General features: G+C 42.8%; 1 protein-coding gene across 3 annotated transcripts; it reads left to right on the plus strand.

The window, feature by feature from the left end:
- Positions 1-11898: 11898 nt before the first annotated feature.
- LOC140064966 (protein mono-ADP-ribosyltransferase PARP14-like) lies at positions 11899-108819 on the plus strand. 3 transcript variants are annotated; one of them, XM_072112329.1, is made up of 15 exons: positions 11902-12258; positions 13832-13917; positions 47250-47277; positions 49457-50643; positions 51587-51841; positions 52392-52616; positions 56952-57018; positions 57584-57727; positions 60048-60107; positions 70213-70386; positions 72397-72591; positions 92093-92731; positions 96169-96302; positions 96703-96880; positions 106771-108819. In XM_072112329.1, exons 1-15 carry the CDS (start codon positions 12054-12056, stop codon positions 107058-107060), a joined length of 3867 nt encoding a protein of 1288 aa, XP_071968430.1. In that variant the 5' UTR covers positions 11902-12053; the 3' UTR covers positions 107061-108819. The 3 variants fall into 3 exon arrangements, with proteins under 3 accessions (XP_071968448.1, XP_071968430.1, XP_071968439.1); XM_072112338.1 differs by lacking the exon at positions 11902-12258 and adding an exon at positions 13572-13635; XM_072112347.1 differs by lacking the exons at positions 96169-96302; positions 106771-108819 and having other exon boundaries at positions 11899-12258; positions 96703-96827.
- Positions 108820-141146: the final 32327 nt, after the last annotated feature.

The raw sequence follows: 141146 nt of genomic DNA on the forward strand, positions 1-141146 counted from the left end.
CGCTGTGATTGGTTGCCACTGGCAACTAGAAATATTCTGACTTTCATACAGCTTGATAAATCTGCCCCATTGTCTCAGCTATATGCCAATTTCCCTATTTACGTGGATACAAAGTTGATGTAAAAAAAAGTAGCCGAGAGAATTATGTCTATGGAGGTTAAACTTGTTCACTAAGATCAGACAGGCTTTTTAACAGACACAAAACCTATAGTTACCAATGGATCAAAAGAGTGTATACATATATGTCAACTTTTTAACAGATAATTCAACAAACGCTATGAACCTAATCCATCATGCACAGGTGTACGAACAGGCAGGTGCACTACTTTCAACAGATGCAGAAAAAGCATTTGAAAGGGTAAATTGGATATATGCAGTGTCGGACTGGCCAGACGGAGCACCGGAGAAACCTCCGGTGGGCCCTGCTATCTGTACTTTACGACAGAGAGGAGTAAGCCCCGTCCACCAGGTCGGAGCTTCAGCAGAGCTGTTGCTGCTTGCACTCTTGAATACAGCCGGAGCTCTGGCTTCAGTACAGGCTTCTGACTAGAAGTCCAGTCTCCCTCCCTCTCGCTCCTCACTAGTGATCCTGTCTCCCTTCCTCTCCAGCCCTGTGCTGCACTGATTACATTGTTATGCAGTCGGCAGTGACAGGATCGGAAGTCCGAAAGCGTGACAGAGGAAATAGAACAGAGCCAGAAGACAGGAAGATTATGGCACAGTTTCCTGCAGGCTGGTTCCTCCTCTGTACTGTACTCTTACTCCTAACCAGCTTTTCTGAATTATTCCTTATATTTCCCCTCCACCTGTATCACTCTCCACATGCTCAGTCCTGTGATTCATCTCAGCTGCCCACTTCTATGTTTGAACCCCTGCTGTACACTTGTGATATCCCCCCCAAGCTGCTTTTACTCCCACGTCCCCCCACCCCTCATCTTTTCAGTCTTATCATCTGACCAACCCCCAGCAGCCTTTTTGTCCACTCCAAGCCCCAGCTTCAGATCAAATATCTTTGCCTTAAAGGGGTATTTTCGTCTCGGCATTCACATTCAGTTTCATTAATCTTCCATATATAAACATTTCTTCAATTGGATGTTATTAAAAAAAATGTTTCTGTGTGAAGATAATTTCCCATAAACATAGCCATGTTGTCCCTTAGAAACCAGATGGCTTCCTCGGTTACGACCACGTCACATTTAGGCCGCAGTGGCCAGACATGTACTATTGAGCCCTGCCTGACCACCTGGCTTCAGCGATCATCACTACAGGACGGCTGTGGGACATGTAGTAATTCTCAGATATTTCATATACAAAAACTTTTTGTTTATTTGTGCAATCCCTTCAGCAGAGGTGGCCGTATCCGAGGAAGCTATCTCGTTTCTAAGGGACCATATCACTACATTTATGGAAAATTATCTTCACACAGGAACATTTTTTTTAATAACATCTAATTGAAGAAATGTTTATTAATGGCAGATTAATCAAACTGAATGTGAATGCCCAGACGAGAATACCCCTTTAACTACTGTCCAACAGTGAAGGCAAAACTACAAGATCCATTGTGTAAGAAAGGTAAGTATTGACTCTTTTGAGTATGAATGTACTGTATACATAGCTCCCAACCGTCCCGATTTTGCCGGGAAAGTCCCGTTTTTCTTACCTCTGCCCCGCGTCACGGGCAGCTATGAGATTGTCACGGATTTTCCCGCATGTCCCCGCAGAGTAAATACTTTGAAAGCCAGAACTGATAGTACTTTTCAGAGAAGTGTCGGGTTAGCGGAGAGCAGGGACCACCTCATCAGGTTCAGATCTCTATCCATATATGGTCACTGCATCTCCTAGGGTTCCCCAGAGCAGACATGGGGCAGGGAATCCTTTTCAGAGATGTGTCGGGTTAGCGGATAGCAGGGACCACGTCATCAGCTTCAGATAACCATCTCTGCACTGTAGACAGGAGCCTTAACTAACTGAGCTATAAGCCCAGTGATACAGCTCTAAGGATTTATGGTAACTAAGAAGTGTTATCTGCCACTGTTACATTGTGACACAGACTTAATGCACTGATATATAGAGAGGGATCTTCTCAGAGATTATTATTGTAATTATTGAGACTATTATTATTATTATTATAAATTTTATTATTTTATTATTATGTAGACCATTATTAATAATAGTAAAAATAATAATCATCTCAATAATAATAATAATAATAATCTCCATAATAATAATAATAGTCTCAATAATTACAATAATCTCTGAGAAGATCCATCTCTATATACCAAGGCATTAAATCTGTGTCACAGTGTAACAGTAGTCATAGTTCTTAGTTACTGAAATTCTAAACCTTGATAACCATAGGTCATAGCTCAGTTGGTTGGGGCGCTGTGCCATTATTGTACATGGACACTGCAGGTTCTAGGTTCGAATTCCATCGAGGATATATATATTTTTTGGGGCGTGGCCAGGGAGTGATTGGGGGTGTGGCTTTGGGGATCGCCCTCTTTCAGTTTCACAAATGTTGGGAGGTATGCTGTATATACTGTATCTAACGTGTAGAATGTGTATGTATGTGCAATGTTCATGTACGGGTGGTATTTAGTATGAATAAAAGTGCAATTTATATGTGTATTTAGTGTGAATAAAAGTGCAATTTATATGTGTATTTGTGTAGAAAGTGTAAATGCTCATGAAGGTTGTATATAAATGTAATGCTTACGTATGAGGCTGCGGTCACATTCTGAGGTTCTTGGTGGGTTTTTAAACACATGGAAATGCATGTGTGATTGCATGTTTACCATGCATTTAGCGTGTTTTAATCAGTTTTTTTAAATTCTGCTTACACTTCCAAAAATGAAAAAAAAACGCTTCCAGTTTAGCCAAATGCATTATAACATTTACTGACACATGCTTTTTGACCCATCCAAAACGCCATGTGTGAATGAAGAGCTAAGGAGAGGTGATTTGCCCAATTACATTACTGTTAATATTTATGTTTCCAAAACGCAATATAAACATGATTTTAACGCATATACTAGCAATGTGTTAAAATATGTGTTTTGTTACCATGTTAACGTAAGTGTTAACATCATGTTTATGTTGCTATTTGTAAACAAAAATGTTAACAGTATTGTAATTGGGCAACTCACCGCTCCTCAGTTTTTGTAATGCGTGTGAAAACGCAACCAAAATGCAATGTGTGACAGCACCCTCAAAGCGTTTTTCTTCAGGGCGCGATCACACATTACATTTTGGTTGCGTTTTCATTCCGTTTTGAAATGCAATACAACAGCTGAGGAGAGGTGATATGCCTAATTACTTTACTATTAACATTTACGTTTACTAAATGCAGTGTAAATGTGATGTTAACACATGAGTTAACACATTTGTTAACAATGGGTTAACATCACGTTTACGGTAAATGGTAAATGACCTCTAGTCAGCTGTTGTAATGCATTTCAAAAACACAATTGATTGTGGTGTTAACAAATGTGTTAACATGTAATCATGAAACGGAAACATTAACACTATGTTAATGCATGTGTCAACATTGCATTAAAATTGTGTTTTGTGAACACACATGTTAATAGCAATATAAATAGGCAAATCACCTCTTCTCAGCTGTTGTATTGCATTTAAAGGGTGCAACCACGTTTTTCAGATGCAGTTTTTGATGCCCATACCAGGAATGAAGTAAAAGTAGGAGGAGCAGCAGCTTTCAATTATTTGTCTCGCCTGTTATGCTCCACAACTGCTTTTGGCTTTAAAAACTGAACGTGTGGACGCACCCTTAAAAGCAACGTGTGATCGGAGCCTGACGGCGTGTTCATAACGCAACGCTAGTGCAGAGGGGGCGGGGTGATCGCATATGCGTTTCCAGAGAAACGCATGTGATCGGGTTGTCAATCGCATGCGGTTCCCGCTAACCGAATATGCGATCGGCCCGAGCCCCGCCCCCTGTGCGCTAATAACGCAACACTAGCGGAACGTGTGAACGCGCCGTCAGGGGAAAAAATAAACCAAGATTGTTGTAATAGAAGGTCGGCTCATAGACTCGGTTCCTCTGGTGGGCCCTCTTCACCCCAGTCCGACACTGGATATATGTGACTGAGACAATGGGGCACATTTACTTACAGGGTCACCGGAGTTCACTGAAAGTGCATTATCCTTCTATAATGCAGTGTGTGGCTATTCTCTAAGATTGTGCGCCTGATATCATGAATGTTTCGCTTCCCTGCTCAGGTCCGACAGAGTTCACCATCTTTTTTGTGGGGCATTGTAAACATAGGGCTTGGGACACAATTTAACCCTTTCAGGACCTGGCCCTTTTTTGTTTTTTCATTTTCATTTTTTACTCCCCTTGATCAAAAATCCATAACTTTTTTATTTTTCCATGTACAGAGCTGTGTGACGGCTTATTTTCTGCGTAACAAATTGCACTTCATAGAGATGGTATTGAATATTCCATGCCGTGTACTAGGAAGCGGGAAAAAAATTCCAAATGCAGTGAAATTGGTAAAAAAACGCATTTGTGCCGCCTTCTTGTGGGCTTGGATCTTACGGATTTCACTGTGCGCCCCAAATGACATGTCTACTTTATTCTTTGGGTCGGTACGATTACGGGGATACCAAATTTGTATAGGTTTTATAATGTTTTCATACATTTAAAAAAATTAAAACCTCCTGTACAAAAATTTTTTTGGGGATTTTGCCATCTTCTGGCACTAATAACTTTTTTATACTTTGGTGTACTGAGCTGTGGGTGGTGTCGTTTTTTGCGGATTTTGATGACGTTTACAATGTTATCAATTTTAGGACTGTACGACCTTGTGATCACTTTTTATAGAATTTTTAAATTTTTTTAAATGACAAAAAAAGTGCCATTTTCGAATTTGGGCGCGATTTTCTGTTACGGGATTAAAAGCAGTGAAAAACCGTTATCATATTTTGATAGATCGGGCATTTTCGGACGCGGCGATACCTAATGTGTTTATGATTTTTACTGTTTATTTATATTTATATCAGTTCTAGGGAAAGGGGGGTGATTTGAGTTTTTAGGGTTTTTTATTATAATTTTTTTTTTTTTAACTTTTTTTTATTTTTATTTTTAGTACTTTTCAGACTCCCTAGGGTACTTTAACCCTAGGGGGTCTGCACGATCCTATCATATACTGCCATACTACAGTATGGCAGTATATGGGGATTTTACTCCTCATACATTACAATGTGCTGATAGCACATTGTAATGCATGGGTTAACCAGAAGTAGCCTCGGGTCTTCGCGAGACCCGAGGTTACCATGGCGACGGATCGCCGCTCCCCGATGACATCACGGGGAGCGGCGATCCTCGAAAAGATGGCGGCGCCCAAGCGCCGCCATGCTTTTGAAGCCGCCGGCAGCATTGCCGGCGGCGATCGAGGTGAAAACACCCGATCGCGGGTGTTACCGGTAAGCCTTTGCTGCAATATGCAGCAAAGACTTATCGGCTATGGAGAGGGCTCAGCGCGTGAGCCCTCTCCATGCACCCGAGGCCGACCTGTGACGTGCTATTACGTCACGGGTCGTGAAAGGGTTAAATGCTAAATATTGAGCTCAGTCCGAATCAATCAGACCACCCGATGGCACGACCCCTAATTTGTGTTGCATAGAAGCCAGCGCAGCTGTGTAGCAAAAAGGAGTACGTGCGCCACAATCCCAGCGCATACACTTATTAAATAGCCGTTTAGTCCTGAAAAAGGCGCACCGTGACCCTAAGTTAATGAGCCCCACTGTGTGGAATAGGTCTGAACATAATGGGGCACATTTACTTACCCTATGCGGGGGAGTTCCCGAGGAGTGCATTGCCCGATCAGGTCCACCGGAGTTCACCATCTTCTTCCCGGTATATGTAAGTGCTTGTCTTGCGACACAATTTTTAAGTTAAATCCCGTGGTTTGTCCACATCCGTCGGATTGTCTGATGGCCCGCCCCCCAATTTGTGTTGCATGAAAGCCGGCGAGATTTCTGAAAATGTCGGAAAACCCCACAGAAATGTTCCCACGGGACCCTTAGTAAATAAGGTGAGGGTAAATGGGATCCTGTCAGGAGATCTGCGGATATGAAATGGAGTTAGAAAGGTTTGTCCATATATTTTTGTACCAGCCCTAGAACCATTCCTCCGATGAGTTAGATTAGACCAGAATATCACGGGTATACCGTTTCGGACCAAAGATTGCAGCATATGCACATGGTTTATTGTTTTTTTTGTATCTAAGCCTAGGATTTCTATTCTAAGCTTATGCAACAATTAAAAAATATTCTTGCTTATCTAATTTTAAAATATTTTTTTCTAAATTTGAAATATTAGCGGTAAACATTTTGTTCCCATTTAGGTGGCCAAAGAGGGTCTATCGTAAAGGCATATTCTCATGGCTGGGTCGCTGTGTGATATTTAAAATCAATATATTACCTAGGATTCTGTATATGTATCAAGCCCTTCCGATACGTCTTTTGGGAACTTTTTTTTGGATAATAACATCAAGACAAAGAAAATTTATATAGGTCCAGGTAAAAAATCGTACTACAGAGTTTCCCATCTGGTTAGGGTAATAGACTTGGTTAAACATATTAAAAATAAATTATGGATTACATAAGAACAACATTTTTCACCAGTATTACTATCTAGTGTACCCTGGATAGAAAAAGAATATTCTCATCAATTATCAAAACACCCAACCATAGGGGAGACCTTACGGGTGTGTTTCTCTCCCCAGATAAGAGATAGATAAATTCTTGTGTATTCTTGCGTGTACCCGGTCCTGAATAATCCTAGATTTCTACTTGAAGTAGAAGATCTAGGGGCATATTTATCTGGACTGACATGGCGCAGAGGCCCTGAAATAATCACAAATGCTAGCACTTATTTGCCCTAATACGCCACCTTCGAGCCAGTGGGGCTGGTAGGGGGGACCACGACCGGCAAAGCAGAGGGCACAGGGCGTTACTGTCCCCGCGCCGGAGCAGGTGCCGGCGCTTTTTCACTTGTGAAAAGTCCCCGGCTGAGTTTATTTCTATGCCGGGCCCTGCTGAAGCCTCTTGATGTATCGCGCTGCGAAAATGCAGCGGCAGGCCTATCATATGCCAGCGCTCGTGTGATAAATATCTCCCATAGTGTTTAAAGGAAAGCTACCATTTCAAATGGTAGGGGTAAGCTGTAAATACAGAGCACCAGCTCAGGGTGAGCTGGTGCCGGTGCTTACTTTCGTTAGTGTTCTTAACCACTGTATCGCGGTTTTAACACTTTTTAAAGTTTATAGCTTGCGCACGCCTACATAGGAAATGCCGGCGCAGCGCCAAAGCAGCTTCTGCTATAAACTTTAAAAAGTGTTAAAACCGCGATACAGCGGTTAATAAAACTAACGAAAGTAAACACCGGCACCAGCTCACCCTGAGCTGGTGCTCGGTACTTACAGCTTACACCTACCATTCTAACTGGTAGGTTTCCTTTAAGGAATGGAACTGGATGGTTCTAGTAACTAGAGTTTTGCATTTCCGTACTTGGTTCAGATGGTCTAAGCATATGGAGATGTCTGAAACTTGGAGGGTGAGAATACTGACCCACTGGAGATCCCTTTTCTTACACTCTTATTTAGACTCATTACCACAGCTGGAATGTTTTGGAAGTGAATGTACCGATTTTGAAAAACTATGTTTGAGTACAGAACCTGTGCATTCCTTATCTAAAATCTATGGTATACTCCTTAAACCAATGAATCAAGCACTCGCTACGTTCACAATGAAATGGGAACAGGAACTTCAAATTAGTTTGACAACAGAACAATGGGGACGTATTTTTGAGTCTACACATATATCCCTTACTAACTCAAGATTCCAAGAAAGTAATTATAAAATAGTATCACAATAGTATCAAATACCCCAAAAAAATCATGCAATTTTTCGGGATGCAAGTCCATGTGTTGGAGATGTGGAACTGAGGAAGGATCATTTTTACATGTTTGGTCCTGTCCCTTACTATTGTCATTCTGGAAAGCAATGCAGTATGTAATTCAACAGAACTTAAATATTAATTTTACCTTGGAACCATCTTTTGTCCTATGAAAACATTGTGAAGTTCAAAGTACGTAAGATCTTTATTGCAATTTATATATATATATTTAGTTGACGTATATATATTCCAATATTTTGGAAACAATCATTTGCACCATCAGTGTCCCTCTGGCTTTCAAAAGTCAACAACTGTCACGGCCGTACCCGCGATACTCAGTACGGATCGCGGGTACACCCATGCCCTCCGGTGTGGCGCGGTCACCCCCCTGCCCAGACTTGTCTCTCCTGGCTTGGCTCCAGTCCCTACTAAGCCGCGATCCTGCTGTCTGTCTGGGCCACGCGCGTCCCTGCCTCTCTTAAGGATTTAAAGGGCCAAGCCCTCCTAATTGGCGCTGGCTAATCCTGCGCACCCTTATAATCCAGCACCTCCCTTCAATCTCTGCCGGATCTTCAAGTCATTCCACTGAAGTGAAAGCCTCCTGTGTTCTTCCTTTGTGTTTCCAGATGCCTCTGTGTTTCCCATGTTCCTTTGGCATTCCGGTGTTCCTGTGGCATTCCGCTGTTCCTGTGGCATTCCCGTGTTCCTGTGGCGGTCCTGTATTCCTGTGCCGGTCCTGTATCCCGGTGGTCTTCTTGAGGTAAAGCCTTCCCAAAGTCTTGCCTTCCCTGTGTCCGGTTTCCTGCTTTCCTACTTAGGCTGCCACCGCAGGCCTAGTCGCACCCGTGGAACGACCTGGTTCTGGCAAAGACCACGGGCCACTTAGACTCCGGTCCCGGGTTGCGGCTAGTACCATCATCCCCCGCAGTGGTCCAGGGAGTCCACACCCCCGTGTGTGACAACGACATTATGCATATGGGGGAAATGACTGTGTCTGCAAAGGGAGCAGAAGATAGATTTGATGCTACCTGGGGTAGGTGGATAAAATCTAGAAATTCAGAGGAATACAAGACATTGATGGCAAGTGACAATGTGTAGGGGCTAAGGGAAGGGGGGCAAGGGAAGGTAAAAGTGAGTCCAGACTGTAATGAAGGCTGATATTGATGATAGTTTCCGTTGAGGGTGAAGAGAGAAAGGGGAGGGGTTTTAATAATTTTTTTTCCGATATTAGGAAAACATATATTTTTTTCTTTTTCATTTTATATTTTTTCTTTTTTTGTATATGAATCATTGCTTTTTTGGTTTTATGAATGGCTATACCTATGTTTTAAAATGATAAATAAAAGAAAGTTTGAAAAAAAGGAAATTAGCATCGGATGCCAGATTAACAGCAATAACTTGATCAGTGTTCTTTTACAATGATCTCATTTACAGTTTTATTCTGTGCTTTAGAATACATTCATTTTATGAAATAAGCTACACTCACTGGCCTCTTTATTAGGTACACCTGTCCAACTGCTCGTTAACACTTAATTTCTAATCAGCCAATCACATGGCGGCAACTCAGTGCATTTAGGCATGTAGACATGGTCAAGACAATCTCCTGCAGTTCAAACCGAGCATCAGTATGGGGAAGAAAGGTGATTTGAGTGCCTTTGAACGTGGCATGGTTGTTGGTGCCAGAAGGGCTGGTCTGAGTATTTCAGAAACTGCTGATCTACTGGGATTTTCACGCACAACCATCTCTAGGGTTTACAGAGAATGGTCCGAAAAAGAAAAAACATCCAGTGAGCGGCAGTTCTGTGGGCGGAAATGTCTTGTTGATGCCAGAGGTCAGAAGAGAATGGGAAGACTGGTTCGAGCTGATAGAAAGTCAACAGTGACTCAAATCGCCACCCGTTACAACAAAGGTAGGCAGAAGAGCATCTCTGAACGCACAGTACGTTGAATTTTGAGGCAGATGGGCTACAGCAGCAGAAGACCACACCGGGTGCCACTCCTTTCAGCTAAGGACAGGAAACTGAGGCTACAATTTGGACAGTAGAAGATTGGAAAAACGTTGCCTGGACTGATGAGTCTCGATTTCTGCTGCGACATTCGGATGGTAGGGTCAGAATTTGGCGTCAACAACATGAAATCATGGATCCATCCTGCCTTGTATCAATGGTTCAGGCTGCTGGTGGTGGTGTCATGGTGTGGGGAATATTTTCTTGGCACTCTTTGGGCCCCTTGGTACCAATTGAGCATCGCTGCAACGCCACAGCCTACCTGAGTATTGTTGCTGACCATGTCCATCCCTTTATGACCACAATGTACCTAACATCTGATGGCTACTTTCAGCAGGATAATGCGCCATGTCATAAAGCTGGAATCATCTCAGACTGGTTTCTTGAACATGACAATGAGTTCACTGTACTCAAATGGCCTCCACAGTCACCAGATCTCAATCCAATAGAGCACCTTTGGGATGTGGTGGAACGGGAGATTCGCATCATGTGTCAATATGGACCAAAATCTCTGAGGAATGCTTCCAGCACCTTGTTGAATCTATGCCACAAAGAATTGAGGCAGTTCGGAAGGCAAAAGGGGGTCCAACCCGTTACTAGCATGGTGTACCTAATAAAGCGGCCGGTGAGTGTATAATACCTATATTTTCCTCATGTTATGATATTTTCACATAGGACTAAACAATGACTTTGACATTTCAGAAATTGTGTGTTTTTCTCTCATTTTGATTTCCAATGCAGCTATGAACAACCCACATTACTTTCTTATTTATTGGCAACATTTGAGTTAATTAAAGATGTGCATGTGGGTGTATTTTAAGGCACCCCTGAAACACACTGCCAATATAACAGGATGAGAATTGTGGACTACAAGTCTGCTTCATCATTGGGTGCAATTTCATGAAACCTGAAGTTGGTTCGTTCACATAGTATCATAGTATATAAGACTGGAAAAAGACGCAAGTCCATCAAGTCCAATCTTTAAGAATTAAATAAATGTTTTATCCCCATAACCCGTGATATTTTTTCTCTCCAGAAAGGCATTCAGGCCCCTCTTGAACATGTACATAGAGTCCGCCATAACAACCTCCTGGTGCACCTGTACAAGTAAGTATATGTAAGTACAAACAGAATGGGAAGGTTTACCCATCATACCGCTCAGGAAGGAGATGGGTTCTATGTCCCAGAGGTGAACATGCTTTGGACCAAAATGTGCATATCCACCCAGAAAAAAGCTGAATATGCTGGCTAAAACTGGTAAGAGTTTGTCATTATCTACAAACAAAAGTATTGTTTTGAGTACTGACAGGAAGAAGCAATTACTTCAAAAGAAACATAAAAAAGCTGAATTAAAAGATTAATGTTTGTAAATGCTCACAGGTACAAAGACCTTAATTTTCATAGTTACGTGAACATTGTTACGTTTGGAGGAAAAAGCAAGAAACTTGTAATGCCCATTACACCATCCCAACTGTGAAACAGTTGTAAACAGCTGAGTGGACATAGAAGTGAGCAGTTGGGTGCATAGGAGTGAGGCGCTTGTACGGGGAAGAGGAACTGGGGTCCATAGCAGTGAGCATCTATTGGGACAAAAGAGTGAGCATGTGAGGGGGGCATAAGACTGAGCAGATGGGTGGGAAACAGGTGTAAGAAGGGGGACACAGGAGTTAGCAGCTAGGGGATGTAAAAATTAGGTATTCAGGGGAGAGCAGCTACAGCATGGTGAAAGGGTCTTGGAAGAGCCAAGTACTGGGGAAGGAGGGATTCTGTTAACTTTTCCTTATGGAGAAGCATATTGCCAGCATTTTGGTCCAGGTGGAGACAGAGCTGTTTTTACGCTCTTTATTGGGGCCCTGCATAGAAATTTAATAAGGGACCTAAACCTAATTTAAAGCCCCAATATTTCTATGTACTTATCTGCTTTGAAGCTTATTTTTTAGCTATGGTGAGCACAGCAGAGGCATTATGTTCTAACTCTCTCGAATCCTTTGTGTATTTCTTCTGAAGTTCTGAAGCAGAAAGGTAAATTCCCGATCTTGTGTATTTACAGTATTTCCTTATCTTCAGGGTAGTAACTTCTTAGTGGCAGTGCTTTCACTTTCATTTGAATACTTCTTTTGAAATACATGTATTCTTATGTCGTTTATCATAAGAATATAAATAGCATGGAGATCTTTTCCATTAACGTCCGTTGCAGCGGGGAGCTGAGTGAGAAACAAGAAAAGGATCTAAAACATTACTTTTCTTTGAGAAAAAGGTCTAATGGAGGAGAATGTGAAGTTATTAAGTTTGGTTCCTCCTTATATAGAGTGAGCTACAAGAAGAAGGAAGGTAAGATGTGCATTCATGTATTTTAGTAATCCATGTAACAAAAATCTCTTTTAAAAACGGCTTTATCAGAATGTAGACTTTGATAATGAATTATGAATTTTTGTGGAGTGTCTCAGACAATTTCATATTTCCATATACCGTATTTAGGACCTAGCCCTTTCACTTTTGTTTCCTCTAAGGTAAACAACATAGAGCAGCATACCAGGAAGTTATGATCTAGCATAAACTACATTGAAATAAAAGAGAAAAATAGACAAAAAAATAAATAACGTATTGCATTAAGAGTTTCCCTACATAAACCTCCCCTTTATATTACATTGTGGCTTCAAGGTTGGTGTTTAAGAGTGGTGCATATGAAAAGGAAGAAACCAGAATATATGATTTTTACCAAATTTGACATTAAATGGGGGTTACACAGGAGTCGAACATTGTTAACTCACTATCAAGGTTTTCCAAGTTAGAACTTTGGTGTTTGGCAACTTCGGACTCTTCCTGTGTGCAAAATGAGGGGCGCCTGCAACTCTGTTGTTGTTTAACATGAATACCTTCGAGAATGATTTTTTTTTTTTTAATTCGTAAAGATTGAGAACTGACAAATCTAATGTTTTAATAACTACATTATTGCGACTTTTTCTTTAAATAACTTTAATTTTTTTTACTACCCTCTCCCTTCTAAGCTCCAGCAGTTGTGGTTCAGTGCCATCTGTTAAAGGGCACCTACCACCACGATTCTACCTATAAAGGTAGATCTGGTGGTAGGTGGATGTAAGGGAAGTGAGGATAGCTCTTTTTAAAGCTAATCCTCACGTCCTCGCTAACTTTTACTAAACTTTATTCCCTTAATATGTAAATTTACTTATTCGGCTACTGGGGCGTGGAGTAGCCGGGCACGAGGCTACACGGCGCGGCTACTCCACGCCCAAGTAGCCACGTTACTCCTCCTACCCTGTGTGTTCAGCGCACAGCTCCTCGTAGCTGCGCGGCCTCGCCCGACATGCTGGCGAGGGCAGGTCCGCGGCTGAGCAGCCACAGCTCCGAGGTCGGAACTACTGTGCATGCGCAGAACTCCGGCTTGTCGGATGCTGCGCGCCGCATACACAGGGTAGGAGGGGTAACGTGGCTACTGGGGCGTGGAGTAGCCGCGCCGTGTAGCCTCGTGCCCTGCTACTCCACGCCCCAGTAGCCTCATAAGTAAATTTACATATTAAGGGAATAAAGTTTAGTAAAAGTTAGCGGGGACGTGAGGATTAGCTTTAAAAAGAGCTATCCTCACATCCCTTACATCCACCTACCACCCGATCTACCTTTATAGAGCCAGATTCATGAAGAATGGATGCCAGTAATCCTGAATATCTTGGTAGCTTGTTAAAAAGTCAGGTATACTTTTAGATTAACTATGAAATTAAAATTAAAATTTATATAGAAAATTGTGCAACTCCCATGCTTTTTCTATCAATATTTATTAAACCGCCTATAGGTTGATCTTTATAAATAGAGGAAGCAGATACTACTTTTGTGGTTTTATTCACACTGTATATTACAACAGATTACAACTTTTTTTTTTGGTTAACAGTGAAGGAAAGAGTGATAAATAAGAAAGACCACAGTATGGTGTTGGAGGGACAATTAATATATTTCACAATTGAGGAGGAAGATCAGGTAATGTGTATCAATAACATGTGTTTTGAATTATCAAAACGTTAAAAAAATAGTATGGTGAATGTACAAGCTTTGCTTAATGGAATTCTTCCATCAAAAACAAGAATGATAAACCAGGGATAACCAGTGCCTTATATATCTAGGCACTGTGGCTGTGGTACTCTTCTTATGTTTGTTATCCATAGCCTCCTTCCTTCTAAAATGAACTGTAATGATTATGCGAATGAGCCTAAAATGCTGCTGGGGCAGTTTCCAGAGCCCATTTGTCCTGCACATTCACAGGTTGTGCAAAGAGTACTTCCCCCTCCCACTGTGTTATGAAACCTCTTGTGCTGTAGTGAGATTATATAAGGCAGAGAGAGGGGGAAGTTCCAAACAGGAGCAGGGGGCAGTGGGAGACAGTCTAACAGCCTGTGATTCTGCAGCAAGGAGGGTCTCTGGGAACCTCCCTAGCAGCCTTCCAGGCTCATTAGCAGCTAAGGATAACACATGTAAGAAAATAACTACAGTCACAGTGCATGGATCTACTTGTAAGTGTCCCTGGTTTATCCTTGCCTGATTTTGAATTCTGTTAATAAATGCTAAAATAATTTTTGTGTTGGTTTGTTTAAACATTTTGTAGCTTGTATCTATTATATACCAACCTTCTGAATGCTCACAACAAAATCTTATACTGTTCTGATGGCTCTCTCTATAGCAATTTTATCATTAATTTGGAGAGGATGATTGTTCAGCACAGTAGAAGAGCTAGAGACTGAGCCATTAGACAAGCTATGTGATGAAGACTCCATGAATGACATGTAAACCTACTCCCCAGTTATCCGGCATCTGTGTTATTATTTAACACAGATGCCAACTGCTGGGTAGAAAATTGGCTACATATTTCTAAAAATATAATGAATAAGCAAAGCTTGGTATAGCACATGTATCATGATGACAACTTGTCACACTGTAGTTAACCCCTAGGCGCACCAGGACGTTATAGTACGTCCCCGGGGCTAGATGCTTAGCGCACGGGGACGTTCTATAACGTCCTGCTTCTGGCACCGGCTCACGAACGGAGCCGGTACCAGAAGCAGCGGCTGTCAGCTGTCTAGTACAGCTGACAGCCTGCGCTAACACCCGCGATCGGAGCCGGCTCCGATCGCGGGTGTTAACCCCTTACACGCCGCGGTCAAACATGACCGCGGCGTGTAAGGGTGTTTGCGCTGTGGATCGGATCCCCCGTGCCGCTTACCGGGGGATCCGATCCACTTCTGGGCAGCTCCGAGGACTGGCATGTGCCCCGGAGCTGCCCGGTCTCCATGGCAGCCAGACCCCTTCCGGGTCTGGCTGTAAACTGTCTGAGCATGCGCAAGCTTGCTCAGACAGTTTACACTGCTCTACAATAAAATAGTATTGTAGAGCAGTGTATTGAACTTAAACCAGTGATCAGAGCATCACTGGTTTAAGTTCAAGTATGTATAAGTAAAAATATGCAAAAACACTTAACACTACACATTATAATAAATAAAAAATAAATACATAAAAATATAAGCCCCTAAAATGTCACTTTCCCATAAAAACACTTAATAAAGTATAAAAAACACAAAAACACAAAAAACCCCGCATATTTGGTATTGCCGCGTCCGTAACAATCTGTATAATAAGACAGAATCGTTACTGGACCCGCACGGTACACGCCGTAGAAAAAAACCCGCAAAAACGTTCCGAAAAAAGATAATTTTTAATTATACCCTATCAAAAAATGCTCTAAAAAGTAATTTAAAAAATGTTATGCACTCCAAAATAAGCCCACTAAAAAGAACAACTCTTCTCGCAAAAAATAAGCCCCTAACCAGATTTGTCAGCCGAAAAATAAAAAAGTTATGCATATGAAAAGATGGTGATGCTAAAATGAACAAGATTTTCTCCAAATTGGTTTTTATTCAGTACAATTGAATAAAATACACAAAACCCCACATATTTGGTATCGCTGCGTCCGTAACAATCTGCATAATAAAACAGAATCGTTATTAGATCCGCAAAGTGAACCCCCGTACAAAACAAAACAAAACAAAAAAAAGCTCCAGAAAAAAGATCATTTTCAATTAATACCCTATAAAAATGCTCTAAAAAGGGATTTAAAAAATGTTACGCAATCTAAAATAAGACCACTAAAAAGAACAATCCTTCTCGCAAAAAATAAGCCCTTAACCAGATTTGTCAGCCGAAAAATAAAAAAGTTATGCATATGAAAGACGGTGATGCTAAAATTAACAACATTTTTGCCAAATTACTTTTTATGCAGTAAAAATGGGAAAAAAATAAAAAATCTATATAAATGAGGTCTTTTTGTAATCGTGGCGACCCATAGAATAAAAATAATATACTATTTTTATGGTATGGTAAACGGGCAAAAAAAAAAACCCATAAAAATCTTCCTGAAAAGTGATGATTTTCATTTCCTCCACCAACGAAGAGTTAATAAAATCTCACCAATTAGCCTATAGATTCCCCCAAATTACGTACCAGAAAAGTGCATCTCATGTGGCAAAAGAAATAAGCCCCTATAGGTCCACATTAAAAAAAAGAAAAAAATTATAGCCTGTACAATGTGACATAGAAAATCTGCTCTGGATGGCGCCTCCTTCCCTTCTATGCCCGGCCGTGCGCCCATACAGCAGGTTACCACCACATATAGAGTATCCGTGTACTCGGGAGAAATTGGGTAACAAACATTGTGGAGCCTTTATTCATTTAATCCATTGTAAATGTTTAATTTTCCACCCAAAATGAGTGTATTGTGAAAAAATATTACAATTTGCAGACTGCACCTCCATTTTGTTCTAACCCCTATAAAACACGTAAAGCGTTAACAAACTTCTTAAAAGTGGTTTTTCATACGTTGAGGTGTGTAGTTTCCACAATGGGGTAATTTACGAGTCTCACTATTATTTAGGCCTCTCAGTGTCAATTAGAAGTTGAGCAGGTCCATCTAAATGCGGGTTTTGGTGATTTTACAAAAAATGTGAAAAATGATACCTAAATTCTGAGCCTCATAACATTCTAGTAAAATATGTGGAATCTTAAAAAACCATGCCAACATAAAGCAGACATTTGGGAAATGTAAGTTATGAATTTATTTGGGAGCTATGACTATCTGCATCAAAAGTAGAGAATTTAGAACGTTGAAAATAAAGAATTTTTCCAAATTTTTGCCAAATTTTGTTTTTTTTCATAACTAAACACAAAAGATATCATCCAAATTTTTAAACTAATTTGAAGTACAATGTGTCACGAGAAAACAATCTAAAAATCCCCTGGATATCTCATAGCGTTCCAAAGCTATAACCACTTATAGTGACACAGGTCAGATTTGAAGAATGGGGCCTCGTCCTTAAGGCCAAAATAGGCTGTGTCCCCTAGGGGTTAAGCAGTGCATATGAAATACCCTAAGTATGTCCCTACGCAAGGATAGGCAGCTCGCCATGCTGTGATATACAAGATACAAATGGTAAAAACCATCATCAGTACCATCAAAAGATAGCAAAATGGAGAGAACAAGGACAACAGGATAAATACAGAAATTTGGGGGGGAATGTGGGATCCCAGCCCACCACGATGGCCAGACATATAGCCCTTATGATCCACCTGCACAAACTACTACAAGACCTTATTCCCCATGTTTACTCCAAGACTGCATGGGTGACCTGTGAACTCACCCACAGCAAAGGAAAAAAGACATGTGCATATAAAAGCCCAGAAGTGAATGAAACAACTTTTATTATTCATCAAGAAATACATACCAAATATTTAAAAACAAAATACACATCATAGTGTGTGTATAGACAGGTGCGTGCATGCTGCCGACACTCACTATGATGTCAGCAGGCAGCTGACGTCATAACCTGTGTGTCGCTAGCACGCAAGGACCTGCCGCTGGAAGAAAGATGAGGACCTATGATGGGCTTCGGAAAGGTATTGACTTTGTTTTATTTATGGACTTGAGTATAAGCCGAGTTTGGTTTTTTCAGCACTTTTTTTTGTGCTGAAAAACTCACGGTGACTTAGTGGTTAGCATTACTACAGCCTTACAGAGCTGGGGACCTGGGTTCAAGTCTCAACATCTGCAAAGAGTTTATATGTTCTCTTCGTGTTTGTGTGTGTTTCCTCCCACACTCCAAAACATACTGGTTGGTTGATTAGATTTTGAGCCCCATTGGGGACAGGGAACGATTTGGCAAGCTCTGTGCAGCGCTGCGTAATCTGTGTGCACTGTATAAATATATATTGCTATTAGTAACATCAACATTCCATGTATATTACATTTGAGGCACAAAATACAGCCTTCAGGGTCAATCAAATTTTCTACACAGGTAAATGGAATAGATTGATGCACTAATACCCTGACCCCCTGAGAGTGAGTAGTGTATGTAGAATGGAATTCATGGGACATCTATGCTCTGTGATTAACAGATATATTGGAGAACATTTACTTAGCCATCCTCTGGAGTTAACTGAAAGTACATTGTCTGACAATAATGCACTGTGCCGTGATTTAGTAAGATCATGCTCCCGATATCCTGCATGTGTCGCTTCCCCGCTCAGGTCCAACAGAGTTCACCATCTTTTTTGTAGTCTATGTAAGTGTTTGGGCTTGCGACACAATTTGAATGTTAAATCCCGCGCTCTTCAAATACAACCACTCTCAGATGTGCTGGGTATAGCATGGCATAGGGCAGTGATGGCGAACCTATGGCACAGGTGCACAGGCATTTCTGTGGGCACTCAGAACATCGCCCCAGGACAGAATTCACTAAATAGGACCAAATCCACCAAAACTTCCTGCAGTCCCAGGAAACTTAAGAGATGCTGCTCTCAGCGCTATTTTAAAGGAACGCTTCACTGGCTGTTTGGAACTTTGGAGGTCCTCCTGCTGGCATATGGTAACTGCAGGGCTCTCAGCAGCTTCTTGATATTCACATATTGTGCCCTCTTCTTTTGGACCTCTGCCGAGAAATCCAGGAATATTGAAACTCGGCGTCTGAGCATAAGATCAGGATTGTCCCTGGCTGCTCGCAATATAATATCCCTGTTGCGATAATGAAGTATTTGGAGAAGGAGAGGTAGTGGAGCGCCGCTGGCCAACACTTTGGACAAAGATCCCTGTTAAATTGCCGGCCCCTTCCTCTGTCCCCTGCTAGAGCTTTGTGCCTTGTGCCTTTGTGAAAGCTTGTTTCCTGTTACATTGTGCATTTATAGTGATTTCTAGTTTTGATCTCGATTCCGTTCCTGACTTTGCTCCTCTGCTGCCAGCCCTGACCTTCTGCCTTGTTCCTGACTCTGATCCTGTGCTACTAGTCTTGACCTCTAGCCTGTCCACGACTCCGTCTCAGCCTTACGATTCTGTAAGTCACCTTGGCTATCAGCACAAAGCAAAGTCGCTACTGTGGAGCGACCTGGTGGTATCCCGCCGCAGCAAGAAAACCAGGTGCCACTTAGACTCTACTCCCAGGTGTCCGCTTACGTCATCACTCGCGGTGGTTCAGTGGGTCCACTACCCTTGATCCGTAACAATAGCAAATAGAGGGATCAAGATATCTTTGTCAATCTGGGAAATAAACCACTCCTCTAGAAATTAAGCAGGGTGCTGCCCCTCCACATTTTCAGGGACTTCAATCAGGTGTATTTCTACAATTTCTACGATTCTCCAAATCAATCACTTTGGACTGTAAGTTAGAGAGATTGTGCACCACTCTGCCCATATCAGGATGCATTGACGGTATCTTATCTTCCAGGACTCCCACTTACCAACTGGGCCGGATTAAGGTTGGTGGGGGCCCCTGAGCGCAAAATATGGTGGGGGCCCCCATTGAATGTAGTCTAGACAGGGAACAGCAATCACTATATACAGCTCCACCAGCAATCACTATATACAGATCCACCAGCAATCACTATATACAGCTCCACCAGCAATCACTATATACAGCTCCAACTGCACCAGCAATCACTATATACAGCTCCACCAGCAATCACTATATACAGCTCCCCCAGCAATCACTATATACAGAACCCCCAGCAATCACTGCATACAGCTCCCCCAGCAATCACTGTAAACAGCTTCCCCAGCAATCACTATATACAGCTCCCCCAGTAATCACTATATACAGCTCCCCAAGCAATCACTATATATAGCTCCCCAGCAATCACTGTATATAGCTCCCACAGCAATCACTGTATACAGCTCCCACAGCAATCACTATATACAGCTCCCCCAGCATTCACTATATACAGCCCCCTAAAATAACTATATACACCCTCCCTATAATAACTATATACAGTCCCCCTATAATAATTATATACACCCTCCCTATAACTATATACAGTTCGCTTATAATAACTATACACCCCCTATAACTATATATTCCCCTATAATAACAATACACATCCCTATAATAACTATACATCCCCTATAACTATATAGTCCCCTATAACTATACACCCCCTATAATAACTATATGCACCCTCCCTTTAATAACTATATACAACCCCTATAATAACTATATACACCCCCTATAATAACTATATACACCTTCCCTATAATAACTAAATACAACCCCCTATAATAACTATATACAGACACCCATAATAACTATATACACCCCTATAATAACTATATACAGTCCCCCTTTAATAACTACATAAAGTCCCCCTCTAATAACTATATACACCCCCTCTGATAACTAGGAAAGAAGAAATACTGAAGCAGCACTCCGTAAATGTGTTTTTATTCCACCTTCATGATGCGACGTTTCGTCCATTCAATCAAGACATTTTCAAGCATGTCTTGATTGAATGGACGAAACGTCGCATCATAAAGGTGGAATAAAAACACATTTACGGAGTGCTGCTTCAGTATTTCTTCTTTCCTGGACATAAGGGCCCTTAGTGAACCCTGTTGTGAAGACCTGCACACGAGTTTTTCTCTCCCCAACGCGGTGCTGCTCCTCAATCTTTCCTTTTTTGACCCTCTGATAACTATATACACCCCCTATAATAACTATATACAGTCCCCTATAACTATATACAGTCATCCTATAAAATACAAAAGCAAAATAATACATTTTACAATTTACAATACTATGACTGCATTGTGCTGGGGCTACATATATACCGGGAGGAGCTGCTTTGTGCTGCAGCTACCAATATACTGTGGGGGATCTGCAGTGTGCTAGCTACCTATATACGGCTATTTATTTACTGAAGGGCTGCAGGGTGCTGGATCTACCTATATACTGGGGGGATGCAGTGTGCTGGGACTACTTATATACTGGGGGAGCTTCAGTGTGCTGTGGTTACCTATATACTGGTGGAGTTGCATTGTGTTGCATTGTGCTGGCTCCCTACATACTGGGGGAACAACCAGGTGGAAGACACAAGAGGTGCCTGCAGCCGCACACTGCCTAGTAAAAAAAAAGTACTCACCTTCTGGTCCTCCCTGTGGCTCCTTTTCTATCTACTGCAGTATTTTGAAACAGCTCTGTTCACTCTGCTCACGCACATACTATGACTGCATTGTGCTATCTATATACTGGGGGGAGGCTGCTTTGTTCTGTTGCTACCAATATACTGGGGGGGAGGAGGATCTGCTGTGTGCTAGCTATGGCTACCTATATACTGGGGGGCTGCAGTGTGCTGAGACTACCTATATACTGGGTGGAGGCATTGTGCTGGGGCTACCTATATACTGGGGGTTGTAGTGTGCTGTGTCTACCTATATACTGGAGGGCTGCAGTGTTCTGGCTCCCTATATACTGGGGGAGCTGCAGCGTGTTGGCTCTCTATATACTGGTGGGCAGTTCATTGTTACCTGTTATGCAATGTCATTTGTAACTATGCACACTACCATATCATGTTAATATGCTTTTATCTGAAATGCAATAAAGTAAGAAGTTTTCTGACGATATTCACTTGAGAGTGCTGGAACTCTTTTCTTACTACAGTCGTGCCCGGAGGGGTTTTCTGTCCAATCACTAGGACAGAGGTGAGCTGAACATTTTGGATTTTTGTGTTTCTACTGGTGGACAGTATGCTTGACTCTTATATACGTGGGTAGTGTGCAGTGGGACTGGAAATTTTTGAGATTCGCCCTGTACAACAAATTACCTAGAAACTGCCCTGCCTAAATTTTTTAATTTTCTACACCTTAATTCAAATCAGTGGGTTTAATATGCTTAGTGCACCTCATTGATGAGTTCCACATAGTTTCCACAAAGGGGTCACTTCCCAGGGATTCCACTTGACAGGAATTTCAAAGGGTCTGCAAAGGCAGTATGGCATCAAAAAATGAAATTGGCTAAAATTGCATTTCAAAACTCTCCTACCTTTCAGAGCCATGCAGTGTACTTAGTTAGCTGTGTATCCCTACATAGTGTGGTAGTTGGAACAACCCATGTATTGTGCAACATCTCCCACCGGGCCTAGCCTTGGGGCCTGGAGGCAACTGGAGCCCAGAATACCGGAGTGGCTGGCGGTTGCGGCCTAGGCACGCTGATGTCACGGTGCTTGGTATGGGGACCGGAGGGCTGGGGAGGGGATCGGAGGGCCTGGCAGGTCTTCAGCAGGTGGTGTGTGCAAGAAATATGGAGGGAGAGGCTAAGGTACTGATTCTCCCTGGGGCAACCCCTTAGTGTCTGTAATATATGTCCCTGGGTAATGGATGGGGAGCCCGTGATGGTAATACAGCCGTATCCAGGGATCAGACGGAGGCAACGATGTGCAAAATAATTCATGTTCTTTATTGGAACAACTGCAGGCAACGGGCCAAACGGTCTTGTTACAGATACCGGATTACAGGATGATTCCGGATTACTGGAGTTGTCATGGAGAGTGATCCTCAGGAGTAGATTCACCAGCCTGGTAGTAGATGCAGGTTGGGATGTAGCTATGTCCAGATGTGGATGCTGCTGCTTGTCCTGGGATTAGTTGTGTGTCTGTGCTTGTGGTGCACAGACACAGATGTGTATGCTGCTGCTTGTCCTGGGATTAGTTGTGTGTCTGTGCTAGTGGTGCACAGACACTGTCTCTGGTCACTCAGTGCGTCTTGTGAAAAGATGTGCTCTCTAGGAGAGCTGTGGTCAGAGCATGTGCTCCAAGATCTCTCTGGTAAAAGAGCTGGGTTCCAAGAGCCCTTGACCCTTCCTGTCCAGGGGTTTTGTTAAACCCTGGTCAGATGGTGGCTCACTCTCCAATCACACTCTAGTTCACATGAAGGAATACAATGGGACAATAACTTTAGAAAGCTTAACCCTTGCCTGCAAAGGCAGTATATACAGCTGCTAATTTACGTTAATTGACTGCATTACCCAAAAGGTGAGTTGATCAGACTCCCCTAGAGGGTCCAACACTCCCTTGCCTATACGTGGTGTTGCACATGTATAATAGGAAGCCACAGTCCAGCCAGTCACCCCATCCCACACCATTTTTAACCAGGGCATGGTGAGCCGTTTAGGGTTCATGATAATGCTTGTTCATGATAATACTCTGCAATACTGATGTATTGCAGGGTATTAGCAGTATCAGCCTATGCACATGCATAGGCTGACATTGTGCCTTTAAGATGACGTCAGAGACGCCATCTTACTGGCAGTGCCTGCAGGCAGCTCTGGTTGCCACAGCAAAGATCAGTGCCCCCCCCCCAAAACGGTGCAGGGGGGCCGATCGTGGGGGAAAGACCGCCCAAAGGCATGTTACACACCCGCAATCTGAACTCACTCAGACTGCGGGTGTTAAACTGCGCTGCCGGCTATTAGTTACAGCCACACCCCTTGTTTCCCGATGCCGGTTTGGTTCAGATCTTAAGCTGAACTGCCATCAGCGCTACGTCCAGTATATCGGATGCTGAGCGCTAATTCACTGAGCTCAGCATCCGATATATCGGACGCTGAGCGCCTTGCGGGGGATTTGGCCCAGTAGAGACCGTGGTAGCGGGGTGCTGTGATGCAGTTCACGACAGTGACACCAAAGTACACCAATTTCAGCAGGAACAAAATTAAACAGCCTTCACATTCAGGCATCAAAAACAAAATAATATCCTACCCGTCAGGGTGCTAACTAAACAATGGTTTTCTGACTCACCACTAACAAAACACTTTTCGTTGCTCCAGGCACAGAGGACCGGGCTGTGTGCTCTCCAGCCTCCTTCCAGAGAGACAACACTTCCAGCTCTGCTGAGCGGCTTTATGAGGCTAATTGGGCTGTTCCCACCACCTGTGTCCAAGGTGCTGGACACAAACCTCAGCACTAAGGCCTTGCATAATAGCAAAACCTAGGGGAAACATACCGCCCATCCACAGTTAACCCCTTCAGTGTCTCACATACCCTCCCCCTCTGTTTGACCCTGTGGGGGCGAACACTTTTGGCCATCAGACAGTGGGTACGAGACAGGGCATCGGCATTCCCATGCAGCTTTCCTGCTCGATGTTCCACCGTGAATTTGAAATTCTGCAACATTCATCCAGGTGAGGGGAGAGTGATCGGTCACTAGTGTAAACTATCGCCCTACCAAGTAATACCTCAGGGATTCCAGAGCCCATTTTATCGCCAAGCACTCCCTCTCAACTATGCTATAGTTCTTTTCAGGAGGTGTGAGCTTGCGGATCAGGAATGTCACAGGATGTTCCTCACCCTCCACTACTTGGGACAGGACAGCCCCTAAGCCCACGTCAGAAGCGTCAGTCTGCACAATAAAAGTCTTGGTGAAGTTAGGGGTGATCAGTACCGCTCCCTCGCACAAAACCGTCGCTGAAACGCCCCCTCAGCCTCTTCACTCCACTTTACCATCACCGCCCTGCTACCCTTGGTCAGGTCAGTCAGGGGTGCCGCTATGGTAGCAAAATCGGGGATAAATCGGCGATAATAGCCCACTATGCCTAGGAAAGCCCTCACTTACTTCTTGCTCATAGGTCGTGGCCACTGCTGGATCGCCTCTACTTTATTTACTTGGGGTTTGCTGACACCTCGCCCAATACGGTACCCCAGGTAACGGGCCTCTTCCAGACCCAGTGCACATTTTTGGGGGTTCGCTGTCAACCCTGTCAACCCTGCCGCCCTCAGGGAGTCTACCACTGCTTGCACCTTGGCCAGGTGACTCTCCCAATCGGTACTATAAACTATGATGTCATCCAGGTAGGCCGAGGCATATCTCCGGTGAGGTTTTAGCACGAGATCCATTAACCTCTGGAATGTGGCGGGAGCCCCATGTAGCCCAAAGGGGAGTACCACGTACTGAAAAAGCCCATCAGGAGTAACAAAAGCGGTCTTCTCTTTGGCCCTGTCAGTAAGGGGTACCTGCTAATACCCTTTAGTCAGGTCAAGGGTGGAGAAGAACCTAGCCTGTCCAAGTCGTTCTATCAACTCGTCAACCCTGGGCATGGGATAAGAATCAAATTTGGACACCTCGTTTAACTTCCTAAAATCATTGCAGAACCGTAGGGAACCATCAGGTTTGGGAATCAACACAATAGGACTCGACCAGTCACTTTTAGACTCCTCGATAACCCCCAGGTCTAACATCTGCCTGACTTCTTCGGATATGGCAAGCCGGCGCGCTTCGGGGAACCGGTAGGGTTTTTGATGTACCCGGATGTGGGGTTCGGTTATGATGTCATGCTTGATGACTGAAGTACGTCCCGGTAACTTAGAGAACACATCCACATTTCGGAGCACAAACTCCTTTGCTTCCTGAATCTGGGCCCTGGAGAGGGACTCCGAGATCCGTACTTCAGGCACCTTGGCATCGGGTACACCTACCTCCGGTGTCCCCTTCTTGGGGACAGACGCTTTTTCTACTCCCACGGCCATCAGGGACTCTCTTTCCCTCCATGGCTTTAGGAGGTTCACGTGGTATATCTGTTCGGGTTTCCTCCTCCCCGGCTGAGATACCTTGTAGGTTACCTCCCCCACTTTCTCCATGACCTCATATGGTCCTTTCCATTTTGCCAAGAACTTGCTCTCAACGGTGGGCACCAGAACTAGCACTCTGTCGCCTGGGTTAAAGGTCCTGAGTCTGGCTGACCTATTGTAGACCCTAGACTGGGCCTCTTGTGCCCTTGTCATGTGCTCCTTTACAAGGGGCATTACCGCCGCTATGTGGTCCTGCATAAGGGAGACGTGTTCTATCACACTACGGTGGGGGGTCCTCTCCTGTTCCCAGGTCTCCTTGGCTACATCCAAAAGCCCACGTGGGGAACGGCCATATAACAGCTCAAAGGGTGAGAAACCCGTGGAGGACTGGGGAACTTCACGTATGGCAAACATCAAATAGGGCAACAAACAATCCCAGTCCTTCCCATCTTTGCTGACCACCCTCTTTAGCATCCCCTTCAAGGTCTTATTAAACCTCTCGACCAGGCCATCTGTTTGAGGATGATACACAGAGGTGCGGAGCTGTTTAACCTGCAGTAACTTACACATCTCCTTCATTACCCTAGACATGAATGGGGTACCCTGGTCAGTCAAGATTTCCTTGGGGAGGCCTGTGCGTGAGAACACCTGGAACAGCTCCCTAGCAATATTTTTGGAGGAGGTGTTCCTTAATGGAATCGCCTCGGGATACCGCGTAGCGTAGTCCAGGATAACTAGGATGTATTGGTGCCCCCTTGAGGATTTGACTATGGGGCCAACCAGATCCATTGCAATCCGTTCGAATGGCACCTCTATGATTGGTAGTGGGACCAAAGGACTCCTGAAGTGGGAGACCGGGGCAGTAAGTTGACACTCAGGGCAGGAGCTACAATACCGGTTTACCTCCTCCCACACCCCGGGCCAGAAAAATCGCTGCAGGACCCTCTCTCGGGTCTTCTCAGCACCTAAGTGCCCTCCCAGCACATGTTTGTGTGCCAACTCTAGCACCAGCCTACGGTGAGATTGGGGTACTACAAGTTGCTCAACCTCCTCAACCTCCTCGACCCTGTACAACAGTTCCCCAACAATCACCATTCGGGGGTATATTTTGTCAGCCCCTGGTATTTGGAGTACCCCATTTATCACTTTAACATACTCCCGTGCTTTAAACAAGGTAGGGTCCTGTAGCTGTGCAGCCCCAAAATTTTCACGGGAAATCTCAAGGTCCGGCATGTCGGCCACCTCCTCGTGGCCCTTGACCTCACCAGCTAGGACCTCTAGGGGAGAGAATTCATCACATGGGGTCACCCCTACTGCTGGTGTGGGTACATCGGCCTCAAAGGGTTCAGGGGCCAAGGCCGGACATACCTGATGTCCATTATCTGCAACAGCACCTGAGGTGGGTCTTCGTCTCCCGAGGTCCCAAAACACCGGTAAGTCTCTGCCGATAATAGCCTCATGAAACAGGGTTCCCACCACCCCCACTTCATGGGCCACAAGGGGTATGTAGGTTGATGTCAGCAGTGGGATATTCTCGAGTGTCCCCATGTATACACAACACTCCCACTCTCCGCCCACTGTATAGTCCAGGATCAACCAAAGTTCCCCGCACCAGGGTGACCAGACTCCCTGAGTCTAGCAAGGCTTCCACTGTGTGACCACCGATTGTGACCATGCACACTTGGGATTCTGCATCCGTGACTGACTCGGGCGCCAGAACCGGCTGGGCAAACAGTGACACTCGCCGGGTCTGGTTGCAGTCCATTGGCTCCACTGACAGTGGACAGTTGGCAGCAATATGGCCCATTTCATGGCACCGCCTGCACTGGATACGGACATGACCTCTGTCACGAGCCTCACTGGGTTTCTGGGTATCCACGCGCCCCAATGAACCCCCTCCCAACCTGACATGTCTCCCCTTTTCCGCAGTAGCAGTCTTACCAGCTGGTTTGGTGACCCTGTCACTGGCACTGCTTCGTGTGGGAGAGGTAAGTAGAAGGTCCTCCGTAGCCCGATACCTCTCTACTAGGGACACGAGCTCCTCAGCTTTTGTGGGTCCGGCCTGTCCAACCCACCACTGGAGCCGAGAGGGCAGAGAACGGGTGAACTTGTTGAGAACCACTCTCTCTACCATCTGTCCTGGGGTGCAGTCCTCTGGTTGTAACCACTTCCGGACAAGATGGATCAGGTCATGCATTTGGGAGCGTGGGGGTAGTTTTTCTGAGTAAGCCCACTGGTAGACCCGGCTGGAGCGAACTTGAACGGTGACCCCAAGACGAGCCAGAATCTCCGCCTTTAGCTGGGGGTACTCACGGGCCTCCGTTTCACTCAGGTCGTAGTAAGCCTTCTGCGACTCGCCTGTCAGGAACGGTGCCAGGACATCTGCCCACTGCTCAGCTGGTAACTCCTCTCGCTCAGCTACTCGCTCGAACACAGTGAGATACGCCTCTACGTCATCATCTTTTGTAAAGCCTTTTGTACTGCAGCCCGTGCGGAATGCTGGACAACCGGGTACCCTTGCAAACCAGTATGGGACCCCTCAGTAGTCGTCGCTTGCGATGCCACCATAACGCCAGAAAACTTTTCCATCATCAGCTGGAACATGGCTCGGGACTCTTCCCGCTGTTGCTGGAGCATGGCTTGCTGCAGCTGCCGATCAGCCCGGGACTCTTCCTGCTGCTGGCAGAACCTCTCCTCCTGTTGCTGAAACATGGCTTGCTGCTGGCGGGACCTCTCCTCCTGCTGCTGGCGGGACCTCTCCTCCTGTTGCTGGAGCATGGCCTGCTGCTGCTGCCGATTAGCTCTGGCCTCCTCTTGCAGGTATTTAATAAAGTCCTCCATCTTGGCTGTATCCTGCAATTAGCCTGCTGCTTTCACCCAGGCCATGCACCGTTGCAGGATGTAGCGAGCCTTTCAGGTGTGTGTCTTTTGAACTGCCCGCAATCCGAAGCACCATATGTGGGGGATTTGGCCCAGTAGAGACTGTGGTAGCGGCGTGCTGTGATGCAGTTCACGACAGTGACACCAAAGTACAGTCCAAAACAGGTCTAGCCTGTGTTTATTTCAGCAGGAACAAAATAAAACAGCCTTCACATTCAGGCATCAAAAACAAAATAATATCCTACCCGTCAGGGTGCTAACTAAACAATGGTTTTCTGACTCACCACTATTAAAACACTTTTCGTTGCTCCAGGCACAGAGGACCGGGCTGTGTGCTCTCCAGCCTCCTTCCAGAGAGACAACACTTCCAGCTCTGCTGAGCGGCTTTATGAGGCTAATTGGGCTGTTCCCACCACCTGTGTCCAAGGTGCTGGACACAAACCTCAGCACTAAGGCCTTGCATAATAGCAAAACCTAGGGGAAACATACCGCCCATCCACAGTTAACCCCTTCAGTGTCTCACAGCCTACAGGTTAAGGGATTAATGGTACTTCTAATGATGCAGCGCAATTCTACAGCGACGTGGCAGAAGAAGGTTTCAAGAAGTTGCATTATGCTAGTGCCGAGGCTGGGCAGTGTTATCACATCCTAGCCCTGGAACTGGCACCTGGGATCAGAAAATAATTATTATTTAAAAAAAATAAACTGTAGAAGAAAAAGTTGCACACAAAATGGCCCACCCCTTTAAAAAAAAGAAAAGGAAAAACACAAATTTTGTACCTCCATGCATATACAATCCCAATGCCCAAATTGACATTTTTAATCACACACAAAAAAATATTAATTGCAATCAAAAATTGCAAACCTCAAATATACAAATCAAATATATAAGTCTTTTCACCAAAATTAAGCCCTCACACTGCCACATTGAGAAAAAAAATAAAAAATGATGGCGTTTGGAAGGTGGTGATGCAAAACATTTCTGCAAAAGTATTTCATTATGGAAAGGAAGGTCATTTAAAAAAAAAACCCTATAGATCTCACTATATGCGTATTGACCCAGAGAAAAAGGCTATTGCAGTGGTGGCGAACCTATGGCACTGGTGCCAGAGGTGGCACTCAGAGCCCTTGCCATCACCCCAGGCTAGAATTTGCCAGACAGGACTCAAGGCTTCTTGCAGTCTCAGGCAGCCCAGAACACCAGAAGGAAGCTGCAATGATAATCCAAACTTCTTCTCCTTCTTTCTACTGTTATGGTGTCCTTGGGTGCCTATTAGAGATGAGCGAGCACTAAAATGCTCGGGTACTCGTTATTCGAGACAAAGTTTTCCCGATGCTCGAGTGCTCGTCTCGAATAACGAGCCCCATTGAAGTCAATGGGAGACTCGAGCATTTTTCAAGGGGACCAAGGCTCTGCACAGGGAAGCTTGGCCAAACACCTGGAAACCTCAGAAAAGGATGGAAACACCACGGAAATGGACAGGAAACAGCAGGGGCAGCATGCATGGATGCCTCTGAGGCTGCTTAAACGCACCATTATGCCAAAATTATGGACAACAGCATGGCCATGACAGAGTGACAGAATGAAGCTAGATAGCATCTAAAACATGCAATAATTGACCCTGACACTATAGGGGACGGCATGCAGAGGCAGCGGCAGCAGCGGCAGGCTAGAGAGTGTCTTGGCAACATACCCCAAATGGACTCAGGCTTAAAACCAATGGGTGGCAGAGAGGAACCAAAGGAGGTGAGCAAGAAGTGCTGAAATAATATCGGTAAATGATAAAAGTTTGCCAGTATATTTTGTGGATTACACAGTAGGGTGGCGACAAAGTTAACAAGTTTGATGTGGAAGCCATGAAAACAACCCAAAATTCTGCCTGACACAGCTCGTTTGATAAGGGGACCATGTATGGAGGCAGTGAACTAGTAGTAGATTAAAGATGCTGCAGTTAAAACTATGTTAGTTGGATCTTGGGATGGAGCTGGCGCTCCGCTGCCAGGCGAGCTTTCGCCAATCCAAGCCCCTGTCTCTAGGCTACTCCCCAAACAGTACTTCTAAGAACCTTTTGTATAAGATCAAGTGTAGTAGCGTTCTTATAAGTTTAGGATATGGCGGGTGAGGGGAATGTAAACAGATGCGCAAGAAGCGCTGAAATAATATTGGTAAATGATAAAAGTTTGCCAGTATATTTTGTGGATTACACAGCAGGGTGGCGACAAAGTTAACAAGTTTGTTGTGGAAGCCATGAAAACAACCCAAAATTCTGCCTGACACAGCTCGTTTGATAAGGGGACGATGTATGCCTACAGTTCATGCCAGTCGCTGCACTGGCTGCCAGTCTCTTTTCGAATACAGTTTAAAATAATAACCCTCATCCATAAAGCTCTGTATAATGCTGCACCCCCCTACCTCTCCTCTCTTATCTCAGTCTATCGCCCAACCCGTGCTCTTAGATCCGCCAGTGATCTTAGATTAACCTCTACCCTAATGCGGACCTCCCACTCGCGTCTCCAAGACTTCTCTAGAGCTGCACCAATTCTATGGAATGCTCTGCCCCGGACTATTAGACTAATACCTAACCTCCAAAGTTTCAAACGTGCTCTTAAAACCCATTTCTTTAGGCAAGCCTATAACACTCATTAACTGCATGAAGTTTTAACTCTTCTACTAACCCGTCCTGTGTCGTCCTCCCATCTGTTATCCAGCAACCAACAGGCACCAGACTTCTCTGCAGTCCCATTCACCCTGGACCTGGTATATAAGATGACGGCTGAGTGGTTCAAGCGACAGCAATTCCATTTATTATATTTTGTTCTATTCCCTAAGAAGAATGGCTTGACCATTAAATATTCTTTTACCTCGTGTTTCCCCATCATCTTCATAAACCGTAAGCTCTGGCGAGCAGGGACCTCACTCCTGTTGTTCCATACAAATGTTGTGCTCTGTTACATTACATTTGTATTTGTTTCCTATGATTTGTAAAGCGCTACGGAATATGATGGCGCTATATAAATAAAGATTATTATTATTATTATTATTATGGAGGCAGTGAACTAGTAGTAGATTAAAGGTGCTGCAGTTAAAACTATGTTAGTTGGATCTTGGGATGGAGCTGGCGCTCCGCTTCCAGGCGAGCTTTCGCCAATCCAAGCCCCTGTCTCTAGGCTACTCCCCAAACAGCACTTCTAAGAACCTTTTGTATAAGATCAAGTGTAGTAGCGTTCTTATAAGTTTGGGATATGGCGGGTGAGGGGAATGTAAACAGATGCGCAAGAAGCGCTGAAATAATATGGGTAAATGATAAAAGTTTGCCAGTATATTTTGTGGATTACACAGCAGGGTGGCGACAAAGTTAACAAGTTTGATGTGGAATGCCCTGTAATAGCTCTTGGGCGGTGTGCCTTTTATCGCCTAGGCTCAGCAGTTTGAGCACCGCCTGCTGTCGCTTAGCGACGGCACTGCTGCTGTGCCTAGAGCTACCGACTGATGGCGCCATGCCCACGGATGGTAATTCGGAGGAGGAGGAGGTGGAGGAGGGGTGGGAGGAGGAGGAGGTATAGTAGGCCTTTGAGACCTGGACCGAGGTAGGCCCCGCAATCCTCTGCGTCGGCAGTATATGACCAGCCCCATGGTCAGACTCGGTCCCAGCCTCCACCAAGTTAAGTGTAGTAGCGTTCTTATAAGTTTGGGATATGGCGGGTGAGGGGAATGTAAACAGATGCGCAAGAAGCGCTGAAATAATATCTGTAAATGGTAAAAGTTTGCCAGTATATTTTGTGGATTACACAGCAGGGTGGCGACAAAGTTAACAAGTTTGATGTGGAATGCCTTGTAATAGCTCTTGGGCGGTGTACCTTTTATCGCCTAGGCTCAGCAGTTTGAGCACCGCCTGCTTTCGCTTAGCGACGGCACTGCTGCTGTGCCTAGAGCTACCGACTGATGGCGCCATGCCCACGGATGGTAATTCGGAGGAGGAGGAGGTGGAGGAGGGGTGGGAGGAGGAGGAGGTATAGTAGGCCTTTGAGACCTGGACCGAGGTAGGCCCCGCAATCCTCTGCGTCGGCAGTATATGACCAGCCCCATGGTCAGACTCGGTCCCAGCCTCCACCAAGTTAAGTGTAGTAGCGTTCTTATAAGTTTGGGATATGGCGGGTGAGGGGAATGTAAACAGATGCGCAAAAAGCGCTGAAATAATATCCGTAAATGGTAAAAGTTTGCCAGTATATTTTGTGGATTACACAGCAGGGTGGCGACAAAGTTAACAACTTTGATGTGGAATCCATGAAAACAACCCAAATTTCTGCCTGACACACCTCGTTTGATAAGGGGACGATGTATGGAGGCAGCTATATGGACGACTTTTGGAGGTAGCAATGGAGACAACGTGTGGAGGCTGCTATGGAGACAATTTAATTTGGATAGTGCCTGTATGTGGCAATCCAAAAAAGTTTTCAAACCAGAGGAGCAGGTAGGTGGCCCTCCAGAAAAATGAAATAGATTGAGTGCCTGTATGTGGCAGTCCAAAAAAGTTTTCAAACCAGAGGAGCAGGTAGGTGGCCCTCCAGAAAAATGAAATAGATTGAGTGCCTGTATGTGGCAGTCCAAAAAAGTTTTCAAACCAGAGGAGCAGGTAGGTGGCCCTCCAGTATAAATGAAATAGATTGAGTGCCTGTATGTGGCAGTCCAAAAAAGTTTTCAAACCAGAGGAGCAGGTAGGTGGCCCTCCAGAAAAATTGAATAGATTGAGTGCCTGTATGTGGCAGTCCAAAAAAGTTTTCAAACCAGAGGAGCAGGTAGGTGGCCCTCCAGAAAAATGAAATAGATTGAGTGCCTGTATGTGGCAGTCCAAAAAAGTTTTCAAACCAGAGGAGCAGGTAGGTGGCCCTCCAGTATACATGAAATAGATTGAGTGCCTGTATGTGGCAGTCCAAAAAAGTTTTCAAACCAGAGGAGCAGGTAGGTGGCCCTCCAGAAAAATTGAATAGATTGAGTGCCTGTATGTGGCAGTCCAAAAAAGTTTTCAAACCAGAGGAGCAGGTAGGTGGCCCTCCAGAAAAATGAAATAGATTGAGTGCCTGTATGTGGCAGTCCAAAAAAGTTTTCAAACCAGAGGAGCAGGTAGGTGGCCCTCCAGAAAAATTGAATAGATTGAGTGCCTGTATGTGGCACTCCCAAAAATTGTTTAAAACAGAGGACCGGGTAGGTGGCCCTCCAGAAAAATTAAATGCATAAAGTACTATAGCTAGAGCCAGTGGGCCCTGTCAAAAAATAGCCAGTTTCCTCTGCTTTAGTGTACAAAGAGGAGGAGAAGGAGGAAAATGAGGAGGAGGAGTGCATAAATTATTCAGGTTGAGCTTCCTTCACCTGGTGGAGATTGTAAATTATGAGAAATCCAGGCTTTATTCATCTTAATAAGCGTCAGCCTGTCAGCGCTGTCAGTCGACAGGCGTGTACGCTTATCGGTGATGATGCCACCAGCTGCACTGAAAACCCGCTCGGAAACACGCTAGCGGCAGGGCAGGCAAGAACATCCAAGGCGTACAGCGCCAGTTCGTGCCACATGTCCAGCTTTGAAACCCAGTAGTTGTAGGGAGCTGTGTGATCATTTAGGACGATGGTATGGTCAGCTACGTACTCCCTCACCATCTTTCTGTAAAGATCAGCCCTACTCTGCCGAGACTGGGGACAGGTGACAGTGTCTTGCTGGGGTGACATAAAGCTGGCAAAAGCCTTGTAAAGCGTACCCTTGCCAGTGCTGGACAAGCTGCCTGCTCGCCTACTCTCCCTCGCTACTTGTCCCGCAGAACTACGCACTCTGCCGCTAGCGCTGTCAGAAGGGAAATAGTGTTTCAGCTTGTGCACCAGGGCCTGCTGGTATTCATGCATTCTCACACTGCTTTCCTCTCCAGGGATGAGAGTGGAAAGATTTTGCTTGTACCGTGGGTCCAGGAGAGTGAATACCCAGTAATCGGTGCTGGAATAAATTCTTTGAACGCGAGGGTCACGGGATAGGCAGCCTAGCATGAAATCTGCCATATGCGCCAGAGTACCAACGCTCAAGAATTCACTCCCCTCACTGGCCTGACTGTCCATTTCCTCCTCCTCCAACTCCTCTTCTTCTGCCCATACACGCTGAACAGTGAAGGACTGAACAATGGTCCCCTCTTGTGTCTCGCCAACATTCTCCTCCTCTTCCTCCTCATCCTCCTCCACCTCCACCTCCTCCGATATGCGCTGAGAAACAGACCTAAGGGTGCTTTGGCTATCAACAAGGGAATCTTCTTCCCCCGTCTCTTGTGACGAGCGCAAAGCTTCCGACTTCATGCTGATCAGAGAGTTTTTCAACAGGCCAAGCAGCGGGATGGTGAGGCTGATGATGGCGGCATCGCCACTGACCATCTGTGTTGACTCCTCAAAGTTACTCAGCACCTGACAGATATCAGACATCCACGTCCACTCCTCATTGTAGACTTGAGGAAGCTGACTGACCTGACTACCAGTTCTGGTGGAAGTTGACATCTGGCAGTCTACAATCGCTCTGCTCTGCTGGTAAACTCTGGATAACATGGTTAATGTTGAATTCCACCTCGTGGGCACGTCGCACAACAGTCGGTGAGTGGGCAGTTGGAGGCGGCGCGGCGCTGCGCTGCCCTGAGAGTGGCAGCATCTGTGCTGGACTTCCTGAAATGCGCACAGATGCGGCGCACCTTCGTGAGCAAATCAGACAGATTGGGGTATGTCTTGAGGAAACGCTGAACTATGAGATTTAACACATGGGCCAGGCATGGCACATGTGTCAGTCTGCCGAGTTGCAGAGCCGCCACCAGGTTACGGCCGTTGTCACACACAACCATGCCTGGCTTCAGGTTCAGCGGTGCCAGCCACAGATCAGTCTGCGCCGTGATGCCCTGTAATAGTTCTTGGGCGGTGTGCCTTTTATCGCCTAGGCTCAGCAGTTTGAGCACCGCCTGCTGTCGCTTAGCGACGGCACTGCTGCTGTGCCTAGAGCTAGCGACTGATGGCGCCATGCCCACGGATGGTAGTTCGGAGGAGGAGGTGGAGGAGGGGTGGGAGGAGGAGGACGCATAGTAGGCCTGAAAGACCTGGACCGAGGTAGGCCCTGCAATCCTCGGCGTCGGCAGTATATGACCAGCCGCAGGGTCAGACTCGGTCCCAGCCTCCACCAAGTTAACCCAATGTGCCGTCAGCGATATATAGTGGCCCTGCCCAGCAGCACTCGTCCACGTGTCCGTGGTCAGGTGGACCTTGTCAGAAACGGCGTTGGTCAGGGCACGGATGATGTTGTCTGACACGTGCTGGTGCAGGGCTGGGACGGCACATCGGGAAAAGTAGTGGCGGCTGGGGACCGAATACCGAGGGGCGGCTGCCGCCATGAGGTTGCGAAAGGCTTCGGTCTCTACTAGCCTATAGGGCAGCATCTCCAGGCTAAGCAATCTGGAGATGTGGACATTAAGGGCTTGGGCGTGCGGGTGGGTTGCACTATATTTCCGTTTCCGCTCCAGCGTCTGGGGTATGGAGAGCTGAACGCTGGTGGATGCTGTGGAGGATCGTGGAGGTGACGATGGGGTTTTTGTGCCAGGGTCCTGGGCAGGGGGCTGACACAGGGGAAGGAGCAGTGGTGTGCACGGCCGGAGGTGAACGGGCTTGGTGCCACTGAGTGGGGTGTTTAGCATTCATATGCCTTAATAGTGGTGGTAGTTAAGCTATTAGTGGTGGAACCCCTGCTGATCCTGGTTTGGCAAAGGTTGCACACCACAGTCCGTCGGTCATCCGGTGTTTCCTTAAAGAACCTCCAGACTTCTGAAAATCTAGCCCTCGCCACGGGAGCCCTCGCCACGGGAGCTTCACTACGTGACACATTTGGCGCTGATGCACCTGCTCTGGCCCTGCCTCTCCGTCTGGCCCCACCACTGCCTCTTCCAACCTGTTCTGGTCGAGGACTCTCCTCCGTCTCAGAAGCACTGTGTTCACCCGGCCTCTCAACCCAGCTTGGGTCTGTCACCTCATCATCCTGACAACAACTTCACCACTGTCTGACAACCGTGTCTCCTCATCGTCGGACACCTCTTTACACACTTCTTCCACTACGTCAAGAAGGTCATCATCACCCACAGACTGCGACTGGTGGAAAACCTGGGCATCAGAAAATTGCTCAGCAGCAACCGGACAAGTGGTTTGTGACTGTGGGAAGGGTCCAGAAAACAGTTCCTCAGAGTATGCCGGTTCAAATGCCAAATTTTCCTGGGAGGGGGCAGACTGGGGGGGAGGAGGCTGAGGTGCAGGAGCTGGAGGAGTGCCGATTTCGGTGACATGGGTGGACTGCGTGGAAGACTGACTGGTGGACAAATTGCTCGAAGCATTGTCGGCAATCCACGACATCACCTGTTCGCACTGTTCTGGCCTCAACAGTGCTCTACCACGAGTCCCAGTAACTTCAGACATGAACCTAGGGAGTGTAGCTCTGCGTCGTTCCCCTGCTCCCTCATCAGCAGGTGGTGTCTCACCCCGCCCAGGACCACGGCCTCTGACCCCTGCAGTAGTTGGACGCCCACGTCCCCGCCCTCGTCCTCTACCCCTAGCCCTCGGGTTAAACATTTTGAAAATGAAAGTTATAACTTTAATTTTTTTTAAACTTTTTTTTGTGTTTTTTTGTGTGTTTTTTTTTTTTGTGTTTTTTAGTTTTTAAAACCAAACGATGCTATCCTATTGCTATGGCTTTTTTCTAGCCAATAAAATAAAAAGTAAATGGCAGACTGTGCCTAATTGAAATCAAACCCCTAATAAATTTTCCCACTTCGGTCTTTGCGATGGATATGGTAGTAGATGCACTACAGCAAGGACAGCCACCAGCAGATCAACCAGAAATAAAATATATATAACGCTATTGTAGGCCTAAGTAAGCCGTTTGGATTCTCCTATGGCTATTTTCTAGCCAAGTATGAAAGCACACTGCTATGCCAGATGAGATGACGCTGAGTTATGAAAAAATAAACGTAAAATAAAAAGTAAATGGCAGACTGTGCCTAATTGAAATCAAACCCCTAATAAATTTTCCCACTTCGGTCTTTGCAATGGATATGTGCGTCACTAAGCGCTAAACACAACGGTCGCAAGTCTCACTACAAATTCCTCACAATATGGTAGTAGATGCACTGCAGCAAGGACAGCCACCAGCAGATCAACCAGAAATAAAATATATAACGCTATTGTAGGCCTAAGTAAGCCGTTTGGATTCTCCTATGGCTATTTTCTAGCCAAGTATGAAAGCACACTGCTATGCCAGATGAGATGACGCTGAGTTATGAAAAAATAAACGTAAAATAAAAAGTAAATGGCAGACTGTGCCTAATTGAAATCAAACCCCTAATAAATTTTCCCACTTCGGTCTTTGCGATGGATATGTGCGTCACTAAGCGCTAAACACAACGGTCGCAAGTCTCACTACAAATTCCTCACAATATGGTAGTAGATGCACTGCAGCAAGGACAGCCACCAGCAGATCAACCAGAAATAAAATATATAACGCTATTGTAGGCCTAAGTAAGCCGTTTGGATTCTCCTATGGCTATTTTCTAGCCAAGTATGAAAGCACACTGCTATGCCAGATGAGATGACGCTGAGTTATGAAAAAATAAACGTAAAATAAAAAGTAAATGGCAGACTGTGCCTAATTGAAATCAAACCCCTAATAAATTTTCCCACTTCGGTCTTTGCGATGGATATGTGCGTCACTAAGCGCTAAACACAACGGTCGCAAATCTCACTACAAATTCCTCACAATATGGTAGTAGATGCACCGCAGCAAGGACAGCCACCAGCAGATCAACCAGAAATAAAATATATATAACGCTATTGTAGGCCTAAGTAAGCCGTTTGGATTCTCCTATGGCTATTTTCTAGCCAAGTATGAAAGCACACTGCTATGCCAGATGAGATGACGCTGAGTTATGAAAAAATAAACGTAAAATAAAAAGTAAATGGCAGACTGTGCCTAATTGAAATCAAACCCCTAATAAATTTTCCCACTTCCGTCTTTGCGATGGATATGTGCGTCACTAAGCGCTAAACACAACGGTCGCAAGTCTCACTACAAATTCCTCACAATATGGTAGTAGATGCACTGCAGCAAGGACAGCCACCAGCAGATCAACCAGAAATAAAATATATAACGCTATTGTAGGCCTATTTAAGCCGTTTGGATTCTCCTATGGCTATTTTCTAGCCAAGTATGAAAGCACACTGCTATGCCAGATGAGATGACGCTGAGTTATGAAAAAATAAACGTAAAATAAAAAGTAAATGGTAGACTGTGCCTAATTTAAATCAAACCCCTAATAAATTTTCCCACTTCGGTCTTTGCGATGGATATGTGCGTCACTAAGCGCTAAACACAACGGTCGCAAGTCTCTCTACAAATTCCTCACAATATGGTACTAGCTGCAAATAAAAAAAAAAAAAAGTATAACGTTATTGTAGCCCTAAGAAGGGCTGTTGGGTTCTTGTAGAATCACTCCTGCCTAACACTATTCTAATTGAACAGCCTAACGCTTTCCCTGACCAGCAGCAGCTCTCTCCCTAGCGGCATCCAGACACAGAATGATCCGAGCAGCGCAGGCAGGGGCTAGTCTATTCCAGGGTTACCTGATCTGGCCAGCCAACCACTGCTATCGACGTGTAAGGGTACCACGTCATGCTGGGTGGAGTGCAGAGTCTCCTGGCTTGTGATTGGCTCTGTTTCTGGCCGCCAAAAAGCAAAACGGCGGGAGCTGCCATTTTCTCGAGCGGGCTAAGTATTCGTCCGAGCAACGAGCAGTTTCGAGTACGCTAATGCTCGAACGAGCATCAAGCTCGGACGAGTATGTTCGCTCATCTCTAGTGCCTATACAATTTAAACCTGTGAAAGAGCAGGCAGTAATAAGTTACTGCTTAATTTGTCGCATTGGAACTTACGTGGTAAGTGGAAAAATACGTGGGTTTTGGTTGTAGTTTGGGCACTCGGTGTCTAAAAGGTTTGCCATCACTGGGCTATTGTGTTAGTAAGGTTCAACGATTAAAGCAGAAAATATTTAGTAGAATTATTTTTTAAATATACTGCATAGAAAGAGTTAATAAATATACACCAGTAGGACATATGAAACACAAAACTGTGCTTTTAAAAACTACATTTACAAGACTTAAAAACATTTAAAAACAAGCCTCCATATTGCTATAGTATGGTACGAAAAATATAAATGTTATAGCTTGTCGAAGAAATTGATGAAAAGAAATTGAAAAAAATAAGGGGTAAAATTACAGTTGTGGGTACATTTGGAGAACTATACAGTTGTTATGGATTTTTTTTATTTAATGGGGTATTCCAGGAATCAGCGTAATTCATATAGAAATTAATCAGTAAAATATAAGCTAATATGTAATTAGTTATTGTTATATGTTATTTAATGTTATTTAAAATTTTGCTCCCCTTAGCAGAAAATGCTGATGACATAGACTTTAATGAGGAATTAAAATGCTACTGGCCCTTTAATCAGTCTGTTAATTTCCTCCGCGCGGTCCGTTGCAGAGCATACACAGGACAGAAGATGGCTGATGGTCACATGTCCACATCACATGTCCTGCACCTGCCTGGGCAGGTCATGTGATCAGCACTACGTATGGCTGTAGTCAGTTGGTTGCAGTGCATCCAGTATGGCCAGTGTTGTGGTGATGTGCAGGGATGGCAGTTACAAATCATTACTATGGTAACAGAGCATGACAGTCTGTTACATCATCACCGGGAGCAGAGCATAAGAGGCAGGAGGAGTTACTGAGAACTAAAGGATCATGGAACTTGTAGTTTCCAGTGGCGGCCATCTTAGTGATAACTCCACCTACTTTAGAGAGGCCATAAATTTTGTAAATCATAAAATCAAACTATTTAAGCTCTGTTTTCTGACTAATGACATTGAGTATTCTTGTATTCATTTATTTATATCATCATGGGTTTTTGTGTCAGACATTCACATCCCGGAATACCCCTTTAACTTCTATTTGAGGGAAAATATTGGAAGGGTTAGTAAAAGACTATATACTGGAGTATGTGACATCTAATAGTATAATAAGTGACAGCCAGCATGGGTTTACTAAAAAAAGAAGTTGTCAAACTAACCTGATCTGCTTCTATGAAGAAGTAAGCAGATCCCCGGATGGAGTAGCTGCTGTGGATATAGTGTTCTTGGATTTTGCAAAGGCATTTGACACTGTCGGAATGGTCACCAGTTATGAGTGGTGTACCACAGGGTTCTGTTCTTGGCCCACTACTATTTGATATATTTATTATTGATATAGAGGTATGAATTAATAGCACTGTGTCTATCCATATCCAAGCTGTGTAGTGTAATACAGTCTATGGAGGATGTTCATAGGCTGCAGGATGACTTGGGCAAACTGAGTGCTTGGTCATTCACTTGGCAAATGAAGTTCAAAGTGGATAAATGTAAGGTTATGCACCTGGGGGCTAATAATCCAAAGGTAAAATATGTCCTTAGGGGAGTAAATCTGGGAGAGTCCCTTGTTGAGAAGGACCTGGGGGTACTAGTAGATCATAAATTGAATAACTGCATGCAATGTCAATCAGCGGCCTCTAAAGCCAGCAAGATCTTGTCATGTATCAAAAGTGGTATGGACTCTCCGGATAGGGATGTAATATTACCACTGTACAAGGCATTGGTTCAGCCTCACCTGGAATATGCTGTACAGTTCTGGGCACCGGTCCATAAAAAGGAAGCCCTGGAGCTGGAGAGGGTTCAACGTAGGTATGGAGGGTCTCAGTTATGAGGAAAGATTAATTTAGTTTGGAAAAGAGACGACTACGAGGGGGCATGATTAATTTATATAAATATATGAATGGTCCATACAAATACTATGGTGGTAAGTTGTTTCAGATTAAATCAAATCAAAAGACGAGGGGGCACTGTCTCCATCTGGAGAAATCAAGGTTTAATCACCAGAGGCGACAGGGCTTTTTTACTATGAGAACTGTCAATCTGTGGAATAGCCTGCCTCAGGTGCTGGTCACAGCAGGGACAGCAGAGAGCTTCAAGAAGGGTCTAGACCCTAAAGACCTAGACCCTATATAGAATTGTTTCCACTAAATCACTTCCTCGTCCAATCCCTTCACTTCCTGGGTTGAACTTGATGGACATGTGTCTTTTTTCAACTGTATAAACTATGATACTATGAATTAAAATTCTACTGGTCCCTTAATCAGTCCATTGATTCACTCCGCGCGGAGCAGACACAGGACAGAAGATGGTCACATGTCCACATCACATGTCCTGCAGCTGCCTGGGCAGGTCATGTGATCACCACTATGTTTGGCTGCAGTCGATTGGTTGCAGTGCATTCAGCATGGCCAGTGTTTTGGTGATGGCAGTTACACATCATTACTATGGTAACATAGCAAGAAAGTCTGCTAGATCATCACTGGGAGCAGAGCATAAGAGGTAGGAGGAGTTACTGAGAACTAAAGGATCTTGGGACTTATAGTTTTCAGTGGCGGCCATCTTGGTGACAACTTCGCATACTTTTGAGAGGCCATAAAATTTTGTGAATTATAAAATGAAACTATTTCAGCTCCATTTTGTGACTAATGACATTGAGTTTTGTTGTGTTGGTTTATTTATAGCATCATGGGTTTTTGTATCAGACGTTCATATTTCCGGAATATCCCTTCAAGTACTTATTCTTGTATTTGATCCATTTCTAGTGAAGAATCTGTTGGAGTAGTGCTTAAATCATAACCGTCATTTGCGATAATTATTTATATTATGTGTGGGAGGATGGGGTAAACATTTTTCTAAAATACTCCATTAATAAATTCTTAGTTTGTAAAAAAAAAAATCAAGCTATGCCCTCCCATAGAGATTAATGTAATCTCCTTTTGTGTGGTTAAACTCTACTGGCAGTGAGGATTAATTATCTCACTTCTACTTGATTTTTAAATATAGTGCCAATAGTGCCCACAGCGAGAGGGTCTACACTTCTGTGTAGCCAACAGGAGAGAAGAAAGAAAACCATCTTCAATCTGGTAGACAGATTTGGCATAGAGACCTAGAAGTAACATTGCAACTAAGGGGCACATTGCAGCTTTTTTTCTTTACAAACTGACGAAAATTTCTTAATGAAGTATATTAGAAAGATGTTCACAACCCCCCCCCCCCCCAAACAATATAAAAAACCATCTGACATCCATTCTCCATAGGGAATGGAACCAGTAAAGATTTTCCCCTATCCCCACTTTCGTATCTTATTGTTATGGAACACCTGGTGGTGGTGTTGCACAGAAACCCTAGTGTACGCAGTCTTCACGCGGGATCAAGGCAATATAACACCACACTGTATGTGGATAATCTGCTCTTGTACGTGACCCAGCCCTGAATTTCCTTCCCATCTATTCCATCCCAATTCTCCTGATTCAGCCACCTTAGTAATTTTAAAGTTAACCTCTCCACATCCTAGGTCATCAATGTTAATATTCCTAATTCAGAAGCCTCTCACCTAGCATTCCAGTTTCCCTTTAAATGGCACACATTCTGTACCTGGGGAAAGATATACCAGAAGACCTATCTCGACTGGATAGCCTACAAAACTCTCCTTGATTGCACTATAAGAAATCTAATCAGATACTGTAATAGTCATCTGTCTTGGTTTGGGAGAGTCAACGTCCTTAAAATGATTCCAGATTCCTATATGTGTACCAAACCCTGCCAATTCGTCCGCCCGGTTCCTTTTACACGAGCCTTCACTCAGTTTCCCAGAGGTTTGTGTGCGGAGGAAGGACCAGTCGGTTCAGCTGTGCTATTCTATTGTCTATAAGTCTTGCAGTGGGTGGGCCTACCAGATCGCAAACTATACTACTCGGTGGCTGGTCTTCAGCATCTTGTAGACTGGCATTACCACTTTGCATCCAAGCAGTTGGTGAATTTGGAGATTGAGCTTAGCCACCCCCATCTTCGCACAGTCCCATGGCTCCAGCCAGCCCAGAGACCTGAGGGGTTTATGCACTCCCATTTCTTCCCCTACTTCTTTCATGAATGGACTCCGAGACTCTCTGGTAGACTGAAGAGATCCCTCACCCCTCTTTTGAACAACTTCCAATGTCCCAAGAGGCCCTTATCCGTTCCTCATCACCACCTGAATAAGTATTATCCCAACTATATGCCATCTTACTGGACAAGTCTTCTTGAGGGCACCAGGTGTCTACATTTAACTTAGTGATGGAGATGTCAGTTGAGCTTACTGATGCGTAATGGGAAAAAGCCTTTTTTGTTCTGCCACAGAACTGCCGCAGGAGAAGAATTACAAAATATTGTCCAGGTGCCCTCTCACACTTAACAAAGTTTATCCAGAGATGTCGGAAATCTGTTGGAGGTGCGGTGCAGAGGTGGGCTCCATGTTGCACTATTGGTGGAGCTGCTCAGGGATCCAACCTTTCTGGCACATGGTGTTTGCAATCTATAATCGGGTTACTGGTAAGACCATACAAGCATGCCCACAAGTGGCGCTCCTCTCTATATTGACGGGCTCCATATCTTCTATTAAAATTGTCCTCTTTCGTAATTTTCAGCTGGACAAAAAGTGATTCCGCAATATTGGAAGAGCCCCCAAACACATACTGTGGAGTGGATACAAGAGCTCAAATAAAGAATGGAGGAGCTGGTGGCAAATGACTCCTCAGATCCGAATAAATCAAACTGGGCTTGGGCTCCTTGGGAGGAATACCAATTGACCCCTGCATTTTCGGATCTATTCCTCTAGAGACTCTGTGAGCAGTATCCTGCCTAATAAGACAGTTTATGAAGGAAGATATGGGAGGATACCCCCTTACCCCCCCCCCCCCCCGTCTTGTCTGTCCTGTCTTGTATAATTGGTTTGTCTGTTCTTTGACCAGTAGTTTGAGCTCCAAACCCCGCAGCAGTCCCAATAAGATCATGTTCAACAGAGTACTCTTTTGAGTAAATAAGATATAATAGAGAATAAAATTAACCTTTTATTTATATACACTCACCGGCCACTTTATTAGGTACACCTGTCCAACTGCTTGTTAACACTTAATTTCTAATCAGCCAATCACATGGCGGCAACTCAGTGCATTTAGGCATGTAGACATGGTCAAGACAATCTCCTGCAGTTCAAACCGAGCATCAGTATGGGGAAGAAAGGTGATTTGAGTGCCCTTGAACGTGGCATGGTTGCTGGTGCCAGAAAGGCTGGTCTGAGTATTTCAGAAACTACTGATCTACTGGGATTTTCACGCACAACCATCTCTAGGGTTTACAGAGAATGGTCCAAAAAGAAAAAACATCTAGTGAGCGGCAGTTCTGTGGGCGGAAATGCCTTGTTGATGTCAGAGGTCAGAGGAGAATGGGCAGACTGCTTCGAGCTGATAGAAAGGCAACAGTGACTCAAATCGCCACCCGTTACAACCAAGGTAGGCAGAAGAGCATCTCTGAACGTACAGTACATCGAACTTTGAGGCAGATGGGCTACAGCAGCAGAAGATCACACCGTGTGCCACTCCTTTCAGCTAAGAACAGGAAACTGAGGTTACAATTTGCACAAGCTCATCGAAATTGGACAGTAGAAGATTGGAAAAACGTTGCCTGGTCTGATGAGTTTCGATTTCTGCAGCGACATTCGGATGGTAGGGTCAGAATTTGGCGTCAACAACATGAAAGCATGGATCCATCCTGCCTTGTATCAACGGTTCAGGCTGGTGGTGGTGTCATGGTATGAGGAATATTTTCTTGGCACTCTTTGGGCCCCTTGGTACCAATTGAGCATCGTTGCAACGCCACAGCCTACCTGAGTATTGTTGCTGACCATGTCCATCCCTTGACCACAATGTACCCAACATCTGATGGCTACTTTCAGCAGGATAATGCGCCGTGTCATAAAGCTGGAATCATCTCAGACTGGTTTCTTGAACATGACAATGAGTTCACTGTACTCAAATGGCCTCCACAGTCACCAGATCTCAATCCAATTGGGATGTGGTGGAACGGGAGATACGCATCATGGATGTGCAGCCGACAAATCTGAGGCAACTGTGTGATGCCATCATGTCAATATGGACCAAAATCTCTGAGGAATGCTTCCAGAACCTTGTTGAATCTATGCCACGAAGAATTGAGGCAGTTCTGAAGGCAAAAGGGGGTCCAACCCGTTACTAGCATGGTGTACCTAATAAAGTGGCCGGTGAGTGTCTATTAACAAGGTGTACAAGCAACAATGTGTATACAAAAAACTATGTGAATTAAAAACACTGCTGGAGTGGGTAATCAATTGTAGTGTTAGGATATAGCTGAGTTGTGCTGTGATCACTGTAGGGGTGGCTGTAACGCTATTACAGCCACCTAAACATGTTTCGTCATATGATGGCGTCCCCAGATGGTATCGGGCTGTATTAAGATGCCGAGCATGTCTATTAAAACCTTTTATTAATTAGCATCAGGACATCATACATCTCTTACCACCAATCCGGTCGCATCTTTCTGATGGGCATCCGTTAGATTTTTTAGTTTAGATCTTTCTAATAGAAGACGTTCTGCGCTTGCATGTGAGGTTAAGAATGTTCATGCACACTGTTTTATATGTCTGCGCATCCGTGAAGTGTTAGTGAATAATTCACTAAACTGCTAGAGCGATGGACAAGTCCTGCTTTGTTATTCGATTTTGAGTAAATGTTACAATACTATGTTCATCCTATTCATAATGCCGGGGTCCTGCACGGCCACCACTCACATTTGAGAATGCTATGTTTGCATGTTGGATTCTTTAAATTCCTTCAATAAACTTGGACATAAAACCACTTGGAATGAGACTTTACTCTTTAAACTATACTTTCTGCATGTTTCTGTACACCTCCAGAGTATGAAAAGTGGTCTGGTTGATCAAGTTCAGAATGGAGATGCCTTAATGTGAAAGGGTGGTCACAACAAAATTAGTTAGACAATCCGTTTCAACGTGTCTTCTTCAGGTCAGATGTTGTTCAGGTGATGTATTATGGATGCTTTTGCTAATTGATAAAAAAGGCTCCAATTAACTGGTGCATCATCTGAAGGTTTTTGTTGTGTTTTTTTAGTAAAATCCACTAGGAAAATTAATTATATTGTGATTGTCCTTTCACATCAAGGTAGCTCCATTCTTAATTCTCAAACCTTTAACAATACAGGTACTGGATCAGCATGCAAACGTGGGGCTTTAAAATACTTCATGACTTGATTCAGTGTATTTTCCCCTGCAAAATGGTGTCATTACTTGCACAAGACAAAAGTTGCTCACATGCCTACTTTCTTGTTCTTTTTGGCAAGAAACGTCCACATATGTCAACTCTTCACACATCACACATACACCATAAAGTTTAGCGATGTTGTATGACACATAACCAGCTTCTTCTTCTAATATAATGTTATTATAATGTATGAATCTATTTGAGATAGAAAAATGTATGAAATAATATTAGCATGATAATGATATGATCTTGCATTTATTTCCTTTACAGGCATGTATGCAATCTACAGAAATGTCAGGTAAGTACCTGCTGGGCTGGTTTATTAATTAATTTACAAACAGTTTGCAACATATAGGCACTAGCAGTAAAACCGTAGTAACTTTATAAGTTGTATCCTCTGTTCTGGCACATTATTCCTTTTGGCTGCCTCCCCTTGGCCCCCCATGACCGTTCCAACCGTTTTAGTTAAGAATGTGCCTGCCGCTACTATATCAGAGCAGCAGCAGGCAGCACAATCTGTTCGACTATGGAGCAGGAGAAGAAAGGGGTTGACTTACAGCTGCAGCTCTGATTGTCTCCCTCATCTTCTTGCTGCTGTTGGTCCTGTAGAGAGGGCAGGCTCTGTGTGAAGGACCAGGAAGCTGTAAGTACAGTACTACACTGTGTTCCCTTCCCAATCCAGTCTCTTAAACAGTTCTGTGAATTTTGTGGGATTCTTAGCCATTACTCACCAACAATTTTCCAGATGTTTTATATTGGTTTTAGATCAGTACTCTGGGCTGGCCATTTCATTGTTTCAATGTTTTCTGTTTCAAGGAACTATTTTACTGGTTTTGCTGTGCAACGGGGCTTTGTCCTTTGTAAAAATTGTTGTCCGATTGAGTGAAGAACACAAGGAAGGTTCTGATACACACTTACATTCACTCATGTAGGTGTATGAGAGTTCCAACTCCTGATGCAGAAAACATTCCACAAACCATTACATTTCCTCCACCACCTTTCACTGACTTCTTTACACACTTTGGTTTGAGTCTTTCCCCAGTTTGTTGTTGGGCATATTGTTTCCAATCTGATCCAAATAAATTAAACTTGTTTTCATCATTAACATGAATTGCAGATCACTTCTCTGTCCACACAATATGCTCCTCAGCAATGGTGAATCTAGCCTTGTTATTCCTTCTCCTAATGAGAGGTTTGGTAACTGCAGAATGGGCTTTCAGTCCAAATGGTCTTAAACGTTGTGACACTGGATGATAAGACAAATCCTTAAACTGCTCACTGCTGAAGTGGTGGGCAATTCCAGCTAAAGTGTTGAAATTGTTAGGCGTGGAGATTCTCCACATTACTCTGTCCTTTCTAGCATTTGTCTTTCGAGGACAATTTTTACAAAATCGGCGAAAACTGAAAAGTTAGGCTGCCAGTTAAATAGCATTTGCCAGATAATTAAGGAAACTAGCACCAGGTGCCAGATTAACACCAATAACTTGCAGGTTTCTGAAAGTGTTCTCTAATTATGATGAGTGTTATTTTACAATTTTACAATTTTCATTCTTAAATGAAATAAGCTTACAATCATGCTATTTTACTCATGTTAGGATATATTCATATAGGACTACACAATGACCTTGACATTGTGAATTGTGAAATTGTGTGTGTCTAATTTTGATCTCCAGTGCTAGTATATGTAAATACATTATGTGTGTATATATATGGGCTAGCATATGTGTATGCATGTATATATAGATAGGTATGTGGGTTTATGTATGCGTAAACTGTAACTGCATGATGTGTGTTTGTATGTGCGTATGTATTTATGTGTATATGTATATAGTTAGGTATACATGGATATTGCATATGCTTGTATGACACTGTAATTTTATGACTTTGTTTAAGCTGCTGTCATGGTTATTAAAACCATGGCGGCAGTACAAACTCCTTACATAATAGGCCCCAGTAGTACCTAGCAGACCCCATTGCCTTATAATATTGTCTGTCTGGGCTCTCTAGTGGTGTCTATTGTTTTGATAGAATTTTGTAGATACATTAGTTATTTACTCACTGGACTCGAGTGATATATTAAGATAGAAATTTGTAATGATATCGTCCTATCCCAATGCATGATATCTTCCTATACCTGTGTATAGGGTTCATCAATACGGGATCAATATAGGAGTAACAATGCCACTACCCATCAGCTGCTCAATGGAGCAGAGTTTGGTGTTTATCTTAATATTACAGCCTCTTAAAACAGCTGATGATGTATACTGTTGGATTCCCACCAGTCTTATATTAATATCCTATCATAAGGATAGATCATCAATAGCTAGGCCCATTAAATCCCTTTAAATACAAAATCAGGAATAAGCACGTACTGTATTGCATACTGTACATCATTCTTTTACATAGGAAACCTTAGCATTTGCTTGTATGGTTTGGTCATTCCTCTTGTCAACCTGTTTTTAATAATTTTCCGTTAGGTGATGTTACAAGTCGAATGGAGTCAATAACATCTTCAGAGAACACAGGAGAAACCAATGAAATCCAATCATTTGTTCCATTAGATAGTGATTTTCAGTTTGAAGTTGTTAAAGATGAAATTGATGCCTTATGTCAGTCTTTTCAATCTTTAAAAGTTTCTTGTGAGAACAGAGAATTAATATTATCTTGTAATACTTCAGAGGTAATAAAATCTGCACGTGATGAAATCAAGAATTTAATAAGTTCAGTTGAAGTTCGCACAATTGAATTCTCAAAAGTACAAGCAGATTTCCTTTCCTCCAAGGAAAGTAAGTATATTTCTGACAAGTTATTTGGTGACTTACCTGAAGGCAAGGTGATTTTGGATATTCCAAGAGGATTTCGTCTGTATGCTCTATCTACAAATCTTCTTGACCAAGCTGAAGCTGTCCTGAAAAACCACCTTCTGCATGTTAGTATTAAGATCAAGGCAGATGAGAAGGAGATTGTTTCGTCAGAACCTTGGAAAGAACTGTTGGATAAATTGATGTGCAAAAAAGATATAAAAATATGTTTTCATGATAACAACGATGATCTAATCGTGTCCATTGTGGGTTTTACTGAGGAAGTGAAAAAAGCTAAGAAGGAATGTGAAGATTTTTTGTATCAGAGAAAAACCGTTAAAGAGAAATTGTTCTTGGAGGATCCTATTTTGATAGAAAACATAGATGATTTGCTTAAGTGGTTCAATCTTGGAGAGATACCAGCTAATGTACAGATTTCTAAGGCAACAGGTCAAACTGTTACTTTAGTAGGCCCTCGTGTGGAGGTTGAAAAAACTACATTTGTACTTCAGAAGTTGAAGAAGAAGAATGTTGATATTTTGTGTATTAATAAGTATGGCGCAACACATTATTTTAACAACCAAGGAAAAACATTGTTAGATGATACACAAAAGAAATTTGGCTGCCGGGTCTACCTATGTGATACAGAAAACAAGGCAGAAGGTATACAAAAAGCTGATGAATTGGGAGCCAAAGATGGCAAAGACAGCAATAAAAAAGAAGTGCGAAAACATGCTTCAGACAATAAGGAGACACACAAAGATGGAACTAGTAGTAGTAGTCAGAAAGAAAAGAATCTAGTGGAAACTCAGAGACCTGTACTTCAGCTAATGTTGAGCTTCGGAAACCTTGAAAATAAAAAGGTACTTTTTTATCTAATAAACTAGAATTATACATATGGGCAGATTTATCAGAAATGCAGCAAAGTAAGACTAGACAGTCTTTTCCTGTACCATATTTATCCCATTGTCTAATGCTGAATGATAAGGCTGGAGTAGTATGAGGCTTTCTAGTCCTACTTTGTGCCTCCTCTTAGTTGGTTTCATTTACTGCAGAAAACTGCACCAAAATTTTGGTGCATTTCCATAATTTTTGGTGATCGCTTTGCTCAAAAAAACCTTAGTTACGTTTCTAAACAGTTGAAACAATTGTTTAAACCCACTGATAAATGTGAGGCAAGGATTTTTTAACAGTTTTTTGTGCAAATTTAATCAGAACGTTGTAAATAGTTTGATAAATCTTTCCCATAATGTCTAGCTGTGAATAATTTTATGTTGGCTACACAGTTCATTATACAGGCGGTCCCCTACTTAAGGACACCCGACTTACAGACAACCCATAGTTACAGACAGACCTCTCTGATCTCTGGTGAAGCTCTCTGGGTGCTTTACTATAGTCCCAAGTAGCAATAATCAGCTGTAAGGTGTCTGTAATGAAGCTTTATTGATAATCCTTGGTCCCATTACAGCAAAAAATGTTTAAACTCCAATTGTCACTGGGGCCAAAATAGTTTTTTTGTCTGAATCAACAATTATAAAATATACAGTTTCCACTTGCATACAAATTATACTTAAGAACAAACCTCCGGACCCTATCTTGTACATAACCCGGGGACTGCTTGTATATGGATGGTTTTATCCGTTTATTACTTTTGAGGTGTTGTGTTGCGGTTTGATACAATATCATGACTGAGTGTTTATGACTACCAGGAACACAAACACCATTCACCCATACATCAGAAAATCTCATTGTTCAATTTTGCAGAACAGAAAATAACTTTCAGTTGTATGTGTTTCTCATTTACAGGCAAAGGCAATGGTAGCTTCCCTGCTTTCTACTAAACCTGATCTTGAAGCTATGAATGTAACAAAAGGAATAAAAAATAAAGCAGGAAATAAATTCTCACACCTTTTCTCAGCAGTTTTTGGGTGTCAATCTAGTTTACAAAGTGGACAGCACTTTCCAATGGAAATCACCGGCAAGAGCTACTCTCTAGACTGTGACTATGTGATTTTTATTTCATGCCAGACATGGAATGGGCCTGATGGCTCATCATGTAAGGTAATTACTGCAACAATTCAATTTAAACTTGACCTGCCACCAAACATAAACATGGCAAAACCTCTGCTTGGCATAGCACACATTTGTTTAGGAAATTCAATCGACAAAAGAGTGGCATAACAACAGCTATTTCTACAATTTATGGTTAGATTAGTAATATAAGGAGGCATTCCTGTGGTTCAGGAAAGGATAAGTTCTGATTTTCTTAGTATAAACATCCAGGGTATAAAGGTTTAAACACTGTTTGAGAGCTACAGCATCAGCATTTATTCTGGAACAGTATACAGTATCATAGTATTATTGCCTGTACTATTGATTTCTGTAGTAAAATATAACAAAATAAAACAATAAACAGATGTACATTATTTGCATTAATAACATTTCTGAGATACTTTTCTCTTTAATGAGAATCGCTTTATTTTATTAGTAACTTTATTCCTATAAAAGTGCAGCTACCCTAAACCTCTACTATGTATATGTGGTTATCATTCTGGACTGTGTACTATATTGACTAGATTTTATATTACTAACAATGCATTATCTTTTGCAGGCCCTGAAAAAAGGACTTTCTGAAACTCTGGAGTACTGTCAGACTAAAAACTTGCAATCTGTGGCTATGTCAGTCATAGGTCCTGGAAAAATGCTGCAGTATCCCCCTGAAGCAGCAGCGAGGATTATTGGAGAAGTAGTGCAATCTTTTGTGCAAAGGGTACCAAACACATGTGTGAAGAAAATTGAACTTGTGATTCCCACTGAAAATGAAAGTCTTTACTATGTAAGTTATGAAATAAAGCTAAAATATGATGACTATGGCATTTCGGAAATCAAAAATCTGATGTAAATACTTTTGAGTAAACACTACAAAAGTGCTTAAGGAATGACAACTTTATTGGCTAAACAAAAAAATTATATTTGGTGCAAGCTTTCAGGGCACACAGGCCCCTTCTTCAGGCATGGATACAAATGAAGCACTGAGAGGAAAACACAACATTTGAGGGATGTTACACTAAGATGATTAGTATGGTATGGTTACAGTTTGCATATACACAATTGCAGAATTTTGTCCAACATCACAAATTTGGTACTTTAAAACATAGCTCCTCTCTAACGAACCTGTACACAAACGATAAGATAAAAGGCCTAAAACCATTTTATAACATCCTAGACTCTCACATGGAACTTTCTAAATCATACCCATTTAGGCTATAGAAGAGAGACCTCCAAAAATCATTCACTCCCACGGAATGGACACAAGCTATTAAGCTGAGCACTACTTCATTGCAGTGTACAAAACAGCTAGAATCTGCACACAAGATTATCCTCAGATGGTACCGTACTACACACCGGACAAATTGCATAAAGCAGATAGATGTTGGAGGCTATGTGGCAATGAAGGTTATTTATTACACATATTCTGGAGTTGTCCAGTAATACAGACATTCTGGAAGGAAATAAGGGACTTAGTTGCATCATTAACCGGTACTATAGTAGCAATCACACCAGAAACGATGCTTCTACAACTTGATAGAAGTAGCATTCCGGTTAGGTTACTTGCCTGCAAGATACTTACCCTGGCAAGGATATGCTTGGCCAAGCATTGGAAATCGGCTGCTTCTCCCACTCTCTAAGAAGTAGTAACCTCAATAAATACTACCTACAGTTACAAACTTACTATTGCCACTATTTAGTCCTACCATATCTACAATTATGATTATATGAACATATATGGCAATGTCTTGTAAACTGATAAATATGTCTTGACCTCTTTGTTGTCTATCCCAATGTTTGTTTATAAAAATGTCAATAAAAACTAATTAGTACATATGGTGAGATTCAATTAAGATAAGCTGGGGAGATAAAACCGGAGGTTATGTTACAAAGAGAAGGACCATGGCGGGATATGGCCTAGGATGGCAAGGCTCTGGAGCCAGTCTCTTGTGGAGTTTGAAGTGAGTCATAATGAACCATAAATCCAGGTGCAATATTGAGGCCTTGTGTCAGTGACTGGAAATTCATCATCAGCTTGAACTCTCAGGTTTTCCTTTCTCTGCTATCCTTAAAGAGGACCTGTCACCTAAATTTTTGGCACTAGGAGCTGCTTACTAAAGTAAGCAGCTCCTAGTGCTTGATCAAATGCCGCAGTGTTATAGTGATAGCGTTACCAGAAACCTCCGGTAACGCTCTCAAACACTGCGGCGGGGTACAGTGTAATCATCGGACAGCTTGCAAAGCTGTCCGATGTATTCATGAGGGGGCGGTCTGAGGCACAGCCTCTTCCCCGGACCGCCCCTTTAGCTCCATAGGCCGGCAGTGACTGCCGCGCGCTAGGCGGAAGTCACCACCCCTAGCCATGCCCCAACCCCGCCCCCTCATGAATACGTCGGACAGCTTTGCGAGCTGTCCGACAATTACATCCTACCCCACCGCAGTGTTTGATAGCGTTACCGGAGGTTTCCGGTAACGCTATCACTCTAACACTGGGGCGTTTGATCGAGCACTAGGAGCTGCTTACTTTAGTAAGCAGCTCCTAGTGCCGATAAATTGGGTGACAGATCCTCTTTAAAGTCACCTTTCAGTATTAGGACCTTTAATTCTTTCTCGCTGTGGCCTGGTTCAGAGAAGTGTTTTCTATCCCCTTGCTTATGCTGATGATGACCTTCCAATCATTGACACAAGGCCTCAATATCGCACCTGAGTTCATTGACTCACTTCAAACCCCACAAGAGACTAGCTCCAGAGCCCTGCCATGCTAGCCCCCCACCCATTTGCCCTTCTCTGTGTAACATAACCTCCAGTTTTATTACTCCAGCTTATATTAATTGAGTCTCACCGTATGTACTAATTAGCTTAGTGTAACATCTCTCAAATGCTGTGTTTTCCTCTCAGTGCTTCATTTGTATCCATCACAGGATACATCACAGGCCCCACCTGAAGAAGGGGCCTGTGTGCCCTGAAAGCTTGCAACAAATATTATTTTTCTGGTTACCCAATAAAGGTATCATTCCTTAAACATTTTGTAGTTTTTAAACAAAAGTATTAACATCCAATTTTTCATGGCTTCTACAATTTTCTCAACATACTATAGCAATTCGGAAATGAAATATACAGTAGTTACAATTGAAGATAACAATGACTTATGAAGAAATGTCAAATACAAAGAAACACTACATGATAATGTAGTTGCCTTATTGGGGTCTGTGGGTCGGAGGGGGTCTGACACTTGTCTTCTCCTTCGTCCTGACATAGATCCACAGCATATTTATGCAGATTGTAATGTAAGAAGAGGTTTACTGCTTCCTGGTTCTTATGACAATCCAACATTTTTAAAATCCAATTGTCACAGAGACCAAAAAAAATTTGTCTGGAGTTACAATTATAAAATATATAGTTTCGACTTACATACAAATTCAACTTAAAAATAAACCTACAGAACCTATCCTGTACGTAACCCAGGGACTGCCTGTACAGGCAAAATTTATTGTTCAGAATGACCGCCATGTTTATAAAGCACCTGGGAAAGGCAACATATATGGGTTTTTTAAAATGGAAAATTCCTCAGCAAAAAAAGGATTATCAGTTGGAATCTACTAAATTTTGCAATGGTGTTACAGTCTCTAAATTTGGTAATTATTATTAATGGTATTTTTAGCAGTTGCCATTGTAATGGACATATGGGACGTGAGTAATGGAAACAACAATTGACTTCAATTACCTCATTCACATGATGGCCCAACGCTCGGTGTTTTTCATCAGTATTGTAATTGTATGCCAATATTCATGTGATATACTGAGCAACATGTGAAGTATATTAAAGGAGTATTCTAGGAATCGGCATAATTCATATTCAAATGGGTCAATCAAATATAAACGAATAGGGTATTTGTTGTTGTTTACAATTTTGCTACCCTTAGCAAAAAAATGTTGTGGATATCGACTGTAAGAATTAATTAAAATGCACCTGGCAGTCCTGTGCCATTTTCCCTGTGGAGGAGACACAGGCGAAAAGATGGCTGCTGGTCACATGTCCACATCACATGCCCTGCACCTACAGCCACTAGGTTTGGCTGTAGTCGGTTGGTTGCAGTGCATCCAGTATGGCCAGCGTTGTGGTGAGACATCATCTCAGTGATGCCGTGTATAGTAGTTACACATCATTACTATGGTAACGGAGCAGGACAGTCTGTTAAATCATCACTGGGAGCAGAGCATAAGAAAGAGTAGTTGTTACTGAGACCTGAAGGATCATGGGAGTTGTAGTTGTACATAATGCCACCTACTAGGAAGGCCAGAATATTTTGTGAGTCATAAAAGCAAACTATTTTAGCTCAATTTTGTGATTAATGACAGTGACATTATGCAGATCATTGAAACAAAATTATATGGGGGAGATTTATCATTAGACAGGCTCCTTGGGACAGTTCTAGGTCTGTCTATGGAGATCTGCTGCCCGTCCAATTCATTAAAGTGGTTTTGGCACTTTAATATATGTTTTTATGCTCTACTTGTGTCTGGGATTGTTCTTTCAAAAAGGCGCATACACCAACATGTGACTGGAGAGTGACTATGCAACTTTTTGTGGCATTTTTTCACGCCAAAAAAGCCCAGCAAAACCAATGATAAATCTCCTCCTATCTGTCTGATTAGATAAGCAGAGGTACAGAAGTATAGCAAGAGAAGCATAGACAGTAGAGCTATCCAATTTATTTACCCAACAATGAACTAGTTGTGAGCAGGATGTATGTAGGTATAGCCTCAGATGACTGGCACAGAGCTTTATCTATCATAGAAGCTTGTTGGACCAGAGCAGAGCTGCAAAGTAGTTGGGTGTGGGGTACAATTAGTTTCAACACCGCCAGCAACATTAGCCACAGTTAATCTAGGAATGCCAAGCAGAAACACAAAATCAGTGCATTCTTAGTTGCATACCTTAGGTACACTGGCACGGATGTTCCAACTTGCCTGTTTTTAATGGGGCTTCCAGCAAATTATTTAATTTTTCTGATTGTTCCATGTCACTGTGTATAGTTAAAACAAAGTATAATATCCTGTAAAGGTAAATTATTGTACATTTGTATTTATAATAAAGTTGTAAAATTCTCTATTCTATTAGGTCTGTAGAGAAACACTACTGGAAATGAATTTAGATGACCGAATTCGTTTGTGTAATGAAGATGGGGGTAATTTATTTTGTTTCTTAATGCTAATAATTGCAATTGAAGAATTTAAGCTTTTTCAGCATTTAGTATCAGTTCTTGCAGGTAATACTCCACATAGAATACACGTAATAGTGAAAAGATAAATGGGCCAAGATCAATATAGTAATAGAATGACAGACTTTTGGATACTTCTCTTTACTCAATTTTCTTAATGATCTAGTATTGCCTCGGTTTTGTGTAATAGAGTCACAGTTTAGGTCCCTCCTGTACAACAACCTCCCAACTATATCATTCAATGATTTAATAAGATATCTTTTGTTCACATAAGTTACCATGAATGTTTCTCTTTTGCCAACCCTAAAGTTGTACCTCCACTACTATTCATGCTAACTACTCAAACCTTCATTTGTTTCTTGAGTTTTTCTTGAGGAGTATATCCTGCATCCTGCAACCAGGGAGTAAGAAGTATATTGGATGTGCATTTCCACTGTGCTATGATGTTTTTGTAGCTCAAATTAATGGAAGCTGCAGAAGCTATTGAAGCCATGCAATATAACAGTAGATTAATTCTAGTCTTTTTATACAGTTATTTTCCACAAAATATCTTTTGGTGAATCCTCAGAAGTGAAAATTGGAAATTTATCTCTAGCTTTGACTTACAATGATATAACTAAGGAATCTACGGAAGCCATTGTAAACTCTACCAACTTCTCTAATTGGAACAAAAATAGTAAGTATTTACTAATAAAAAGGTTTGACATAGCTGAAGCTGCATTTGAAAAACACTTCCAAAAAGCTTTAGAAACACAATGGGGGTCATTTACTAAGGGCCCGATTCGCATTTTCCTGACGTGCTACCTGAAAATTTCCCATTTGCGCCGATTTCCCCTGAATTGCCCCGGGATTTTGGCGCATGCGATTGGATTGTGGCGCATCAACGCTGGCATGCACACAACGGAAATTGGGGGGCGTGGCCGAACGAAAACCCGACGGATTCGGAAAAACCGCCGCATTTAAAACAAAAAATCTGTCACGGAGCTTGCACTTACCTTCACTCAGCCCGAGTCGGTGAACAGCGCAGCGCCACCTGGTGGATGGCCGAGGAACTACCTTAATAAATTCCGGCCGGACCCGAATCCAGTGCAGAGAACGCGCCGCTGGATCGCGAATGGACCGGGTAAGTAAATCTGGCCCACTGACCCAGAATCTGGCACATGAATGTACAGGGTGCACCAGATTATTGAATACTAGCGCATGGTCTTCAATTGTCTGACACACCCTCCAAAGTGGGCACTAACTCTTCTTAGGTGCATCTTTAACATACAGTCTATGGCACAATGCTGTATTAAATGTATTGGAAATTCTGACGCTGCAAGTGTCTTGTGGGACACAGTGCAGCTGCGACACAAAACTGGCGCAGACACTTCTTAAATACATGTGTAAGCTCCAAAGATATTCTATCTAGTGCAAAATCAGACAGAAAACTGTCAAAGCTAGTTTAATAGATTTGACCAGATGTGTGAATGCTACCTCATGTGGCAGCAAGGTTTCTTTCATGTCAACATCTGAATGCATAGGTGTTTTCCTTTCCCTGTGGGGAATGCTTTGTGAGAATGTGGTCATTACGAAATATTGTGCTCCTATTTGATTGCATATGTCCAAAGAGCCTGATCACCTCTGTGTGCCATTTACGGTTTATAATTGGTAATGCAGCTGAATTATATCTGCCTGGGAAGGAAGGTTTTACATGTTAACCAATCAGAAGTTGTGTTTCACCATTGCCAATCCTGTTCTGCCCCAAGGTCCCAAGGTGGATGCCTGAAACTCCTCCCAGGGAGGAAATTAAAGAGGACCTGTCACCCCATTTATCGGCTAAAGTAAGCAGCTCCTAGTGCTTGATCAAACGCCGCACTGTTAGAGTGATAGCGTTACCGGAAACCTCCGGTAACGCTATCAAACACTGCGGCGGGGTATAGTGTACTCATCGGACAGCTTGCAAAGATGTCAGATGTATTCATGAGGGGGCGGTCCGAGGCACTGCCTCTACCCCGGACCGCCCCGCTCGCTCCCTGGACCGACCCTAGTCACACCCCAACACCGCCCCCTCATGAATACGTCGGGCAGCTTTGCGAGCTGTCCGACAATTACACTATACCCTGCCGCAGTGTTAGATAGCGTTACCGGAGGTTTCCGGTAACGCTATCACTCTAACACTGCGGCGTTTGTTCAAGCACTAGTGCTGATAAATGGGGTGACAGGTCCTCTTTAACTTGGCTGGTGTTTCATAGATTTTTGGAGAATAATCTTAGAACAGTCTGAGAGATCTTTCCAGAGAGAGTACTGAGAGGACACACGGTCTGCAGACTAGCAGTCTACTGCTGTCTCATCCTAGGAGAAACTCCCTCCATCAGGCCTGCAGCTCTGATTCCCTGTATAGAGCCTGCCTTAACTTTGCTGTCCAAGCAGCCCCAATTTCCTGAATCTGGGATGTTAGCTTCTCTACCAGACTGCATCCAACCAACTGCCTGGGACACAATGGGGCATATTTACTTACCCGGTCCAGTCGCGATCCCGCGGAGTGTTGTCCGACGACGATTCGGGTCACTCACTTAGGTTGTGCGCCCGATATCCAGCAGGTGTTGCTGCTGCGCCGAGGCCCGCCGGAGTTCACCTTCTTCTTCCCGGTGCATGTAAGTGCTGATCTTGCGACACAATTCTTTTTGTAAATTCCGCGGTTTGTCCGAATTCGTTGGGTTGTCCGTCGGCCATGCCCCACGATTTCTGTCGCAACACCAATGCACCACAATCAGATCGCATGTGCCAAAACCCAGGACAATTCAGTGCAAAACGCCAGAAATCGGAAATATTCGGGAAAACCCAACGGAATCGCGGCCGCAGGACCCAATGTGTTTCACCTGTACTTGCTCCATATTTGCAATAATGTAAAAATGTAAAACATCTCATGCATTCCCTGTGATATATTTAACATCTCTGCTGATAAAATAATATAGTTCTTAGTGTTAAAATATTAATGGACTTTTCTTTTGCAGCTGTAGCTCATGCCATTTTTACAGCAGCTGGACAACATATTATAGGCGCTGCTCAGCAAGGTAAGTGATCAGAAGTGCATTCTGTAACAAAAGTCTTGACCACTACCAGAAGCAGTTCATAATGCAAAATATGAATTACACAACAAAAAGCTTGTCTAGGGTTTTTTGTTTTACTTCTTTGAAAACTTATTCAAGCCTGGTCTGATCTCATATAGTCTGAACTGATTTAGGGGACCTGTATGAGGTGTAACTAATTATTATGGTTATTTGGCTGTGGACTGTGATCTGTTTAATTTAGGGTGCGGTCACACGTTCAGTTTTTCAGATGCAGTTTTTGATGCCCAAACCAGGAATGGAGTAAAAGTAGGAGCAGCACCTTTCAATTATTTGTCTCACCCATTATGATCCACACCTGCTTTAGGCTTCAAAAACTGCATCTGAAAAACTGAACGTGTGACATCACCCTTAGGAAACTGTTTGATTTATGATTCATTTAGAGGCTAAAACATGTTTTATTACTAATTAACACTACACCCTTATGTATTCAAAAACATAGATTAAAACTCTGGTCAATTACCAGGGTGTATTCTAAGCTGATTTGCTCACTTTTAGTAGTCCAATTCCAATTCTGTGAGTTTTGATGTGTTTGTGTATGACGTTGCCCCCGTCCGATTTTCTCAGTAGGCTCTAGGAATTATTCACTGTTTAGGGCAATTATGGATCCACCATTGCCTGCACCTGAACTTGAAGTGGAGGTGGTCTAATGATGGGAAATAGTTGCAATTCCTGGCCATGCAGCAGGCATTGCACTTATTAAGGGGCTTGTATGCCAGTCTTACAAGCCCTGATAAATGGTGTCCTTGATAAAACTCCCCCACATCCCCATCACTTCCTTGTAACTGAAAAAGCCAAATGTGCTTTCAAAACATAACACATAGGTACGTATCCTAAGAAATATGACATGTAAAGATGAAACTTCAAACTTGACCTACATCAAGTAACATACTTTCCCTCCATCATAATGCATAAAAATAGTATTTTATATGAGGGCCTGTTATCTGAGGCGCAAACTATGCTTCCTGATGGCATTATTTAATATTCTGTGCACTGTACTGGGAATCTGAAAAAAACATTTCAAATGTATAAAAGAAAAAACACAGTTTTTTGAAGTCTTAATCCTGAAATGACTTGGCTGTTTTGCACCAACCTGACACGGACCTCTTTTTTTCAAATCTGCCCAGTGTCACTTTATTGGTTAAAACTTTGGAATGCTTTAAAATATCCAGGTGATTTTGAGACTGTTTTCTCGTGACACACTGTACTTCTTGTTAGGCTACACTCACACTATGTATGCCCGCCGTACCATAGTACGGCGGGCATACATCGGCGCCAGGAGAGGAGGAGGGGGAGAGCGACGGTCACCCTCTGCCCCTCTCCATAGAGTAACATAGGACATGTCCTATCTTTCTACGGGCTACAGAACGGCACGGTGCTGCATGTGTTCAGCACCGTACCACTCCCGTATGGCGCGGTGAGGCCATTGCGGTGTATGGGGGACATATATACGCCGTATATATATGTTGGCCGTGTATATGCCCCCCATACGTCCGTGTGAATGTAGCCTTAGTTGAATTGCGTTTATTTATGAATAAAACATTTTCAAAATTTTCTGCTATATGTTTCAGAAAATGTACACATTCATTTGGATGAAATGCAAAAATGCACTGCAAACTTTAATACCCAATATGCCAATACCCAATATGTGGTAGTAAACTGCTGTATGAATCATATGGACATAAGAGGGCTTATTATTTGCGGAATGAAATGCACTTTATAAATACTTAATTTTGGTGTTTTTTAGCTTATTGATGAGATTTTATTAACTTGTTTGCATTTTTATCATCCTTATTTTGGGCTATACACCGTAACATGAAAATTATGTTTTATCTTTATTCTATGGATCTCTATGATTACAGTGATACCTAATTTATATTGTTTTTTAATATTTGCCAATTTTTACTAAATAAAAACTAAAATGGAGAAAATCTCAATAATTCTAGCATAGCCATGTGTGACATCACCATTGTTCTTTTCAGTATTTTCGAGAAGAATTTTTCAAAATAGCATATTTTATTCAAGTGAAAATTAGGGTAGCAATCCAAATTAACATGCAATGTTTCGGTCTATACACATCAGACCTTCAGATTGCAAGCTATATAGAGGAACAAACATGAGAGAACAGTACTGTGACCGGTAGAGTGTGGAGAGGAATTGCAGACAAGGAGAATACTCAATGGTGTTGTAATCTACTCGAGCACCCGATGTGTGAAACTATAAGAGTGACGTGTATTATCCCTACTATTGTTCTTTTCAGTGGTACCATTTTGGGTCACAACTTTTTTTTAATCACTTTTTAGAACAGTTTTTCATTTTTTTATGGTGTTCACTGACTGGTTCAATAATGTTTTGTATTTATTGTACAGACTGTTACAGACACGGCGATATCAAATATCTGGAAGGGGGTTTGAGATTTTGTGTTTTGTGTACATATATGTAAAGGTGGTTTTTTGGGGACTTTGTCTTTATTTATTTTATTTTATTAAAAAAAGGCCATTTTTTTTATCCCTACAGTATAGCTTGAACAAGGGATTCTCTGATTGTTTGTTCAAGCTCATACACAACTAACACACTGTAATACAAATGTATTGCAGTATGTTATGTTTTTCGTGGTGCACAGTTTGCCCCTTAAGGAGCTACTCACGGTATAAGACTGGTCCACACAGTCTTAGAAAAAGTCCACAGAAATAGAGGAAATGATTTCACTATGACCGGAGCTCCCAATATTATTCTTTTCCCTCGTTATTCCATCTTTAACCACCGATGAACGGCACTAATCAGTGTGAAACGCGCGTCGGGGTGTACCTGTTGGCCTCCCTTTGATTGCCCAGCGTCAGTTTTTCATCATGTTTGCGGGTAAGTGTGCAATAGTAAAATGAATTTTTGGATACTGGAAGGTACCTCCAGTTTATTCTTTATCTTTTCTTACTGCACTACTGCCACTTTACCCCCCCTCGTCTTATTCTTGACTGATTATTGTAAATATTGCTAATATACTATTAGCAACCTGGGCTAATAGGGTTGGCCACTGGTCTTCTCTGCTGCCCTATCTTTCATCTGGGGCTACTTGTGTCCCCCATATACTGTATCTGGATTTTCCCATTCGAGGGATATATATGTATAATATGTGTAATTGCTTTCAATAAAGAATATTATTTTATATAGAAAAAGTGTTTTTGCTACTCTGGTTCTTTTTGGTTTTTCTGACTTGTATAGTTGGAGAGGCATATATGATCTGTTGAGGATTGTAGGGGCTGATTTGGTTTTTTCATTTTGCTATTGATACCTATAAGTCAGAGGCTCTATCTGTAAATCTACCCCCGAAATTGCTTAGATCTTTGCAAGACAATTTCCAATATTGTTGGTGTTTGTCCTCACTACAGTATTTGGGAACCAAACATACCCCTTTGTCTTTTCTCTCTATAATGAAAACTACCCTTCTCTTATCCAAGATGTGACAAGGCAGCTCAAAGCTGGCGCTCCCTGCTGGGAGAAGAAAAGGCTATTAAAAGGTCAGACCTTCCTAGGTTTCTTTATCTATTTGAGATACTACCAATCAGAGTTCCTGTAAGTGATTTGTGACTGATTCAATCTATGTCTCTGGACTACCTATGGAGCTAAAAGAGACATAGGATTCCAAAAACAGTACTCGTAGCCTAAGGGGGACTGCCATTGCCTTATATTGCAGTTTATTATTATGCATCTCACCTTCCAAATGTAGTCTGGTGGGAATCATTGCCAGCTTTTAATCGATGGACAGAAATACAAAAGCTGGTTGGTTCCGATCCTTCCAAGCGCACTGAAGTGGGCTTCCAACTGAAGTATCTTCTTCAACTCTTTAAGTGCTCATGGCTTTCAGCAGAGACTTCTGGCAAAAATGCTGCATTTGTTTTAGTTTGGCATCCCATAAATCCCCCTTGCACCTTTCCTATACAACCCTCTTTTGCCACAAAATGTCACATCTGATTTTGTTCACTTCTTGAGGCCAATGAATGCTATCCAGATTAAAGACTCATCCCTCATCAAAACATCTTAATACGTTGGAGGACTTGAGATTGGTTCCTGCAGCTGCCTTTTACAGTTCTTTTTTTTGCTCATTAATGTACATTCTACATACTCATTTTTAACTCACATGCTGTTCATTTCCTTATGATCCTCCTTGAAATGGTTCTACTCCTTCATTGGAGTCCAGCTGTGTTTAATTAAACTGATTGGACTTGATTAGGAAAGTTTCTGTCAAGATGGGGTACAGAATGTACATTTATGAGCAAAAATGAACTTTTTTGAGCTTACCAATTGGCTGCAATGAAACAAAGAGTGAAAAATGTAAAGGGGTCTGAATCCTTTGCGTATGCACTGTATATAGCCTCTTGATAGCAGACCTGAGTCTCATAAACATGCATGTATGGAAAAATGGGAGGATTGGATAGGAATGGCCATTCTTCTACCCTTATTTAAAGAAATATGGGATAAAGCCCCCAAAGGTAGTATAAAAATATCCATACAAAAAAATTGTAGAACTGGTAACTGCTTTACTCCATAGGTTGAAATCAACTATTCCTATTATATGTTGGAGATGTGACTCCAGATCAACATTCCACAATTTTGAGGAATATAGCAGTCTCCAATCTTTCTGGGATGCAGTATACTCCTTGTTGGAATCAGTGTTGGAGACATTAATAGAGAAGGACCCAGTGGCTTTCCTATTAGGGCTTCTACCATTGGATTTTTGAACATGAGGTCCATATTATTGCTACATACTCTATGTGCAGCTAAGACTCCTAATATTCCCCTCTATTGGAAACATTTGACTTCCCCATCCTCTATAGACCTCTAGTCTTGCATTTGGCACATATAAACTGACGTGACAAACTCCTTGCATGAGCGGATGGAACAGTTTCTTCAAGTGTGTTCACCCTGGGATGCTATAACAGACTACCCCAATTTCTTTAAATACATTTTTTCTTCCTTATTTCATTTCTTCACTGTTTTTTGTTACTAGACCGAACCCTTTAGTTAGCATGGAACTAATGATCATGTTGTTAATACTACTCTATGTTACTCCTATGTACCTTTGATTATTGACAATGCTTTTAAAAGCCCCACGTGGCCTAGTCTAACACTATTATTCAGCAAACATCACAATTTTTATGAAGAGGGCTCAGCCCGTGAGCTCCTTTCAGATTAAGAAAACTCTTCATACATCGTTTGCAGCAAAATGTTGTCGGGGAACGTTGTGGTGGCTTAAGGGGTAATCATCGGACGATTGCATTTGTTATGGTCTTGTTGTTTATTTTTTTATTATAAAAAAGTTTCTTTTAAAAAAAAAACATTGGAAAAAAAGGTGATTTTGAAAAAAAATGTTTTTGAAATACTTTTGAATGCCTTACTAGGGTGTCGATCGCCCATGAAATATACTGCAATACTACTATATTTCAATTTATTTTTGGATATACTGCTCTTCTATTACAATAAACGGTACCTCTTGCAGGCCTTAATAAAAAATGTTTAATGAAAGCCATGGGAGTCCCAGAGAGGCTCCAGCTGACAGAGCAATTAATGGAGGCTCTCCAATAATGTCACGTATAACTGCTCATACGTTTCAGAAGTTTAGGTGCTGCGGTCAGGTTGTAACAGCTTAACTGTTATGAACAGTCAGCAACAATAGTGCCTATTACCAGTGGCAAACACCTTATCTATATGAAGAGGGTTCAGCCCTTGAGGCCTAATATTAACTCAAATTTTCATTTATGTGGGTTGGTTGTGAAAAAGGGGTTGGCCACCCTCTTACATAAGTTGCCCATGTGCCTTTACTGCCTTAATAATAATCCCTAAATGTTGTTTCCCTAAATTTTGTGCTGTCAGCAGACTCTATCTTTGATTCTTTGTTTACATGTGTGAGCACTGAGGAAAAGGAGGAGTTGCAGCAACAGAGGTATGATTCATCCTAGTCTCCCGTCCCCTCTTCCTATGTCTGTCAGTGAGTGCGGAGATACAGTGGGAGACGCCATGAAGACGCGCAAGAGAGAGAGAAAGCTGTGTATATATGCAGTGGGTAGTATGGTTAGAACAGGTGCAACATCTACCACCAGGGCCTAGCCTTTTCTTGTTAGCCTGGAGGCATCCGGGGCCAAGAATACTGGAGTGGCTGGCTAGCGCGGCCTTGGGCACACTGTGGTCACAGTGCTCGGTATGGGGACTGGAGGTGGAACTGCATCCAAGTGGTGGAAGCTGCTGTCCTGGGCTTGAGTCTTCAGACCCGCCCTTGTGTGCCAGGCAGTAGGCCTGAAGCACTAGAAGTTCCTGGGATTGATGGCTGTGGCAGCACCGAAGATATGCTGCTCACACTGGCTCCTCACTGAGACTGACTGACCATGAGGTCTGACTCTCTGCTCTGACAATGTGCTCTCACCCAGCAGAGGTTTTTATACTCCCAATGGTCAGGGGCACCTCTCCAATCACTCTCCAGGTGACATAATAGGCAGATCATTGGCTAATTACATACACCAGTTAACTGTTGCCTTTCCAAGCAGTATCTACAGCTGCAATTACACAATATCCAGGTTCCAGAACCTTCCTAGAGGGTTCGCGACTCACCCTAACAGCTCCTGACCTGGAGAGCGTGCTATTTGCCACTACCAGCCTGCCCATGCATTGGCAGGGGTGTTGCACAGGGAAACGCTGAAACTCTCAAAGGAGGCAAAGACTCAGGTACATATACATACAGAGACATGTCTAATGGAACAGATTTATTGGAAAGTGGCCAACCCTTTTAAGGAGATATATTCCCTTTTTTGACGCACAAAATATGTTCCCTCTATGGTGCATTGATGAGGAGCAATGACTGTGGAACTATTTAAAGCTGAATATCTGCATGCATGCATTAATTCTGTATGCACCTAATATCCAACAAATTTGTTACTTCCATCTGATCATACCCATGCCTGTTACCAGCTGAGTGCAATTGATGAACCTTTTATTTATATCGTATAGGGTAAACATATTGGGGCTTTATTTAGTTGTTGGTCCACACATTATTTTCTGTTTTGTCTTTACATGTCATATGCTTATTTTGGAGGCAAATTGTCTTGTTTCTAAGTTATAAGGAAGAGTTAATCAGGAATATTGGGGCACATTTACTTACCCAGTCACCGGAGTTCACAGAAAGTGTATTGTCCGACTATAATGCACTGTTCCGCGATTCATTAAGATTGTGCGCCCGATATCATGAATGTGTCGCTTCCCCACTCAGATCCGACAGAGTTCACCATCTTTTTAGTGGTTCATCTAAGTGTTAGGGCTTGAGACACAATTTGAAAGTTAAATCACACACTCAGTTCGAATCAGTCAGACTGTCCGATGGCACGCCCCCTAAAGTGTGTCGCATGGAAGCCAGCGCAACTGCGCCACAAAAAAGGTTGTGTGCGACAAAATCGCAGCGCACCCACTACTTAACCCCTTAATGATGCGCACCATAATAGTACGGCGCATGTCGGGTGCATAGACAGGGCTCACAGGCTGAGCCCTCTCCATAGCCGGAAAGTCTTTGCAGCATATTGCAGCAAACACTTACCAAAAAGACTCCTAGCACCAATCGGCGCTGGCAAAGCTGCTGGCTTATGGGCGCTGCCATCTTGGTGGAGATCGTCGCTCCCGGTGATGTGATCGGGGGGACAGTGATCTGTTGCCATGACAATCTCGGGTCTTCCGAAGACCCAAGGCTGTCTCGTTTTAGCCCATTCATTACAATGTGCGATTTGCAACAACCTAAGGTTAACCCCTTAACGATACGGGCCGAGCCCTCTGCATATCGCAGCAAAAACTTACCGGTAACACCTACAATCGGTGCTAGCACCGATAGCAGGTGTTATCCTGTTGATAGCCGCCGGCAAAACTGTCAACGGCTTCAAAAAGATGGTGGTGCCCATTGGGGTGCCCATGACAGCCTTGGGTCTTCTGAAATTCAAATCACCCCCTTTCCCTAGAATTGATATAAATATAAATAAACAGTAAAAATCATAAACACATTAGGTATGGCAGCATCTGAAAATGGCCGATCTATCAAAATATGATGACATTTTTTCACTGTGTTTAACCCCGTAAAGGAAAATAGCGCACTTTTTTTGCCATTTTGAAAAATATAAAAAATTCAATAAAAAGTGATCAAAAGGTTGTACAGTCCTAAAAATGGTAGCATTGAAAATGTATTCAGAAGTTGCACAAAATAACACTACCCACAGCTCTGTACACCAAAGTATCAAAAAGTTATTGGTGTCACAACATGGCAAAATCATAAAAAAAATGTTTGTACAGGTTTTAATTTTTGTAAATGTATGAAAACATTATAAAACCTTTACAAATTTGTTATCCCCGTGACCACACCGACCCAAAGAATAAAGTACACATATAATTTTGGGCGCACAGTAAAATCCGTGAAATCCAAGCCCACAAGAAATTAGCGCAAATGTGGTTTTTCACCATTTTCACTGCATTTGGAATTTTGTTCCTGCTTCCCAGTACACGGTATGGAGTATTAAATACCATCACTATGAAGTGCAATTTGTTATGCAGAAAACAAACCCATACACAGCTCTTTACATGGAAAAATACAAAAAGTTATAGAATTTTGATGGGGGGGGGGGAGATGAAGTGAAAAAGTGGAAATGAAAAACACAAAAAAGGGCCAGGTTGTTAAGGGGTTAAATACTTGTGCAAGCCATTTTAACATTGAAGATAGGGCACACTCCAAAAAAAGCATGTCACAAATCCCTTAGTAAATGTGCCCCATTGTTTAAATATTCACACTGACCTGGAGCCTCCAGAAGAACTGTAAATTACTTCAGTTGATTTGTTTATGACCACTGACTCCCCAATAGTCTATGTAAGCATGGAGCAAAGGGTTGAAGCATGTACACTGCCACTCTATTTCCTGTTTCCCATGAGATTCCCAGAGATAGCTGAGCACAGCAGTTCCATAGAGATGAAATGGAATGGCAGTGCGCATTTTAAACCTTTTATGTATTCAGATGTTTTTGAATTTGATTCATGGCGATTCCAGCAGTTGCACCTTTCTCAACCAGCTCCTTAGGGAGCATTGTGGTTTCAGTAATCTGCTTTTGATCTGAGGTATGGGCATTTCATTTACTTAAAGGAAATCTACCATCATAGTCAATAATGATAAATCAGGGACACTTACTCATGGATTCAGAAATGGTCACTGTGGTATTCTTCTTTTATAAGTTATGCAAGGCCTCCTTCCTTCTAAAATCAACTTTTACAATTATGTTAATGAGCACAAAGGGATCTCGGTGGTGTTACCAGAGCCCCTCCATGCTGCAGATTCACAGGCTGTTACACTGTGTCGGAGCACTTCCACCCTCATACTTTGTGCTGAAACTTCTGCTGCAGAGATTACATCAGTCAGAGGGAGGGAGCAAGTCTCAAGGATGAAGGGGGTGGGGTTGGGGGGGTGAGACAGTCTAAAAGCCTGGAAGGCCTGGGTACAGAGGGGCTATGATAACGCCAACCAGAGCCCTTTTGTCTCCTTAGTATACTTTGAAAAGTTGGTTTAAGGAAGAAGTAAGCCATAGACAACAAATATTACCACAACTAAGATTACCACAGTCACAGTGCCTGGAGAAAGTGCTTAACCTAAAACTCATATCAATGTAATAAACAGTAGAAATCACAAACATGTTTGGTATGGCCACATCAAGCCCCCCCCCCTCCCCCATTTAGTCCAACCATTATACAATGCAATTCCTTCAAACCAAGCGAAGAATTTTCAAAATAGCTGTCTACTACCTGTTCCCTCTGAGGAATAGCGGTTAGCTTTTTCATGGGCTTTCAATTTATTGTAGCCCCCTCCTAATGACCCAATCATTTCTGTCCCACCAATCCACAACATGTAGTAGGCCCCCTATGACTATGCCTCCAGCCCCTTCTTTCCCTAAACCTCGAAATAAACATAGCAATGTATGAGACCGAAAGGACTGTAACTCTATTGTCTGAGATATAAAAGTAGCTTATTTCTATCTTGTTTTCTTAGGTGCTTCTAGAGAAAAAGTGGTTATGACTGTAGCAGGGAATCTGAAATGTAAATACATCATGCACTGCAATTGTAAGCAAGATATAGCCAACATTTCTGTTCTAGTAAAGGAAATCATCATCAAGTGTGAAAGTGTGGGTTTACGATCTGTGGCCATTCCAGCCATTGGCACAGGTAAGCTTCTATGTGGTTATGGTATTTGATTCTCTGGTAAATATTTTCCTGCAGGCTCTTGTATTTATAATGATCAGTAGTTCAGCTATAATGATGTATTCACATTGTGCTGTAATGTTGCCTTGTCTGATGGACCCCTCGTTTTCGCAATCTGTGGGGGTCTCAGCACTGAGACCACCACTGATCAGAAAGTTAAGCCCTATCCCATGAATAGGGACTAATTATAGTTTGTGGGAAAACCCTTTTAAAGACTACACTACCTAATTAAATTAAATAAATAAACTGGATATCCAAAACTAAATAGCATCCCTAATGCTACATTCACAGCTCGTCAACCTACAAATGATGTCTACTCAACATATATCTAAAATAATATTACATTCATTTTAATGAGCATCATTTGTTGGTTTATGTTATTGCATGGTTTAATCTGCCCAATGTATGTACATTTTTGGGGGGCAAATTGTGGAATACGCACAATTTTGTGTTAGTCATCGTTTGTATCTTTTGTAGAATTCCTGATGTATCCTTATGGTGGAGGGCAGCAGCATAACCCACTGCTTATATAGTGGAATATGTTCTACAGTTCAGCTCCATCCCTCTAAAACTGGGAAGAGGAGCATCTGCAACAGGCAGTATACTGCTGTTCATGTTCTAGGTGTCTGTTGAGTTATATAAAGCTGCTGGTGCCACATGTTTGCAGACTGTGGCATTATTTTTGCCTATGGACACAGTCTATGGGGGTTATTTATCACTAGCCAAGCTCCTTACGATGAGGGCGCTGTCCCACGTTGCGTTTGCAAATGCAGACAAAACCGCGCCCACCGGGGTGGTCCGCAGTCCGATCGCATCAGCGTTTCTATGGAAACGCCTGCGATCGGGTACGATCCGCCGGTGTTTTGCGTTAAATTAATGCAAAACACCGGTGGCTCGTTCCCGATCGCATACGTTTCCATAGAAACGCCGATGTGATCGGACCACGGACCGCCTCGGTGGGCGCGGTTTTGTCTGCGTTTGCAAACGCAACGTGGGACAGCGCCCTGAATGCTCTCAGCAGTGTCTGGGATTTTTTTTAACCAATCGCAAAAAGAGTAAAATACCGTATTATCACATTCACCACAAATAACTGGGTTTTTTTTGCGATCAGTAGTTCTATGTTTCACGTCTTCATGCTCTGCGCCGTACATGTATTTTCAGTTAATTTATTAACCCAGTCCAACGGTGTGGAAGGAGTTGCCAGTTAAGCTATTAACCCAGCCCAAACACTATGCAATGGTGTGGAAGGAGTATGACACAACCCAATAATATAATAGGTTAGCAAACATCTGATATACTGGTACCTCCTCCACTAAGATCTCCATCTCACTGAAAATTTGCACTTCTTAGCATGTTGCCCCCGTCATCCTCCTCCTTATCAGCTGCAGAACCAGCAGTATCTGGATCCCTAGCAGCACAGAGTAGGAGATCCCCAGGAGCAGAGGACGGACCAGCAGATGGCTTGTAGGGGGACAGCCTATGTTTTCCATTGTACTTTCTCATACAACTGGGAAAAATGCTGCTAGAAATATGCCATGAACTCCGCACTAAGAGCATCTTGGGAGGCAGAAGGCAGATCAGGGCGCTGCTCCATGTTTCCTGCCTTGATAGTTACCAGGTGTGCAGATTTGTATCAGGTATGCAGGACACCTTTCATGAATACGCACACTGCACACTACACAGGTAAACTGCACATAGTACAGTTTGCACTGTTCTCAGTAAATGTGCCCCATTGTTTTTCTTGTCCCATCTGGAAATATTTATTTGCATATTTCTCACAATTCCCTAGGGGAGCATCCAATGTACATAGCTATGTAGGCAACCATGTAATACTTTGGCAGCAGTTGTTTGGAGAACTCTTACTCACTTCGCCATATGAATAAATAAGGCAACTATACCTTTAAAAAAACTGCTTAGATCAAGCCTCCTAACTACCACCAACCTAAAAGAAACCTTTTTTACCTCAATTTGCAGGTGAATGTCAATTTAATGCTAAGACTGTGGCACATGATATGATTGATTCCATATCAACGCTTTCAAGGACTAGAAACTTGACTAGTTTGACGGCTGTTCGGCTGGTGACATTTCGCCCCTCCATCTATTACATTTTCTATTCGGAACTGAAAAAATTATCCAGACCTGTGCAGGATTCATCCTGGAATCCGTTGGGTGAGTTACTTGCATTTTATTAATATTGTGCAGTATTCTTTGGTTTCTATAGAAATCTTTGTCTAATTTGTATATTCAGTGGGTGAAAGTATTCTTACCTCTTCAATATTTCCTCATTTTTAAACATTACACCACTAAACTTAAGTGTATTTCATTTACCATGTATACTCAAGTATAAGTCGACCTGAGTATAAACCAAGGTACCTAACAAAAAAATGGGTAAACCTATTGACTCAAGTATAAGCCTAGGGTGGGAAATGTATTGGTCACAGCCTCCAGCCAGTTAATAGCTAGCCATTCCCCTTTCCCCCAGTATATAGCCAGTCCCTTGCTCCATATTGTATAGCCTGTCAGTCCGTGCCCTAGTATATAGCTAACCAGCCCATATCAACCAGTATATAGCTAGCCAGCCCATGCCTCTTAATATATAGCCATCCCATGCCACCTAGTATATAGTCTGCCAGCCAGTGCCCCTAAGTATATAGCCCGCTAGCCCATGTCCCCCAGTATGTAGCCAGCCCAAGCCCACTAGTATATATTTAGCCATCCCCTGCCCCCCAGTATTTAGCCAGCAGACCCTGCCCTCAGTATATAGTATGGCTGGCTATATATAGTATATAGCCAGCCATCTCATGCCCACCAGCCAGCCCATGCCTCCTAATATATAGCAAGCCAGCCTCTGCCTCCAGTATATATCCAGCAGCCCGTGCCCCAATATATAGCCAGCCCATGTCCACTAGTATATAGCCAGCAGCGTCTGCCCCGAATATGCCAAGCCTATAAAAAATTAACTCTGTTCCTTTCCAACGCCCCCTGCAGGTCCTCTTCTTTCTTCCGGTGCTCTGGTTCTGTCTTCAGGTCCCCGTTCCCTGCCGGCACACACACTATGACATCAGCCGTTTGCCGGCGATATTGTGTGTGCGTTGCTGCTTGTGTCAGCAAGCAACTGACTTTATAATGTTTAATAGTACATCTTTTGTGTTGAAAAACTTGGCTTATACTCGAGTATGTATGACGAAGTATAATAGCCCCGCCACTGCTCTTTCGCAGCCCGATACATCAAGAAGCTACGGCCTCTTGATGTATCAGGCAGGGTCCTGTGCAGCATTTATCTGTACGCCATGCTTGTCCGGCCGCGCCCTCTTCACACCTATTCACACCCTTTCACGCCCCACCGGTATGGATTGGGGTAAATAATCTCAAGTGCTACCAATGAGATAGCATTTGTGATTATTTAAGGGCTTCTACACCACTGACGTGGCGCAGAGGCTCTGATAAATATCCCCCGGTGTTTAAAATATAGTGCAGTATAAGCTATCAGGACCCCCAAAAAAAGAACATTAAACATTTTAAAGTCAAATGATCTCTCTTTTTCCAGAAATATATATATATATATATATATATACACATACACAGTGCCTACAAGTAGTATTCAACCCCCTGCAGATTTAGCAGTTTTGATGAGAAGCAAATAAGTTAGAGCCTTCAAACTTCAAACAAGAGCAGGATTTATTAACAGATGCATAAATCTTACAAACCAAAAAATTATGTTGCTTAGTTATATTTTAATAATTTGTAAACATAAAAGTGTGGGTCAATTATTATTCAACCCCTAGGTTTAATATTTTGTGGAATAACCCTTGTTTGCAATTACAGCTAATAATTGTCTTTTATAGGACCTGATCAGGCCGGCACAGGTCACTGGAGTTATCTTGGCCCACTCCCCCATGCAGATCTTCTCCAAGTTATGTAGGTTCTTTGGGTGTCTCATGTGGACTTTAATCTTGAGCTCCTTCCACAAGTTTTCAATTGGGTTAAGGTCAGGAGACTGACTAGGCCACTGCAACACCTTGATTTGTTCCCTCTTGAACCAGGCCTTGTTTTTCTTGGCTGTGTGCTTTGGGTTGTTGTCTTGTTGGAAGATGAAATGATGACACATCTTAAGATCCTTGATGGAGGAGCGGAGGTTCTTGGCCAAAATCTCCAAGTAGGCCGTGGTATCCATCTTCCCATGGATGCGGACCAGATGGCCAGGCCCCTTGGCTGAGAAGCAGCCCCACAGCATGATGCTGCCACCACCATGCTTGACTGTAGGGATGTATTGTTGGGGTCGTATGCAGTGCCATCCAGTCTCCAAACGTCACATGTTTGGTTGGCACCAAAGATCTTGATCTTGGTCTCATCAGACCAGAGAACCTTGAACCGGTCTGTCTCAGAGTCCTCCAAGTGATCATGAGCAAACTGTAAACGAGCCTTGACATGACGCTTTGAAAGTAAAGGTACCTTACGTGCTCGTCTGGAATGGAGACCATTGCGGTGGAGTATGTTACTTATGGTTTTGACAGAAACCAATGTCCCCACTGCCATGAGATCTTCCCGGAGCTCCTTCCTTGTTGTCCTTGGGTTAGCCTTGACTCTATGGACAAGCCTGGCCTCGGCACGGGAGGAAACTTTCAAAGGCTGTCCAGGCCATGGAAGGCTAACAGTAGTTCCATAAGCCTTCCACTTCCGGATGATGCTCCCAACAGTGGAGACAGGTAGGCCCAACTCCTTGAAAAGGAGTTGCCAGCCTTGTGACCCTCCACGATCTTGTCTCTAATGGCCTTGGAATGCTCCTTTGTCTTTTCCATGTTGACCATGTATGAGTGCTGTTCACAAGTTTGGGGAGGGTCTTAAATACTCAGAAAAGGCTGGAAAAACAGATAATTAATCCAAACATGTGAAGCTCTTACCTGAACTACTTGTTAATACTTTAGGGGAACCAAACAGAATTCTGGGGGTTTAAGGGGTTGAATAATAATTGACCCATACTTTTATGTTTAAAATTTATTAAAATTTAACTGAGCAACATAACTTTTTGGTTTGTAAGATTTATGCATCTGTTAATAAATCCTGCTCTTGTTTGAAGTTTGAAGGCTCTAACTTATTTGCTTCTTATCAAACCTGCTAAATCTGCAGGAGGTTGAATACTACTTGTAGGCACTGTATATATATATATATATATACACACTCACCGGCCACTTTATTAGGTACACCTGTCCAACTGCTCGTTAACACATAATTTCTAATCAGCCAATCACATGGCGGCAACTCAGTGCATTTAGGCATGTAGACATGGTCAAGACAATCTCCTGCAGTTCAAACCGAGCATCAGTATGGGGAAGAAAGGTGATTTGAGTGCCTTTGAACGTGGCATGGTTGTTGGTGCCAGAAGGGCTGGTCTGAGTATTTCAGAAACTGCTGATCTACTGGGATTTTCACGCACAACCATCTCTAGGGTTTACAGAGAATGGTCCAAAAAAGAAAAAACATCCAGTGAGCGGAAGTTCTGTGGGCGGAAATGCCTTGTTGATGCCAGAGGTCAGAGGAGAATGGGCAGACTGGTTCGAGCTGATAGAAAGGCAACAGTGACTCAAATCGCCACCCGTTACAACCAAGGTAGGCAGAAGAGCATCTCTGAATGCACAGTACGTCGAACTTTGAGGCAGATGGGCTACAGCAGCAGAAGACCACACCAGGTGCCACTCCTTTCAGCTAAGAACAGGAAACTGAGGCTACAATTTGCACAAGCTCATCGAAATTGGACAGTAAAAGATTGGAAGAACGTTGCCTGGTCTGATGAGTCTCGATTTCTGCTGCGACATTCGGATGGTAGGGTCAGAATTTGGCGTCAACAACAGGAAAGCATGGATCCATCCTGCCTTGTATCAAGGGTTCAGGCTGGTGGTGGTGGTGTCATGGTGTGGGGAATATTTTCTTGGCACTCTTTGGGCCCCTTGGTACCAATTGAGCTTAGTTGCAACGCCACAGCCTACCTGAGTATTGTTGCTGACCATGTCCATCCCTTTATGACCACAATGTACCCAACATCTGATGGCTACTTTCAGCAGGATAATGCGCCATGTCATAAAGCTGTAATCATCTCAGACTGGTTTCTTGAACATGACAATGAGTTCACTGTACTCAAATGGCCTCCACAGTCACCAGATCTCAATCCAATAGAGCACCTTTGGGATGTGGTGGAACGGGAGATTCGCATCATGGATGTGCAGCCGACAAATCTGCGGCAACTGTGTGATGCCATCATGTCAATATGGACCAAAATCTCCAAGGAATGCTTCCAGCACCTTGTTGAATCTATGCCACGAAGAATTGAGGCAGTTCTGAAGGCAAAAGGGGGTCCAACCCGTTACTAGCATGGTGTACCTAATAAAGTGGCCGGTGAGTATATATATATATATATATATATATATATATATATATATATATAATCATAAAGCCCTTAATGACTGCCATATCATGTTTTTACAGCGGTCATTAAGAGTATTCAGAAGAATACTGCAGGAGAGCCCAGACCCAGCATTAACATCCGGGTTTGGAAAAACTCTGATCCCGGGTGTTTAACCCCTTACATGCTGCGGTGAAGTATGACTGCGGCGTGTAAGTGAATCCCCCTTGGATCCCCCGAGGATCCAAGGATCCGATCCATCTTTCAGCAGCTCCGGGGTCCAGTCTGTGCCCCAAGGCTGCCGGGCCCTCTGCTCTCTGGATTCTGCCTCCTGACAGGAACCATCTGTAACTGAGTTATATTACACACTAGAATACATGTGTTTTGCAGTGTAAGGGCTTGAACAAGCAATAGGACAAACACTTGTTAAAGCCCAAGTGTGAAATAATTTTTTTGAAAAGTCAAAAAAGATTTGTTTTGTTTTAAAGAAAAATAAATAAAATAATAGTCCCCTAATCACACCAGTTACATATAAAAAAAAAACAAATAAAGTATATAAGACACGAAAAAACATACATATTTGGTATCACCTCCAAAGCAATATTGAACCCGCATGGTAAACGGCGTAAAAAAAAACAAACAAAAAAACTTCCTGTAATATATTATTTTTCATCAGATACCCTCAAAAAAAATGTTCTAAAAAGCAATTAAAACACATGCCCTAAAATGACTGGAGAACAACTTTTTTCCAAATAAAAGGCCTCAACCAGATCTGAAAATAGACCAGACCAGAAAAAAAAGAAATGATTCCTCTTAAAAGTTGTCAGTAAAAAAAAAAAAAATAGATTTTCTCCAATATTGGTTTTGCTCAGTAAAATTGAGCAAAGATAAAAAAAAATTATATATGATGTTTCACTGTAAACGCGGTGAACCAGAAAATAGAGATAAAATATCATTTTTATGTTATGTTATGTTCAGTGGCCAAAACAAAAAATATATAAATATCCATAATACAAATTATAGATTTTGTTTTGTCCCCCTTGAAATAGTGAATAAAATCTCATGAATTAGCTATAGACCCCTAAAATGGATAATCTATATAATGTATCTCATCCCACAAATAATATGTTCTCATTACCCAAAAAACTAACCTTTTATAGCCTGTACAATGTGACAATGCAAATCTGCTCTGGCGCTGCTTTCATTCTATGGCCGGCTGGGCGCCCATACAGCAGTTTACCACCACATACAGGTATCGGTACACTCGGGAGAAATTGGGTATAAAACATTGTATCATTTAATTCATTGTGAAAGTGTAATTTTGGCCTAAATGAAAGTATGTTCCCCCCAAAATTTTGAAATCACACTTCCATTTTGTTTTAACTCCCGTGACACACTTAACCCCTTAACGCTGAAGCCACTTTTCACCTTCCTGACACGGCCCATTTTTTAAAATCTGACATGTGTCTATTTAAGTGGTTATAACTTTGGAATACTTTAACATATCCAGTTGATTTTGAGATTGTTTTTTCGTGACACATCGTACTTCATGTTGGTCAAGAAATTTTATCAATATGTTTTCAAAATTCAAAATTTTCTACTTTTTGGAAAGTTAGTCATATCACTAAAATAACTTGATAACTAACATTTTCCATATGTCTGCTTTAACTTGGCATCATTTTTCAAACATCTTTTCCTTTTTTTAGGATGTTAGGAGGCTTATAACTTTAGGTGCAATTTTTTACTGATTTTCACGAAAATCATCAAAACCTACTTTTGGAGGGTCAGTTTAGTTAGAAGTGACTTTATAAGGCCCAAATGACAGAAAACCCCCACAAATGACACCATTTTAGAAACTACACCCCTCAAAATATTCAAAACAACCTTTGGGAAATTTGTTAACCCTTTGAGCGTTTCATGAGGGTGAAAGATAAATGAAAGTGAAATTACAGAAATGTAATTTTATCTTACAATAGATTCATTGAACACTAAAATTTGCACCTTCACAATGGGTTAAAAAGGAAAATGCATTTTACCATGTTTAAGGAAATTCCTCCTGAGCATGCCAATGCCCATTTTGTCACTGTACCCTTCTGTACGGGCACAGGGGGGCACTTGGAATGGAAAGAGCGTTGTTTCGTTTTTGCAGGGCAAATATGGCTGAAAAAGTTTTCATGTGTCAGGATGCATTTGGAGAGCCATAATGGTACCAAAACAGAGGAAAGCCCCAACAAGAGACACCATTCTGGAAAGTACACCCCTTGGAGAGTTTAGCAAGGTGTAATTTGTGTATTTGCCCAAACAGGTGTTTGATTCAATTAGGCCCCAAAAGGGAAAAAAGGTGAAAATGTTCTCAAAAAAGTCACTTTTACCCCAAATTTTTGTAAGCCACAAGGGATAAAAGATGAAACAACTCCCATAAATGTGTAAAACTATTTCTCCTAAGCACAGAACTGCACCACTTTTGCATATAAAGTGTTGTATGGGTACACAGTGGGGCTCAGAAGGGAAGGAGGAGCTTTGGCCTTTTAGAAGCCAGATTTGACAATCATCCATTACATGTGTCAGGATGCATTTGGAGAGCCCTAGTGGTACCAAAACAGAGGGGAACCCCAACAAGTGTCACTATTTTGGAAAGTGCACCCTTTGGAGAATTTAGCAAGGTGTAATATGTGTATTTTCCCCCACAGGTGTTTGCTTCAATTAGGTCCCTAAAAGGAAAAAGATGGACATTTTCCCAAAAAAGTCACTTTTACGGCTAATTTTTGTATCCCATAAGGCATTAAAGATGAAACAACCCCAAAAAATGTGTACTAGCATTTCTCCCGAGTATAAAATTGCCCCACACATGCAAATAAAATATTGTATGGGTACGCAGTGAAGCTCAGAAGGGAAAGAGGGGCATTGGCCTTTAAGAAGCCAAATTTGACAAACATCCTTTACATGTGTCAGGATGCATTTAGAGAGCCGTAGTGGTACCAAAACAGAGCGGAACCCCAACAAGTGACACCATTTTGGAAAGCACACCCCTTAGAGAATTTAGTAAGGTGTAATATGAGTATTTGTCCATATAGGTGTTTGATTTAATTAGGGCTTAACTAGGACAAAGGTGAACATTTTCTTATAAAGGTCATTGTACCCCTAATTTTTTGTAGCCACAAGGGATAAAAAAAATGTAATAACCCCCCAAAATGTGTAAACCTATTTCTCTTGAGTGTAGAAGTACCCCACATGTGTATATAAAATGTTGTATGGGCGCACAGTAAAAGGAAAGGGGGAGGTTTGCCTTTTAGAAGCCAAATTTGACAGAAATGTTTGACATGCATTTGGAGAGCCCTAGTGGTATAAAACAGATAAGAATCCAAAAAGTGATCCTAATTTTTGAACACACACCCCTTAGAGAATTTTGCAATGTGCAATATATGTATTTGCCCCTACAGGTGAATGATCCAATTAGGCCCTAAACATTAAAAAGGTGAAAATTTTCCTATAAATGTCACTTTACCCCTAATTTATGTAAGCCACAAGGGATAATATATTAAATAACCCCGAAAAAGGTGTAAAACCATTTCTCCTGAGTGTAGAAGTACCCCACATGTGCATATAAAATGCTTTATGGGCGCACAGTAGAGGAAAAGAGGGGTGTTTGTCTTTTAGAGGCCAAATTTGCAAGAAATCCTTCACATGTGTCAGGATACATTTGGAGAGCCGTAGTGGTACCAAAACAGAGGAAAACCTGAAAAGTGACCCTAATTGTTGAATGTACACCCCTTGGGGAATTTAGCAAGGTGTAATATGTGGTGTAGTGTAATACACGTGGTGAAATGAGCATTTGAACATACAGGTGGTTTCCAAATACGATGTGCGATGGAGTCCAAGATGGAAATTGCAATTATTTCTGGAACGTTCAGTGCCCGTTATGTGGCGCCCCTTATGAAATAATGTGGAGGGGTATAGGGAGCAACGTGACTTACCAGTTGTTACAATTATTCATTTTACTGAATTCACAACAGGTTGGGCGTGAATTTTGAATGTGTTGCGTATAAGGAGGTAGAATAGACCAGGGGACCATCTAAACTTTTGTCACACTTGGAGTTGTCGCAGGTCTCTTAGTAGTATGTAGTGTCCATCCTTAGTATATAGTGTCCATCCTTAGTATATAGTGTCCATCCTAACTCCTCTTTTGGAACAGACTCTTTATTGAGTCCTACCATTAGAAGCAGCAGAATTCACCAGGAAAATGCTGTCCTGGCAAAATACAGGAACATCTAAACCAGAGGTACAGGGGCCCCGTCCTTCTTGTCCCAATATTAGTTTCCTAATATCTTCCTCTTGAAAACGGAGAAATGATACGGCAGGACCTGCACATTGGAACAGCACGTAAGAGTTGTACAGCGTAATCTGTACAATGTACACGGCCAGCGCTTTTGTACCATATCTTCGTTTTAGTAGGGAAATTATCGCCAAGTGTTGCTCTTATTCACCCTAGCGATGCCCATTGTGACGAATATTGCTGCTTTTAGCTGGACCAAATCGACCAGCCAATAGCGGCAAACATGGACAGAGGGTGGCAACAAAACCCCTCTGAACCACAAGGCACAATTGGTGGCTGTCAGGAACAGCCGCCACTCTGCCCCGATCACCGTGTCTACAGACATGGTGACCGGTATTACTGACGTCATAAGTAAATTCGCTGCTATTGGCTCGTCTGAATTGATGAGCCAATAGCAGCGATAATAAACTGGGGGTGTGTGGGGGGGACATAACCCTTCTGGTCCATGGGGCAGGATGGATGGCTGTTAGGATCAGCTGCCACCTTGCCCCGATCACTGTGTCTGAACCGTGTTGGCAAGTCACTACCCGCCGCACCGTTCTATTACAACGCGTGTTGGGAATAGGCTATACAATCTTTATTTTTTAAGCAATTTAGACAAATAAGGGCTTATTTTTTGCGAGACGCGATGCACTGTAAAAAAAAACTTTATTTTAGAGGGTGTTTAGCTTATTGAAGCAATTTTATTAACTTTTTTCGTGTGGAGGAAAATAAAATCATCAATTCTTGTTTTGGATTTTTAGCATTTTTGAGGGGGGGGGGTTCGCTGTAGCATAACAATAATATATTATCTTTATTCTACGGATCACTACGATTACGGTGATATCTCATTTATATAGTTTTATTTATATTTGTCCAATTTTATTGAAGGAAAACTAGAATAGAAAAAATTGAATTTGTTTTAGTATTGCCATCTTTATAGCGGCATAACTATAGTATTTTTTGGTTGACGGAGCTGGTTGTGAGCTTATTTTTTGCGTGACAAGTTGTTCTTTTCAGTGGTATCATTTTGGCGCTTGTAACTTTTTCGGATCACTTTTTAGAACATTTTTTGTAAAGCAATTTGATAAAAAGTTTTAATTTTTGGCAAGTTTTTGGGGTTTTTTTTTTACCACGTTCACCGAGCGGGTCCAATTATGATTAGGATTTATTGTACAGATTGTTACGGACGCGGCGATACCAAATAAGTGGGGTTTTTTTGTGATTTAGTGTATTTTATACTTTATTACTTGTGTAAAGGGAAATGTGGTGTTTGGGGGGACTTTCACTTTCTTTTATTATTTATTTTTATTTTTAAAAACCTTTATTTATTGTTTTAACTTTTTTTTTACAGGTAATGACATCTAAGCTTGAACAAGTGATCTTCTGATCACTTGTTCAAGCTATTTTACAGGTTACACAGTGCAATACAGAAGTATTGCACTGTGTAATGTAAGACACTGAGCATGCTGCGCATGCCCAGTGTCTTACAGCCGGATCCTGCCAGAAGGCAGGACCCGGCTTCCGGATGAAGATCTCGCAGCCCCGGGCACCGGCAGTCCCGGGGCTGCGATCGGAGCAGCGGACCCCCCCCCCCGGTAAGCGCCGCGGGGGGGTCCGATTCCCTTCAGCTTGCATTTAAATGCCTCTGACACGCCGCGGTCAGCGCGACCGCGGCGTGTTAGGGGTTAACACCCGCGATCGGAGAAATCTCCGATCGCGGGTGTTAGAGGCAGGTGTCGGCTATAATATATAGCCGACACCCGCAGCTTCTGGCGCTGGCTCCGTTCAGGAGCCGGCGCCAGAAGCATGACGTAATAATACTGCATTTTGCGGGAACGCACCTCCCGCCATGCAGTATTATTACGTCAAATGTCGGGAAGGGGTTAAAAGGGTTAACAGACTTAATAGAAGTTGTTTACATATGCAGAGCTGTAGGGTTTTACTATTATTTAGGCCTCTCAAAGTCACTTGCAAGCTGAGTTGTCCCTCAAAACGTGCATCTTGGCGATTTTCATAAAAATGAAAAAATTGCACCTAAAGTTCTAAGCCTCACAACATACTATAAAAATGAGAGGACGCATATAAAACATTCCAAACATTCCAGAAAAGTTAGTTATTAACCTATTTTAATGGTCTATCCATCTGCTTGGAAAGCAGAACATTTCGAAATTTGAAAATTATGAATTTCTCTGAACTTTTGGCAAATTTTCATTTTTGTTCAGCACAAAACACAAAACTTATCATTAAAATTTTACAACTAACATGAAGTACAATATGTCACAAGAAACCAAAATCACCTGGATATTTTAAAGCGTTCCGAAGTTATAACCAAATATCCTGACACATATCAGATTCTATTATTATATCTAGTGGGGCATCATCAACAAGTTAAGGGATATAAGCAGGTGTGCAAAAACGCTGTCCTGGGTACAGTAGGATGTATACAAATGTGACAAAATTTCTTATCCCAATCAAGACTGTTTCCTCAATTGTAATTTAATAGAGTAAAAAAAAACAAAACATACAGTTATACCCAAGCACTACAATCTAGCATGTAAACATCTAATTAGCAGCAGATACACATATAGTACATCTAATTAATATAGTGCTGGGCCCAAGCACTTAAAATAGTGATTTCTACAAACAAGAATGTATAAAATGATAAAATACGTTGTCCTAGAGTCCACCAAGAATTTCTCTTCATGTGAACAGTTAATCTGTTAATTTGCCACTTGGTGTGCATATATCATATGGTTAGCGCTTTATATAAAACTTTTTGGGTATTGGTTTTAAAATACAACATAAGCTGCCTTCTTCAGATATGTATCATATCAGATTCTAAAAAAAAGAGTCTGGTCAATAAGCTGAAAAAAAACGTCTGTGATTAAAGGGGTTAAAGGGGTTGTCTGAGATTTGACAGATTAGATTACTTCCTCCAGTGCCTGTTCTGCCGACCAAGGCCAGATTAAGGTTGGTGGGGGCCCCATGGCGTAAAACCTGGTGGGGGCCCCCATTGAATGTAGCCCAGACAGGGTACAACATCGCTATATACCGCTCCCTCACTAATAACTATGTACATCCTCCCCAGTATTCACTACATACAGCCCCCAGTAATCACTACATACAGCCCCCAGCATTAACTATATATAGCCCCCCAGCATTAACTATACACATTCCCCAGCATTAACTATAAACAGTCCCCAGTAATCACTATATACAGCCCCCAGCATTAACTATATAAAGCCCCCCCAGTATTTACTACATACAGCCCCCCACCATTAACTATATGCGACCCCCAGTAATCACTATATACAGCCCCCAGTAATCACTATATACAGCTCCCAGTAATCACTATATACAGCTCCCCAGCAATCACTATATACAGCCCCAAATAATCACTATATACAACCCCCCCAGTAATCACTGTATACAGCTCCCCCAGCAATCACTATATGCAGCTCCCTGTATTCAGTATATACATCCCCCCAGCAATAAATATATACAGCCCCCCAGATATAAGTATATATGGCCCCTAGTAATTGCTATATATAGCCCCCAGCAAAACTATATACAGCCCCAGCAATCACTGTATACAGCCCCCAGTAATCACTGTATACAGCCCTCCAGTAATCACTATATACAGACCCCCAGCAAAACTTAATACAGCCCCTAGCAATAACTATATACAGCCCCCAGCAATAACTATGTATAGCCCCCCCGTAATCACTGTATACAACCCTCAGTAATCACTATATACAGCCTTCCCAGCAATCACTATATACAGCCCCCTATAATAACTATATACAGCCTCCTATAATTACTATATACATTCTCCAGTAATCACTATATACAGCCTCCCATAACAACTATGTACACACCCCCAGCAATAACTATATAAAGTCCCCCCAGCATAAACCATTTACAGCCCCCCCAGCATAAACCATTTACAGCCCCCCCCAGCATCAACCATTTACAGATCCCCCTAGCATTAACCATTTACAGATCCCCCTAGCATTAACCATTTACAGATCCCCCTCAGCATTAACCATTTACAGTCCCCTGGGCATTAACCATATACAGAGAGCCCAAGCATCAACCATTTTCAGATACCCCCAGCATTAACCATTTACAGTCTCCTCAGCAGTGATCCCCCAGCCTTAACCATATACAGATCCGCCCCAGCATTAAGCATTTACAGATCCCTCCAGCTTTAACCATATACAGATCCCCCCAGCATTAACTATTTTCGGTCCACCAGGATTAACCATATACAGATCCACCCCAGCATTAACCATAAAAGATCCCCCAGCATTAACCATAAAAGATCCCCCAGCATTAACCATAAAAGATCCCCCAGCATTAACCATTTACAGCCCCCCAGTATTAACCATATACAGAGCCCCCCAGCATTAACCATAGATAAATCTCCCCAGCATTAACCATTTACAGCCCCCCCAGCATTAACCATATACAGATCCCCCCAGCATTAACCATAGATAAATCTCCCCAGCATTAACCATTTACAGATCCCCCCAACGTTAACCATTTACAGCCACCCCAGCATTAACCATATACTGTTTCACCCGAGCTCTAACCATATACTGTTCCACCCCAGCATTAACCATTTGCAGATCCCCCCAGCATTAACTGTTTACATTCCCCCCAGCATTAACCATATTCAGATCCACCCCAGCATTAAACAAATACAGATCCCTTCCAGCATTAATCATATACAGATCCAACCCAGCATTAACCATTTACCGCCCCTCCACCATTAACCATTTACTGCCCCTCCACCATTAACCGTTTAAATCCCCCCCAGCATTAATCATATACAGATCCACCCCAGCATTACCATATATAGATCCCACCAGCATTAACCATTTACCGCCTCTCCACCATTAACCATTTACAGCCCCTCCCCACCATTAACCATATATATAGATCCCCCCAGCATTAACCATATACAGATCTCCCAGCATTAACCATATACAGAAAGCCCCCAGCATTAACCATTTACAGCCCCCCAGCATTAATCATTTACAGCCCCCCAACATTAACTGTTTATAGCCCCTCCCCAGCATTAACCATATACAGATCTCCCAGCATTAACCATATACAGAGAGCCCCCAGCATTAACTATATACAGATACCCCCAACATTAACCATTTACAGACCCCCAGCATTAATCATATACAGAACCCCCCAACATTAACCATATACAGTCCCTTCCCAGCATTAAGCATTTACAGTCCCCCCAGCGCTAACCATTTACAGCCCCCCTCTCAGCATTAACCATATACAGTTCCACCCCAGCATTAACCATTTACACCCCCCAAGCATTAACCATTTACAGTTCCCAGTAAAATAATAAAACTTAACTTACCTTCTCAGCCGGTAATTTGGCGGTGGATAAACATGCATTTAGTGGGCGATATGTGCGGCCATGCAATTAGCCAGAATCGCTAACATGAGAACAATTGGTTATGATCCCTCCCTGCTGCCGACCCTCAGTACAGTGCTCCTTTTTGTTTTACTGGTGCAGGGACTTTAATAAATGTGGTCCACATACTAGAAAACCAGCATGAGTACCTTGTGTATACCGAAACACAATATCGCAAAAACTCATGGTCTGGCCAAGTGTTGTGAACAGGGTCACCTGTGAGTGAACCATTGAAAAAAGAACAAACAACAGGTAAAAGACATAAACTGGAAAACATACCAGTTTGTGGAGTGGGGGAGATAAACGTCCTGTTAAACAAATAGTCTAAGTCCTAATTCCTAGACACACATGCCGTAAGGTTGGGGGAACTGTTCTGGGTGATGTTTTATGAATGATGGGGTCTGGAGAGTTTGAAGTGTATCCATGTGATGTAAATCTATATTTTGGCAATGACTTGAATGTTGTCATCAGCTTAAAGTGGGTCCAGGTAAAAAAAAAAAAAAATATTATATATATATATATACACATACATACATATACCGTATATACTCCAGTATAAGCCGACCAGAGTATAAGCCGAGACCCCTAATTTTACCACCAAAAAAATGGGAAAACCTATTGACTCGAGTATAAGCCGAGGGTGGGAAATGCATTGGTCACAGACCCCACCAGTATATAGCCAGCCAGCCCCCTATAGTATACAGCCTGCCCCCAGTAGTATACAGCCACCCCAGCCTGTCCCCCAGTAGTATACAGCCACCCCAGCCTGCCCCCCAGTAGTATATAGCATACCCCCAGTAGTATACAGCCACCCCAGCCTGCCCCCCAGTAGTATACAGCATCCCCCCAGTAGTATACAGCGTGCCCCCAGTACGAAGGCTCAATAGGAGCCGAAACGTGCGTTGGGGCAGCAGTCATCCCCGGACCTCTGGCACAATCACCCACCAACACGGTAAGGACTGGTATTCATATGCCCTAAATTGGCTCTCACCAGGCATGAGCTCTTGCTATGCCACTACTTAAATGCATGTTACTATGCCCCAAATAGGTCTACATTTCCTATATACCAGCCCATTTAAATTGGTTCAACCTCTGTGCAATTTGCTATGTCCGGGTATGACTGCTTTTTTTCTCTGCTGTATGTTCACCCTGTAACCCTGTCATACAATTCCTTTTAACAATTGTCTATTTATGGTTATGTGTTTTTACCTTATACATAATAAAACTTTGTTACTTTTACCATTTTTTGAATCTGTCTTGCCTCATAGCTTCTCCCCTAATTTGTAGGGGTAATATAGGTTCTATAGCGTGCCCCCAGTAGTATACAGTCAGCCAAGAATTTAAAAAAAAAACTTATTTACTCACCCTCCGGTGGCCCCGATGCGCAGCGCTGCTCCCCCGATGTCATCGCGGCTCCTCTTCTGGCTTCCCGGCTCCTCTTCTTGCTTCCGCGCCATCTTCTGTCTTCTTTAACATCGCGCTGGGCGCCGCAACTGTTCTCTCCCGTGCGGCACCTAGTATGACGCGCCGCTGCTGACATCATACTAGGCGCCGCACGGGAGAAGAACTATGGGGGCGCCCAGCACGATGGTTAAATATATATGTTTAAATAAATATATATATTATTAAAAATAATAGTTCTACAGTTTATCCAGGACTGCAGCAGTAGATGAAGACTGCATCACATCCCATGGGGTATCTGGAGGCTTCACAGGGAGAAGCACATGTGTTATGATTTAGCCTTTTTTTAGCGTTATATGTCGCTTTAGATGTTATGGGGCTTATGGACATTCTTATTGATTTATTACTTTTTTTTTAATTTAAAAACTTTTTTTTTTTTTACTATTTTCACCATGGGACATGAAGAAGCAATCATCTGATTGCTTGTTCATGACAATACTTTGCAGTACTGATGTATTGCAGGGTGTTAGCAGTGTCAACCTATGCACATGCTGCCACTCCTCATCTGTTAAAGTGGGGAGGTATAAAGAGTGCAACTAATCAGGAGCAGTGGATTGCTGGCCTGAGGTATTGAATACAGTGACTTGCTTAGAATTTCTAGTTTGTGGGGAAGATCTTGAATGTTACCACCTGAGTGTCTTTGGCAAAGAAGTCACCAGAAGTCTCCCTGCTTAATCCCCAGGAGTCTCAGGAGTTTAGAATCTGTTTGTGTGCGATAAAAACAGTTCCTTTTCCTCAAACGACAGCTCATAATTGCCTAGTATTCGAGTAGTTAGCTTTACGAAGAACTCCCTATGGCGGTCATTGGGTCCATAGATAAAATTTTAAAAACTACAATCCTTCCCTCAGCATCCTGTTCTATTTGTTGGACTGTGTATGGGAGATTCCTCTGAATTAGGGTCAACATTCCCACCTTGTGGTTCACTGCCAGAGAACCATATACTTTGTCTACCTACAAATGCTTCATGCAATGAAAGTTTATTTCTTTCAAGGAGGTTTCCTGCATATAACCACTTCAGGTGATGCAACACTGTGAGTCGCTTGTGGAGGGACCTAAGGCCTTTTACATTCCAAGAAATAAAGTGTATGTTGGTTACCTAATACTTGAGTGTTTTCCAATGTATTCCCTGTGTGAAGGGCATCTGCAAGATACCCTCCCCACTTAACCCCAAAACAAACAGTAAGCTGAACAGTGAACGCACAAGCAGTGTCCTAGAGAGTGCATAAGACACTTCTAGTATACTGACTATGAGGCTTCCTTATTCATATGGCATGAGGAACTACTGTTACATGCTAAGTGGAACCACCACGCAAGTGACCCACATAGCTCAGCAATGGGGAAACTTTGGGTCTGGGTGGCCTCAGTAGGATGTAAGTACTCAAGTGGCTCATAATATGCATAAGTGCTCTAGTATTCGGCAATCAAAACTGTGCTAACAAAACTAAAGTCGCTGTAGAAGTTCTTAATAGCTGCATAGGACATTTAGCCCCATGCATGGCCATTTGCAATACTCCCACCGTCCCTATAGCTTAAGGAGATCATGAGGCTGGCTCCGACCAGGATGCTCTTCTGCATCATTTGTCTTTCTGAGGGGACCATAGTTCCCTCTGTGACAACGAGCATGGAGGGTCACTCCAGTGAGATGGTGATGTGGATTGTCCTCTTGGCAAAGGTGAGATAGGGGCAGTTTACAGTAGGTTGTGAAGACCAGCTTTAGCAGGGATCCATCAGGGTGGAAAATCTACAGGGTTGCTGGGTAAGCCAAGGCAAATCTGACTTTCTTGTTATATAAATCTGTGCAGATCGTTGCAAAGGCTTTTCTCTTCTTGTTGACTTCAATAAAAAAGTCCACGAATATAAGTAGTTGGTGACCCTGGTGGTCAGGCTTTGTCTTGTGTTTCTTAAAAGCGCTGAGGATCTCCGTGCTGTCTACATAATCTAGATACCTGACAATAGTTTGGCATTGTTCAGTTCCTCTGCTGCATGCCTGGGTGAACCCCTTCATCTCTGTATGTCTTTGGGTCTGTGCCTATGCGGTGTGCCCTCTCCACCTTGCATCTGTGTGACAGCCCAAGTAAGTCAGGTATTCCTCACAACGTAAACAAGGTCCCGTTGGGGCACTGATTCCAGGATACCAACAATGTGGAGATTTTTTCCTCTGAAACAGTTTTCTAAGGCCTCTATTTTATCACAGAGGCATTTATTCTCTTTTTTAAAGTCCCCCATATGGGCAGCATGGATAGCAGGGGTATCTTCCAACTCTGGAACTCTAGAATCCAGCTCACCTAATTGCGGTAAGTGACGCTAAGCATCTTGCTGCAGGGTTGAAGGATAACGTGGCTGCAAGAATTTCTTGAATGTCAGGAGCCAACTGCTTAGCTACTTCTATAGCTAGTTCCTTGAAGTCGGCACTCTTCATGTCAGGTATGTCCATTTCATCTACCTCCTCACCATCAGTGAGGAAATGCTGTGAGCTAGTTGTCTGACCTTTTGTTGAGGTCGCCATCTTTACTGCTGCGCCATGTGTCAGTTTCCCCAGGGCTTTAGTACTGATCCGTGGTCAAATTGTGGAAATTGTGGGTTTAAGATGAGAAGCTGTATCAGGCTGTGGGCTTAAGATTGTTAGCCGGCGTAGCAGAGCTCACTCATGCTTAGCCACTCATGCAGGCGCCGGAACCTGAAGTCGTTTATTGTTTTTTAATTAGAGATTAAAGTTGAGATGATGACGTCCCCCAATTAGAGTGGGAGATGAGAGGGGATCCTCAATAAGAGGGGGATAGTAAGAGGAGGAAATGTTAGGGTGGAACAATAAGGGTGAGATAAGAAGCGGCCCACAATGGAAGGAAGATATGAAATGGACCACAATATGAGGAGGGAGGCGAGGTGGGTCACAATGTTAGAGGGAAGAAAGGGGGGCAGAAAGATGACGGGGCCACAACATGCCTTTAATAAGAGATCTTGCTTTATGGTGGACTGTAAGGCCATGTTCACAAGATGTGACTGAATTGCATTTTGAAATGTGTTGCAAGCACATCAGGAATTACTCCTCCCTGAACCACAAATGTGTCTAGACGTGTTGTTCGCTAAGTAGTAACATGTGTTTAGCCATGTTGAAAACAGTAGTTTTTACATAATGGATGCAAGTGTTTAGGTCTAAACACATATACGTTCTGAGAGGAGATACTCCGGATGCACTTGAAATTTCAAAACAAATTTCAGTCGCATGTTGTGAACATGAACTTAGGCAGTGCTCACACTATGTATGCAGAAAAACGCAACTCAAAACACTTCTGCTTTTCACAAAGGAAATCATTTAAAGAAAATCTACCATTAAAATCAAGCATGGATAAACCAGGAACACTTACTCATAGATTCAGGCATCGTGATGTTCTTATATTTGTTATCCATGACTTCCTTGTTTTTAAAATCAACTATTATAATTATGCTAATGAGTCTAAAGGGCCCTGTGGGAGTTTCCGGAGCCCCCTCCCCATGCTGCAGATTCAAAGGCTGTCTCACCCCCCCCCCCTGCTCATGCTCAGCACCCCCCCTTCCCTTAGCCTGATGTACTCTCTCTGCAGCACAGGAAGTCTCAGCACACAGTGATTGGGGAATGTGCTCCTTGCTCAATGTAACAGCCAGTGAATCTGCAGTACAGAGGGGCACTGGGAATCTCCCCAGTAGCCATTTGGGCTCATTTGAATAATATAACAAATATAAGATAACCACAGTCACAGTGCCTGGATCTATGAGTAAGTCTCCCTGAGTTTCCTTTAAGTGACATTCCACCCCGCAGCCTCTCAGCATGACTTATCTAAGGCTATTTTTAGCAAATCTGCATATAATTTGGGTGACAATTTTTTTTATGTAAAAAGCAATATTTAAAATTAAATAAGGAATGCTAGAAAGGATATTTTATGACCTACCTGAGGGGGTTGCTAGTTTATTAGAGGTAAAAGCAGGTGAGAAGAGAGTGTTTAATTATTATCAGCAGTAGCCACTATTACTCTTATGTTACAATTTGCTCAATTTATTTTACTAATTCATTTGTAGAATTGCTGACTTTACGATTAAAGGATCCATGGATTCCAGATAATGATGCAATTAAAGACCTGCCTACACTTCAGCAGCCTCTTCAGCCTCCAACGACTAAGTTGGTCATTGTAACAGACCAAAAGGCCAAAGTGAATGAAATTAAGTCTTTTTTGGAAAGAGGTTTTCAAAATGAAGTAAAATATAGAAAGGAACAAATAGAGCAACCTCTTCTGAAAACATTTTCCTTGGAGGAAATTGAGATGCTTTTCTCTGTATTGAATGACCAAATTGAAGTTGGGATGATACTGGACCGGTTGAAAAACTACATTTTTATTGAAGGTTCTGAAAAGGATGTTGTTGACGTGACAATGAATGTCCATACTAATCTTAGTGCCATTATGACTGCAAGACTCGAGATGGCAACAAAAGAGAGAGCAGGGCTATTGGTCCAGTGGGGCTATTCTGATGGTAAAACTTCCAAGCCATTTACAATTAATGTCAGCCAGTTGCTTGAGGATAACTACCAGGCCAGGAAAAGCAATGTAACAATCAATCTTGAAAATGGGGAAAAAACTCTTGTTGACCTGAGAGCAATGAAAGCAGTCATCGAAGCAACTAAACAGAAACTTACTGTAATTAGACGAGACTTGGAAGCAGGTATGCATATGCACTATACTAATGTACTTTACATACAGTAGGTATGGAAATTTTTCACTCTTTGTCAATTTTTTTGCTCATCAATGTGCACTCTGCACCCCATCTTAACAGAAAAAAAACAGAAATGTAGATATTTTTGATAATTTATTAAACAAGAAAAACTGAAATATCACATGTTTATAAGTATGCAGACCCTTTGCTGTGATACTCATATTTAATTCCTATTGTCCATTTCCCTTTGATGCTCCTTGAGATGGCTCTACTCCTTCATCTGAGTTAATCTGCATTTAATTAAACTCACAGGACTTGATTAGGAAGGGCACACACCTGTCAATATAAGACCTTACAGTGCATCATGAGGTCATAAATTAGCAAAAATATTTACATTTCAGTTATTTTCCTGTCAACAGGGGTGCAGAGTGTAAATTTACACTTACCAATTGGCAGCAATGAAACAAAGAGTGAAAATTTTGAATCTGAATACTTTCCGTACCCACTGTCCATTCTCAAACCTCCACTCCATAATTTAGCCAAATCAGATTGTTATCTCTAGCTATAATTTTCTTTAAGTCAATGTTTTATATTAAATGTATTTTCTGGGACTTTTGCAGATTTATTTTTAATTTGTGTTATTCTCTTGCATTTAATTAAAAATACCACATCCTGCCATTTCCTTCTGGTCACTAACTAGCTGTATATAAGACACAGTAATTTAATTTCACATTTCAAGGTTTATCTCTACTTGATATCTGCAAAAGCATGCCTGGAAACTCTTTTGAGACCTCAAACATTCAGCAGCAGACCATTGTAGCCTATAGCCATAAGGCTGTTGTAAAGTATTTGACGAATACTCCTTATAGCGGTTATGCAAGATGGCAGCCCCCAAAGTTATGGACATCAAATGGGCATCCACATTTAATTGATCTGTCACATATATACATTTCTTAATTTGCATATTATTACAAATAATTTACCTATGTGAAGATAATTTTCCATAAATGTAACCATGTTGTCCCTTAGAAACAAGATATTTGTCCTTGGATACGGCCACCATCACACTCTGGCAGCATTGTCGACACATGCACTATTGATGCAAAAACAATTTGTTTCTTTGTGCAATCTCTCCAGTGGCGGTGGTTTTATCGAAGGACAACAATCCTATTTCTTAGGGACAACATGGTTACATTTATGGGAAATTATCTTTACATAGATACATTTTCAATAACAGCCAATTGAAGAAATATATATATATATGGCAGGTGAATTAAAGGCCAATGCCCACATAAGAATACCCCTTAAAGGTAATCTACCATTTGATTTGATGTATTATGAACCAAACATACCTTAAGAATACTGTAGCTACACTCATGCAGTAGCATATCTTGTTTAATTGCTGAGCTGAGTGGTTTTGCTGAAAAAACTATTATAAAATTATGATATTGAAGTTCTGTCGCTTCTGTGCTGGTGCTCAGCTCTTCTCCTCTCACATTAAGTATGCACTGCTTGAGAGAATGAATCAATGGGGCACTTACCAGGACCTGCTGAGTTCACGAAAGCGCATTATCCAATGATCATGCACTGTGCCGCGATTCACTTAGATCGTGCGCCCGATATCCTGCATGTGTCGCTTGCTCGCTCAGGTCTGCCAGAGTTCACCTTCTTCCCGCTGTATGTAAGTGCTTGATCTTGCGAAACAATTTGAAAGTTAAATCCGCGCTCAGTCTGAATCAGTTGGATCGTCTGATGGCCAGCGCCCTGATTTCTGTCGCACAGCCCATCGTGTGCGACACAATCCCAAGTTAAAATACCTGTCCCACCAGCGCGAATCCAAAAACTGTCGGAAAAACGACTAAAGAGAGGCCGCGAACCCTTAGTAAATAAAAAATAATAAATACCAGTAAGAATACCCACTTTTGTCACATATAGTCCAAATACCAAACAAGACATGAATACCAATATAAGAATATAGGACTGGATTATCTCAACACAATAACTCCAATGTGGACAACATCTATTCCAATCTTTATTTAAACATAACAAGGCAATCACAAAAAACTTACAATAAAATCTATAAGAACAAAACGTGTAGTGGTGATCCTGTTAGTCAAATTCATATACATCCACTATGGTTGTCTAAATGTACATATACAAAGAGTTACATATTCAATATAACCAGTAACATTACCCACCCGGGCGTTGCATGGTAAGACCAAGGTTATTTTGAAAAAGGTAGCTGACCACCACCACAGCACCCCGATGTACGTTTCGCCTTCGCTTCCTCTGGGGGTGTGCTGTGGCGTGGTTTGCACCAGGTATATATGTCTAATATGATGACCCAATAGGGCCAATGGTAGCTAATATTACCTGAATATCAATACCGGCCAGGTGTCACGTTTGTGCGCATTGCTGCGGTCACCGCACCTGCATCTGGGGGCAGGACTGAAGTCACACCACGTGCATGATGTGCGTGTCACTGTGGACTGGAAGTCCGGGCCGCTGGCCATTTCAGGTATGGGCACAAGTAAGGGCAACCTAGCAATAATAAAAAAATGGGCTGCCAAGCCATGAAATATATAGATGAGTTTTAGAAATGTGTCTTGATACATTAGACCCACCAGATAAAATTATTATCCAAACACAATAAATGTCCATTGTAAAGTACAGTAAAGTAAAGGGCTAGTTAATAAGCCCCTATGTATTGTGCCTGACAGGCAGAAGTGAACTATCTCTGCCCCATTCCCCAGCTGCTGTGTGTGAGTGATCCAGGTCAAGTTGATCAGTCCTGTCTGCACAGTTCAGGAAGCTACGTGTAATGAATTGCAGGCTGAATGCATCCAAACTTTTCCAAAGACCTGAATGTTATAATTGTTTTTTCAACAAAACCACTCAGCTCAGGGATTAAACAAGATATGTTTCTGCATCAGTGTAGCTACAGCATTCTCAAGGTATGTTTGGTTCATATTGGATCAAATCAAATGGTAGATTTTAATATATCCATTATTCCTTGGCAATGTTGAAGCCAGTGATGGGCTATACTGATTCCTGTGGGTGTTCAGCCCATTTAGTGGTGGCACTGGAACTAGTCACTTTCAGGTGTCTGAATAGCTCATGTACACAAACGAATACTTGTGTATTAAATATTAAATTCAATTTGAGTTTTAACTTTGGATAAGAAGATAAACCTCTTCACTTAGCATTTCAAATATTGTAACATTCTATTTTAATTAATTCATCTGTATAATACTGTATACAGAGACATTTGACTGATTTATTCACTATTGCTACCTATAATACTTAAGGTAAAAGATGTGAGGTTACAGGCCTCCATCTTCATATAATATATGGTGTAATTAAATATTTTCACGGTTTATATTTTAAACCTAAAATGTTTAAAATCTGTGACTCAAATATATGAGTTGTGTATTGTTATTTTCCAGAAACACAATGTCCACTCCACTGGGACAATATGAATGGGCTATTGTTAAAGATTGTTGAAGTGGATCCTAATTCAGAGGAATATGAAACTGTTAAATGCAATTTTAATAAAACTGTAAACCTCCCTATTAAGAAGGTAAATGTGATTTCCATATTAGGAAGTTAAAAGCATTCATTTTAGATTACAATCAACAATTAAAGGTGCTTTCTGCTAAACTACAATTAAAGATAAAATGATTCTACTGGGGGCTGATAACACAAAAACAACAAAAACAACAGTTTTATTAGAGTACCGACCTCCAGTGTACCTATTTTAGCCTTAATATCACTTCACTGGAAGGCATCATTTAATGGTGTATATGTGATCATGTCCTGCCTCAGGTGTCTGAAGGAAAAGCTGATTGTCCAAAGGAACTAATTCACCACTTAAATTTAGTTAATAGGTTGATAGGATTTTCTCTACTTTTATATCTCTTTATAAACCTGTTATTGCCGTTTTTTTTTTCTGTATGTAACACATATTTATTTAATCATAGATTGAAAGAATCCAAAACAGGTATCAACACATTGCATATATGTTAAGAAAGCACTACATTACAGAGAAAAATGGACCCTGCCATGTGAATGAGAAAAATCTTTTCCATGGTACAGCACCACAGAGCTGTCATTCCATCAACTACAGTGGATTTAGTAGAAGCTTTGCTGGACAACATGGTAAGACATTTTCATAGTCACAAAATGTCATTATTAAATGTAGTTTATATGTGATATGTAGCCAGTGTAGTTTTTAGGTCTTTTGGCTAACAGGACAAATCTTTAACATCTTTAAATATTTAACACATCAGCTTCTCAAAACTCTTAAAGGGAACCTGTCACCACATTTTTCACAAATACAGCTGGTGACAGGTTTCCATAGAGCCCTTTTAACTAAATGCCACCCTTTCTGTAGCTAAAAATTATTTCCCTCACATCCCCATAAAATCAACTTTGTTACCTTAACTGACTGTTGGCTCTGCTACAATCATATATCAACTTGATGCACAGAGTTCAGATCCCAGCATAGTGATCAGTTCGTAGCACAGCACTCGTCACATCTGTGATCACCGAATAATGTGAAACAGGTCTAAGACAGATGAGTCGTACTTGTTATCTCCTATTAGTTGCTCTAGTTTGCTGCACCACAATATTGAATTTTATGGCACACAAACTGAATTTTCTGCTACATAGGCAATTTTCTCTCCAGTCACGCCAGCTAGTTACCAAGGAAACTCCCTTTTTAGGAGGAATCAGAAAACAGACTACAAATGATATAAAATATGGGGCACACATGGGGCATTTCAGTTGCACATCACTCCAGTTTTCTGGCATAGACAAATTGATGCATCTTCCCCAGAAAATCAGAATATCAGAATCAGAATAATTAACCCAAAACAATATTTTAAAGATATATCAGGGGGCAACCCCCCTATATAATATGAGTTTTTTACTTTTTGAAATGAATTACTGAAAAAAAGGAACTTTGTACTGATATTCTACTTTATTGAGAAGCACTTGAATATACAGCCCCCCCAGTAATAAATATATACAGCCCTGAAGTTATAAATATATACAGCCTCCCAATAATAAAAATACATATCCCCCAAAAATAAATATATACAGCCCCCAGTCATGAATATTGTGGAGATTTGGCCCAGTAGAGACCGTGGTAGCGGGGTGCTGGGATGCAGTTCAAGACAGGGACACCAGGGTACAGTCCAAACAGGTCTCGCCTGCGTTTATTGCAGCAAAATAAAACCAGCCTTTACATTCAGGTATTTGAATAAACAAAAGAAAACCTACCCGTCAGGGTGCTAACTATACAAATAGTCCACTAGCTCACACTAAACAAAGATCACGTGGCTGCTCCAGACACACAGGTCAGAGCTGTGTCCTCTCAGCCTCCTTCCACAGAGAGACAACCCACTCAACTCTGCTGAGTCATTTTATCCAGGCTAATTAGGCTGTTCCCATCACCTGTGTCCAAGGTGCTGGACAAACCCACCTCAGCACTAAGGCCTTGCATAGAAGCAAAACCTAGGGGAAACATACCGCCCATCCACAGTTAACCCCTTCAGTGTCTCACATACCCTCCCCCTCTGTTTGACCCTGTGGGGACGAACATTTTTGGCCATCAGACAGTGGGTACGGGATAGGGCATCGGCATTCCCATGCAGCTTTCCTGCTCGATGTTCCACCGTGAATTTAAAATTCTGGAGCATTAGGAACCACCTTGTGACCCTGGCGTTCCTCTCCTTGGCCTGACTCATCCAGGTTAGGGGAGAGTGATCAGTCACTAGTGTAAACTGCCGCCCTACCAGATAATACCTCAGGGATTCCAGAGCCCATTTGATCGCTAAGCACTCCCTCTCAACTATACTATAGTTCTTTTCAGGAGGTGTGAGCTTGCGGCTCAGGAATATCACAGGATGTTCCTCACCCTCCACTACTTGGGACAGGACAGCCCCCAAGCCCACGTCAGAAGCGTCAGTCTGCACAATAAAGGTCTTGGTGAAGTTAGGGGTGATCAGTATCGGTCCCTCACACAAAACCGTCTTAAGTCGCTGAAACGCCCCCTCAGCCTCTTCACTCCACTTTACCATGACCGCCCTGCTACCCTTAGTCAGGTCAGTCAGGGGTGCCGCTATTGTCGCAAAATCGGGGATAAATCGGCGATAATATCCCACTATGCCCAGAAAAGCCCTCACTTGCTTCTTGCTCAGAGGCCGTGGCCATTGCTGGATCGCCTCTACTTTATTTACTTGGGGTTTGATGACCCCTCGCCCAATACGGTAACCCAGGTAACGGGCCTCTTCCAGACCCAGTGCACATTTTTGGGGGTTCGCTGTCAGCCCTGCTGCCCTCAGGGAGTCTACCACTGCTTGTACTTTGGCTAGATGACTCTCCCAGTCGCTACTATAGACTATGATGTCATCTAAGTAGGCCGAGGCATAACTCCGGTGAGGTTTTAGCACGAGATCCATTAACCTCTGGAATGTGGCGGGAGCCCCATGTAGCCCAAAGGGGAGTACCACGTACTGAAAAAGCCCATCAGGGGTAACAAAAGCGGTCTTCTCTTTAATCCTGTCAGTCAGGGGTACCTGCCAATACCCTTTCGTCAGGTCAAGGGTGGAGAAGAACCTAGCCTGTCCAAGTCGTTCTATCAACTCGTCAACCCTGGGCATGGGATAGGAATCAAATTTGGACACCTCGTTCAACTTCCTAAAATCATTGCAGAACCGTAGGGAACCATCAGGTTTGGGAATCAACACAATAGGACTCGACCAGTCACTTTTAGACTCCTCGATAACCCCCAGGTCTAACATCTGCCTGACTTCTTCGGATATGGCAAGCCGGCGCGCTTCAGGGACCCGGTAAGGTTTTTGGTGTACCCGGATGTGGGGTTCGGTTATGATGTCATACTTGATGACTGAAGTACGTCCCGGTAACTTAGAGAACACCTCCATATTTCGGAGCACAAACTCCTTCGCTTCCTGAATCTGGGCCCTGGAGAGGGACTCCGAGATCCGTACTTCAGGCACCTTGGCATTGGGTACACCTACCTCCGGTGTCCCCTTCTTGGAGACAGACGCCTTCTCTATTCCCATGGCCATCAGGGACTCTCTTTCCCTCCATGGCTTTAGGAGGTTCACGTGGTATATCTGTTCGGGCTTCCTCCTCCCCGGCTGAGATACCCTGTAGGTTACCTTCCCCACTCTCTCCATGACCTCATATGGCCCTTGCCATTTGGCCAAGAACTTGCTCTCCACGGTGGGCACCAGAACTAGCACTCTGTCGCCTGGGTTAAAGGTCCTGAGTCTAGCTGACCTATTGTAGACCCTAGACTGGGCCTCTTGTGCCCTTGTCATGTGCTCCTTTACAAGGGGCATTACCGCCGCTATGCGGTCCTGCATAAGGGAGACGTGTTCTATCACACTACGGTGGGGGGTTCTCTCCTGCTCCCAGGTCTCCTTGGCTACATCCAAAAGCCCACGTGGGGAACGGCCATATAACAGCTCAAAGGGTGAGAAACCCGTGGAGGACTGGGGAACTTCACGTATGGCAAACATCAAATAGGGCAACAAACAATCCCAGTCCTTCCCATCTTTGCTGACCACCCTCTTAAGCATCCCCTTCAAGGTCTTATTAAACCTCTCGACCAGGCCATCTGTCTGAGGATGATACACAGAGGTGCGGAGCTGTTTTACCTGTAGTAACTTGCACATCTCCTTCATTACCCTAGACATGAATGGGGTACCCTGGTCAGTCAAGATTTCCTTGGGGAGGCCTGTGCGTGAGAACACCTGGAACAGCTCCCTAGCAATATTTTTGGAGGAGGTGTTCCTTAATGGAATCGCCTTGGGATACCGCGTAGCGTAGTCCAGGATAACTAGGATGTATTGGTGCCCCCTGGAGGATTTGATTATGGGGCCAACCAGATCCATTGCAATCCGTTCAAAGGGCACTTCTATGATCGGTAGCGGGACCAAAGGACTCCTGAAGTGGGAGACCGGGGCAGTAAGTTGACACTCAGGGCAGGAGCTACAATACCGGTTTATCTCCTCCCACACCCCGGGCCAGAAAAATCTCTGCAGGATCCTTTCTCTGGTCTTCTCAGCACCTAAGTGCCCTCCCAGCACATGTTTGTGTGCCAACTCTAGCACCAGCCTACGGTGAGATTGGGGTACTACAAGTTGCTCAACCTCCTCACCCCGTATCTGGTCGACCCTGTACAACAGTTCCCCAATAATCACCATTCGGGGGTATATTTTATCAGCCCCTGGTATTTGGAGTACCCCATTTATCACCTTAACATTCTCCCGTGCTTTAACCAAGGTAGGGTCCTGTAGCTGTGCAGCCCCAAAATTTTCACGGGAAATCTCAAGGTCCAGCATGTCGGCCACCTCCTCGTGGCCCTCGACCTCACCAGCTAGGACCTCTAGGGGAGAGAATTCATCACATGGGGTCACCCCTACTGCTGGTGTGGGTACATCGGCCTCAAAGGGTTCAGGGGCCAAGGCCGGACATACCTGATGTCCATTATCTGCAACAGCACCTGAGGTGGGTCTTCGTCTCCAGAGGTCCCAAAACACCGGTAAGTCTCTGCCGATAATAGCCTCATGAAACAGGGTCCCCACCACCCCCACTTCATGGGTAACAGTACCACAAGGGGTATGTAGGTTGATGACAGCAGTGGGATAATCGCGAGTGTCCCCATGTATACACAACACTCCCACTCTCCGCCCACTGTATAGTCCAGGATCAACCAAAGTTCCCCGCACCAGGGTGACCAGACTCCCTGAGTCTAGCAAGGCTTCCACTGTGTGACCACCGATTGTGACCATGCATACTTGGGGTTCTGCATCCGTGACTGACTCAGCCGCCAGAACTGGCCGGGCAAACAGTGACACTCGCCGGGTCTGGTTGCAGTCCATTGGCTCCACTGACAGTGGACAGTTGGCAGCAATATGGCCCATTTCATGGCACCGCCAGCACTGGATGCGGCCATGACCTCTGTCACGAGCCTCACTGGGTTTCTGGGTATCCACGCCCCCCAATGAACCCCCTCCCAACCTGACATGTCTCCCCTTTTCCGCAGTAGCAGTCTTACCAGCTGGTTTGGTGACCCTGTCACTGGCACTGCTTCGTGTCGGAGAGGTAAGTAGCAGGTCCTCCGTAGCCCGATACCTCTCTACTAGGGACACCAGCTCCTCAGCTTTTGTGGGACCGGCCTGTCCAACCCACCGCTGGAGCCGAGAGGGCAGAGAACGGGTGAATTTGTCGAGGACCACTCTCTCTACCATCTGTGCGGGGGTGCAGTCCTCTGGTTGTAACCACTTCCGGACAAGATGGATCAGGTCATGCATTTGGGAGCGTGGGGGTAATTTTTCTGAGTAAGCCCACTGGTGGACCCGGCTGGAGCGAACTTGAACGGTGACCCCAAGACGAGCCAGAATCTCCGCCTTTAGCTGGGGGTACTCACGGGCCTCCGTTTCACTCAGGTCGTAGTAAGCCTTCTGCGACTCGCCGGTCAGGAACGGTGCCAGGACATCTGCCCACTGCTCAGCCGGTAACTCCTCTCGCTCAGCTACTCGCTCGAACACTGTGAGATACGCCTCCACGTCGTCGGTCGCCGCCATTTTTTGTAAAGCCTTTTGTACTGCAGCCCGTGCGGAACACTGGACAACCGGGTACCCTTGTAGACCAGTATGGGACCCCTCAGTAGTCGACGCTTGCTGTACTGCCATAATGCCAGAAAACTTCTCCATCATCAGCTGGAACATGGCTCGGGACTCCTCCTGCTGTTGCTGGAGCATGGCTTGCTGCTGTCGGGACCTCTCCTCCTGCTGCTGGAACATGGCTTGCTGCTGTCGGGACCTCTCCTCCTGCTGCTGGCGGGACCTCTCCTCCTGCTGCTGGAACATGGCTTGCTGCTGTCGGGACCTCTCCTCCTGCTGCTGGAGCATGGCTTGCTGCAGCTGTCGATTAGCCTGGGACTCTTCCTGCTGCTGCAGCCGAGTAGCTCTGGCCTCCTCCTGCTGCTGCTGCCGATTAGCTCTGGCCTCCTCTTGCAGGTATTTAATAAAGTCCTCCATCTTGGCTTTATCCTGCACTTTGCCTGCTGCTTTCACCCAGGCCATGCAATGTTGCAGGATGTAGCAAGCCTTTCAGGTGTGTGTCTTTTTGAACTGCCCGCAATCCGAAGCACCATATGTGGAGATTTGGCCCAGTAGAGACCGTGGTAGCGGGGTGCTGGGATGCAGTTCAAGACAGGGACACCAGGGTACAGTCCAAACAGGTCTCGCCTGCGTTTATTGCAGCAAAATAAAACCAGCCTTTACATTCAGGTATTTGAATAAACAAAAGAAAACCTACCCGTCAGGGTGCTAACTATACAAATAGTCCACTAGCTCACACTAAACAAAGATCACGTGGCTGCTCCAGACACACAGGTCAGAGCTGTGTCCTCTCAGCCTCCTTCCACAGAGAGACAACCCACTCAACTCTGCTGAGTCATTTTATCCAGGCTAATTAGGCTGTTCCCATCACCTGTGTCCAAGGTGCTGGACAAACCCACCTCAGCACTAAGGCCTTGCATAGAAGCAAAACCTAGGGGAAACATACCGCCCATCCACAGTTAACCCCTTCAGTGTCTCACAATATATATACAGCCCTAGGAATGAATATATTAGTACCCTGTAAAATAACAAAGTAATTAAACTCTACTTACCATCTCCCTGGTATGTGATGCAACCCCCTTCCTCTTTCAGACTCTGGTGCAGGCGTCACAATGTATGATGTCACTATGCTGCCTTGCCAGGATACAGGCGCCCCATACGCTCCTGACATAGACAAAAGTATGTGGGGGGGTTCCAAGTCTACTTCGGCTGCAGCCCAGTTCCTTGAGGTGGCTGCCGTTTTAACATCCAGTTCAGAAGAGCAAGGGAGGCGGACCAGATTCAATCCCGGCACATATAGTGGGCAACTCGGGCAGCCACACTGTAATCCACCATTGGTTGGTGTGGGGCCCTTTAGAAATAAAGTGATGGGAACCCCAGATGCACTCCTCAGGAACCCTCCCCAAAATCCGGTCCAGATGAGGAATAGGAGTGAGTGAGGATGGGAGGGGCCTCTAGACTCAGCCGAGCAGGACACCCCCCCTCTGACTCGCTGCTTGATCTGGCTGTATGCCAGGTAGGATAACAAAGTTTACTATATGGGGATATGAGGGAAACTATTTTTAGCTAGAAGAAGAGTGACTTTTATTGAATAGGGCTCTATGGGCATCTATGGGTCACTAGCTGTATTTGTGAAAAACATGTTTACAGGTTCCCTTTAATACATAGCTTAGCTGCCACAGAACATAATAATACAGGTCTCAGCTGATTCAGAAACTTTCAATCCACAGCTCAGGGCTGGACTGGGGAGTCTAGGACCCACCAGTGAAATAGATTCTAGGACCCACCTATTGCAACATGGAAATATTACCCGTTTACAGAATGCATTTTCATTGCGTCCGAGAGGCACAACTAATGCAGTCAAAATGCATCCCAAAACACATCAGTATTAATGTAAAACACTGATGTATTTTGATGTGCGTTGTTCCCCATGTGTTCTCATGTGTAAAACACAATGCAAACACATAGGGGGTCCTTTACTAAGGGCCCAATTCGGGGTTTCCCGACGTGTTACCCGAATATTTCCGATTTGCGCCGATTTTCCCTGAATTGCCCCGGGTTTTTGGCGCACGCGATCGGATTGCAGTGCATTGGCTCCAGCGTGCATGCGACAGAAATCGGGGGGCATGGCCGAACGAAAACCCGACGGATTCGGAGAAACCGCTGCATTTTAAAATAAAAGTGTCACTGGACACGCACTTACCTTCACCAGGAATAGGATCGTGAACTTCGGCGGACTTCAGCGCAGCAGCGACACCTGGTGGACGTCGGAGGAACTGCCTTAGTGAATCGCCGGAAGACCCGAATCCACCTCAGAGAACGCGCAGCTGGATTGAGAATGGACCGGGTAAGTAAATCTGCCCCATAATGTGAACGCAGCTGAAGACCATGTGCACAGGATGCAATTGAATTGTTTTAAAATGCATTTTTGGTGCTTCTGAAGAATATCCTTCTACGGACACAGATAGAGTTGAAGCCCCGATGCGATGTCTGGGCGGAGTCAGTGTGGCAGGGGCGGGGCTAGCACACAGCGGAGTCGGGGCTAAAAGACATTGCGGCCCATTGGTGCTTTTGAACAGCACTCCACCGGTGGGCCCAATGATTTTTGGGGCAATTTAGGAATATACCACTACCGGATGTACGTATGTTCTTTCGTCATCGGGTGTTAGGTATATTAGCCCTTCCCCTAACACCTTTTCTTTGTGCCATGACTAAGGGTGGTTTCAACACCTGAAACGCGTAGGCAAATATTCTACTGGATTTGTAAGGTGATTCTGTGAATGGAAGCAATGCTGCAACAAAAAAGGCCTGTGGACAGTTCACAGGGCTGTTGCCACAAGATTGAATTGCTGATTTTTTGAAATGTACACTGTGGTGCCAAATTCAACTTTAAATTTTGAGTTAGACTTCAGCTTTATGGTAATAGGGTTGTTGGAAAAAGGTGAAAGGGTGAATGTATACATAGTATATATGTATATTTTCAAGGTTTTCAATTTTGGAGCGCAGCCAACCTTTATTTTTTGTATGTTGAAGCCCTGGGCATTGCACCCATATTATTCTCTGTGCTGCTTTCCTATGCTTTATTAACTATCTATTTCTATCTATCTCTATCTATATTATATATTCAACATATTTTTTATATGTCGTATCAGAGAAAGTTATGTCCATTCATAAACCTTGTTTAAAAGCAAGCTCAAAAATAAAATAAAAAAATGTAGCTGTCGTTTTTTTTTTTAATCCAGCACCATCTTTTGATAGTTCTTCTATTTTATACTGTTAAAAGTAATATGTGCATTAGAAGTATTCACTCAGGCATATTAATTGTGAAATATGCCTTGTTTTAGACACTAGATGGCGTAATAAATTCACAAAAATACTTTAATTGTAAATCAAGAAATCTTGAAATGAAATAATATAAAGTTTCCCTACAGAAACAACATTTATATTTCTGACATAAATTATCTACATACCAGGTTTTATGACTTTAGAGAAAATCTACTATCAAAATTAAGTACAGGCAGTCCCCTACTTAAGGACACCTGACTTACAAACAACCCATAGTTACAGACAGACCCCTTTGACCTCTGGTGAAGCTTTCTGATTGCTGTACTATAGTCCCAGATTGCAATAATCAGCTGTAAGGTGGCTGTAATGAAGCTTTATTGATAATCCTTGGTCCGATTACAGCAAAAAATGTTTAAGCTCCAAATGTCATTGGGGCTAAATTTTTTTTCGTCTGGATCTACAGTTATAAAATATACAGTTTCGACTTGCATACAAATTCAACTTAAGAACAAACCTCCGGACTCTATCTTGTACGTAACTCGGGGACTGCCTGTATGATAAAGGAGGGCCGCTTAATCATAGGTATATGCACAATGACTATGGTAATTTTCTTAATTTGTAATTTGTTTTCCATGACCTCCTTCCTTCTAAAATCAATGTTTAAATCCAAATTAATTAAAGGGCTCTGGGAGGTGTCTCCAGGGTCCCCCAGTGCTGTATCTTTATAGGTTGTTACAATGAGCAGAGCAGGTCTCCCCTCCACCTGCAATTCATGCTGCTGCTAGATTACACAGGCAGAGGGTGGAGAGAGAGAGAAGGGGGTTGGGAGAGACGTGTTGAGCTCATTGTGAAGCTACAGAACTGAGGAACTAGTAAGACCCCAGAGGCTAATTACCATAATTTTAAAAGATGATTTTAAAGAAAGGAAGCCATGGATAACAAATATAAGAAGATTACCATACTCACAATGCCTGAATCTGGTGCCTGATGTACCATCCTTGATTTTGATTGTAAAAGACAGAAGACATGGCTGTTTTTGTTCTAGCAATGAGGTTAAAGCATTTTTATTATGGGACTGTTTAATAACATTTTTGTTTTTTACAGCGGCTGCATTTGGTAATGGCGTATATTTTGCTGAGAATGCGAGCTACTCAGCTAATCAGACTTATTCTCCAAAGGATCCAAACACTGGAGAAAGATTCATATACCAAGCTAAGGTGTTAGTTGGACGCCATACCAAAGGACAATCAGGAATGAGACACCCGCCTAGTAGAACACAGAATGATCCCTTTGATTACTATGACAGTTTAACAGATACAATCATAAATCCAACCATGTTTGTTGTATTTCACGATGACCAAGTGTACCCTGAGTACCTCATTACCTTCACATAATGCTTTCATTATAAAATTAAACCCCAAAAATTACCATATATATCCATAATGCATAAACTGAACTTCTCAATCAGAAAACACTTGAATGCATGATCATCTTTATTTTGTTACTATACATATATATATAATTTAACCCTTTAAGGATCAGATTTTTTTTTTTTTGGTGTATACATTTTTCACTCCCAATCTTTAAAAATACTTTTTTTAATGTTCCATTTACAGGGCTGTAGGAGGGCTTGTTTTTTGATTGACAAATTCCTTGTGACGGTGTTTCATATTCTATGCTGGTTACTGGGAAGCTGGAAAAAAATTCCAAATAATAATAATAACTACTCTTATAGCGCACACGAATTACGCAGCGCTGCACAGAGCTTGACAAATCGGTCCCTGTCCACAATGGGGCTCACAATCTTATCAACCTACCAGTATGCAATGCAGCCAAAACCTACCGTGCATGAAGAGGGCTCAGCCCGTGAGCCCTCTTCATACATCCTTAACGGCATTGTGACATACATGTACATCATAATGTATTAAGGGGTTAAAAATTATACGGTTTGTTTTTCTCCATTTAGTTTCATGGTTGTCTACTTCTGCCCTGCAGTCTGAACATCTACAACCCTGCCAAGGCTGTTAAGGGTCAAGATTCAAGTGTGCACAGTATGCTTGTTTTCTTAAAGGGGTTTACCCATGAAAGAACAATTTCAAATTTTAATCCTCAAGTGATGTCTACACAATAAAGATAAATTTTTAACCCCTTACTTTACAATTTTACTTATATTTTTTTTGTTTTAACTCCTATCACTCAGCAATGGTCATTGTAAAAATACATAGTACGGGTGGGGACTCTATAAGAAGAGGTATTCCCATAAAGACAAGATTCTTAAATATACTCAGGATAATAAAATAACACATTCTCTAATTCAATGTTATTAATAAAAATACAGCATTTCATTGATATATTATATCAGTCCTGGTGTTTACAATTTGGTTAACCCTGGATCTGACCGTAAACTCCGGACTATGGTTGGACGGATTACTCTAGCATTAATAGCTTCTCTTATCTGCATGTTACAGTGCTCTCGGCCTCCTGTGCCTCTCCCTGCATTACAAGACCAGCTCAGAGACATTACAGACACAGGCCTGTGTAGAGACCTACTCTACAAGCTACAGACAAGATAAAGTTTTAATCCGAGGGGAGGGGGAGGCATAGCAGGACCGACTGTGTGTCTTATAGGTAAGATGGAAGAGCTGAGTGTTTCATCTTGTCTTATATTCAACTGATGACTCTGATCTGCCTCATCTCTTTCTTCTATGTGTCATATACTAGTTGAATGTTTAGAAGCTAAATGAAAGATTAGCTAAACCCAGTTTCATGACAATCTAAGCACATTGTCAGCACACAGCATCTCAAAGCACAGAGGAATCATGAAGTGAGCATCACTGAGTGATAGGAGTTAAAACAGCAATAAAACTGAGTAAAATTGTAAAGTAAGGTGTTAAACATGTTTATTGTGGAAACATCACTAGGGGATTAGAATGTTAGAACTTTCTTTCATGGTCAAACCCATTTAAATTTTCATCATATTGAGCTCAAGGCAGGTAAAATGCAGGACACAACAGTGATTTGAGCTACTTGTATTTACTGTGTGCAAGGTTATTACCTAGTTACTTTGTAAAACCTCTTTTTAAATTGTTAAAACGTTGGCATAGTAAAATCTACATATGTTTTGTGCATTAAATTCAGTGCCATTAAATTTAATTGCAATTCATCAAAACTGGACTTATCTTGTCATTATTGCTGGAAATGGAATTAACATCTGAATGAATGCCCTGAAGCATGTTGTTTTCCACTGGAAATTTTCTGCACATGCCATCCCTGTGGATAAAATCAAGGGATTAAATATTCTCAAAGGGATGTGTTATTATGCATAATCATTTCACATGAAAAATCCAGTTCAATCAGAATGGTTTTTAACAAAAATAAGAATGGATTTGCTTCAGTCAAAATGGTTTCTTCTGTGTGGGATAACTGCTTACTAGATTAACAGAAAATACTTTGGGATTGGCCACTAAAGTATCTGACAGAAGAGATTACGAGGCACTTTACCATTTATATGCTTTAAATGGACTCTGATAGCAATGATACCTGGTATGTGAAAAATAGCATTCATAGCTGCTTTTAATGTATTTTATGATGATGCTCTTACAGTATTATACATGCATTGAGAACATTGATCCAAGAGCTTAAAGGAAATCTACCACCAGGATGAAGGATTGTAAACCAAGCACACTGATATACTGGTGTGTGTCCCCTCTGGCATGATCCGCCCTTCTTTTATCTTCTTATTCAATGGTTTTTACAAATTATGCAAAGGATCCTAAGGAGCTTAGGAGCCTTTTTTTCTTAAAAACCAGGGCATAAGAAGACTAAAGAAGAACATATCCTGCCAGAGGGGGCACACAACAGTATGTCTATGTGCTTAGTACACAATCCATCATCCTGGTGGTAGATGTCCTTTAAGGGACCACTTTTTACAAAAGAGATGGTAAATAATTAATGTGTGCCTCCATTTACTACACATTTAAAAGAGATACCAAGACAGGTGCAGCTAGATTCTTATATCATACTTGGGATTATAAAAAACTTTTTCACATTCGATATAACCACTTTAAAAAAGTGCGTAGGTTTTTTTTTAAATATTATAATGTAAGTATCCCCTTAATGTTTATACTGTCATTACTGTCACTGTGACCCGAGAAGATTTACAAGTTAATGAACAGTAAAATATCACTTTCTGTGTCAACTATTTTACACAGGCTCCCCACAAAAGGAGAACCAAACTTCTATCAATCAGCTATAATTCTTCCAGGACCAGACCTCAGGCTCTGTACTGTAACTTTAAAGGGGTAGTCTCGTCTGGGAATTCACATTCAATTTCATCTGCGTTGTATAAACATTTGTGCAATTAGATGTAGAGATGAGCGAGCATACTCGTCTGAGCTTGATGCTCGTTCGATTATTAGCGTACTTGAAACGGCTCGTTGCTCGATCAAGTATTTCGCCTGCTCGAGATTTAGCTTTCACTTAAGGAAACACAGTGAAGAACAATGAAGAACACAGTGAACACAGGATCATTTAAGGATCATTAGGATCATTTAAGTGAAGAACACAGTTAAGAACACATTGCAGATGTTTCCGTACATCTGTTAACTTATCAGAAGACATTCGTGCAGAAAGGTGTTCTTCACAATAGTATGTGAAGAACAATATGTGTGAAGAACACATTGCAGATTTTTAACACAGGTCATTCTGCTTTTTGAAGTTCCACGAATATAAAATTGAATAAAAAAAACAAAGAAACAGGACTTCCTTATTTCTCAATAAAATGACACATTTTATTGGTCCCCTTGAAAAATGCTCGAGTCTCCTATTGACTTCGATGGGGTTTGTTATTCGAAACGAGCAATCAAGCATCGGAAAAAGTTTTACTCGAGTAACGAGCACTTGAGCATTTTAGTGCTCGCTTATCTCTAATTAGATGTTATTAAAAAAAATGTTCCTGTGTGAAGATAATTTCTCATAAATGTAGTGATATGGTCTCTAAGAAACAAGACTGTGCTTGGATACGGCCACCTCTCCTGGAGGGATTGCACAAAGAAACAAAAGTTTTTTTGTATATGAAATGTCTGGGAGTTACTACATGTCCCACACCTGTACTGTGGATATGAGAAAAAGGGAGGGGGATAGAGAGAAACAGTGCTACCTAGAGCGAGATTATCCTTGGTTAGTTCTGGGGCGCTCTTGAGTAAGATGTGCACTTGGGTGAGATTGGGTACTCATCTTTGCTTGTTGTGCTAGAGACAGGCACAACGCTGGGTCAGGCACATGTGATGAGTAACCGCTGCTGCGTCCCCACCCTCGCCCCAAGGTTGGGTAACAAGGGCATATAGCAAATGGGCTGGAGGGTAGGTCACTGGTTGTGCCACCCTATGTGTAAAAATGGGACGTCAGAAAGGCGCTGGTCCTCAGGGGTAAAAGGTTTCCTTTTATTCAGAGATATTTTGGACAATGCGTTTCACACTCCAACGAGTGCTTTCTCAGGTCTAGGCTTGTTGTGCTGGAGTGGTGCAATGATCATTGCAGGTTTTATCCTGAAGGTTTTATCAGGGGCGGACAGGCAATATATTTTGCAGGGAAACTTCTGGATGGGACGCCCCTCACTGGGCCAACCAAGAGAAGAGACACGGAAGAAGAGAGGAGACCCATCTCCTGTGCAGAGCTATCCCTGATGGAGAAACAGCGAGCAGGGGGTTTGTATGCACTGCTGCTCCAATAATCAGAGCCTGAAAATAGTACGGCTCTGTTGAGATATTGCATCAAAAATGTAAGTCCATGCACACCCCATGTAATGGTAAGGATGGGGCCCCTATTGATGATTGTAAGCATTGGCTTTAAGCAGCCTGCAGCTACCGTGGGAAACAACAGAGATTCTTGCTTCTGTAGCAGTTGCAACAAGGCTGGGGAGAAGGCGAACCAAACAGCAAGTGAAGCAGGATGATAGCAAAGCACCATTTCAAGAGCCCATGAGATACCTGAACAGTGTAAACCCCCAAAAAAGGACCCCATTTTGGAAACTACACCTTTCCCAGATTTTGTCAAGGTGTACAATGTGTAATTGGACCCCACAGGTGTTCAATAATTTGGGATGAAACCTGGAAAAATTTATATTTTTTTCCTCAAAAATTTACTTTTTCTCTTTTTTTTGTGTCCACAAGGGGCAAAATGAAAGAAGCGCCGAGTTTTTGGTGCACACGATCGGATTGTGGTGCATCTGTGCTGGCTTTCATGCGACACAAATTGTGGGGGCGTGGCCATCAACCCGACTGATTTTTTTCAGCTTCGCAGTACACGGCATGTTAAAATAAATAACATTACGGGAAAGTAAAATTTGTTATGCACAAAATAAGCCCTCACACAGTTCTGTACACGTAAAAATGAAAAAGTTATGGATTTTTGAAGTTGGAGAGCGAGAAATGAGCGGAAAAACCCTGCGTCCTTAAGGGGTTAATGTTCCCCTTTATTTTGTATGAACAAATCACAAACATCACATCTTAAACTACAGTTGAGCAAGGATTACTTGCCAAACCAAGGAAACTCCAGCCTTAAAGGGAAGTTTAAAGGTGGCATGGGAGAGATAGTCAAAACTTCTCCAGCAAACCAGGAATCTAACTGGAGCTAAATATAGTGATGACCCATCCTGCGGGACATTACACTGATATACATATTTTCACTGTAATAACGGATCTCTTGAGAATTACAATGATCATGTTAGGAAAACTCACGTCTGGAATACTCTACACAAAACCACCACACAGTCTGAGTGCAGGCTGACAGAACAGAGCAAGAGGGCGAACTAAGCCTGCGCTGATCTACCAACTACCAAGGCAGAAACCCCCTTGAAGGTAGGGAGTCTCTGCCGCAGGAACCACCTAACAAGGCCCTAGTAGGTGAGAGGAACCCAAATGGGTCTGTCAGCCGCAGTGAGGTGACACGGACAGAAAAACTGCAGTGTGGGCGTTTGGACAGTATTCAGACAGAGGGAAAAAAACAGGACGAACAAGGATGAAACAAGCGGGGTTCAAGACAGCATAAGAAACCAAAGCAGACACGAGGAAAGAGAACTAAAGATGTACAGACACATAGAACATAGAAGGGTAAGCAAAACCAGAGGGAACGTCAAGGTCAAACCAGTAGACAAGGAATAGTAACATAACTGGTGAACACAATACCAGGGTGAAGCAAACAATGCTACAGGAGACCTGGAATCCAGCTAGGCTGTAAGTTCCAGAAGGACAAACACTGGCACAGGTGGAAGGTCCAGATTCAATTTATGTAGCCTGAGATCCGCCCCCAGAATCCCATAGGAGATGGAACCCAGGCTGATTCAGAAGACAGACAGCTTTAATTTCCCTAAAGCGCACGCGTCCTGGATACCTGCTGCCCCGCGCGTGCAGCAGGGTTAACTTGATTCGGACTGGGGGTGGAGCCAGCGCGGAAACGCGCAGAAACTCAGGGAGGACCGCTAGCATTGTCAGCATGGAGGGTAGAAGGACCAGCGGATCTAACAGATCATGTGTTTGATATGGTGATTGTGATAAATGTGACCAGGGCGAAGGGAGCTTTTTTATGCCCTGAGTATAATTGGCCTAATTGAGCTAGATTGTTTACTTTCACACAGCATGTGTCCATACTTCAATGGAACTCTTCAGACAGATCAGCTCCAGGCATCCCCCCCCCCTCTATACATGCAAAGGGCCATAAACTCCCAAACCACTAAGTTGAATAGGGACTGTTATGAAGTTGTGGTCCATCGCACCAGAAGAATAAATACAGTTTTGGATTTGGGATATTCTGATGATCAAGGAGATGCAATTTGCTGGGCTCTAGGATACTCTGTTCCAGAGATATCAATATCTCTGGATAGGACCATAGCAAATGGGCCAGGTTTGGTATTAATGCGATCCAGGGATTCACCCGGATCCAATGATCCAATGACCCAGAACTGTGATAATATTACACCTCTACAGTTTGTTTGTTTTATTTTTTTCTATTTTTGCTTCTTTTGTGGTGTTTCATTCTGTCCTGTTCTGAGTCATTAGACTCCATTTGACCAGTTTTACAGACAGCCATTAAGGGTCACTGGGCAGTGTGTCTCCGCACTCCAGAGAGTCTGTTTGATCAGAGAAATGTGCACTTCCCCAGGTGACGAGATTAACACCTTAGGCCAGAGTGGTTCAGGAAGGGAGGGGGGTGAAAGAACCAGCAGACTTTGGTTTTTCCTCTAAAACCTAGAAAAAGGGAATATCATAGCTGTCCATAACTGGAGCATAATTCATAATTATGGGTACCCAGTTACACAGGACAGTTATGGGGTCTAGACACACTCTCGGAGCGAAATCAGAATGTTAGCTCCAGGGGAAGGCAGCCAATAGCAGAGCACCCCTGATATTAGTCTAAGACACCCAGAGTTTGGTAAGTGGTTGATGGGAATAATGTACCCATTTGGTTGGAAGCCATGGCACAATCCATCTTCCAATCAAAAGTTATGGGGTTTTGATAAAAACCCAGACCCAAAAAGTACCTCACTGATGGGAGAGGGATAGAAAAACTCTCTTGTAGTTCTACCCTGTATTTTGTACTCTGTGTAACTGTATATATCCCAACTGTATATATTGTTTTGTCTAGTGTGCCCTTAAGGCAATTAAATATAAAATGTAACCTGTGTTGCTCTTTTATCTTGATCACAAATCCACATGTCTGAGTCTCGCATATATACAAGCTACCAGGTTGGTTCCTCACCCTATATAATCCTGTTATGGACCAGGCTTATATTAAAGGAGAACTGGTGGCAGCTTAGGGCTGATAATATCCTGTCTCACTGAGGCTAGTGAAAGGGATCTTATAGCCACTTTGATTTTCTGTTGTGCCATATCCGGAAGTTGTGTGGACAACTATAAATTACTTTGTGCGCCTCTCAGAACCCCTGCGTTCTGGAAGTGTCTATAAAAGGATAACTTAGTGACCTTGCACACCCTTCAGGGGCCCGGAACGTCACGGTTTCCTTTACAGTGATATATATACCTTTTATGCTTTTGTATGTATATTGTATTATAATGAGCTAAGAAATTGACACCTCCACTTCCTATATATACTTCCATAATATTGCTTGATAAAGGCTGTATGGATTTGCCGAAATGTAGCTGAATGGATGAATAAAGCCACTTTGTTCTTTCTGCTTTAATACAGAGGACTTCTGGATTACTTAGTACCAGACTATTATCTGCTGTGCTGCTTTTTTTTTCTCCAAAGAAGTCTAAGGTTCAAAAGAAGAGCAGATCCTGTCGGAGGGGGCACACACCAGCATGTCAGTATGCTTGGTGTACAATCCTTGATCCTGGTGGTTGATTTCCTTTAAACTGTTTTGGATGTATATAAAACAGTTACCTGGACTATTACTAAAGTTGCCATTTCAGCTGATCCCTCACAATACATACAATATATTGCATATATACATCTATGTTTGTGAAAAAAAACATATCACATGCAATACATAAAAGAGAGGTTCCTAGCTTGTTTAAACAGAAAATTTCAACTTTGGTAAAGGAAGTCACCAGAGCCATCCAAGAAAAATAAGTGGATGGAATGATCTCATCTTCCCTGAACAAGTTGTGCTCTGTGACCTAAAAAAAAGTTGTTTTTCCTATTAAATTCACAGACGTGTGATAATATAAAAAACACACTTGTCATACACTGGAAAATGGTTTTTGCTCTTCTGTCTTTATGAGTGATGACATGCATGGAAACAAAAATGCTATATAAACATGTTTCTGTATATATATTGTTCTACTTTCTATATAGAAGGTTTGGTGTTGCTGTTATTTAGGGAAGAAGGAACTAAGGATAGATGCCCACTATCAGGTCAATTCTCCATACTCCCAATAAGCCCTCTCCATAACCTGCATAGAAATAGTATGTAACACATCGGAAAAGGGAAAATTGACCTAATAAACCACAACCAGCATGTCAACAAGAAGCAGAACACCATCCAGATCGTGTTTCTTTCATGACCCAGTGTAGTGGTATTATTCAGGAAATCAACTTTAAAGTGAGATATAAATTGGTTCTATAAAGTTATGGAGGCAGAGTTCAGCACTGATGTCAGGCTCTCCATGACTCAGAATGCCTTCTCTCAGTAGAGTTGGGTAGTGATTCCTCTGAACCCAAGGGTCAATTGCAGCAAAAAGGCCATTTTGAGAAAAGAGCTTGAATTCAGTGCTAAAAACCGATTTACATCTCATTTTGTCCCTCAAAAAAGTGTTGGGATTGCCAAGCTGCTCCCAAATTGAGCTACCAAAAATAAAACAAGTGTAATTGTCGGAAAAGGAACAATGGGGCTCATTTACTAAGGGTCCGCGGTCCACACTATCGTCGGAATACCCAACGATTTCCGATGTGCGCCACATTTAGAAGGTGTTGTTGGTGCACGCGATCGGATTTTGGCGCATCGGCACCAGCTTTCATGTGACACAAACCAGGGGGCGGGTCGTCGGACGATCCGACGGATTTGGACACCGCACGGGATTTAACATTTAAATTGTGTCACAATACCAAGCACTTACATGCACCGGGAAGAAGATGGTGAACTTCGGTGGACCTGAGCAGAGAAGCGACAGATGCAGGAAATCGGGCGCTCGAGCTACGTGAGTCGCGCCACAACACAGGATCGTCGGACAGTCCAGATCGGTGATAGCGTGCAGGATGGGTAAGTAAATGTACCTCAATAGTGTGGTTCAACACTTTATCAATATGGCACACTAGGTGCACAAATATGCAAATGCATCAAAAAAAGTTTCCAAATATAAGAGAAAAAAAAGGAAAAGCTTAAGATAAATGACCCCCATAGTATCTTAAAAAACTAAATGTATTGATCCATTCAAAAGAATTGCATTAAGTGCAGTTGTGGACTGTCCATAAATAAACAGATCATCCATTTGCCACTGTTATAGACATGATCCCTAACCGTGTTATTTGTAATTGCAGCAATTTGTATGGCACACATTGCTGCTGTGCATCCTTCAATTTTACCTGCAACAGATGTGGCTATTGTGTACAAATTGGATTGCTCTTCTCATAGAGATATATTGAGAGAAAGACCAGAGGGACCATGTTCTGTTCCCTTGCTCTTAAAGGGGGGAAAGATCTAGATATAGAACCTAAGATCTATTTAATAGAGAGATAACCAACTGAATATGAAAAGGGAGCCATACTTATTTCTCTTGAAGCAACTGTACTGATAAAATGTCTCTAAAATTGTTTATATAAGAAATCTGCTGTCATATTCAACATAATTTTACAGTTCATGTCACATACAAATAAAAATAAATGACAGAGCAGCTTTAGAAAGACTAAGGGGTAATTGCCACCACTGCTTGATTAAACCCCACTGAGGCTTTTATTATTTGTATGTCTACTTTGTTATCTGCAGTGCATCCTGATAATTTGTTTAGTGTGCCATTCATAGAAAAAGTAAATAGAAAATAAATACATTTCTGACAAATTGTCAAGAAACTGAAGATTTCCTACTACAGTGTGTACTACTCCCTTCAGAGAGCACAAACAAGCTCTAACCACAGTAGAAAGTGAAACGGGAGGCCCATCTGCACAACTAAGCAAAAAGACAAGTACATTAGAGTCTCTAGTTTGAAAAACCAAGGTCAGAGGGATTTTGAATAAGGAAGGCTATCCCTCCTTTATGTAGCGCCGTGCCATACCCTGTGGACAGCGCTTGATTGGAGCCAATTTCATCCTATAACAGGACAGTGACCCAAAGCACCTCCAAATTATGCATGAACTATTTAGGGAAGAGGCAGGCAGATGGTTGTCTATTTGTAATGGAGTGACCAGCCCAGTCACCAGATCTCAACCCCATTGAGCTGTTGTGGGAGCAGCTTGACCGTATGGTACGCAAATAGTGCCCATCAAGCCTATCCAACTTTGTGGATGGGGCTTCTGGAAGTATGGGGCGAAATTTCTCCAGATACCTCAGCAAATTGACAGCTACAATGCCAAAGGTCTGCAATCATTATTTCAAATGAAAAAATAGTTCAAACCTTGTCAGTGTGAACTAAATTTTCTATTCATTTGAAAAACACAAAATTGTCTTGACCCCAAACTTATGAGTGGTAGTATATTTATTTATGCCAGATTATTTTAATTAAATACTGTTTTAAGTTTTATATGCTATTGCACCCTCTTCAGGTTCTCACATTTTGTTTTACAGATTCAGTTTTTGATGTTCAAACCAGGGGTGGAGTAAAAAAGAGAAGGAAAAGCACCTCTCAATTATATGTTCTCCCCTATTATGATCCCAACCTGCTTTTGGCTTCTAAAACTGAATTAGGAATGTGGGAATGCAGCCTAACAGTAAAAGTTATGCGTCTGGAGTTTTATGATTATGATGAGTTAAGTTAAGTTTTCTCAACTTTTTCATCTTACCTTTGCAAAATTTTATTGGTGATTCAGTACTGGTAAGTTAAGTAATTCTTGTGTAAATCACAATGCTATGATGGGGCATAGTCTGGCCTAAGATGAATAAATTAACCTAGGCATATCTCTATACCTGAGGATTTATTCTAGTTTAGGGCACTTTAACCCTTTAACCTGCATATAGTCTGGACTAGGAGGGGAAAAACTGTGGCCTGTTACACCGGTACTGTATGACTGATGAGTGAATGGATTCCGAGTAGGCAAAAAAATATTCACAGTAAAAGAGAGAAGGTTATGGTCTGATAGTAGGAAAAAATAATTATTAAAATTAGATATTGAAGAGAATCGAAGGAAAAATAAGTCAAGAATGTTGAATCCTGCTGGATCCATATTTCTGTAATTGTGTGCAGGTCCAAGGATTTGTCAAGAAAACAGGTCAATAATGATTCCAACTTATGGCGAACTGAACAAGCGTTCCAGAGTACACATTTAAAAAGAGTAATTTGTGGACAAAATAAAGTAAGTGCCTCAAAAACTCATTTTTTTCCACATATCCATTTACCATAGTCAGCCCAATACTTGGAACTCAACGCTACAATATATTTGGTGTAGTTTCGACTTTGGGTGCTATTTTCCATTATGGGGTTAAACGCAGTGAAAAACCGTTATTACATTTTGATAGATATGGCATTTTGCAAAGATACCCAATGTGTTTATGATTTTTACAGTTTATTTATATTTATATCAGTTCTAGGGAAAGGGGGTGATTTGAATTTTTAGGTTTTTTTATTATAATTTTTTTTTTACTTTCACTATTTTTCAGACCCCCTAGGGCAGGGATGGCAAACCTTTTAGAGGCCCAAACTACAACAAAGACCCTCTTATTTATCGCAAAGTGCCAACACAGAAATTTAATTTGTGATTTATACTCCCTTCTCTGTCACAGTTTTCATTGATACCAGCACTCTGAGGCACCATTATAGCAGAAAATAGTCCCAGGTAGCACTGTCACTTTACAATAGCTCTGTGCACAGCAAGTCCTGGGCTGTCTGTGATTGCAGGAAGATACCTGGAGTCATCTCTGGTGATGGCCTGAGTGCCCACAGAAAGGGCTCCGAGTGCCACCGCTGGCACCAGTGCCATAGGTTAGCCATCACTGCCCTAGGGTACTTAAACCCTAGGTAGTCTGATCGATCCTATCATATACTGCCATACAACAGTATGGCAGTATATGGGGATTTTCCACCTCATTCATTAAAATGTCCAAATCGCACATCGTAATGAATAGGCTAAAACAAAACAGCCTTGGGTCTCTAGAAGACCCGAGACTGTCATGACGATAAAACATCACTCCCCGATGACGTCACGGGGAGCGACAATCATCACCAAGATGGCAGCACCCATGCGCCGCCATCTTTTTGAAGCCACCGGCAGCTTTGCTGGTGGCGATTGACTGCAATATGCAGAAAAGTCTTATCGGCTATGGAGCTCGTGAGCCCTGTCCATGTACCCGGGGGTTAAAGGGGTATTCCCACAGAGACAAGTTTCTTAAATGTACTCAGGAAAACAAAACATTACATTCTCTTAGTCACTGTTATTAACAAAAATACAGCATTTCACAGACATAAATACAACTCGTCTAAATCAGTCCTGATGTACACAATTTCAGTTGCCCCTAGACATGACCCTGTAACTTCTAAATTCGGGGAAGCCATCACAGATACAGACTCTGTGTCACGGGTGCTCCCGCGATCCATGTCTTCAGTTTGTCTCCGTGCTCCGCTGCCTGACGGTCCCCGTCTCCCTGCCCTCACTTACCTCTCCTGGCTCCTGTCTGTGCTGCAGCTCCCGGTGTGTAGGCCACACGTCTCCTTGCCTGCAGTTGCGCACTCTCCCCAGTTGCGCACTCTCGCGCAGACTTCTCCCAGCCTTAAAGGGCCAGCATCCTCCTGATTGGAGTTCGCTAATCAGGCTCGCCCTTATAATCCGGCACTTCCCTTCTCTCCCGCCGGATCTTCTCCTAGGATCTTCTATGGTTTCCATGCCAGGCTTCCCTAAGCCGTTCCTTTGGAAGAGAAAGCCCATTAGCATTACCAGACGCTTTCCTGTGTGTCTCTAGCGTTCCCATACCCTCCTGGTGTGTCCTGTCTTCCAGCATTTCCAGACACCTCCGTGTCTCCTGTCTCCAGCATTCCTATACGCTCCTGGTGTTCCTGTCTCCAGCGTTACCAGTGTTCCTGTCTCCAGTGTTACCAGGGTACCACCGTGTGCTCCTGCCATCCTGTGTCAAGTCTTCAGTTTGTCTCCGTGCTTCCTGCTGTGCCTCCCAGGATTCCAGTCCAGCGGTGTCTGCAGTCCGTGCCAGCATTACCAGTGTTCCTCTGTGTTGCTGCTGTCGTCCCAGGCTTGGACTGTTTTCTGCACATCCCTGTACCTTGGCTGCCACCGCGGGCCGCATACCATCTCCCGCGGTGGTCCAGAGGGTCCACTGGTCCACAGACTCCTCCCTCCAGACTCTTCCCATAGAGACTTTTAGTTCTGTTGTCTGTGTGACCCGTTACACTCTGACTTCCTGCTAAGTTCCTGCCGGCAGCGTGAGGAGAGATACAAGCTGCAGACAGATACGTTCTTTATATGGGAAGGCACAGTCAATCTAGTGTTTTGTGAGAAGAGCTGACTGTCATCAATAGGCATCTCCTGGATCTCATCATCTCATCTCTCTTTCTATGTGCCAAATACTAGTAGAATGTTCAGAAGTTAAATGAAGGTGTGTGTGTAAACCTGTCCCTTGATAATCTACCCACATGGTCAGCTCACAGAGAGTCCTCACCCACACCCTGGAATTTTATACTGACCATCATTGAGTTATAGGAGCTAAAACAGCAATAAAACTGAGTAAAATTGTGATGTAAAGGGTTAAAAATAATGTGTTACCATCACTAGAGGGTTGAGATTTGAGAATTTTCTTTCATAGGAAAGTCCCTTTAAGGCCATGTGCCACAATGTAAAATCACAGTCCAAATATACACTAGTCAGCCGCCATAAAACAGAAAATTAATTAATAACGTTAGCAGGGTTTCTGGGTAGAGTGTTAGAAGGACAAAAGGTGGACCGGGCTTAGGAGAGATGTCTCTGCAGCAAGTGGGAGGTAAATAAACTGAGAAAGAAATTGATTCAGTCGTTTAAGCAAAGCATAAAAAGTTTGGTTTGTATAGTTAAATAAAGTATAACGTGTGTAAAAGGTGGCAGCCATAACCGTTAGTTGATTGTAAGAAATACTTGTGGTCCTTGTGGTCCACTGTTCAATTACAAAGTCTATATAAACAACAAATAGTCTGTATTGCACCACTTTCCCTTGCGCCAAAATCTAACATCCCAGACTAAATTAACCCCTTAAGGACGCAGGGTTTTTCGGCTCATTTCTTGCTCTCCAACTTCAAAAATCCATAACTTTTTCATTTTTACATGTACAGACTTGTGTGAGGGCTTATTTTGTGCGTAACAAATTTTACTTTCCCATAATGTTATTTATTTTAACATGCCGTGTACTGCGAAGCTGAAAAAAAATTCCAAATGTGGAAAAATTGAAAAAAAAACATCACGTTCTTGTGGGCTCAGTTTTTACGACTTTCACTCTTCGCTCCAAATAACATGCCTACTTTATTCTTTGGTTCGGTGCGATCACAGTGATACCAAATTTATATAGGTTTTATTGTGTTTTAATACATTTTCAAAAATTAAACGAATGTGTACAAAAAAGAAAAACATTTTTTTGCCATCTTCTGATGCTAATAACTTTTTCATACTTTGGCGCACAGAGATGTGTGAGGAGTCATTTTTTGCGAAATGAGGCAACGTTTTCAATGCTACCATTTTGAGGTCTGTGCGACATTTTGATCATTTTTTATTTCATTTTTTTATGTTATGTAAAAAGGTGTAAAAGTCGCATTTCGGACATTTGGGCGCCATTTCCCAACTCGGAGGTCACCGCCGCCCGTAACCGTTTTTATAGTTTGATAAATCGGGCATTTTGGGACGCGGCGATACCTAATATGTTTGTGATTTTTACTGTTTATTATGTTTTATATCAGTTCTAGGGAAAGGGGGGTGATTTGAATTTTTAATATTTAATTTATTTTTTAAACTTTTTTTTTCTTTTTTTTTTCCACTATTTTTTAGACCATCTAGGGTACATTAACCCTAGATGGTCAGATCGCTCCTACTATATACTGCAATACTACAGTATTGCAATATATGGCATTTTTGCAGGTCATACATTACAATGAGCCACTGGCTCATTGTAACGAACCTGCATAAGCCATGTAGCCTCGTGTCAAAAGAAGACCCGAGGCTACCATGGTAACCGATCGCCGCCCCCCCGATGACGTTCGGGGGCGCGGCGATCGTAATAAAGATGGCGGCGCCCGCGCGCCGCCGTCTTTTAAACGCCGCCGGCGACTTTGCCGGCGGCGTTGAGAGGGTTAGTAGCCGCGATCGGTGCAAGCACCGACCGCGGTTATTAGCGGTGGGGGTTTTGTGCAAATGCAAAAACCCCCACCTTTGTATGAAGAGGACTCAGCCCGTGAGCCCTCTTCATACATCCCTTATACCTCTGCGCCGTAGAGCTACGGTGCAGAGCATTAAGGGGTTAATGTACTGGTCGTATGCCAAAAGCACGGACCCTGAGCCACAATTGATGAATGCCCCCCATGAGTCTGGAAATGGTTGGGTTTTTATTTACACCTGAATGTACCTGGAGCTGACCATAGGGGTGCAAGAATAGGTGTCAAGAAAACCCACAGTACGCAAGATTTTAGAGATTAATTGCTTCTGGGAATTTTTCTAACTTACTTAGATTTTAGTTTGACAAAGATATGAGTAGATTTAAAAAAAATATATATATTTTTGCGCATACGAAAAAGCTATAGCCTTTCAGGAGAGGAATTATAGTGCTTACTATAAGGAATAACGCAATTTACACAAGGTTAAAGGCATTACACTCCACAGAGGCATTCTCAGGTCAACTTTGTCGTTGTTTAATGGTACAGTTTGTTGTTAACGTTTGTGATTATTACTTCACTGTGAACTCCATGTCATAAATGATACGATGACGCTTCTAGCCATACAACAAGGGCTATTAACTTAATTCACAGAGAAAGTTTTACTTGATCCTTGTTTGGGTAATCCGAGGTATTCCCTCTTGACCTCGATTCTCAGCAGGATAAACAGATCTCATGGACACCTTAAGAACAGCACCAAGGTCTATAAACCCAGAGATAATGACTATGGCATTGTGCCCAGGAGAATCCAGCTATAAGACACCATAATTGGACTTTACGACTTATTGTCATAATAACTCAACATCATTCTGATGTGGAAACATATACTGTATGTTATTATTCCAGCTGTATTGTTTAAAAAAAAAAATTGTAATAAATTCTAATCACTTAAAATATATATATATATTTTATGTGATTTTATTGATTATTACTAAAGGAAATAGCTTGAAAATGTCACAATTTCTAGGAAACATAACATTTCAATATTGAAGTTTCAAGATTGACTTGTAATGAAGGAACAAATAGAAAAACAGTGAAGAGCTAAATTCTTGGAAACACTTTCTGAATGAGGCATTCACTGCAGTTAAGAATTCAGCTTGCGAATGCAGTATGTTTTTCCATAGAAGCACAGTATGGGGGACATATATACGGCCGATGTATATACGGCCGATATACATCCCCCATACACTTCTATGGGCTCACGGCCCTGTACAGGAGCGGTACGGACATGTCCTATCTTTCCCCGTATTACGGAGCCGTGCGCCATTAATTCCTATGGGGATGGGTGGGGGTGAGCTGCGCTCACCTCCTCTCCCCGCGCTGCCGTGTGCCCGCCGCGCTACGGTGCGGCGGGCTCACGGCAGTGTGAATTTAGCCTTATACTGATGTATTACACTGTATTATGTGACACACTGAGCACGCTGTGCATGCTCAGTGCGTCACAGCCGGGACCTGCCAGAAGGCAGGACTCGGCTTCCCGGGAGAAGATCGCGCAGCCCCGGGCACTGGCAGTCCCGGGGCTGCGATCGGAGCCACGGACCCCCCCGGTAAGTGCCACGGGAGGTCCGATTCCACTTAAATGCCCCTGACACACCGCGGTCAGCACGACCGCGGCGTGTTAGGGGTCAACACCCACAATCGGAGAAATCACAGATCGCGGCTGTTAGAGGCGGGTGTTGGCTATAATATATAGCCGACACCCGCAGCTTCTGGCGCCCACTCCGTTCAGGAGCCGGCGCCAGCGCTTTGACGTACTATTACCTCCTGCCATGCAGTAATAGTACGTCATATGTCGGGAAGGGGTTAAATATTATGTCCATGATCATCACTAACTGGCTCTTCTGAAGCGTGGTGAGTGATGTTAATCACGACAGAGGGGGCATTCTGAGGCAGGGAGAGATTGACTTCAGTGCTGAGCTTTCCGCCTCCATGACTTATACCAATTTACATCTCAGTGTAACGTTGATTTTCTGAATACTTTTCTGTTTAGCTGCTTCTTAACAAGAAGTGGTTGTGGTGTATTAGATTAATATCTGCTAACAGGTTACCTTTAAGTGTTATTGGTTTTCTGCTTTTAAATCTCCATCAACTGCACATACACAGGGGCACTTTGCATTACACTACAACAGATGCAAAACATGATATTCATTTTTGCTATCATGGTGATTACTTTTTTGCAATGGATATTGGTATAAAAATATCCAATTATATTTAGGTATCACTGCTTTATTTGCATTTTTACCTTCTGCATCTTGAATTTTTCAATTGTCCCTGAGCTAATGTGTCTATGATATATTTCAATAGTCTTAAATGCAAGTGGGTACTCAGGTAGGCTTCCATTCCTATAAAAAGGAGAAAAATACTATCTACTAGCTATTTTCATTGCTCTAATTGTTCTGGTATATGCTCCAATTTCGAAAGAAGTTTCAGTCTCCTGTTAAGTGTGGGAAATAACTGGATATGTAAAAGTTAGTTAAGATGGGAAAACCCCTTTAGTAAAAACAAAGTATAATCTTCTCAACAATTACACAGATTTTGGTTTGCAGGAAACCTGTCATCAGTAATGAAGAACAGGTAGGGCGAAATTCAGGTTTGATGACTTTGTCCAAAATTTGGTCCAGGACCTGGACTTCGGGATGAACTTGAACACAAACCCCATTAAAATCAATGGGGACCCAAATTTTAACACCCAAAAAAGGCTGTAAAATGGGAGAAGTAAGTTTTAGAAGGATGAAAAAGTAAGGCATAGAGGGAAAGCTCTTGCCAAGTGTCCAATGTTCCCACACGGAAATTGAACAAGGCAGATCCAACCTTCAATACCACTAGACTAGATGTGTGGACAGATAATTATTCACTATGCGAGTCACAGTCTGCCTCCTGGTACTACAAGCCTTATCCAATGGTGGTGGAGGCTGAGGAAAATTGAACTTAATGTTCCACATTGTGGCCAAGCTCACTCTCCTTCCTGATGTGTTGCTGGTGTTCCTGTTGCAGACTTCCTCCTACTCCTCCCTGTGCTGCCTCAGAGCTCTCAATGTGAAAAGGGAACTACACCAGTAGTGCTTGCACCAATTTGCCCTTGTATTCCCACATTTTTGTTTCATGCGCTACTAGTATAATACAGGATGCTAGGCTATCCGTGTAGCGTACATCCAGCTGACCACCACTATCTGAGCTACTCTGGTGTTGTTGCACAGACACTTAAGCATATTGTGACATGTAGGCCAGGCTGCGCAAATGACAAACTGTCCTCAGGGAGAGTTGTCTCCTCCTCTACATGCCCTCATCCATACTTCATTGACACCCGTGAGTTGCTTCAGGTGTCACCCTGCTTTGAGGAAAACTCTTCCTCCTTATCCTCCTCCCCTTCCTTCTCCAAAAGTGTCCCATTGCGGGACACCTGAAAAATGGCACATCAATCCACTCTAAAAGCCATACATGGACTGGCTTGATACCTGTCCCTCCTCTTCCACCTGTGCCACCATTACATCCTCCAACTTCGCCAGAAGACCTTTTTCAAGGAGGCGAAAAATGGCGATCTTAGCACTGACGATGATATCATCAGCACTAACCATATTGGTGGCATATTGGAAGCAGTGCAGCAGGGCGTCCTGGAGCTGAAATTCAATGACTGTCTGCTGTTGCTCACACACCCTTTCCAGCATATGTAAAGTGGTAGTTGGTATATCACATATAAATTTCAACATGACCTGCTGCCATTTACCTGTGCACTGACTGGATAAAGAAGCAGGAGAGGAGGAACCAGAGTAGGAGGAGGCAATGTGAGGCAGGCAGTGATGCACGGAAATCTATAGTGGGCAGAATGTGAGCCAAAGGGTTTTTTGCCTCAAGACCAGCCAACACTAGACTAACCCAGTGGGCAATTAAAGAGATGTAGTGTATGTACTTGCCCATACTTACTCGACTGCATGTCAGTTGTAAGTTGCATCTTGGGATTAATGGCATGGAGCAGTGCACACAAGATTTGGTCCACAACCTTTTTGTGCAAGGCAGGGATGGCCTGCTTAGAAAAGCAGTGACAGATGGGAACTTCAGAAAGATTGATCTTTAAATCTTTCCATCTCCAGCAGCCTGAATGAGAGCAATTCAAAGACCAGCAATTTGGAAATGATCCTATTGAAGACCAGAGCTTTTGCATGCAATGGGCCAAACTTCTTTAGGGGATGGAAAGCTGAATGGATTGTGTGGTGGACAAGCTTGGTGATGGTGATGGGCTGCTGGTGGTGGAAATGGTGGTGGATTCACATCATCCCCTTCCAGTGAGGCAGGTAGCCTTGTCACTCGGGAGATTGTGGTGCTCGCTGAGCCAACTGAAGCAGCAGGGGGAACCTCAGTTGTCTGCCATTTTATTTTGATGTCTCATCCACTGCCACTCATCCTTAATTTACCGGTGCCTGGTCATACATGAGACCCTCAGATTGTAAAGAATTTGGCCATGCTTTATGGACTGGTAACTGGTACCATTGACACATTTGGTCCAAAACACAAAGGACACAAATAGGTTGGAGACTAGTAGTGTAAGTTAGCACTGATGCAAATAATGGTTGTATGAGATAACATTGACCCAAATACTGGCCAGAACCCGGATAACCAGGGCAAGTGCTGGGGTACTGGAGGGGCCCACTCCCCCAGATCAATTGTGGCAGTGTCGGGCGTCAGATCGCTAAGAGAACATTTGCAGTCACTCACTGCTTTCCCAGGCAGGAGCTGCTGCATTGGAGGCTGAAGGACCTGCGATGACGTCATGACCTGCCGGGGGAAGCAGTGACCACACAGAGAGCTGCATCAGTGAGGTGAGGGGGTAGACATGGGGGGCAGTGTGTATACAGGGGGAGGGGGGGCAGTGTGTATACAGGGGGAGGAGGAGAGGGGGCAGTGTGTATACAGGAGGGGGGGCAGTGTGTATACAGGGGGCAGTGTGTATACAGGAGGGGGGGCAGTGTGTATACAAGGGGAGGGGGGCAGTGTGTATACAGGGGGAGAGGGGGCAGTGTGTATACAGGGGGAGAGGGTGGCAGTGTGTATACAGGGGAGAGGGTGGCAGTGTGTATACAGGGGAGAGGGGGGGGCAGTGTGTATACAGGGGGAGGAGGGGAGGGGGCAGTGTGTATACAGGAGGGGGGCAGTGTGTATACAAGGGGAGAGGGTGGCAGTGTGTATACAAGGGGAGAGGATAGCAGTGTGTATACAGGGGGAGAGGGTGGCAGTGTGTATTCAGGGGGGGGGGATGTGTCCACGCGGGGAGGGGGGCAGTGTGTATACAGGAGGGGGAAGTATGTATACAGGAGGGGGGGCAGTGTGTATACAGGGGAGAGGGTGGCAGTGTGTATACAGGGGGAGGGGGGTCAGTGTATATACAGGGGGAAGTGTGTATACAGGAGGGGGGCAGTATGTATACAGGGGGAGAGGGTGGCAGTGTGTATACAGGGGGAGGGGGGCAGTGTGTATACAGGGGGAGGAGGGGAGGGGGCAGTGTGTATACAGGAGGGGGGCAGTGTGTATACAAGGGGAGAGGGTGGCAGTGTGTATACAGGGGGAGAGGGTAGCAGTGTGTATACAGGGGGAGAGGGTGGCAGTGTGTATTCAGGGGGGGGGGATGTGTCCACACGGGGAGGGGGGCAGTGTGACTACTGAAGGGGGGCCCATAAAAGGGCCCACTAGGGCTCTGTCGCCCAGGGGCCCACTAAAACCTGGAGCTGGCCCTGCCCAAATAGGTCCTACACTGGTGGTATCAGTTAACACTGATGCCCATAATCCTAAAACTGGAAGTGTGAGATAACACTGACTCAAATTGGTCCTACACTGGTAGTGTAAGTTAACACTGATGCCCATAATCCTAAAACTGGTTGTGCGAGATAACACTGACCCATATAAGTCCTACTCTGGTAGTATAAGTTAACATTGAGGCAATAACTTCTAAAACTGTTAGTGTGAGGTAACACTGATGAAACTAATGAAAATACGTCTAAAACTGAAAGTGTAAAATAACACTGATGAAAATAAATGTTCAAAAACATAGTAGATGATCAGCTCACCATCAGCAGGCAAACAATCCAGGATGCTCTGACCTCAGCTGTTAAAGCACGGGCTACCTCAGCAAGGGTGCAGTATTATGCAATATAGAAAACAGGAAGCAGCTTCATGCAAATAGTTGATATTGAGGTTAAAATGTCATATGTCTTTATTTCATCCTTTCAAATGAGCATAGAGCACAGCAACATAGAAAAAAAAAGTTAGGCAAAGCCTACTTATTTTGGATTATACATTATTTATGAAAGTGCTGCACTGCTGCAAATAGGTTTAAGACTCATAGAGTGAAGTAACACTGATGCAGATAGGTCTAAGGCTACATTCACACTACAGTATGGGGGACGTATATACGGCCGACGTATATACGGCCGATATACGTCCCCCATACACTCCTATGGGCTCACGGCCCTGTACGGGAGCGGTACGGTGCAGCACACGTGCGGCACCGTACCGCTCCGTAGCCCGGGGAAAGATAGGACATGTCCTATCTTTCCCCGTATTACGGCGCCGTGCGCCATTAGTTTCTATGGAGAGGGGCGGGGGTGAGCTGCGCTCACCTCCTCCTCCTCTCCCCGCGCTGCCGTGTGCCCGCCGTGCTACGGTGCGGCGGGCTCACGGCAGTGTGAATTTAGCCTAAGACTGTTAACAAAAGAATGTATGATGCACAAACTGCTTGTTGCACTATTGTATCAGTTGATTAATGCAGTTCTTCATAGTGCCATAATAAGGGCAATTATTTCAGATGTGCTGAGCCCTCTTCAAACATAATGGACATTTGCTGCACTATGTAGCAAACACCCACTGGTGTCACCCTTGCAGGTATTAAATTTTTTTAATTCTGGCAGCATGTGGGTGTCGCCACTTTGGCAGGGAACATTGATTCCTGTGAGGTTTGACCGTTGAACTGTTCCCAAGACAGCATGGAGACTATATGGCACTCCAGGGCCTGTCAATTCTGCTGATCGGTAAAATCTTGGGTATCAACGACTCCCAAAATGGCAATTCTATCAAAATATAACAATGGTTATTCCTAGCGGTCTTAGCACTGACGATGATATCATCAGCACTAACCATATTGGTGGCATATTGGAAGCAGTACAGCAGGGCGTCCTGGAGCTGAAATTCAATGACTGTCTGCTGTTGCTCACACACCCTTTCCAGCATATGTAAAGTGGTAGTTGGTATATCACATATAAATTTCAACATGACCTGCTGCCATTTACCTGTGCACTGACTGGATAAAGAAGCAGGAGAGGAGGAACCAGAGTAGGAGGAGGCAATGTGAGGCAGGCAGTGATGCACGGAAATCTATAGTGGGCAGAATGTGAGCCAAAGGGTTTTTTGCCTCAAGACCAGCCAACACTAGACTAACCCAGTGGGCAATTAAAGAGATGTAGTGTATGTACTTGCCCATACTTACTCGACTGCATGTCAGTTGTAAGTTGCATCTTGGGATTAATGGCATGGAACAGTGCACACAAGATTTGGTCCACAACCTTTCTGTGCAAGGCAGGGATGGCCTGCTTAGAAAAGCAGTGACAGATGGGAACTTCAGAAAGATTGATCTTTAAATCTTTCCATCTCCAGCAGCCTGAATGAGAGCAATTCAAAGACCAGCAATTTGGAAATGATCCTATTGAAGACCAGAGCTTTTGCATGCAATGGGCCAAACTTCTTTAGGGGATGGAAAGCTGAATGGATTGTGTGGTGGACAAGCTTGGTGATGGTGATGGGCTGCTGGTGGTGGAAATGGTGGTGGATTCACATCATCCCCTTCCAGTGAGGCAGGTAGCCTTGTCACTCGGGAGATTGTGGTGCTCGCTGAGCCAACTGAAGCAGCAGGGGGAACCTCAGTTGTCTGCCATTTTATTTTGATGTCTCATCCACTGCCACTCATCCTTAATTTACCGGTGCCTGGTCATACATGAGACCCTCAGATTGTAAAGAATTTGGCCATGCTTTATGGACTGGTAACTGGTACCATTGACACATTTGGTCCAAAACACAAAGGACACAAATAGGTTGGAGACCAGTAGTGTAAGTTAGCACTGATGCAAATAATGGTTGTGCAACACCCTCACCGATGCAATGGCGAAGGAGTGCTTGCGAATAAGCCCCATAGCATGTCACCACATCACTCAGGGGACATTGCAGTGGTTAATCCTGCCTGGCAAGGCAGAAGTTAATCTGTGTATGATGTAAGAGTCTAGTATCCAATGATCTGTGTTCTATCCTGTCTCTGTGAGCTGAGAGGTAATTGGAGGAGCAGCCACCACCTGACCAAGGGGAGATAATAAAACCCCTGGCCAAGAATATTCTAGAGAGCAGTTAGCTGAGCAGTAGCTCAGAAGCAGAGACTGGAGTCTCTCCAGTACAGACTCTTCGGAGTCTGTACAGCTAGCACACCAGACCAGAGCAGGAAGAGCCTAGCCCCTGCCTGAAGTGGAGCTAATAGCTAGGTAGTGAGGAAAGGGGTATCATCCTACCTTCAAGGGTGATACCTGAAGATATCCAGGATCAAGCTGAAGCATCCTATTAGGACACAGCTGCCTCCCAGCCTGCCATTGCATCCAGGCTGGTGATCTACATCCTGTGGCTCCCTCCAAATACCTCTCCAGTACTCCACCATCTTGTTAAAGGCACGTTGCTGATGTTCCTGCCGGTTCCAATAAAGAACTGTAAGTGTTTCTGTTCAACCTCTGCCTCCGTCTGGTCCCTGCTACTACAGCTGCCCTCATCACAGGCACCCTGTCCACCACACAGAGACTCATCCTCTAGAGACCAAAGGGTTGCCCCAGGGAGATCCGCTATAGCAGCCTCTCCCTCATCATTTCTTGCCAACACCACCCTGCTGGAGACCTGCCAGGCTGTAGGACAGCCCTCCGGTTCCCCATACCAAGCACCGTCACACAAGCGTGCTTAGGCCGCAACCGCCAGCCACTCAGGTACTGCGGGCCCCGGCTGACTCCAGGCCCCGAGAACAGGCTAGGCCCCGGTGGGGGATGTTGCAGTTGTATGAGATAACATTGACCCAAATACAGGCCCGGCGCCAGCACCCGGCTAACCAGGGCAAGTGCTGGGGTACTGGAGGGGCCCACTCCCCCAGATCAATTGTGGCAGTGTCGGGCGTCAGATCGCTAAGAGAACATTTGCAGTCACTCACTGCTTTCCCAGGCAGGAGCTGCTGCATCGGAGGCTGAAGGACCTGCGATGACGTCATGGTCACATGACCTGCCGGGGGAAGCAGTGACCACACAGAGAGAGCTGCATAAGTGAGGTGAGGGGGTAGACATGGGGGGGCTGTGTGTATACAGGGGGAGGGGGGGCAGTGTGTATACAGGAGGGGGGGCAGTGTGTATACAGGGGGCAGTGTGTATACAGGAGGGGGGGCAGTGTGTATATAGGGGGAAAGGGTGGCAGTGTGTATACAAGGGGAGGGGGGCAGTGTGTATACAGGGGGAGAGGGGGCAGTGTGTATACAGGAGGGGGGTAGTGTATGTAAAGGGGGAGAGGGTGGCAGTGTGTATACAGCAGGGGGGGCAGTGTGTATACAGGGGGAGAGGGTGGCAGTGTGTATACAGGGGAGAGGGTGGCAGTGTGTATACAGGAGGGGGGCAGTGTGTATACAAGGGGAGAGGGTGGCAGTGTGTATACAAGGGGAGAGGGTGGCAGTGTGTATACAAGGGGAGAGGGTGGCAGTGTGTATACAGGGGGAGAGGGTGGCAGTGTGTATACAGGGGGAGAGGGTAGCAGTGTGTATACAGGGGGAGAGGGTGGCAGTGTGTATTCAGGGGGGGGGGATGTGTCCACGCGGGGAGGGGGGCAGTGTGTATACAGGAGGGGGGCAGTGTGTATACAGGAGGGGGGCAGTGTGTATACAGGAGGGGGAAGTATGTATACAGGAGGGGGGGCAGTGTGTATACAGGGGAGAGGGTGGCAGTGTGTATACAGGGGGAGGGGGGGTCAGTGTATATACAGGGGGAGGAGGGGAGGGGGCAGTGTGTATACAGGAGGGGGGGCAGTGTGTATACAGGAGGGGGGAAGTGTGTATACAGGAGGGGGGCAGTGTGTATACAGGGGGAGAGGGTGGCAGTGTGTATACAGGGGGAGGGGGGCAGTGTGTATACAGGGGGAGGAGGGGAGGGGGCAGTGTGTATACAGGAGGGGGGCAGTGTGTATACAAGGGGAGAGGGTGGCAGTGTGTATACAGGGGGAGAGGGTAGCAGTGTGTATACAGGGGGAGAGTGTAGCAGTGTGTATACAGGGGGAGAGGGTGGCAGTGTATATTCAGGGGGGGGGGATGTGTCCATACGGGGAGGGGGGCAGTGTGACTACTGAAGGGGGGCCCATAAAAGGGCCCACTAGGGCTCTGTCACCCAGGGGCCCACTAAAACCTGGAGCTGGCCCTGCCCAAATAGGTCCTACACTGGTAGTGTAAGTTAACACTGATGCCCATAATCCTAAAACTGGTTGTGCGAGATAACACTGATCCATATAAGTCCTACTCTGGTAGTATAAGTTAACATTGAGGCAATAACTTCTAAAACTGTTAGTGTGAGGTAACACTGATGAAACTAATGAAAATACGTCTAAAACTGAAAGTGTAAAATAACACTGATGAAAATAAATGTTCAAAAACATAGTAGATGATCAGCTCACCATCAGCAGGCAAACAATCCAGGATGCTCTGACCTCAGCTGTTAAAGCACGGGCTACCTCAGCAAGGGTGCAGTATTATGCAATATAGAAAACAGGAAGCAGCTTCATGCAAATAGTTGATATTGAGGTTAAAATGTCATATGTCTTTAATTCATCCTTTCAAATGAGCATAGAGCACAGCAACATAGAAAAAAAAAGTTAGGCAAAGCCTACTTATTTTGGATTATACATTATTTATGAAGGTGCTGCACTGCTGCAAATAGGTTTAAGACTCATAGAGTGAAGTAACACTGATGCAGATAGGTCTAAGACTGTTAACAAAAGAATGTATGATGCACAAACTGCTTATTGCACTATTGTATCAGTTGATTAATGCAGTTCTTCATAGTGCCATAATAAGGGCAATTATTTCAGATGTGCTGAGCCCTCTTCAAACATAATGGACATTTGCTGCACTATGTAGCAAACACCCACTGGTGTCACCCTTGCAGGTATTAAATTTTTTAATTCTGGCAGCATGTGGGTGTCGCCACTTTGGCAGGGAACATTGATTCCTGTGAGGTTTGACCATTGAACTGTTCCCAAGACAGCATGGAGACTATATGGCACTCCAGGGCCTCTCAATTCTGCTGATCGGTAAAATCTTGGGTATCAACGACTCCCAAAATGGCAATTCTATCAAAATATAACAATGGTTATTCCTGGCGGTGAATCCTGTGATGGAAAATAAATTTGTAAAGCACTACCTAATATGATGGTGCTATATAAATAAAGATTATTATTATAAGTTTAAATTACCGGGTTTTTTTAATAATGAAAACACATAAAAATGTTAATAAAAAAGTATTCAAAATCTCTTGTGGAATCTTCAAACTAGTAGCAATGAAAATGGAGAAATCACCTTGACTACAGGTCAAAATTTGAGACAAACTTCTCCTATGATATTGAAGGAGATATCATCATATACGAACATATCATCTTCTTTCGTCAGGGATGTTGCCGTCCTTTCCTCATCTTTATAGCTTCCCAGTGTATAGCTTCTCTTGTTGTTAAATTAAGTTGTTCATTCTTTTTAGAAAGCAAAGGTGTAATGATGGCTCGGGGATACAGGGGCAACAAACCAGACAGTGAGCCCTAAGTCTGAGCCCCCCAATGCTGTCACCTACCTACTTGCCTCCGGTATCCTATTGATACGGGACAACCACGAAGACGATCCCTTCCTAGGTCACAGTGCAGACACAGAACACGACAAACAAACAATACACACAGGTAGCGAAGTCAGGTAAACCGGGTCACAACGGAGAGAGCAGTATATAAGCAGAATCAGAAAGCGAAAGCCGAGGTAAGTAACGAAAGCCAAAGTCAGAATGCCAGAGAAGTCAATATAAGAACAAAACGCTGAAAGGACTGGGGAGCTGAAAATACGAGTATTACCAGCGCTGGGGAACCTGTGCTGGGAAGAAATATAGGTGACTGGGGAACCTCCCCTCAAGGTGACTGGAGGAGAGATCTGTCATTCACAGCAGGCTAACTGTTGCTAGACTGCAGGGAAGCGGGTGTGGTGCAACAATCAACCCTGCAGCAATCTCAGTCCCAGTTCACACACAGGAACACTGAACAACCTCAACGCCTTCTAAGCCGCATACCGCGGACAGAAGACGATACAGGCAAAGACGTAACAAAAGGTCTCTAATTCACTATCCTGATGGAATTATGGTATTTAAATTGTATATCTACCTGCTGAGTCCGATACATTTTTCTTGAATGTTTCTTCAGAAAATTGTCTGATGGGGGTGAGCTGGAACTATTTTTTTATATTCTGTAGATCTTTAAACATTCTATCCTTCATTTGATGTTTTGTCGACTACATAAATTTTATTACATGTACATTTTATTATTTCTACAGTATAAATTGAATTCTTTTTCTTTAATATTTTACCGGTATAGAAGTTTGTCTCACATTGGACTCGTAGTCTAAGTGACATCACCAGAAGAGGCATCCGTGGACTTGTGTTATAGTAGAAGTTGCTTTATCCGAGGACAAGGAGCGGTAATAAAGATGTGGAAGTAGGTTTTGGATAATTTAATTTACACTGGACAAGTTTTAGCATGAACACAGAAGAGCATACTATCGGGTATTTTATTAGCTAAACAAATTTAACTGAGCTTTATTTATGGTATACAGTTATATGATTATTACATAACACCCAGTATTTATATTTTGGTGCAGAGATAGGAGGCACTAGATAATCTGGTTATATATAAATAAAGATTATTATAAAACATAATAAAACCTGTATAAATGTGGTATCTCCATAATCTTACTGAACTAAAGAATACAGGGGAGGTGTCATATAAAGTGTACAATAAAAGCTGTAAATTTAAAGCCTGCAAGAAAATGGTGTACTTGCATTCTTTTTGTCAATTGTATTTCATTTGGATTTTTTCCCCAAGCTTCCCAGTAGCCAGCATGGAATAATAAATAAAGTCACTAGGAATTTACACAGAAAACACAGCTCCGTACACAGGAAAATATAAAAGTTATGGGTTTTTGGATATGGGGAATGAAAAATGGAAAAATGGCATCGATAGAAGGAGGAATTTTGTACGTTTTATGGCACCCCATTCATACAACTACAGCCTTTTTCACAAATCAGTTTTTTTGTCAAGGAAAGGAGCATGGATTACTTAAAGATTATATTTCTTTTATACAGTTACCACTTTTGTTTATGAAAATAGTTAAAAAAAAAAAATTAAAGGACTTTGTATTTCAAATGTTAAAAATATGCAAATAATAAATGTTCCCCATTAATACAGCTTTGCAATCTACAATAAACTAGAATCACCTTAAGAATTTCAAAGATACATTTAATAAATGGTGTGTATATTTTTTTTCAAAATACACAAATCCTTAGATAAAATACCATTCTTTGGAATTTAAGGTTTTCCACATTACTATTTATATTTAGCACTATTTAAAATCCAAGCTTAACTTTGTGTTCACATTGTGACATTTTTATAGATATTTTTTGTCTGATGATTACAATTCTACCAAATATAAAACATATGTCTCTGGATTTATTCAACAATTTTTATTAGAAACTACTTTCATCTTTATCCTCAGGGTACATGTAGTACTAGAGTATGACACATTATGTACTTTGCTCTGATTTAGCTTACATCTACTATTCACAAAAAGTTACCGGTATTTAGCTTATGGGTAAAATTTTAGGATGAACTGAAAATGAACTCTAACCTTTACAGGTGAACTTAATGTGATCTTCTATTTGAATTTTTTATTTTCAATGTTTCATTACCTTTTGAACAAACTTACTGTTCTCTAACAGCTTAATGGCAAATTTCACAGCAGGTGTTTGATCCTTGCATAGTGACATAAATTTCCTGGTTCAATTAGAATTGGTATTTAAACAGTTTTCCTCATTTTTTAGTTCACCTTTTGACCTGAGAGCACCAATTTGAGGTTGGGATGCAATAGCTCAGCAGACATTGGGGCACATTTACTTACCCGTCCGCTGGAGTTCACCGAAAGTGCATTGTCCGAAGATAACGAACTGTGCTGTAATTCACTAAGATCGTGTGCCCAATATCCTGCATGTGTCGCTTCCCCACTCAGGTCCGACAGAGTTCACCATCATTTTAGTGGTGCATGTAAGTGCTTGCAACACAATTTGAATGTTAAATCCCATGGTCATTCGGAATCAGTCGGATCGTCCGACGTCACGCTCCCCAATTCGTGTCGCATGGAAGCCAGTGCAGCTGCACCAAAAAGTGTTCGCGTGCGCCAAAATCTCAGCGCAGACACTTTTTAAATACCTGTGCAAGCCGTGTAATCCGACAAAACTGAACAGCGCGACCCTTAGTAAATGAGCCCCAATTAGTTTTTATGAAAAGCATATGTGAAGCTGTTTTGCAAGGGTATACGCAGCAGTTTTGTTGGCTTTTGTTTTAATAAATTATTTGAAATTAGGAAATCACTATAGCATGCTTTTACTTAAATGTTCTACTTGATGATACACCTCATAAAATAATAATCATGGCAGTGTGAACTTTTTACATACTTTTTCTAGAAATTGCAATGGAAACCAAATATCCATTGAACATTTTGTGTGTTTTGCTCAAAATCCATTTCCAACCATCATTATACAAAACATCAATAGTGAAAACTTCCAAACAGCCATGGACGCAAAGATGGAGTATTTGAAAACACTTTGCAGACTGAAGCCAGACTGTCAGGTTTGCTGGATATATTTTGGGTGAGATTCGTATGACAAATCAATCACAGCACAAATTAACCAACAACACCTTATGGCTTTTTTACTCGTAATTTTGATGTTCTATCAGAGTTTATGACAAAGGGACCTGCATTGTACACTAATGACTATAATTAATGGGTTTCTTAAGGTATCTTTTTTCATACATGCTCTACATTCATCTTTTTTTCTAAAGTCTTTTAAATGTCCCATTTTAAACAAAACAATTTTCTTGGCCAAATGTGTCCTATTTAAAATTGGACAGCACTCGGTCTCAACAGGGACACATTAAAGTCCCTAGGGGACATTTATCATGACTTCTATGGCAGAAAACTGGCGTAAAAGCCCTGAAATAATTGCAATTGCTATGAACCACTAGCAATTGTGATTATTATTCAGTTTGCATCATCTCCATGTTCAGGGGGTGTGGAGGTGCACAGTGGGGGACATAGTCGGTGGAGGAAGTGGGCCAGACACAAAGAAAAAGTTTGCATGCTATGCATATTTCTATATAAATATAGAAGTGGCTGGGATTTCTTCATACACCTTTACACAAGTGCTGGCATAAGATAAATCTCTACCTGTAGACCAATAGAAATGTCAGATTGTATGAAAGGTGTGGGCTCCTTACATCCCATATTTTTATTAAATAGTCATCATCAATGCCTTTTTTCGGCTAAGAAAACAGTGCAAAACACTGATTTGTGTCTACTCCATTTGCACAAAAAACTTATAACAATAAATGCTGTTTTTCTCTACTAATATTCACATGTCTTTTTATTTATTTTCTCCGACCCTTTCCCTGTGGGAAACATGTATACAATGAAGAAAAATTACAGGAACAGAAGGGACAATTATTTTTCTATTTATTCAATAATTTTCATTAAATCAATAATTTTCATTAAATTAGATATGTGTATAAAACATCAGTAGATTCTCCCAACTTTCAATAACCCAACACCAGAGACTATTGGACATATTGGGGGATGAAAAACACTACAAGTGGTTAAGTGGTGGTCTACAGCAATGGGGACCATATATGTGGAGGGCTACATTCAGAGTTTCATTAGCTGGGAAGCAACATGGCATAGGGTAGCCCTATAAAGTGTGAGGGCAACGAAAGTATGAATTATACAGCGTGGGCCCACAAATAGGGGGCATTATACAGTAGTACAAGAGGGAATGGACATTATACAGTGTGGGGAAAAAGAAAGCATTATACAGTGTCACTAAAGGTGCATTGACAACATTCTATATGTCTCAACTTTTGACCTCTTTCCATCTAAAAAATGTTAGTTTTACCATATCTTTTACAACCAGGCTATTTCCTGCTACTACAAGTAGTAGTATAAGTATTTGAATCTGACCAATGGAAACTAAAAACTATTCACAAGCTAATATGAGCCAAGGCCTAAAGGGGTTGTACGAGACTGTCTAAAAAAAAATTGACTTACCTCACGTGGTTAACATTTAATTAACTCCCGGCCCCCTTCCGGTGCTTTCAGTTTCATCCGCCCTGCATTATACAGCGCTGGGAATAATGATGGACGGGCATGGCCAGCCACCTCAGCCGGGCAGAAGCTGACTGCAGCATGACTTCCGTGCCCCTGTTTGTCTACATGGGGCACAGACCAGAGCAATGGCATAGCAGGATGCCGGTAGGGCACTGGGAGGTAAGTAAATGTTTATTTTTTTCAAGCAGCATCCTCTAGGATAACCCCTTTAATCAACAAATGCTCCCTGTTGCCAAAACTGAAATTGTTCAGACGAAGGTGGCTAACCAACTGGTCCTGACATGGATGACCACTGATGAGAAACTTCTTTTACAAACCTACCTGCAAGCCCCTGGACTATACAACATGAGGTATTGACCCAGATTTCCCTTGCTAAGGAAACACCATCACTTCTATTTTTGCAGTGCATGCTGGATGTGTTTGAAAATGAACCTGTCACTTCTCTATGTACAATTTCCCTTTATACACACTGTTGGCCCTATCCAGAGTTTTCTCCAACCTGGCACCCAAGTAACTGTGTTGGGAACATTTTGTGTTTTGCCAAAAAATGCATGGTCACGAAATGGGAGAGGATGTCCATTCAGTATATGCCATAAGCTGCTCCACGCCCTTGTTAGATACACAAAGAAAATGGTTAAAGTAAATTGGGGGTAGTCTTCTTTTTCATACATGTCCATGATATAATATTATTGATTTAAAAAATAACATTTTTGTTAAATTTTTTACTTTAAGCTGTTTGAACAAACAGTCATTAGATTGTTTATGCCATAATTGTAATAAAGCTCTGCCCGGTATCTGCTGTGTAAAATAGACCTAGAAATATATATGTAAATTGACTTATATTTGTCAAGGAGACAATGCCAGTTAAGTTCTTCCACTCCAAACTCACTTCACCCCTTTCTGCCGATTAACTTTTACCGCTTCTGTTTTTCGATCCCAACCTTCAAAAATCCATAACTTATTTATTTTGTGATCTATGGAGCTGCACCAGCGCCTACTTTCTGAGTAACAAATTGTACTTCCTAGTGGAAGCAATTTTAAATTCCTTGTCATGCACTGGAAAGCTGGAAAAAAATCCATATATGGTGAAATAAAAAAAACATTTGTGCCATTTTCTTGTCAGCTTCATTTTTTATGGTCTTCGCAGTATGCTCCAAGTGACACCTCTACTTTATTCTTTGGGTCATTCATGGAGAAATTTTGGTGGTATGTTTTGCAAATTTGAAAAAATGAATTGTTGAAATTTTACATTTTCTGCTTTTTTGCCATATAGTCAGCAAAATAACTTTTAGTCTTTATGTTGAGATGGTTTCTTATGAGCCCTCTCATTTTTGTAGGGTGTTATGAAGGCTTAGAATTTTAGGTGCTATTTCTCACATTTTCATAAAAAATGTGAAATCATACTTTTGAGAGATCTGCTGAGCTTTCAATTCACTTTGAGAGGACTAAATTATAGTAAAACCCCATAAATTACCCAATTATAATTGGATTCCACTTTGAAATTTTATTTTATTTTTTTGGCTTAATTAATGTATTTAGCAAAATATTTTTAAACATTCTCCAATGGATAAAATACCAGTTTTATACGGGCGTACTCCATGGCATCAAAAGGAAAATGCACCATTTAGAGCAGATTTGGATTGTCACTTTTTAAAGGCTATACAATCTTTATTTTGGGGGGGGGGAGGGCAATTTTGACATATAAGGGCTTATTTTCTGTGAGATTGCCATTTAGCCCTGTTCTGACACCAATAACTTTTTCATACTTTGCTGTACAGACCTGTGTAAGATGCATTTTTCTGCTCGGGAAGGGGGTTGGAGGTGCCGTTTTTATAGCTACCATTTTAGGAACTGTAGAACGTTTTGATCACTTTTTTAATGTGTTTCATTATGAAAAATGGTGAAAATATGGTGATTCAGCTATTTGGGTTATACATTCTGTTACAGGATTCACACCCAGAAATAATGTTTTTTATATTTAGATA

This window comes from Engystomops pustulosus, chromosome 1 (assembly GCF_040894005.1).
Source record: "Engystomops pustulosus chromosome 1, aEngPut4.maternal, whole genome shotgun sequence".
NCBI lineage: Eukaryota > Metazoa > Chordata > Amphibia > Anura > Leptodactylidae > Engystomops > Engystomops pustulosus.

Excerpts from the sequence above, each read along its gene's own strand:
- LOC140064966 (XM_072112329.1), top strand. The coding sequence starts at position 12,054 with ATGTATTCTTATGTCGTTTATCATAAGAATATAAATAGCATGGAGATC. Across the intron at positions 12,259-13,831 it reads GAGCTACAAGAAGAAGGAAG|TGAAGGAAAGAGTGATAAAT; the intron begins GTAAGATGTGCA and ends TTTGGTTAACAG. Across the intron at positions 50,644-51,586 it reads GAAACCTTGAAAATAAAAAG|GCAAAGGCAATGGTAGCTTC; the intron begins GTACTTTTTTAT and ends TCTCATTTACAG.